Source organism: Callithrix jacchus, chromosome 5 (genome assembly GCF_049354715.1).
Source record: "Callithrix jacchus isolate 240 chromosome 5, calJac240_pri, whole genome shotgun sequence".
Lineage (NCBI taxonomy): Eukaryota > Metazoa > Chordata > Mammalia > Primates > Cebidae > Callithrix > Callithrix jacchus.
The window spans coordinates 99,493,394-99,636,997 of record NC_133506.1 but is presented as its reverse complement, the minus strand read 5'-3'; the positions used below and the strand labels follow the sequence as shown (position 1 = coordinate 99,636,997).

Genomic DNA, 143,604 nt, shown 5'->3' with positions numbered 1-143,604 from the left:
GGATAAAAATCACACACCTACCCTTGTCTCGGGGCTGTGTCCAACACACTGACCTCATATCACAGCACTGCCCCTCACTTGTGCCACTCCAGAGACAAGTTCTTCAAACACGCCAAGAACAGACCCACTGCAAGTCCTGTGCACAAGCCATACCCTCTGCCTGGAATGTTCCTCCCCAAATACCTATGTGATTGCTCCTTCACTTCATTCAAGCCTGCACAAGTGTCCCCTCCTCAGAGAGGCTTCCCTGATCACCCTTGCTAAAAAAACTACCCCAATCTCATTCCACCCTCCAACCTTATATATTCCTTCAAAGCACTTACTATGATCTTTCTTTTAGATTATTTAGATTCAATTATATTTTTTATTTGTTTACTATCTGTTTCTCCCAATGCAATATGAGCTGCATGAGGTTAGAGCTTTGATTTCATTAACTGCTCCCCCTCAGTGACTGCAACAGAGGTCAATAAAGATTGATTGAATGATTGATTGATTGATTGATTGATTGGATTAGTGAATGACTGAGTCAATACCTGTGGCCTTTGTGCCATGAGGGAAGCACTGGCTGCTTCTCCCTGGCTCCAAAATGCACTTTTCAAAAACACTTGCTCATTTCTGAGATGTAGGTACATACATTTAGAGCAGGGTTTCTTTTCCCCAAAAAAGCTATTATTAAATCGATGGTGCATCTCACAATCAATGGTATCTCACAATTGAGGGAATGCACAAGAACCCAGAGGGGGCAGGGAGGCCTCCTCCCCAAGGAGACTTGGTGGAAACTTCTCCAGACCGATAATATTTCACGGAGCTTTAAGGAATGAGTGAGCATTTTCTGCAATGAGGTGGTAGAAAAACATTCCAGGCAGAGGAAACAGCACATATAAAGGCACAGAGGTCTATAACAGCAGCTGTTGGTTGCAAGAAGAGACCCCTGGTCCGGAGCAGCTGGAGTGGAAGATGTTGGGGGTAGTGACTAGAGATCAGATGACAGGCCATTTAGAAAGGGCCTTGACTGCCCCTCCAAGGGACATGAGCTTTGTTCTGGTGGCAGATGGTAGCCATGGAGGGGTATGAGTTCTTCATTCTCCTCTCTCACATTGACCCCATATCAGGCCACACAGAGAAAGTGCCTTTCTGGCTTTAGCAGGAGAGGTTAAGTCCTATATCCAAACATCAAGACCCAAAATGGACTTTTTTTCTCCTTTCTCTCCATTATGCAGGTGATTTGCTACTAGACCCTGTTTCCATTTGGCCTTCAAAATCTGAGCCTTTGGGACATGGCACCCCTTTGGCACCCCCTAGGAGGCCTGAGGAAGGGCAGTAGTCTGGTCCTCTTCCTGCCCAGGACGACCTTCCTCACTCAGGGAGATTGATTTCCCTCCTGCTCTGGAAAGGACAGAAAGGAGAAAGCAGAGGCCCAAGCTCCCTCCTGATACTAACAGGTACCAGGCACTGTGCTGAGCACAACATGTCTTCTCTCCTTGGGAGGTGGGTAACATTATCATTACCATTTCACAGATGAGGAAACTGAGGCTGCCCTTCCAGCACCTGGCATTGCCTGCCCCATGGTGGATACTTTATAAACATTTCATTTTCCCATAACATTAATTGGGCATCCACTCTACGCAAGGCTTTCCACCAGGACCTATTCCTAAATGGTCATGCTGGTCTTTCTGCATGGAGTCCCCTGTGCCCCTTCACCACCTGGAAAACTCCATGGATGCTTCAAGTTGCTGCTCAGATGCCACCTCTTCTGTAAGGCTTTGCCTGACCTTTCCCAGCAGGACCCAGCACACTGTTCTCTGCTTCCGTCTCACAGCACAGCTGAGACTCCCCTTCTTCTAGGGCAGAGACTGAGCCTAGCACACAATCTGGCACACCGTGAGTCTTCAAAACATACACATTAAATGTGTGAGTGAATGAATGAATGAACGAACAACTAAGCAATCCACAAAAAGATGTTCCCCTAGTGGAGAGCAGAGTCAAAAGGGGGGATATATACCAAGCTGAAGTAGGAGTCAGGGAAGGCCGGCTTCCCTTCAACCAAGCTTAGGATGTCAGAGCCAGGAGGAAGGTGTTCTGGGATTCCTCCAACCAGAGGTGAAGGAAGGATGAGCGACGTTTTCACAGAGGAGGCAGCTTTGAATAGACCTTTGAAAGGGGGCACAACGGACTTCCATGGGAAGAGAAAGAGGAATAGGAAAACCTGGGCCAGCTTGTTCTGGCAGCAGCCATGCCTGGGGAAGCAAAGGGTGGGGGGTGGGGACCCATTTAGCAAATGGAGCTCAGCATTCAACAGCCCTTCACCAAGCCCAGTAGAACAGAAGTAATCCTTGGGTTTGCAGTTAATTTGTTCTTTTAATGGACCTGTATTGTTGTCAGCGATTAAAATGGGCTTCCCCCATTAGCTGCTGGAGTCCAGGGAGGCAGCTGGTTTCCCAGCCCCTCCGCCTTATTAAGAAGTGAATGGGCGGTTACATATGTGTTCAGGACTGTGGGGAGCCGGGCAAACACACCAGCTCAGGGGAGGGGCATGTGTACCTCGGTGGATGTGCACAGTGAAACTTAAACACAGGATATTTTGAACATGAAGACTCAAGCCCAGTACATTTAAATGTGAATCATACCAAGGTCTGCACATGTAGATGGAAAAGATTCAGTGGTTCCTGCATTCATGAAAAGGCTGAGCTGAAAGAAAGCCTTAGAGAACATTGAATCCAAGTTTTGTTTTGTTTTTTTTTAACAAATAAAAGGGAAATCCCAGAAAAGATAATTAACTTTCCTGAGGCTACACAGCACCTCGACGCCAGAGGCAGGTTTGGAATCTAAGCCTCCTCCCCTGGTCCATCTCAGGGACCTCCTAAAATATGAGCATCAACAGCAAGGCCAGACACCGCAGAGCCTGAGTTTCCAACTGTCCCCCAGGGTCTGCCTTCTTATTCATTTTCTGTTCCACCAACCTGTCTCCTGAACATAAACCCAGTTATGGCATCACAGTTCAGCTCGCAATAGTTCTTCCCAACATGTGTGCAGCGCTTCACAGTTTACAAACTGCTGTATCTCATTAACTCTCAGTCCCAAAGGTAGGCAGAGATGGTATTATTTTAATCCCCATTTTTCAGATAAGGAAGCCAGGTTTCAGAGACAATAAGGGATTTGCCCAAGCTCACAGCTTGAAAAGATAAGGCCAAAATTCAAAGCCAGGCCTCCAAAATCCAAATCCCAGTTCCCCCCAAAAGCTGCTCTGTAGTTGCTAGGTGCAGAGAGCAAGGTTTGTTCTTCTAAAATTGCATTCAGAAACACAACCATCCAGAAGCACACACACACACACACACGCATCACCCTAACACACATGCCCAAACAAATGAACGAGGCTGGGATTTATCCATCAGCCTCCCTCTGTTCATGCACTCCCTCCCCAACCTAGCCAAGGCTGGTCCAAATCTGCCGACACTCCGGGCACTTGATAAACAAAAACATCAAGTCACTCAATCAATAAGCTCAGCTGTCAACAACAAGCGACGGCTGAGCACTCCTAAGAGCTAATAATGCTTTGAGCTATAAACATGGCCATTAGCTGGGCTCCCGCCCTGCCAGGCAGGCTCTGCCAACTGTGGGCAGGGGCACCTGCAGCCAGAGGCCACAGAATTTCATGGTTGGTTGAATCCACCAGCTTGCCCGGGCTAGGCTCTTGTTGCCACCTCCCTCCCCTGACATCCTTGGGTACCCCTGTCCGGGACATAAGGAGGGGCTGCCAGGCTAACAAGGCCCCAAGTGGATCCTCCCAGAAAATGTGGAAACCCCAAGGGCCACCACCACCAGGGATTCTGACTTTGAAGCCTGTGCTGCCTCCACAACCACACAGTGCCACCCTTGAAAGCTGCCAGTAGCTGATGCTCCACACCCAGCCCTGGAGGAGTCACATTCAGAGAGAATGCCAGGGTATCTGCATTTGAATCTGGCTCGGCAACTTAGTAGCTGTGGGACCCTGGGCAAGTTACTTAACTTCTTTGTTCCTCAGCTGCCTTATCTGTAAAGTGTAAATAACAACCATTTCCCAAGGTGACTGTGAAGCTCATGAGGTAGCTGTTGTGATTTCTGTGCCTAGAAGAATGCCCAGCAGATACATGATGCCTGAGAAATGACACAAGAGGAAAGGAATCCACGGAGCTACCTCTGTGGATGGGAGAAGCCAGCAGGGCTGAAAGGGGGAAGAAACCTGAGCTAAGAGGACAATGTCCCCACCCTCCTGTCTCCCATACCTTAATGTCATGCATGGTCAAGCAGCAGGCAGAGTCTGTCTTTTCCAGCTGTTAGTCCGGAGGATCTCTGACCTTAAAAATTTTGTTCAGCCTGGGCAGGTGGGAGGTGAGAGATTAGCAGCCCTGGATAGTACGGGAAGACAAAAGGCAGTGGTCTGCCAGGATGCCAGCCCTGGATTAGGGTGGGCACTGGGGCCCCATCCTGGATCCTAAATCCAGGCACAGGATTACACTACTAGACTCTTCTTTTAGGTGAGTCTCAACCCTGGCAGGGAGTTCCACCAACTGAGTTGTTGTTCCAGCATATAGAATCAGGGGTCTTACACTCCTCCAACTTCCTACAGGAAAATAAGATGCCTTCTTTGTGGTAGGATTATTTGAAAATGGTGTCAAAATGACCGTAGTTTTTTTCTCTCTGAAGTCTCTCAGCACTTCTGACGTTCAGTGGCTCCTCCTATCTGCCTCCCTGCCTGCCCGTCACTGTCTCTGTCTCTCTCTCTTTACAGCTCTGTCATACTGTCTCTCTCTGTTCCTTTTTGTCTCTATTGTTTTGCCTCTCTTTTATCTCTCAGAGACAGTCTGAGCACATGCACACATGCACGTGATCTTATTTCACCTACAACTGACTCTTCACCCTGTTCAGAATTCCTGGAAACTTTTGGATAAGAGTTACCTCCAAAGTCCCGAGGTTAAGGGGGAAAGTGTCTGTCTGCCAGGTATGACGGTTCAGAACCATGGACAGAATTACATGGCTGGGACCTCCTGGCCCTTAAGGAAGCATCCTGGATTGGGTGGAGGTGTAGGCGAACAAGCTTTTGGAACTGGCAAGGGAAGAAGAGGAGGAGCCTGGAGAGGTGTGAAGGGCTGGACCTGTGAAAGGAGGTGGGAGTGAGTGTCAAGTGGTGAGGCTGAGCTCGGGTGTACCTGCATGTAAAAGGGAAGTAAGTGAAACGTAAATGCCGTGACTGTGTAAGGGAGTTGAGTGGGTGTGAAGGCAGGCATGAAGGCCATGCTAAGGAATGCAACCCAGGGTTAGAGCTGTGTTGGCTTTAGCCTTCCTAGGGTTTCCCTTCTCACTGACTCCTGGGAGACCAGAATGAGTCCCAGGGGCAGCGGACGCCTGCCAAGCTAAACCCCAGGGAGCAGCAAGAGAGCTGAGTTGTAGAGGGAGGGCAGGGAAGAGAAGCAGGCCATTCCAGCAGGCTGACGGGTAAATATTTAAAGGGCTGTTTCCACGTGTATAAAAACTCAGTGCATCTGCTAGGCAGTGTTTGCAGAGGCTGGGAGGGGAGAGCTGGACCCAGGCCAGCCAAGAAGCCTGTTTAAACCCTTTGACTCACAGCTCCCTCAGCCCACTCTGTACCGGCCTTCTGGCTCTCAGAGACACAGGGCACTCTGCCTACTGACACACATGCTTGCATACAACAATACCCTGTGTACAGGGACATAACTAGACATACATACATACACACATGCACACACACATGCACAGCTCACTGGTTCCTACGGAGATGGACAAGTGAACACATACTCGCAGCACCCAGATACACACCACGCACAGATTCACAGCCAGACTTGCATGCCAGCTCTCTCTCTCTTTCTCTCTCTCTCACACACGCACACACACACAAACACACACCAGCCACACTGTATCACATACCCAACCAGACCACATAGCTCACGTATCATTACAAATACATCCACAGTGGCCCATACATTTCACATGGTAACTCACACACTTGGTTCACATTATATCACACCCACAAATGTGCATGTGACTTATGCTGAAACACACAGAGACCAGTAATCACAGATTAAACAATATTACAGGTGAGCCAGTACATACATCGAAAGCCTGCCAAATCTCAAACAGGAATCAAATACAGTAATCCTCTGTGTAGTGATGTTTCAATCAACCACAGCCTGTATATTTGAGGGTGACCCCATAAGATTATAGTGGAGCTGAAAAATTCCTGTCGCCTAGAGATGTAATGTTGTAGCACAGCGCATTACTCACATGTTTGTAGTGATGCTTGTGTAAACAAACCTACTGCACTGCCAATTGTATAAAAGTCTAGCACACACGATTATGTAGAGCACATAATATTTGATAATGATGATAAAGGACTATGTTGATGGCCTACCTATTTACTATACTACACTTCTTATCGTTGGAGTCTATTCCTTCTACTTACTAAAAAAAGGTTTCCTGTAAAACAGTATGCTGAATCACTCCAGCAGCTGCCTCATATATCTCGTGCTTACTGCACTTCTTGATTACATTGTTTTCTCTTGTGCTTGATTTAAACTCACAATGTTTTGTTTATCATAGCCCCAAAGTGAACAAAATCCACTGCTAATGTCGCCAGTAAGAGGCCACATAAAGTGATTGTTCCAGAAAACAAAATTAAAAGTGATTAAGGACTGTGAAGGTGGAAAATCAGTGATGGTTATTGCTCGCCAGTCAGGCATGTCCCATTCCACCATAGCTATGATCTTGAAGAACAAGAGCAAAGTGACCGAAGCTGTTAGAGGATCTGCTTCACTGAAGGCAATGAGACTGACAAAAGTTCTAAAAGGGCCCATATCAGATAGGCAGAAATTTCTAATGACTGGGTTTGAGGATTAGACACAGAAGCCTATCCCACCCAGCACCATGGTGATCATGGCCAAAGCAAAAATTTTGTGATATTGAAGGAAAATGCTGGACCTAACTATGATGTTGAATTTACTGCTAGCCCTGGGTGGATTAAATGATTCAAGAATCATTATTTAGTGCGTTCTGTGAAAGTGAGTGATGAGTTTGCAAGTGTTGATGTGATGGCAGCTGAAGAATTTTTGAAAACTCTAGCAAGCTGATAGTGGAGGAAAATTACTTGCCAGAGCAAATCTTCAATATGAATGAAAGCTCCCTATTCTGGAAATGGATGCCTGAAAGGACTTTCATCCATAAGAAGGTCAAGTCAATGCCAGATTTCAAGACTTTTAAGGACAGGATGACAGTCTTGCTTGGAGGCAATGTTGCAGGCCACAAACGGAAACCCTTAGTGATCTGGGACAAGTGGGGAACCCAGGGCCTCAAGCATATCAACAAGCACACACGGCCAGTGTACTGCAGGAACAAGAATAAGTCATGGATGACCCAGCGCCCCTTCCAAGATGCCCCCTTGAGTTGCTATGCCAGCAAAATGGAGAAGTGCTGTTTGGAGAATAACATACCTTTCAAGATTTTGCTTATTGTTGATAATGCTCCCACACAGCCCTCCTTTGTTGGTGACCTTCATTTCAATATCAATGTGGTCTTCCTGTCTCCAAACACCACCTCTTAGATCCAACCAATGGAGAAAGAAGTTACAGCAGCTCGTAAGACCTACTGCTCAGGGAAGATCTTTTGTAGCTGTGGCTATTGCTACAGCTAGGGAAGGCATCGAGAAGACACCCATGCAATTCTGAAAAAATTACAACTCTGACTGCACCATGAACCTTGCTTGTACTTAAGTGATGTCATTAATGAGTGTATGAATGGTATCTGGAAGAAAACACTTAAGAGGTTTATCCAGGCTTCAGCGGTTTTTCCAACGATGAGGAGATTGAAAAAATCAACAAGGCTGTAGTTGAGATGGCAGATAATTTCAACCTGGGTGTGGATGAAGATGACACTGAGGAGCCCTTGGAGGTGGTTCATAAGAAATTCACTAAGGAGGAGCTGTTGGAACTGGAACATAGCTGAAGAAGAGGCAAATAAAGGGAACTGCAGGAGAAGAAAAAGAAGAACCCTGAAGAAAATTCACAGTGAGTTTAGCAGAAGCTTTTGAACACCGCAACAAACTCTGTGAAATGTTTGAAAATGTAGACCCCAACAGCAAAAGGTTCGCACTAATACAGAGGAATACTCATGGTGCATTATCTGCTTACAATCAAATCTATGATGAAAAAGGAAAACAACCAAGCAAACCACCATGGACATGTTTCTGAAAAGAGTGGCACTACCTCAGGAAGAGCCTCAGGCAGGTCCTTCAGGAGGAATTCCAGAAGAAAGCGTCGTTATCACAGGAGATGACAGCTCTATGCATGTTCTTTCCTCTGAAGACCTTCCAGCGCAACAAGCTGTGGAGGTGGAAGACAGTGATATTGATGATCCTGACCCTGTGTAGGCCCAGGGTAATGTGTGTGTTTGTGTCTTCATTTTTAACAAAAAAACTTTACAAAGTAAAAAAGAAATAAAAATTTAAAATAGAAAAACTCTTATAGGATGGCAATATAAAGAAAGAAGATATTTTGTACAGCTGTACAACGTTTGTGTTTTAAGCTGTTATCACAAGAGTCTGAAAGATAAAAAAACTAAAAAGTGTTCACAAATTAAATAAGGTACCATAAGCTGAGGTTAGTTTATTGTTGAAGGAAGAAAAATACTTTAAAGAATTTAATGTAGCCTAAATGTCCAGTGTTGATAAAGCCTGCAGCAGTGTGCAATGCCATCCTAGGTCTTCCCTCCATCCACCACTCACTTATTGACTTGCCCAGATCAGCCTCCAGTCCTCCAGACGCCATTCATGGTAAGCGTTCCATACAGGTGTGCCATTCTCAATCTTCTATACTGTATGCTTGCTGTACCTTTTTTCTATGTTTGACTATGTTTAGATACACAAGTACCATTATGTTAAAAATCCCTACGGTATGCAGCACAGTAATACGCTGTGAAGATTTGTAGCCTAAGAATAAGAGGTCATTCCATATAGTAGCCCATATCATCTGGGTTTCTGTAAGCACACTCCATGATGTGTGCACAACAATAAAATCACCTAACGATGCATGTTTCAGAATGTATCTTCGTCACTAAGCAACACATGACTGCATATACTTTAAATAGTATATCACATTCACACCTAAGTGTGCACACACAGACATTTAACATTCATGAACTCACATAGCTCACACATTAGTTCACTTTTCAGAGGTCCCAGAAACATCTTGCAGTATCACACGCTACCTTGCAGATACTACTTATCAGCACCTAGGAGGCTTGACACTACTATAAGTATAAAGTTTATATGGCAGTAGTTAAGAGATTTACTCTGGAGTCAGATGGCCTGGGTTAGGATCCCAGTTCTGCTATTTATTATCTGATTTTGAAGGCACTCATGAGAATTAAATGAGATAATGAATAATGAACTTAAAATGGTATCAAGCATGTGATATGCACTCAATAAACTCGATAATTACCACACAGCTTACAAATATTTACTGTTCCCACTTCACGGGCGAGGAAATTGAGGCCCAGAGATTGCAAGCGATATGTCCAGAATCATAATAATAATAATAATAATAAAGATGGTGGTGGTGGGGATAATGGTGGTGATGATGGTGATGATAATGATGGTGGTGATGGTGATTATGTTGATGATGATGGTGGTGGTGATAGCCATGGTGATGACGACGACGATGATGGTGATATTGATAGTGATGATGGCGGTGATTATGTTGATGATGATGGTGGTGGTGATAGCCATGGTGATGACGACGATGATGATGGTGATATTGATAGTGATGATGGCGGTGATTATGTTGATGATGACGATGGTGATGGCAATGATATATAACAGCAGATACTTATTTAGCACTTACAAGAGTCTAGCATTGTTTTCAATGCTTTCATGTATACTATCACATTTAATATATATAACATTCATATGAGATAGGCATTACAATTATCTCCACTTTACAGCTGAGAAAAGTGAGGAACATAAATGCTAAGTCACTTGCCCCAAGCTGCATAGGGAGTGATCCAAAGAACCACATAGCTCTAGCCAAGGAGCCTTAACTCCTCTGACTTCCCTTCTGCTCGTCTGTGAAATGGGAACAACTGTGTCTCCCTCAGAGGGGTTGTTTCTAGAACAGAAGCATCTGGATCTCTGTCTGGTTTTCTTGGGAACATTCACAAATGCCAGAGTTCTTTGAAGAAAGTGCTCAGAGAGAGACGGCCCTGGGGCCAGCAAGGGTAGAGCCTAGGGACCAAACTGACCTACGTGACTTTTTCTAGCAGTGAGAAAAGTGGCATCTCAGTTCAGGATAGGCTATGTTACACTGCAGTAACAACCCCCAAATCATCCTGTTGTCATTAAATCTCCATCACCATTTAGCAGGAGGCTTTTCTCAGGGTCATCACTGGGCCCCAGACTGATGGAGTGGCTAACAGCTTGCATGTTGCCAGTCACTCTACCAGGAGGAGAAGTTTGCTCTGGAGGGTCTCACTTTGACAATTAAGTGCTTGGCCTGGAAGTGACACATGCCAATTTTGCTCACAAAGTGAGGAGTCAGAACTAACACAGAACCCTGCTCAAGGGGGCCAGTCAGAGCAATCCTACCATGTAGATGGGGACAGGTGGTGACAGCTGAAAATAGCCGTATAGCAGCACTAATGATGGCCACAAGGAGGAAAAAAGCAGCAGCTATGGCCCAACACAAGGCGAGCACTGTGCTCTGCAGCCAGAACTGCTGGGGTGGATCTGCCTGCTGTGGCAGGCACACCTGGTCCCGTGAAAACTTCCCTCCCAGGGTGATGTTCCAGGGAAGACATGGACTATGGAATCCTAAAGATCTGGATTTGGAAGTTGGTTTTGCAACAATTGTGTATAACTGTGGATGGTTATATCCTCTTTGAGCCTCAATTTGCTCATGTGCAAAACAGGGTAAGATCTCTACCAAAAAATAAGATGCCAAGGAGATAGCACCTATATTGTGCTAGTCACCATGCCTGGCACATATCAGGTGCTTTAGAAATGGGGGCTATTACTCTCCAAGGATTAAGGCATTGAAGACACCTATCCTCCACCCTGGCCCCAGCCTCTGAGCCTGGCCTTGCCCACCTCTCAGTCTATCCCACCCTGTCAGCCTCCTGCTGTCATCAGGTGTCTGCAGTCCCGTCATGCCTTGCAGTGATGCTGGCACATCTCTTACCCATGGAAGGAGAGAGGTGAATCCTGGCTACCCAGCAAAGGAGCAAGCCAAGGAAAACTTCAGTGGTTTATATGCATGCTCATTAATGAGGAAAACAATTAATCCCCGAAACCTAGGGACTTGAAGACGAAGAAAAGATGTTCCAAGGTAGTACAGTTACCCTCACCCTGAGAATCTCCCTTTCCCCAAAACTATGGCTGCCTCTGGTGGGCATGATGGTAGGCATCCCCCAGCTCAGGTGGATGGAGAAGACGGGGTGGGGGTCGGCTTTCTTCAAGCCCATACTTCCTCAGCCTTCTTGTCTTCTCTCTTTATTCTTTCTCCCAAGCGCATGTTTACACCCTCATATTTACAACTGCTGCCCATAAGTGTGCAGCTCCCAAATTGCTCTCTGGCCCAAACTCCTCTCTCAAGCTCCAGGATCATATTCTCCTTGCCTCTTGGGTATTTCCATGTCCAGGTCGACAGACACACCAAGTTCAGCCTGCCCAAACCTAAATTGTCTTCTCTCCCAGCCTACCCTGACCTGGTCTTCCCTCTACATCCCCCATGTCATTGCATGAACACTTGAAGACATCCATTTGTTCAACACAACTTTAATATCCTCTCTCTAGCAGACCCTGTGCCAGGAGCTGGGGATACGGAAATGAAGGACATGGTCTCAGTCCTTGGCAAGTTCTCAGTCTAAAGGGAAAGACAGACAAGGACCCAGCATGGTGAGGCAATTGCAGGGACATGTGAAGGCAGAAACCTCGACTTTGCAGGTGAGGCTGGAAGTGGTTAGAAAAACCTCCCAGAAAAGGCAACTTGAAAGGTGAACATCCTGGGAACAGGTGGGAGGTGCATTCCAGGTGAAGGGAACAGCAAGTGCAGAGCAGCTAAACAGCACAGCACGTTAAGAGAGCACAGTCATCTGTGGCTAAAGCACAAGGTGCAGAACTGGAGGAAAGGAATGAGTAGGGGTAACTAAGTGCAAAAATCAGCAGGAGACAAGTATTTTGGTGTCACTTCACTATGTCCTGAGAATAGATAATAGAGTCCCTCTACTAATGGTGGGGTGTACTCACAGGACAAGTGTGTGTCTCACCAGGGTGTAAGGGATCTCTAGGATCACTGGGGACTCCCTTAGCAGACTCCAGGTTCAACAAAACCTGCCAAAAATGGGAGGTCCTTTCCTTTAGCCTTGTAGCTTCTGCTTCCTCTTGGCTTATACCTCCTCTTAGCTTGTGCTGGCCATGGCCTCTTAAGGCCCTGACTCTTCTTTATTTTCCTGGACCCTTCCATGAACTCTAGTAATTTTGGACCTTTGGGCTACCTGCTCTTAATTTAAGCCAGATGAAGCCCAGGGAGGCCCGTGGCTACCCTTTCACTAGGGAATTTGCACAGATGAGATTGATAGGGGAAAGGGAGGAGTTTGAGTAGCTCAGCCATCTCCAGGTCTAGCACTGCCGCAGGTCCACGGGGCCTTAGAGGAAGCACTTGGACTTTATTCTGAGGGCTGTAGGAATCCATAGATGGGTTGCAAAGAGGAAAGTGATAAAGCTAGGTTTGTGAATTGAACAGATGATGGGAAGATGCTCTAAGTGCTTGGCAGTGTGGGCCAGAACATTCACGGGGGAGGTAACCCTGGCCCTTCTGCCCGTAAATCAGAGGCTCTGGAGTACAAAGTGCACTAAAGGGAGCTAGTCACTAAAGAAAGTTTATTTCCCAGACTCATGGAAGGCAGAGCTCACCCATTCTCACTTCTTCATGTAGATGAGGAGCAAGAGTCTTGCTCAAGGTCATTGTATGAGTGTCCAAGCTGAGCTTGAGCCCAATCTCTAATCCAGTGTTGCACAGCTTCTGTGCCCGAGAACCTCCTCACCTTACAGAAGAGAAGAAGCCATTTCTAACTCCCTGCAAACAATTGGGAGCCCCCACTGCAGCTCTTTTATGAATGCAGCCCAAACCTGTCTCCCCACTTCCTCCACATCCTATTTTTCTGGACTAACGTGTCAAGGCCACAGGCAGCCAAATCAGCAAGCCTGCTGCTGTGAGAGCCGGGTGGTATGGAGGTGGAAATACATGATAGGAAGCCCCAACATCATTTCTGGTACCTGAAAAAAAAAAAAAAAAAAGCATTCTGAAGTCCACAATTCAAACACGCAGACAAGCACACACATACAATACACACACAGAAGTTGCCAATTCAGCCAGAACTTTTCATATGTACCTCCAGGCTGCACTGGAGGTATATCTGAAAGGTTTTAGCCAGTTCTCCCTCAAAAACTCTGGGTGGGGATCCTGAGCAGAGACCACCACACCAATCAGTTGTCCCTTGGTCCTACTCAAAGACTTATGTTTCTTCACTGGGCTTTTTGCCTCTTAAATCTCCTCTCCGACCTGCACTCTGTCTCTTGGCTGCTTTTTGTCTCTATTGTTCTCTGGATCTTCCTGGATCTTAATGAGTCTTCTGTCTAGGTCTTCCTCGGTTTCTCTGGGTCTCTGCTTTGGTCTGTGTGCATCCGTGTCTCTGTCGCACTGTCTTTTTCTATTTTTTTCTGTTTTTATGACTCATTTTCTGTTGGACCATTACAGACTAGCAGAGTAGAGACACCTTTGGACATCATCAGGCCCAAGCCTGTACTTGTGTCAATGAGGAAATTGGAGCCCAACATGAGGAAGGGACTTACCATGAGCACACATCCAGTTTTTTACTATTATGACTAAAGCCTCCTTGTTTTATCAAAACTAGAGTTTTTCATGCCAGTTTGTACTAGTGTCAAGTACAAAGAGGAGAAACAGGATTAGGAAGGCAATGAAAATTCTACAGCAGCTATGTGCAATAGGAAGAGCCTTGAACCAGGAGATAAGAACACAGATCTAATAAGAGTAAGTGAAACTGCTGCTTAAATGCAGGCATGTCACTTGCCATCCCTGAGCCTCAGTTTCCTCTTCTATGAAATGGCGATAACTAGAGCAATCCTGCCTGTTTCAAAGGTCTCCAATTAATTTCTTATTAGAGAAAGGGCAGTTTGGAATACATTGTACAGCATCAAGCAGGAATGGAGGGCGGGACAAGGACAATGACTGATGACTGATAATGATGGCAGTGATGGCAATGATAGTGGTGATGATGATGATGGTAGTAATGAGAATGATGATACTGGCGATGAGATTTGTGATGATGGTGGTGATGGTTATGATGATGATAAGGTTGATGATGGTGGTGATAGAGGTGATGATGGTGATGTTAGTGACAAGTGTTGTGATGATGGTAGTGATGTTGGTGATGACAGTAACAAGGATGATGAGAGGTATTATGAGAGGATAATGATAATATTATTGATGATGGTAGTTATAATGGTGATGCTGGTAATAAGAGTTACAGTGATGGTGACAGTGATGATTCTCATGATGATGGTGGTGAGAGCTGTAATGATGGGGGTGATGATGGTAATAAGAGATATGATGATGTTAATTTTGGTGATGACAGCAGTGATCACAGTGATGTTTGTGATGATGGTGGAGATGATGGTAATCAGAGTTATGATGATGGTAATGTTGGTGATGACGGTGGTGATCATGGTGATGTTTGTGATGGTGATGATGATGGTAATGAGAGTTATGATGATGGTAATGTTGGTGATGATCATGGTGATGTTTGTGATGGTGGTGGTGATGGTAATGAGAGTTATGATGGTAATGTTGGTGATGATCATGGTGATGTTTGTGATGGTGGTGGTGATGGTAATGAGAGTTATGATGATGGTAATGTTGGTGATGATCATGGTGATGTTTGTGATGGTGGAGATGATGGTAATGAGAGTTATGATGATGGTAATGTTGGTGATGATGATCATGGTGATGTTTGTGATGGTGGAGATGATGGTAATGAGAGTTATGATGATGGTAATGTTGGTGATGATCATGGTGATGTTTGTGATGGTGGAGATGATGGTAATGAGAGTTATGATGATGGTAATGTTAGTGATGATGATCATGGTGATGTTTGTGATGGTGGAGATGATGGTAATGAGAGTTATGATGATGGTAATGTTGGTGATGATCATGGTGATGTTTGTGATGGTGATGATGATGGTAATGAGAGTTATGATGATGGTGGTGGTGATGATGATGATGATGCTGGTAATAATGGTTACAATGGTGATGGAGGTGATGAGAGTTGAGATGAGGAAGACAATAGTGATGATGGTGATCATATTCACAATAACAAAATGTAATGCCCTGGATCCAGCCTTCTGAGACCGACATATAAAACAGTTAGCATGCTTTGGAGACATCAGTACTCCTTCCACCTCATACGCAAGAAGTTCTCCCCACCCCATACCAACCCAGGCCTCCAATCACACCTTCTCCTCCACATCACACCAAACCCCTGATCCAGGCTCCAGACCCCTCAGCCTTCCCATCTTCTCCAGCCCCTTCCCTACAGGCGCCACTCTATGCTGAGCCCATGTGTGTTACCTCTGTCTCTGCAGCCTCAGCTGCTTTTCCCTGGACTCACTCCTACACCCAGAAAAGGAGAGCACACACAGTCCCCATAGCTATTTATACCTGGAACACTTCATGTGTGCCTGCCTCGGCCTCCTTCCATTCAGCACCACCCTGCAGCCAACTTTCTAATACAGGACAGCCAGAGCTCTTCCTGCTGCCCACACTCAGCTCTTCCTTGACTTCTTCAGCAAGACCACTGTGGGATATATGAGGGTTGCTCACAAGGTGGCACTAAACTCAATCCTCAGTCTCAGTTTCCCCAACATGGGAGTGACCCCTTATTCTCTGGAGACTATGAGAAGAATTTCCTGCCATGCATAGATGGGGGGTAAGTGGCTTTCAACCTCTGATGTCACCGTTCCAGTCCACAGAAGGATGGAGCTAAAGAAGTGCAGCTGTAGGATGGGCAGTGTTCTCTGTGTCATGGAGCAACCACTGCTTCTTCCCGTAGCCCTCTCTTTAGCACAGAGAAAGGATCAGGACCAGTCAGGGGATTCAAAGGGATTAAGAGCAGGAGGGAAACAGCTGTCAGACAGAACTGAAGGCTGCAGTTCAGAGCTCCTGTGTCCTCATCCTTGTAATGCCTCCCATCTGTTGTGCCTCGGTCTCCCTTTTATAGAAGGCATAGCCTCTGACAGATGCAGAAGCCTACTGGGTAACCTCTATGCCGAGGGAGACAAGGGCTGGCAGCCTCCTACTGCCTTGATCTCCCCTGCACCGCCTCCCCACACCATGGCTGCATCTTTGACAAGCACCGCTTGGGAATCAATCACTCTCAGCAGAGCCAGGCCCCAGCCCCTGACATTCCAATTAAACGCTTCACTCTGACCTTGGTTGCATCATCTCAGCTTGGAATAACGTCATCTATCTTCCCTAGATGGACAGAGTCTATAGGCCAGGCAGGGGAAACTAGCAGCCACCAGTCCCCAGAGCTGCCTCATCACCACAGGGACACAGTTCAATCAAAAGGAACTGCAGCAGCAGCACTCTCAGGTAGAAAAGCCATCAGCCTTTCCAGGGACAAGCATTCATCTCTGCTGGAGGAAAGCAGCAGCCTTGGTCCCCACTAAGGGGAGCCCCATGTTTATCCTGCTGCCCTTCCCATTAGTCGGCTGTCAGCATCCAGCCAGGAACTCTGGAGTCCCAGGTGGTGATCCGTGGGAAAAGGGTGACCAAGGACAGGGCTGGTGGAACCTGGTTAGAGCTGGGGGACAGCCCCCCACAGAGAGTGCCCTTGTCTCGAGGGGGACATCCAGCCCTTCCTTGAGGCAGAGGGGAGATAAGGCCTCCACCAGACTAATGGGAAGCTTCTTCCAGACTGATGGGAAGAGGTCCCAGGCTGAGCAGGGAGTCCTGCCCTTGGGACCCTCCTTTCTGATGAGGAGACACAGCCCTTCCTGGGGAGAGCCCAGTCTGAGAGACACAAGAAGACATGGGCCCTCCCTGGCTGCAGAGACACAGCACTTGCCTTGTGATACTCCATCTGAAGGGGAAACATGGCCTGTGACACATCATGGGTATCCCCCCTGTACTCCTCCATGGAGGGCCTGGGGAAGCCAAGACCCTCAGTGAAGGGCTTCCTAGAGGAATGTTGGTAATCTTTGACATCAGACAGGCCTGACTTGGGTTCCAATTCTAACTGTATGCTTACCTCCCTGTGTGTCCTTGAACCAGTGACTCAACCTCTCTGAGCCTTCCCTCTTTACCAGGAAAATGGGAACCACCTTGAGAAGGAAGTGAGCTCATGTATATGAAACAGAACGACTGACACACTGACACCCTCAGTGGAAGACAGTGGACTCTGAGTGAGTCTAACTCACAGGACAGGAAAAGGGAGCAACCCAGGTCTCACATGGTAAGAACCGAGTCAGCATCAGGGACCAGGAGTGGGGCCCCAACTGCCACACTCCTTTTGGACCACCAGAAGGTGGCACAGAGGCCAGATGCCCAGGAAGCATACTGAAGACAACCTGAAGACCCAAATTGTAGGGGCAGGAGCCAGGACTCATCCCCAAGGCAACTCCAGATTTAAAAATTAGAATCTATTATCCCAGAAGCAACAGAAGAGTTTCCTCGAACGCCCCCACCTCCAAAGAACTGCTTCAGAGCTGGCACTGTTTCCTATGGGGTTATTTTTAGTTTGTTTTCCCAGTAATGATTCTTTTGGGTGGATTTCAGGGTTGTAGCTGGGTGCTCTCTAAGAGACGGGAGCGGTATCCATACAAAAAAAAAAAGAGAGTTGTTATTCATAGTAATTCAACTGGATTTGTAAAGTTATTATTAAGCATTCGTCACCACAAAAGTCACTTTGATTTGGCTTTCCTTGGTGCTGTTCTCTCTGCCCAATTTTGCTTCCTTGTCTTACAAGGGAGGCCTAGAGTATTTAAGAGGCCTACCCAGAACACATAGAAAGAAACAGAAATGACTCTTCGCAGGAAGAGAAAACAAACCCTTTGAGGCTTACATCTCAGAGGAAGGACATGATGTGGATAAAATGATGGCAAACACGCACAGAGCACTTACCATGAGGCTGTCACTGCTCCAAAGTGCTGTGCAACATCACAAGGTGAGTGCTATTAATATCTCAATTTTACAGATGAGGAATAGGCACAGAGAGGTTAAGTAAGTTGTCCAAGGTCACATAGTAGATAGCCAAGCTAAGATTTGAACTCAGGCAGCCTGGCTCTAGGACTCGGGTTCAGAACCATCCAATGACAGCCCCCAGTGACCACCTGAGAGTATCTGAGAGACAGATGGTGAGATGGAAAGGAAGACAGGGCCCCTGTGAGACCAGGGTTAATTTTTGTCTTCTGTTCTGCAAGCCTAGAACATTACTTCACTTGGCCTGGGGGAGGGAAGGGGGATTTCCAAGTGAGGAAAACACTCTGCAGGTACCCCCAGAATCTCCTTGAGGATCCCCTGCTGATGGATGTTGATGTGGACATGAGAAGTCCCAGGAAGATCAGCCTCAGAAGGCATCTATAATCAGATGTGCCCTGAGCCAGTGAATTGAACACAGGCTTTAAAAATAAACAGACTTGTGATCAAATCCCAACTCTGCCAGTTTCTAGCTACATAACCTTGAACAAGTGACTTTCCCTGTCAGAGCCTCAGCTTCCTCCTCTCTAAATGTAGATAATATTTACATACCACTCAAGATGATGGTGAAGCTTCAAAGAGGTGTTGGATAGAAAGTACCTGAGACAGTGCAGGACCGTGGTGTCTGAACTACTGCCTCTTTTGCCATACATTCATTTGTTCAGTAAATGTCTAGGAACATTTATTACATGTGTACAACTGTGTTTGTGTTCCATGTTATGGAAGATTTAAAGATAACAAAATGTAATCTGTGTCCCCACGTTAATCCATTGTTGCCTTGCTACAAAGAAGTACCTGAGGCTGGGTAATTAATATAGAAAAGAGGTTTAATTGGCTTCCGGTTCTGCAGGCTACACAGGCAGCATGGCATTGGCATCTGCTTCTGGTGAGGGCCTCAGAAAGCTCCTAATCATGGAGGAAGGCAAAATGGGGGACAGGCATGGTGAAAGCAGGAATGAGAGAGAAAAGCAGGAGGTACCACACTGTTTTACACAATCAGACCACGTGTAACTCAGATCTCACAAGAACTCACTCATGATCTCAAAGACAGCAGCAAGCTATTCATGAAGGATGCACCCCTGTGACCTCCCCGCCAACCAGGCCCCACCTCCAACACTGGGGATTACATTTCAACATGAGATTTGAAGGGACAAACATCCAAACCACATTAGTCTCTAAAGATTTTATAAGTGAATGAGAGGAGGGCTAAACGAAGATCAGGTGGATTCAAACTACGAGGCAGACAGTGATTGATTCCACCTGGCGTGGATGAAAAAGACTCTACAGAAGGGCCCCAGGAAGAGATGCTGAAGGGGGAACAGGCATTCCAGCAGAGCAAAGGGCACCACAGTAGAGAAAGGCACAGCTTATTGGGGAAGAAGGGCTAAAAGTGGGAAGGGTAGGCTGGAAGATATGTGTCAAATCCTAAATGCAAATCTGGAGAATTTGGATTAATCCTGTGGACAGTGTGGAGCAGTATATGGGTTTTTAGCAAGAGGAAGCGGTAAGGGAGCTGAGAATCAGATTTGCGGGGTGGGGTGGAACTTGAAGCAGGATTCTCATCTTAAAGGATCTGGAAAGAGAACCTGGATTTTGATCCCAACTCTGAAATCAGGCAAGATACCCACTGCTCTTGGCCTCACATTTCTCCTGTAATGCTCACGGGTTACCAGGACAGCCTCTGATGGCCCATCTGGCCATACGAGTCTATGATGTGAAGGTTTCCCCTCTTCAGATCAGACCCGGATTCCTCTGCAGTCTTCAGCTTGCCTGGCTGCTTCTCTCACCCTCCCAGCAGGCCCAATTGGCCCTCCTGCCCAGTTCAGGAATCTTGGGCACTGCTAACCCTAAGAGCCAGGCAGAGCTGGCTCAACAACTCTGTGAGGTTATGGGCAGCTGATCAGGAGGTCATGGGGAAAGGCTGGGCCCCTGATTCTTCCTCTCCCACTTGCACCTGGCAGCCAAGTTGGCCAACAAACAAGCAGCTGAGGAGTTTGTAGCCACATCAGAGTTTGCTGCCATTCAGCTGCTGGGCTGTGGGAAAAAAAAAAAAAAAAAAAAGTGTGCTTGCTCTCTTCGTCTCTGTATTTCTGTCCCTGGTTCTTGCTCTCTTTCTCTGGCTCACACTGAGGCCAGTGCTTTGCCCTGGAATTAAATAAAGCTGTATGGGGGTGGGGAGGAAAAGAGGGGGAAGGGACAGCAGAGCCAGCCTGCATGGCTCAAGTCCAAATCTTCCCTTGGCTGGGTGCCCAGGGTGGTCCTAGCTTACTGTCCACGTGAGCCGGAGGGAGGAAGGGAAAGGGCACAGCTAGAGTCAGGGCTGGCCATGGAGTGGGGGTTGGAGGAAGTATGCTGCCTGAAGAGGAACTAAAGGGGGGATTCTAGGGAAATGGGAGTAAAAAGATCTGTAAGCAGACAGTACAGAGGGAAATCCATTTTGCAGAGAGTTAAGTTGCCCACCTAATGTTGGGTATTAGTGTGGGGTTGGGGTTAGGGACTGTGTACAAACACACCAACAAAATGCTTTATAAGCCTCCCAGTTTCTTTGGCCCCATACATGTGCATCAGATTTGGGAGCTGTATATACAAATATATACATATATATTTGTATGACTAAATATAGTAACCATGTGCTTGCACATCACCACAGGCAGGTATCTTTGGGCACAAGGGAAATGGGCCTGCTTGCCTCTCCAGCCCCTTTCCTAGCTTCACCACAGCTCTCAAATGCCCCAGCGGTGCAGAAACAGTCTCCTGATCACACCATGTCCTCCCTGGATCTAGGCTCTAAAATGTTTTCTGTTCTTGCAGCGGCCTCCTCTCCTCCCTTTTCTTCTCCCCACTTCCCCAAACCAGTTTGTCCTTCCCTCAGTGCAGCTCAAAAGTTGCCTTCTTCAAGAAGTTCTCCCATATCCTGCAGCACCCATGTCCCAGGCCGAACTAGATGCCCCTTGTTCCAGCCCCAGGGCTCCTGTGCTTCCCTCCAGGGAAGCACCCACTGCCACTGTGCATCATAATCCTGTGTGTCTACCCACTTACCTCTCCCACACAATGGCAAGCTCCTTGAGGGCAGAGGCCATCTCATTCATCTAGCATAGCTCCAGACACACAGTAGGTGGTTAATAATTTCACTTAGTCAATAATCATTAACTGAGTACTCAACAGACATCAGGAAAGGGGCACACGAGAGTCAACGCAGATAGTGCCTGCCTTCCTGGGTCTCCCATTTATGAGAGGAGACAGGCAAATCAATACAATCTGAAAGCTACTTAGATGTGGGAGACGCAGGGCCTTACAGGTGCACTGAAGAGGGATGGGTGTGGGCAGTGTCACAGAAGGTGTCAGAGAGAAAGCAATGTCCAAGGTGAGGCTGAATGACTGGACGAGAACATAAATGCAACGACAAGCACTGGAGTCCAAGGTCTAGTTCAGTCCAGCATCCATACTGCATCAGGGATAAACCCCTAAAATAATTACCTAGGGAGCCTCATTCTCTTCGTGAAAGAAAAGCTGGGTTTCCAAGTCCAAGGCAGGGCTGAGCCAAGTGGTGAAAGTTTGAGGATGGGCACACCATGGGGCAGGGAGCAAGGCACATCTTTACATGTGGTTATATTCCAGTTTGTACCAATAACTGGTTGTGTGGACTTGGGCCCGTCACTAGCTCTCTCTGGGTTTGGGTTTCTTATCTGTAAAAATTAGAAGCGGGTGGATTCTGAGCAAAGATCTTAATGAGAACGTGACCCCATTGCAGGGGCAATTTACTGCGTAGTGATGATTAGATGCTCAGAGCACAGAGAGAAACTTAGCAGAAGAAAATGTGGTCAGGACTTGAACCCTGCTTGATTCCAAAATCTGTTCCTTTTTTCCATAAGGCCATGTAACTGTTTCACAATGTGTCTGGGAACTTCATAAAGAAGACTCCTGAGCTGCAATGTGAAGATGGGCACGATTTTAGTTGGTGGAGAAGAGCACAAAGGAAGCTGGGTACAGCAGAAACATAGGTGGGGAGGGAAGAGTGAGCCTGTCATGAAGAGGAGCCTCCCTCATGGTGGTGGTGGCCCGGAAGGTCGGCTTGGCCTGGCTGGGGCAGAGGAGTCACATTGGGGAATGGCTGGAGATTCAGATGCTTCTGTCCTCCAGGACGTGGTGGTGGGAAGCAGAGGGAGGAATCAGGGCTCTGGGGTCCCAGCCCAAGCCTTACCAGTCAAGGTGAGGCTGGCATGGCAGGTGGAGGAACTCCACTCTCAGCAAGGAAAAGGGCATAGTAAGAGTTGGGACAGCCAAGAGAAGCACTGGGAGCATGGACTGTGGTCTGGCAGGCTCTGGAAGATCACGGAAGTGAGGTGCCAGGCAGGGCCCTTATGGGAACACAGATCCAAGATCCAAATCAAAGGCCCAGTTACTGAAATAAGTGAATATGGATCAATAATTCTGTCATATCTATTTTGTTGAGCACATATACCAGCCACCATTCTGGGCACTGGGGATACATCACCCCAAATGGTTGGTAAATGGTTCATGTAGAATCTTGTATTCATTAGTGAATGGTTCATGTAGAATCTTGTATTCATTGGTGAATGGTTCGTGTAGAATCTTGTATTCATTGGTGAATGGTTCGTGTAGAATCTTGTATTCATTGGTGAATGGTTCGTGTAGAATCTTGTATTCATTGGTGAATGGTTCGTGTAGAATCTTGTATTCATTGGTGAATGGTTCATGTAGAATCTTGGCCTTTGGGGAGCTTACATTCTATCAGAAGAGATAATAAGGCAAATTATAAAATAAAATACCAACTGCTATGAATCCAACTAAAGTAGCATACAAGAATAAAGCAATGGAGGTAGAATAATAGTTACATTATTTTATATCAGCTCACCAGGGAAGGTACCTCCAAGGAAGTGGCAGGTGGGCAATAACCTGAATGAAGTGAAGGAGCAAGGGGTTAGCATTCCAGGTGGAGGGAACAACAGGTACAAAGGCCCTGAGGTAGGGATGTGCTTGATATATGGCTGCAGGGAGGCCTTTGTGGTGCCAGTGTAATAAAATAGAAGGGGAAGGGGGAAGAAATGAATTTGGAAAAGCAGCTAGGGGTCAAATCACATAGGCCTGTAGACTTCAGTGAGCAGTTTGGTTTCAATAATAGCAACGGTTAACCTTTACAGAGCATGGTGCACCGTCAGGTAATAGGTATACATTTACTAGTATTTTAAAAGTCTGCCTGGGGAAGTTGGTATGATTAACTCCATTCAACAGATGAAGAAACTGAGACTCACAGAGGTGCGATGGTTTAAGAGAAGGTTGTAGAACGAGTGATGGGGCCAGAATGTTAGGGTGTCCATATGTTCCAGTTTGCCCTAAATGGTCCACTTAAGACTGCTACTCCAAAGTAATTATTAGCCCATTTAGGCCTAGTGTTCCATCATTGAAATGCTAAGCAGGTGGGAATTATTTATATCCTACCGCTCAAGGTCATTGCCAAGATCTGATGGAAAAACTTCAAAAAATTGCGATCTCAGGCATAAATGGGTTAACAGCACCCCTTCTTACTCTCAAATATATCCTCTACCTCCAAAATTAATACATCGGCATTCCAATCCCAGTAACTCAGAATGCAGCCATCTTTGGAGCGAACGTCTTTAAAGAGGTGATTGAGTTAAAATGAAACTGTTTTTGTAGGGCCCCAAACCAATACGACAAGTGGCCTTTTAAAAAGGGAGAGAAACCATGATTCATGAACACAGAGAAATGACCATGTGAAAACACAGCAAGAAGGTGTCCATCTTCCAGCCAAGGAAAGAGACCTAAGGAGAAACCACTCCTGCCAGCACCCTGATCGTGGACTCCAGCCTCCAGAACTGTGAGAAAAAAAAATTTCGGTTGCTTAAGCCACTCAGTCTGTGGTATTTTGTTACAACAACTTGAGCAAACTAATACAATTGCCTTGCCTTCTTGAACTGGAACGCTGACATTCTCCTGCCCCACAAATCGCTATTGGTCCTGGAATCTGAGCTGGGAGCTCAACCTGCAGGGAAAGGCAAAGCAGCAAGCTGCAGGGTGAAGACTGGACAATTGCTACAATAGCCATGTGTATGCATAACTGTGTACTAAATGGGGTGAATGTCTAACAGCATGTAGGTGTGAATCTGAGTGCTGGGAAAGGGGAGCCAGAGGCTGAGTTGCTCAGAACAGTGCTGCAGAAAGAGCACCACCTTCTCATCAGAGATGCCTGTGTTCCCAGAGCCCCTGTGCTGGCCTCCTTCACACACTGCCCTCCCCATGTTGAATGGCCTGTTTATGCCTGGTACCCCACTGCCTATAAACATGTCCACCAGAAATGATAGCTTTGCCACATATGAAATCCTGGGCCCCTTGCATATCACAGTGAAAGTGGCTAAATGGGTTACATACCTGAGCTTTGGAATCACATAAATGGGGTTTTGAGTTGTGACTCTTCTACTTTCTAGCTGTATAACCCTAGGCAAGAAACTTACCTTCACTGAGCCTCAGTTTTCTCATCTGGAAAATGGTAATAACAGTATCTACTTAACAGGGTTGTAGTGAGGACTCAGATAATGCATGCAAAATGCCCAGCACAGTGACTGGCACATAGAAAGCATGTATTCATTAACATTAGCCATTAGTATTACTAGGTTCTCTGTATGGGTTTGCAGAAGCTCTTGAACTCCTGGATCTGGGCCTTATCTGTCTTGTTCAACCTATGCATTCCAGTACATAGCATAATGCTTCACACATTATTAGAGCTTAATAAAAATTTCAAAGGATTTCATAAAATGACTGAATTAACAGGCCGCCATTTTTGCAGCTATGAAATGAGAGGGCTAGCTTAGGATATCTCTGAACCCCCTTGAGCTGAGACAGAGTAGGATTCCAGGATGATCCCAGGAACGTATCTTTGTGATGCTCCACATTAGCCAGTCTTATTGTTTGCTATGGTAGGCATTCTGAAAAACAGGGGCATGCTGAAGGACAGCTGTCACTTGGCCCACCATGAGGGCAGGTCAGGCAAGGGAGGAAGTGGGTGCCAGTTTATATATGGGTCCTTGATAAGCATCCATGCAAGGCACTAGGGCTTGGGACAGAACTCCACTTGCTGCCTGGCTCCTTGGCAGGACAGGGCTGTTCCAGGCATCACCTGGGAACTGGTGACTGAGATAGCCTCCAACCATTGCCAATCCTCTGTCCAGAAAGACACAAACAGAAGGAAACAGCAGAGATACTACCACCTTAAGTTGATCAGGTTCTCATCTGGGACAGAAACGTACACACATGCCAGGTCCTCTCTCCAGCCTGGGATCCACTTGGGGTCGTTTCTCTGACTTTCCCTTATCTAGGCTTTGGCGGCAGTGCTGGTTGGGAATCCATAACTAGGACTCACAGGTGAGGCCGAGGGCAGTCTGCTGGGGTGGCAGGAAAGGCAGAGAGAATGTATGAACCCCTTTCCAGGTAAATGATATGCAGGGTTGGAATAGCTGAAGCAACTGACTGTCTACCTTGTGCCAACTGCTTTCTCTCTGAGCTGTAGGATTTACACTGCTGAGAATGACAGGTCCATGGAGCACCAGAGGTTGGAGTCATATTTTGTTCCCCAGATGGGCTATAGGCTGCCCTTCACTTTCCTGAGGCAAGGAGGAGGAAAATCTGGCATATGGAGAGTCAGAGGGTGATTAGGCATGTGGACTTGCCAGGAGGCTCCAGTCCATGAAGGGTAGATCCATATCAGAGGTACAGGAAGAACCTGGGGCTGAAATTGTATTCTCTAAAGATAGCAGGATGCGCCCTCTCCCTTTTCAACCACAGGCCTCAGTCTTCTCCATAAGATGAGCAAAGTTCATGATGCCAAATCATACCACAACTGCAAGCAATTAGAAGCTTAGTGTCTGCCTTCCCTTCTAGAAAGTAAGTTCCATGAGGACAAGGGCTAGTTTTTTCTTGCTCTCCATTGTACCTACAATGCCTGTGATGCTGGAGATAGATATTTACTGTACTGTTGCGAAAGGGAGGAACAGAGACAGGGAGGAAGGGAGGAAGGAAGGAAGACAGGGAGGAAGGGAGGAAGAAAGAAACTGAATTGGCAAAGGGAGGTCTATTTTCCCATCACATAAGAGCTATAAGTTGGGTGAGATGGGGGTGCAGAGAAAAGAACCCGGTATCTGAGTGTGCTCACCCTCACCAGAACACTGCTAATTCCACAGACAGCTGGGAGAGGGATGATATTGCTGCCCCTCCAACCCCAGCGTCAAGTGGGAACACATGTGGAGTAAGGAAACTTGATCCACATCATAGGAGAAGGTGGGCTCAGAAAAGCACCTCATCTCTTCCCTCTGGCCATGTTCAGGGTCCATGTCCCTTCCGATGGGGTGCTGGGCAGGGATGGAGGACCCTTCCTGCTTCCTTCCTCCTCTTCCTGAAGCCCTCACCTGCCTCAGGTGGTGGTCCTTTCCCCCTTCCCCCCTCCCCCCACGGAGCCTGATTGCTAGCTTGCTTCTCAGTGGGTTGGTGAATAAGCCCTTGGGTGACATTAATTGCCATCAGGCATTAGGGGCCTAATGAGAATCATTTTCTTTGACGACTCCAGCACCTTCTATCCCCAGGGCCTCCAAGAGCTGGCCAGCTCTTCCCTGGCTGCACCTCCCAGCTCCAGACAGATGTGGGAGTGGGGGAAGGCCCAGAGCAACCCTCTGCAGGCACCAGTACCAAGCGAGGCAGCAAGAGCCAGCAGCCAGGGAGGAGGAAGGCTTATAGGAAAAACGCAAGCACATTTTCCAAAAGCAAAATGTCACTGTCCTGGATGAAAGGAAACTCTCAGGGTCAAGAGGGCTAGAATGGAGTCAGGCAGATAAAGGGCAGGGTTTGAGTACCCTAGCTGGCCTTGCTCTGACCTGGCCCCACACTCTCACTCTAGTTGAGTGCACAGGTATGGAGGGGTGACCCTCAAGATTCATATCCCCCCCAGTAGGGACATGTCCATGGGGTTGAAGGCCCTGTCCCTCCAGAATAGTGTGGAATTAAAATTCACCCTCTGGGGATTGGAGCTGATACTCAATGAAGCTACAAAATCATTGCTCTGGGGCCAATGCCTGGGTGACAGATGAGGGGTGAAGGTCTGATCCAGGCTGCACTCTAATGGAAAGGGCCTGATTGTGGGAACGAATATCACTCCAGCCACCCCTCCCCCTAGTCAGCAGGTGCCTGGGTGAGTGTGGAAGAGGGGCAGTTTCCCACCCCCATCTCATGCCTCTTTAGAGGCTTGCTAAACAACTTGTAGGAAAGCAGGTTCCCTCCTCTTCTCCGTCTTCCTTCCCTAGCAGCGGAATAAATAGATCTCCCACAGCTGCGCCCAGACCCATCCCGCACTAAGCTGAGCCCCAGAGCCGCCGCGGCCGGAGAAGAACAGGGCCCGACAGCGAGGCTGATTCCCAGCCAGTGCCCAGCGGAATCTGGGGATGGGGGTAGGCTGCCCCCTACCCGCGCCTCTGGCAGAGCGGCTGCAAAACACCTCCCGCACCCAGCGGGGAGCGTGCATCCTTTGAAAGGGGACATCAGTGACTGCGGTGGCGTCTACCCGGGAGAAACGCAGCCGCTGCAGCTGGCCGGCCCCACTCGGGCCCCAGCGCCAGCCGGCGATAGGAAAAAAAACCTAAAACAGGGGCAAGAGGAGTCGCGAGGTAGGCCCTTGCCCGTATCTCATTAAGGAGCCGCGCGCGCCCCCAGGCTGGTAATGCGGAATGGACACGTGGACAGAGGAGGGGGAGCTAGGAGTGGGGGGGAGTCTCCGTGGCGCGCGAGCTGTTGGCCGCGCGCTCCGGGGCCACGTGACCACGGGGAATCTGGGAGGGGAGGGGAGCGAGCGCGCCAAGCTCCGCGCCCGCTTCTGTCCGGGTGGGCGCTGAATCCCGGACGGAGGAGGAGGGCGAGCGAGCGCGAGTGTGTGTGTCTCTCTCGAGTCATTTACGGCGGAGCAGCCGGCGCGAGCGCCGAGGAGGCGGCGACAGCGGCGGCGGCTGCTTCGTGCAACTGTGGCTCCCCCCACCTCCTCTTCCTTTTTGCTCCTCGATTCTTCTCCCCCGACATACGTCGATGGGGAGCCGGCTCCCCTGCCGGCACCTCCTCTCCTGTTGGCCCCGTAGGCACCAGCTGCAGCTTTTCTGGCCTCAGGCTGCGCGGGTGCCGGCTCCCCTGGCCCCTGGCGCCGTGCCGGCGTCTCACCTCCCGCAGCCCGGACTGGCGCGGTGATTCGCTTGCCCAAACTGACTCGGAGAGAGCGGGAGCCGATGCCCGGCCGCACCGAGACAGCGGGCGAGCGGGCGTCCGGGGGCAGGGCGGGGGCGGTGGGGAGGAGGCGTCAGAGACTCTGAACCCCAGAAAAGTTCAAGGTTTGTGCAGGTCCCCCCAGGGAAGACGAGGAGCGAGGTGGGGTGGCGCGCCCCTCTGCTGAGACAGCGAGACCGGAGCTGAGAGAGGGGTGGCCCGGAGCTGCAGCGAGCTGGCAGAGCCCCTCTGCATCCTACAGCGTTTGTGGTCATCCAGCTGGAGTCGACGCCCTGGGTAGGAAGGGCTTGGGTCGGGGCGCATTAGCCAGCTTTCTCTCTCCCTCGACTCTCCAAGCCCCATCGTCATGGGGCAGCCCGTTCCGGCCGCGCCACCCTTGCCCCAGCCGCCGAGCTGCTGCCCCGGCAGGCAGCGCTGAGCCGGCCTGTGTGGAGCCCGGGCTCTGACTGGAGAAAGCGCGCTGGAGTCGAGGAGCGAGCCCTGCGAGGGGACAAATATCTGGCCGGTCTCGGGCATCCGGTCTAGGCGTCGCCTAGGGTGGTGGCGACCTGCGTCGCCGGTCTCAGCACCGCACGGAAACTTTTCCTTCTCCAGATGGATTAAAGTTGCCTGGATTTTCTCTTTCTTTGAGAAAGACAGCATTCATTTGCACCTGACCTGGGATTTTTATGCTGGGCTGCTGCAGGGGCTTAGAGGAAGAAAGCGGCGCTATCCCTGTGGGGTTACTACCGGAGCCGGGGAAACTGGGGCTTGCTTTGGAAGTCTGCACCCTCGAGCGAGTTCGGACTCGAGCTGGGCCGTGGGGCCCGGGGATTCAGCACTGGGCTCTAGGCAGCCCCCGGGACGCCTGCAGCCACCGGGCTCGGGACCGCACGTGCGGCTCCCCCCGCGCCTCGCAGATCCTGCAGGGGGCACCAGCCGGGGGAGGTGGAGGCTCCTCCCGCCCGGAGCTGCGCCCCCACCGGCTCCAAGGGTGTAGCCGCCAGCGTCTGGGACGCCCCCTCCCCGCAAAGTGTCCCCGAATTGCACTCTCTGGCCCCGGAGCTGCATCTGAGACAGCCGGGCACCACGGCCGCCCCGAGTTGGATGTAACCAAGCCCAGCCTGGGGCCAAGTCGTCGTCGACTGTTGCCCTCTCGGACTTCTCCCGCCCCCGCCTCAGCCATGGCCCCGGGGATGTCGGGCCGCGGCGGCGCCGCCCTGCTCTGCCTCTCTGCGCTGCTGGCCCACGGTAAGTGTCGGGGCGCTGACTCGGGGTGAGGATGCGGCAGGCGCCGCTGGAGGGGCACCCACACCCCCTGGACTCGCGGCCGCCACTCTGGGCTTGGCGTCTCGGGCTGCAGCTCGAGTTACCGCCAGCCTCCGAGCCCTCCGGCGAGCCCCGCTGAGGGGACCGAGCCCGGCGCCAGAAAAGGGTGGGGGGAGGGCGTCGCTCCAGTCCTCTCCGGCTTATAAAGAAAGGTTCCAACCCGAGGGTCTGGGGGCGTGTCCGCCCACGGAAATCTAGAGGGATCAGAGATCCTCAGGATCGCGTCCCGGCAGCCTCCCGGCCCCGTCTCTCCCTGCGGCCGGCCGGGCTGGGGGCTGTTGGGATTCGCCGGGATCTCGTCTTTCCCCGCCCGGGGCGCGCAGGCCGGTGCGGGGCCGCGCCGCCCGCCGCCTTGCTTCCTGCGGCGGTCCTCCGGAAAGGAAGTGGAGTGACTCGGGGCCCGCGAGCCGCCGCGGCTCGCCCGCCGGTGGTCCTGTGAGCTGCATCTAAATGGCCGGCTTAGGCGAGCCCAGAGGGCGGGGGTCTGGGCACCGGCACAGGCCGGGGCCGCTGGCGGCGCGCGGAGGGAGCGGGCTCCGCGCTCTCGCGTTCTGCAATCTGTTGCGTCTGCTCCTCAGGCTCGCCCCGGGCTACGCGGTAAAGGGGGTGGGAGAGGGAGGGACGGGTTGGCGCGCTTTAGCGGTGGGACAGCGGGCATACCGGTGGGCGGCAGCGGGTCTTTGAACAGTCCCCCAAAGCGGGAACTCAGACCAGACAGAAAGAGGCTGCAGCGGGCCTTCCGCAAGCTGGAGACGCTCCAGGAGGCGAGGGGCACAGATCGAGGTTGGAGGGAGAGCGCTTCGAGAGGAGGATAGAGAAGCGGGGCCCTCTGCCCGCTCCCAATGTGGAACCAACAGACCTGGGATACATTTCCCTAACCAGCAAGGCGTGGCGGGGTTGAGGGGCGAGGGTGGTGTTTCGATGCCCCGTGTTGAGGGATGAGTCTCAGGCAGGATGGAGGGTGCTTAGATGGAGAGGGCAGTGGGCTCCCCGCATTGGTGGAGCGCCCTCGATGTGCCAGGCTCAGCTCTTGCTCAGATCTCCCCAGTTCCTAAGAACCTGCCGGAGCTCGCCAGGAGTGTGCTCAGGGTCTCTAACCAAGCGGCCTCTCTCACCCTGACCAAAGCGCATTCTCAAGCTTAAAAGAATAAGAAAAGGAATGGGCTCTCGGAATCGTAGGGTCTTGGGGCTAGGAGGGGGCAGGGGAGCAGGCCGACCTCCGTCTACGGGTGGATTGGTTATTCCCGGCTGCGGGTGACTACCGGTGGATTGGTTATTCCCGGCTGCGGGTGACTACCGGTGGATTGGTTATTCCCGGCTGCGGGTGACTACCGGTGGATTGGTTATTCCCGGCTGCGGGTGACTTCAGCGGTGTTGTTTTGCGTTCAGTTCGCCAGACAGCTAACCTCAGTTCTTTATGGGAGGAATGGGCAGACCAGCGTGTCAGCAGCGGGGCGAGGGTGAGGTGGGAGAATGTGGAAGTGCAGCGGGGGAACCAGAAATCTCTAGGGTCTGTGTGCCACCTTGAGAATGGGGGTGGGGGAGAGGGAGGTGGGCTGCCTGTCTGCACACTGGAGCTACATGGGCTTCCCTTGTGACCTAGCACTGGCCGGCGGGGGCTTTTCCTGCCCAGTAAGAGAAATCCCAGAAACCGAGGCCTGGGTCTAGGTGGGTTCTTCCCCTCTACTTACATCTTGCTCTCAGAATTCCCTTCCCAAAACCCAGCCATGGCCTCACCTCAAACGCTAGTGATAGGCAGCTTAAACTCTGTCAGTAGGGCCCCTCTGCCCACCTTCCTGATCCTGAGCCTGGAATTAAGGATCCCTTTCCCTTCCCCACCTGCCAGAATCCTGCCTGTTCCTAAGATGCACTTCAGCTGGGCCTTTGCGTCCTGGTTGCCTTCCCCTGGTCTTGGTCTTGGCCTGCTTTTTTCCCTTAGGCACCAGTGCACTCTCTGTGCCCCATTAGTCCTGGATTGGTGGAAGCAGAGCCAAGGGCTCCCTGTCTCCCCACACAGCCAGCACCTAACACAGTGACAGCACAAATAAGGGCAGAGGGCTTGGCTGCCTGAGCAGAAAGAAGACATTTGAGGACCCTGTGGTCCCCCCCACTGAGAAGACATTTCCCCTCCTGACTCTCTGGCTCCCTTTCCAAGCTCCTTCCCTGAGTCCTGAACTCCCTTTGCCATCCCGTGTCTCAGGCTCCCCTACTTTAGAGATGGGCGCCAGCACATACTTAAAGGATCCCCCAGATAAGTAAGGCCAGCATGATAGAAATCCCCCACAATAAAACCCCATCTGCCCTGGGCCTCCCTCCTCCAGGGGCTGCCTGATGCCCACCTAGCCACCCCTTCCCTCTGTTAAGAACAGGGTACAGGGACTTCATCTCCCTTCAAGCTCACTCTTGATTGGGGTTTCTGGGCTTTTCTAAAATGCTGGGGGGGTAGATGGACAGTTGCAGTTTTCTGTGCCTGGCAGGCAACTGAGGCCACAGGGTTGACCACACAGCCAGACTGGGAGCCAAGTAGCTTGGGTTTGTTTCTGTCTGACTCTGGCGCCACCGGGCAGGGTGACCTTGGACTGCCTCCCTCACATTCCCTGTCTTCCACAGCCAATGTGGTCTCTGGCCTGTCTCTCTCCTTCCCAGTTTGTGCCAGGATTCCTGGACAGAGGCCATGTGTGAATGAAGCCCCACCACCTTTACAGGGCCCAGTTCAGCCCATGAGGTAGGCAGAGTGGTGTGTCTGGGCACTTCCGTGCTGTTCCCAGTCTCCACCTGTCTTTCGGGGAATATCTGTGAAGGCCACTTACTTGTATGTCATCTTTGGGGAGACTTCTGGCACCATTGTTAGTTCGAATACGAGTTTGGGGGGCAGGGTGGTGGATAAATCTGTTAAGAGAGTTGATTATGTCAGCTCCCTACTCAGGAACCCTTACTGGCTCCCCACCACCTATAGGATCAAGGGTATGATCATTGCCCTGGCATGCAAAGCCCTTTATGATCTTGTCCCAGTCCACATCTTCACTTCCATGATACTATGCCCCATGAGGTATTGCTTTTCTCATCTTCCTGCTGTTCTGCTTTTGCATCCACCAGCCCCTCCATCTAGAATACTCTACCTCCAGAAATCCTTACTTAACTTTCAAAGCTGAGTTCAAATGTCACCTCCTCCAGGAAGCCTCCCTAGTTTGCCCCCTAGCTTCTCACTGGCAGCCCCCAAACCCCAGTAGAAATAAATGAACTTTTTCCAGGACTTCTTTGGCACTTCATGCTACTTTTCTAGCACTCCTTCCTCATAGGCTGCTGTGTGAAGCCTATACATGAGCATGCTTACCTGTGTAATCCTCCTGATCCCCATGTTCTTGCATTTAGGACAGGAGCCATGTCTTCTCTGTGTTTGCATGACTCGCCAGTGTTTGGCATATAGCAGGTGCTCAGAAGAAATGGATGGAGTGGGAGGACAGCTCTGTATCAAGGGACCCTCTCAACATTAGTTGAAAAGGGAGCTCTGGGGTAGAGGGCAGAAGAGGCGCAGGGGAGGAGACAGGCAGAGATACCACGTAAGTGAGCAAGAGAGTGGAGCAGGCCCATGCCATGTCCCATACAAGATCCATATGTCTCAGATGACATGTTACGACATGGTCTCACAGGATACAAATGTTGCATCTAGGGTCATTCTGAATACATGATTTCAAAACATGTGTCCTCACCTCTGTGATCCCCAGCCCAGCAACCTCGAGTTTCTTCTATGGGTTGTATACACACACCCCACCCCCAGCCCCCCATCACCCAAGCCCTGAGCCCTTTTGGAGATGCAGGAGGAACACAGCAGGACAGGGTAAGCACCAGCCTTTGGGAGGCCCCCTTACTGCTAGGCATGAGGGATGATGCTTGCCTCTCCTCTCCCACACCCATCTTCCTTCTGGCCACACGCAGCCGTATTCCACAACACAGCCTTGTTAATGTTTAAGACCAGTAGGTGGGGATGTGTTATAAACTTGGTGGCAGAAAATGAGCTTTATTGGAATCCATTCTGAGGACGGCTGGTGCTTCGCTGTGGGAGATAAGGCCACTGTGGAATACCAGTGCTGGACTTGGGTGTCTCTTAGGCCCTTGCCGGGGGCCTGTCTGGAGCTGATAGACCCTGGACCTCAGATTAGTAGTGGGTGCCGGCGATGCTGCAGAAACTGAAACCCTGAGAGGCACCAGCTCCCACCACTGGGGTGTGGCCCACCTACCTGGGGCAGGGGAGTGTGCACTGGGGGCAGGGTCTCATCCTGTTGCCCTGCACATAGTGATGTCCACAACACTGAAAGAGGAACCACCAAATCCAACCTTATGTGGATGAGGAAATGGACACACAGGGAAGGGACTGACCAAGGTCACTCTATTCTGCAAGTTTGTTCTGGAATCAAAACAAGCACCAGAGCCCAAATGGGGCTCCTGGCTTGGCTGTCTATACCCCAGACTCCTCAACAGATTCCACCACCTCTACTGTCCCTCGTCTCTGCAGCTTCTTCCAATGATGGGCTTCTAGCTCAAGCCAGCCTCTGGTGTAAGCAGTCATGATCATCAATCACCAGTAGCATTCCTTAATAAACCTTACCAAGAGCTATGAAAGAAATGTGAGGGGTTCCAGACCTGATCCCCAGCTCTCTTTCAATAGCTCAAAGTCCGATTGCTGGGGATGAGACAAAGGTCCAAAGTCTTGAAATTCAAAGCAGTTTGAAATCACACAGTCCTCAGGATACAGGATATCTTGGTTCAAACCCTCATTTTGTTATCCGTTTGCTCTGTGGCCACAGGAATTTCACCTATTTCTCTGAGTCTTGTTTTCCTGCTCTCCCAAATGAGAGGGGGTGGTGCTCTCCAAGCCCCCTTTCCACTCTTTTGTTCTGTGATGAAGAAGCCCTTTCCTACCTCCCTCATCTTCCTCTGCCCAAGCCCAGGCCTCCCTCCCCTGATGCCTGCAGCAGATGCTAACAAGTGGATTCGATTCTTCCTCCCCATTTCCTCCCCAGGGTCTTCCTTGCCCGTGCTTAACACAGAATTTTAATAAGAGATTAATGAACCAGTTGTGTGTGTTTGTGTGTGTGTTTAGGAACATAAATTTCTTTAAAAATGTTCCTTCTCTGTCTTTTTAGATGAAAAGTAGGCCTTCCTATCACCAATTCAGCTGGCTCTGCCATTCTCCAGCAGGACACATGTCCCAAGGATGAGACAGTGTATCACAGTGCTCCAGCACTCAGCTAGCTACTGCACAGGTCTCTGGGGAACAAATGGACTGCCCAGAGAAAGGGCAGACCTAGACAAGTGAGGTCAGTGTTGTGACGATTGGGGACAAGCAAGCCATTAGAGTGGTCACAGGACCCACGATCCGAGTCCAGGCATCAGTATCTCCCTTCCACACTTCCACCCCAGACCCTGCTGGCTAGCAGATAACCCAGCAAGATGAAGTGGAAATGGAAGCAGTTACCTAGATAATGCTTGTTGCATGAATGAATGAGTGCAAGGATGAATAATTCAATGCCAAAAATAAAAGGAAGTAGAAAAGATAATTGAAGAAAATCTCTTTTTGCCTAAATTATCTAGGTTATTGCCTGCTCTTGAAAAGTTCTGCTTTTTTATCAAACTTTAATCCTTCCTGCTGCATTCTCACCCACATCTTTTTGGCCTGTGAGAATGAGCAAATGGTTATTCTCTTCTCTTACATGACTTTTTCTGTTCAGTTCAAACTGATGGCAGTGGGCAGGATATGTGCTTGCTGGCAGAATTTCTCAGATTTTCTTTTTCCCTGGCTTTCATGACCACTGGAGCTGGGAGAATGATGTACCCAGTGTTACCAGAATGAAGAGCATGATTCTTAAAATGGTCCAGGTTCTCAGCAGTATCTCCATCCAAGAATCCCAGAACTGAACTTCAGACCCCACAGGGCCCTGTCCCTAAGAGAACAGGCAGCTAGGATACCCCACCCTTACCCCCAAACTGCCCCCACATACACAGGCACACAGACCTGGAGCTGGCCAACCCTTAAACAGAATCAGTGACAGTCACACTGAGTGGCAACCTCTCTCCTTTTCTGAAGAAGAAAAGAGGAGGTGGGAAATGGTTCTTGGACTTGGGGAGGACCCAGTATAACAAGGGAGGCACAGTCCCATCTCCAGAGAGGCCCCAATATGATGAGGGAGGCACAGCTCTAGACCTCAGGGGTAGCCTTTCTTCTTGCATGATGAGGGTCTGATAGTGAGTGATGACCACTTTGCCCAGAGATTGTGGGACCCCACAGCCTTCTCAGCCCCTCATGGTCTCCCCTTCCCCCACTTCAGTCCCCAGGGTTCTGGGGGAGCCTGGCTCTGGTCCAGAAACCAGTGTATTTTTTTTCTTTTTTTTTAATTGCATTTTAGGTTTTGGAGTACATGTGAAGAACATGCAAGATAGTTGCATAGGTACACACGTAACAGTGATTTGCTGTCTTCCTCCCCTTCACCTATATCTGGCATTTCTCCCCGTGCTATCTCTCCCCAACTTCCCACCCCCACCTGTCCCTCCCCTAATCCCCCCAACCGACCCCAGTGTGTAGTGCTCCCCTCCCTGTGTCTCAATGTGTTCTCATTGTTCAACACCCACCTATGAGTGAGAATATGCGGTATTTCATTTTCTGTTCTTGTGTCAGTTTGCTGAGAATTATGGTCTCCAGATTCAACCATGTCCCTACAAAGGACATGAACTCATCATTTTTGGTGGCTGCATAGTATTCCATGGTGTATATGTGCCACATTTTCCCTGTCCAGTCTATCATCGATGGGCATTTGGGTTGGTTCCAGGTCTTTGCTATTGTAAACAGTGCTGCAATGAACATTCGTGTGCATGTGTCCTTATAGTAGAACGATTTATAATCCTCTGGATATATACCCAGTAATGGGATTGCTGGGTCAAATGGAATTTCTATTTCTAGGTCCTTGAGGAATTGCCACACTGTCTTCCACAGTGATTGAACTAATTTACACTCCCACCAGCAGCGTAAAAGTGTTCCTATTTCTCCATATCCTCTCCAGCATCTGTTGTCTCCAGATTTTTTAATGATCGCCATTCTAACTGGCGTGAGATGGTATCTCAATGTGGTTTTGATTTGCATCTCTCTAATGACCAGTGATGATGAGCATTTTTTATATGTTTATTGGCCTCATGTATGTCTTCTTTTGTAAAGTGTCTGTTCATATCCTTTACCCACTTTTGAATGGGCTTGTTTTGTTTCTTGTAAATCCGTTTGAGTTCTTTGTAAATTCTGGATATCAGCCCTTTGTCAGATGGGTAAACTGCAAAAATTTTTCCCATTCTGTTGGTTGCCGATTCACTCTAGTGACTGTTTCTTTTGCCGTGCAGAAGCTGTGGAGTTTGATTAGGTCCCATTTGTCTATTTTGGCTTTTGTTGTCAATGCTTTTGGTGTTTTGGTCATGAAGTCCTTGCCTACTCCTATGTCTTGAATGGTTTTGCCTAGATTTTCTTCTAGGGTTTTTATGGGAAACCAATGTATTTTTAGCAGCTTGGTACAGGGGACGCAGTGGCCTTGTCATGGTGAAAGGAGGGTGTCAGTGGGAGGTAGAAGCGCAGGTGCGCACTCGTGCACACCCACTCATAGTCACAAACTGCTATGCTTGAGCATTCTAACACCAGTTCAGATCCATGATGGCATCTGATTGTCACAGTGGCTGCTATCTGAAGGCAGCACTGTGATTCCATTTTTATGAAGGGCAAAGCTGAGGCTCAACAGAGTCCTGGTCACGCTGGCTCTTGAAGTCAGGTATTCTGACCCTGCCTTCGGAGGTCTTCTTGTCATATCTCTCTGTCTCCTGCAAACAGAATCAGCACAGATGCAGGTGGGCAGCCATGTGGTTCTATATACCTGAGTGAGTCCTATCCCGTGCTGTCAGGGCCCACTGACCCCTCCAGTTTCCTCCTGAGACTTTCTCTCCCCTTGCCTGCCATGCTTCTTTCAGTCCCTTGAATAAATCATGCTCTTTTTCATGTCAGTCTTTGTACATGCTGTTCCCTCTGATCAGAACACTCTTCCTCTCCATTGCCTACTCAGCCTTCAGGCCAGAGCATATCCACCACTTCTTCCTGGAAGCCCATCCCTATTCTAAGAAGAACAAGGACCCACTACTCACTGCAACTCATTGCAGATTTGCCATAGTTTTCATTCCTCATTGCCTGGCTTCCTGCTGCCCCAAAGCTCAGATGGACCTGGACCATGTGTGGTCTCTTCCCTGTCTCTGCATTCCCAGTCTGCCTGGGAGGGGATGTCTGGAATAAACTAGGCAGTCAATGACTTATCAAATGAATCAATGAATGAACCATTGTACACATACATGTACATAGAGACGTTGTCACTCAACAAGTATTCAGTTAGTGCTTACTACGGGCCAGGCACCGTTCTAGGCACTTGGTTGTAGTCAGTGCACACAACAAAAATCCCTGTACAACAAAAAAACCCCACAACAAAAATCCAGTGGTGGGTGTGTGTCAGGGGAGGGATGTGCAATATACATTCTTAAATATGCTGGAGGTGGGGAAGGCAGACAGTAAATAATAAATGCATTGAATAAGTGAATTATATATGTTGAAAGGCAACAAGTGATTTTTGTTGTTGTTTTTCTGAGACGGAGTCTTGTTCTGTCCCCCATGTTGGAGTTCAGTGGTGCCATCTCGGCTCACTGCACCACTGCCTCCTGGGTTCAAGTGATTCTCCTGCCTCAGCCTCCTGAGTAGCTGAGATTGCAGGTGCACACCATCATGCCTGGTTAATTTTTGTATTTTTAGTAGAGACAAGGTTTCACCATGTTAGCCAGGCTGGTCTTGAACTCCTGACCTGAGGTGATTTGCTCATCTTGGCCTCCCAAAGTTCTGTGATTGAAGGCAAGTGCTACACACACACACACACACACACACACACACACACACACACACACACATATCTAAAGGCAGGGAAGCAGAGTAAGGGAAATTGGGAATTCTGAGGTGGGGGTGTGAGTAGGGAAGGGATGCACAGCATTAATACCAATGACCATTTGATAGAATGTCCTTCAGCAACGATGTTAAGGAGGTAAATACCCGAGAGCCTTCATGGCAGAAGGACCAGCCAGGATAAGAGCCCTAGGGGGAGTGTGCTTGACCATTCAAAGAACAGTAAGGAGGCCAGTGGGGCAGAGCACCTCAATGGACTGGGAAGGAGGAGGAGATGGGGCTGGGGGCACCCTGGTAGGACAGTGACTGGCAGGCTGAGGGAAATAGGGAGCTGTCATGATGGAGGCCACAGGCCAGCTGCTCTAGTCTCCCAGGACATTCAGGATGCTAAGCAACCTTCAATTTCTTTCACAGATTTGGATTTTCTTTACTAATTACCTGCCATTACAAAAAAAACCAGTTCAGGGGCAATGATTACATGAACTTGTTTGGCCTGTCTGATCTTACACCACCCTGATTTGGAAAGTGTGACAGTGGCAGGTCTGGGGACCCTTGTGTTCAGGGACTGCAAAGTCAACTTCTGAGTCCTTGAGCAGCCCGCAATGGCCCTGGATTACGTGTTGCTCTGACCTCACTGCCTGTCATTGTTCTATGTCTGCCAGTGCCTTAGTTGGTGGTCCCTCCACCCACCACCGGAGCCCTGCCACCTCACGACTGCTGCAGCCCACTCCTCCTCGCCAAGGAGGTGACCCGCCCCAGGATGACCCACATTGTCCCCTGCTCTGTCCCTCCTGGGGAGAGTCTGGCTTATGGGTCTTTGTCCAAAAAGAAGGAACTGTTGGATTGGAAATAAGAAAAATGGCCATTTTCTCAGCTGCCAACACAGCAGAGAAATGATCTCAATTTTCTATGACTGTACTCGGCAGGAGAAAAGCTGCCATCAGCCAGCCCCGTGCAGGAGAGGTCTGAAATGCTGTGGGAGGTGATGGGGTGAGAGACAAGGGGACTGGCATAGTGCAGAGGGCTGGACTCCCTTTCGGGGGCATAGCCAGCCCTCCTACCTAGGAAGTTCACCCCACCTCCAGCCACCAATGACCACACACTGTGTCTGAGCAGTACTGAACTAGGTAGTTATCTCAATAGTCACTTATAAACTGAGCACCTGCTATGAGCCACACCCTGTGCTGGACACCAGGAATCATCCCCCCAGGGCTGGCTGCGGACTCTGTTCTGGCGGCTTGGTCCTGACACTCAGAGCTTTCCTCCTCTACTCTCACCCTTTCCCTACACTCAACTCTAAAACAAAACTCTCTGCCTTCCTCACTTCACATCTGCACAGATTGTAATAAAATGCAGAGTCATAGACACGTTGCAAAGGATACCGAGCATTGTGGAGGAAGAGGGAGAAATCTCATTACTCTTAGAGGGATCCAGGAAAGCTTCATGGAAGAAGTGCCACTTTAGGAGCCCTTGACTAAGTTCAAGAATTCTGCTTCTGAAGACTAATCAGTCAGCATCTACTGTTTGTCTGATACCCTGGGTAAGATAAAAACACAGAAAAAAAAAGTCACTGGCCAACTAACACTCAGAGTCTTGGTGGGAGAAAGCCAGGCTGCCTGTGACGAAATAGCAAGATACGATACTAAATTCAGGGTATGTAATTGGTAACTCTTTACCTGGGTGATCTTTAAAGACCCCTCAGAACTATGGCCCAATGTTCCATGGAATGCTAGGGAGCTGTAGAGAGGTATGGAATAAGGGAGTGACATGATCAAAGCAGGGTTCTCAACAGTAACTTGGTCAGGGAACAGTTGGCATATGGGAGCAATGCTGAAGGAAGTGTTGCAGCATCTGATCTGGAAGTGGGGGTCTTGGGATGGGAAATGAGCACTAGAATTCATCCAAGGCACCACCACATGGCAAAGAGCTCACCTTTAGAACCAGAGTGATGCATCTGAGTGTCAGTGCTGGTTCTGCTGCTTACCAGGAGCCTGACTTAGGTTTCCAGCTCTGTAAGACTGGATGGCAAATAGAAGCTACAGAGCCCACAGCAGGAAGGCTCAGTACTTGGAAGTGTCTTTATTTTAGCAGCCAAGGCCCAGAGAGCAGAAGGGACATGCCTGTGACTTCATGGCCAGTTCTGACCCCTTGGGGTACAGGAGCATCTTTATGGTCCAATCAGGAGTTCTGAAGAACATGGCCAAGTAAGGGAACCTAGAGAGAGATGGGACCTCTCTTGCTATTTTTTTTTTTTTTTTTTTTTTTTTTTTTTTGAGAGACAAAGTCCTGCTCTGTCACCCAGGCTGGAGTATAGTAGTGTGATCATGGCTGGCTGCAGACTCAACTTCCGGGGTTCAAGCAATCCTCCCACCTCCATATTCCCAAGGAGCTGGGACTACAGGCATATGCCATCACACCTGGTTAATTTTTAATTTTTTTCTCTCCCCGAGGTCTTGCCCTGGTTGCCCAGTCTGGCCTTGAACTCCTAGCCTCAAGTGATACTCCAGCCTTGGCTTCACAGAGTGTTGGGATTATAGGCATGAGCCACTACATCCGGCCTCCCTTACTATTGTTAATGGAGAGCCAGCCTCCCTCCTCATTCCTCACCCAACAGCCAGCCAGCCAGCGGCTGAAGGAGCAGATCCACACAGGTGTCACTGCCAGCATTTGAGCCCCAGGAAGGCCTTATGAACCAGTCATGCCAGAGAATGGTGGTGAGTCTTCAAGTCACACAGATGTAGGTTCAATTGGTGTGGGTTGCCTGCCCTGCTGCAGTATAGTTGGGTGACCCAGGAGCACTTGCCTGGCATCTCCCTGAACCTCCCCTTCCCCATCTGCAAAATGGGAGTAACATCTTCTTTCAGGCTGGGCTGTCGCATAAATGAGATCCCACGGTGTGTTTGGAAGTATCCAGAATGAATGCTACGTGTTTGCTGCAGGGGCTTGGTAAGCTGGGATCTTTCCATCCCTCCTTGCTTAGAGCCAGGCCTTACTGCTGGGAAGCATGATTAAGACAGTGCTGAAGACTTCCCGGAGAGCTGTTTTTTGGTGGTTGCATTTTTTTGTTTCGTTTTGCTTGGGGTCTTTTTTTTTTTTTTTTTTCCTTTTACCCTTGATGCTTCCTAGCAACGTGCTGCTTGTTTTAAAAACAGCAGTGGCCAGCTGCTGGCTCCCTCCCTCCCCACTTTCCTTCCCAGGAAAGCAGTCACAGGCATTGCCCCGTGTTCCCAGTGCCTCTGCAGCCCACCTGGGGTGGAGGAGGCATTCCTCAGTCCGACAGCTGGCCCTCTCCACAATGCCAAAGTTGTACCCAGCTTGCAAGGCCACTGCTTCCTGAAACTTGCAGCCTCCCAGTGGTGGCCCCTAAGGTGGATATAATGTCTGTCTACACACTACCAGGTCAGTGTTGCCATGCCAGATAGCAGGTCTAGGGTTACAGAGTTTCTGACAAGGAATACAGGCGTCCCTAATCTGCAGCCTAAAGGTATATGGGGACAGATACAGGCTCAAACCCTGAAGATCCTGGAGCAGGAGCCTCTTCGTCCACTCCTAGCAGGATGGCTGGATGACCATAGGCATATTACTCTTCAGTTTCAGTTTCTTTATGTGCAAACAATAAGAAAAACCTACCCATCTTGCAGGGCTGTTGAGGATGGAGCCACTGCAGTTATGCACTCCGCCTGACATTGTCAGTGCTGGCTCAGTAAATGGTTGCCATAATCATTATTTCATAAGGGTATCATTGGCATCAAGGAACCGTTAGGAGTCACCTCAGACAAGCCTGATCCACCCAGAGGGCCCACCATTCCCCCCCCCAACACATTCCCACCTCTGGTGTTGCTCTTTCCACTGCTGTGCTCTCAGCCAACTGCATGCCCTGTGACAAACCTTCCTCCCAGTGGAATTTTGTTTTCTTGTCTTTGAAATAGAGGGGGCTGAGCAGCATCGGCACTGTCCAATAGAAATACAACACGAGCCACATGTTTCACTTAATCATGTCTAGTTATCACATAAAACACGAAAAGAAACAGGTGGAATTAATTTTAATAGTATGTTTTAACCAATATGCCCAAACATTTGTCATTCCAACATGTAATCAGGGCCAGGCGTGCTGGCTCATGTCTAATTTTAGCACTTTGGGAAGCTGAGGCCAGAGGATCCCTTGAGGCCAGGAGTTCGAGACCACCCAGAGCAACAAAATAAAATCCTATCTCTACATTAAAATATATATATATAAAACAATAAAAAGTTAAAACACGTAATCAGTATAAAAGATTATGAATGAGATGTTTTGTTCTTTTGTATTAAATCTTTTAAATCCCTTGTGCATTCTGCCCTTATTAGCAGGACATCTTCAGGCCAGCTAGCCACATTTCAGTTGTTCCACAGCCACATGTGGTGAGCGGCCACCCAACAGGACAGTATAAGGCTGGACGCTGCCTATGGGCTTATCTATACCCAGTTCTGCCATTGGAGGCATTTTTAGGGACCCAGAGTCAGTGCTCTGGTGCTGATGAGCTGAGCCCACTCTCCCTCCTGCTGTCTGTCTCGGAAATCCCCTGCCCAGCTGAGTGCCGGCTCAGCTCCAGCATGATTTGTGCTGTCGATGATGACTCCCATCCATTCAGAGGCAGCAGCTCCCAGGGCAGGGGTAGGTGGCTCCCAGCTGCCTCCCAAGGCCACTTTCCCTTCCCTTCTGCCAGTAGATCCTGTGAACCACAAGTCAAATTGTCACCCTTCTGCTCAGAACCACCTCGCTGACAGTGAAGCCAAAGTCCTCACAGCAGCTCACACCACCGGCATGATCTGTCCCTTTTCCCGACACTACCTCTCTGATCTAATCTTCCCCTTCACCTGCTTGGCTCCAGTCACACTGGCTTCTTTTCTGTCCCCAGCTTGCCAGGCACAGAGCCTAAGGGACTCTGCTGGCCCTTGCTGCCCCTCAAATAAGCATGACTCCCTGCCTCTTACCTCCTATTTCTTTCAAGTCTCTCCCTGGTCACCCTCTATCTAAAGCAGCCCTGCCCACCCTCACTCTGTCCCCTCATCCTGCTCTGTTTCCCTTCACCTGACATGTGACATGGTTATGTGTCCCATTGGTATGAAAGCCCCTGAGAGCACAGGCTATCTGTTTTGTCCACTGCTGTATCCCCAACTCCTGGGGCCTGGCGCAGAGGAGATGCTCAGTGATTATCTGTGGGATGGATGAATGAATCGGGAGCCTGCTGCTTCCCATTTGCTCACCCTTTCCACCCAAGGAGGCACTGTGAAGACAGATTGGGTGGCATGATTGGCAGTAACCAGAGAGAGAAAATGTATTCTTTCATTCACTCATTAACACATTCATCTGCCACATCCCAGCTGTGTGGTCTTGGAAAAATTGCTTGAATTCTCTGTGGCTCCGTTTCCACATTTATAAAATGGGATGGTAAGAGTGCCTTTCTCATGGAGTTGTTATAATGAATAAATGAGTTAATGCATGTAAAGTGCTTGGAGCAGCGCCTGGCTTGTAGGAGGTGCTCAAATAGACACTCCCTATTGTTTCATTCAGCACAGGTTTGTTTGTTTTTTATTTTAGAGACAGGGTCTTACTCTGGCATGATCATAGCTCACTGCAGCCTCCAACTCTTGGGCTCAAACAATCCTCCTGTTCAGCCTACCAAGGAGAAGCTGGGACTACAGGTGCATGCCACCATGCCCAGCTAATTGGCTTTTTGGGGTTTTATTTTTGGAGACGGAATTCTAGCGATGTTATCCAGGCTGGTCTCGAGCTTCTGGCTTGAACTGGTCTGCTCACGTCAGTTTCCCAAAGTGCTGGGGTTACAGGTGTGAGCATGTTTTTGAACAACTACCACATACCAAGCACTGTGGCAATCTCAGGAATGCAGAGGTGAAGACACAGTTGCTGGCTGACATGAGACAAGGATGCAAATAATTTCAGCACAGTGTGATTGATGCCAGGGTGCTGGAAGAGCAGTGACTGGCCTCCCTGAACTTTGGAGAGGGCCAGGTGTGGCTTCCTGTCATTCTGTAGCAACCACTGCAAGATCTATGTGAACTGGTGAGTTGAGGTCCAGCAGCACCATGGAGTAACATTTTGTCCAGAGATTTGCCCACTCAGCCACTGCAGTGTGCTGAACAGAGCACAGCCCAGGAGTTAGGGCACCTCAGCTCTGACAGCAACTTGATGGGAGTCACTTTTGTTCCCACTTTTGTTCAGTCTTCTTACTTGTAAGGTGGGCTATACCAAACAGTGCCCACCTCTTAGATCATGAGAATTCAATGAGCTGTCAGATGTAAAGTACCAGCATGTGCCTGCATGCTCAATAAACCAGATACTCCAATTATCCTCATTATTGATGCCAGCCAATAGGAAGACCTCCTTACAGGGTGCCTTGCATACAGCTGGCGCTAGATCAGTGTGTGGGGGCCTGCACTGAGAGCCTGTTTGTACTCTGAACTCTCTGGACTGTGGGACAGGGGGCTGCCCAATAAGGTGTGATTTTTTTCTGAGATGGAGTTTTGCTGCTGTTACCCAGACTGGAGTGCAATGGCACGATCTCGGCTCACCGCAACCTCCGCCTCCTGGGTTTAAGTAATTCTCCTGCCTCAGCCTCCCTAGTAGCTGGGACTACAGGCAGGCACCACCATGCCCAGCTAATTTTTGTATTTTTAGTAGAGACAGGGTTTCACCATGTTGACCAGGATTGTCTCGATCTCTTGACCTCATGATCCACTCGCCTCAGCCTCCCAAAGTGCTGGGATTATAGGCGTGAGCCACCACGCCTGGCCAGGTGCGATCTTTAAAGTCAAAGAAACATGAGCCGGGACCTAGCAGGGAGCTTCAGGCCCTCTCACCTGGAACCATCTCTGTTTTAAAGATGGGAAGACCAAAGTCCAGAGAGGGGAGAAGTTACAAAGCCAGGGTTAAGACCCATGTTCCTGACTCCCAGGCCAGTGGGTTCCTCCTTGTGTCTTTAGTTTCACATGAGCACATTGATGGGGGCAGCAAGGCCAATAACTGCTGAAGGAAGCTGGTTGGTTGCAGCTGTGGGTACCCTCACCAGTGGCTTCCCCAGGGGCTGTATGTGGGAGGCGCCTCAGCAGGCCTGATGTTTACATCAAGTAACCAGATTCTGTCTCCAATAATCACAGCGCAAACAGCATGAAATGTGAACAATGGGGAAGGCTTTGCTAAATATGTGACGAGTTTTCTTATTTTTCCCTCCATTCCCCTCCCTAGGACCCCAACCCCTCTCCCTCTCCCATCTCTCTGTCTCTGACACACACAAACACACATGCATGCACACACTCACGACCTGTATTCCCCAGCAACCAGTGCAGGCCTCTGATCCCAGCACAGTGAAGGCCATCCTTAGAGATTTCCCCAGTCTGGAGTGTTGGTAAGAGGAGTGGGTATTCGAAGATCAGGTTCTAGCCCCTTGAAGTTCACCACTGTGCCCCACCATGACCAAGGAGTCTGGAGCCCTTGGCAGTTTAAAAATAGTTAAACATCATATGCCATATTAGCCTCATCCATGAAATTGGCAATCGTGATTCCCATTATATGGATGAGGAAACTGAGACTTAGACAGGAAGGGACTGCTAGGTCACAGAGACAGAATTAGCAGAGCAGGACTCTAGCTCAGAAGATAGTGTCCTCTACTCCTCCTGTGCCCTAACACCCTGACTCCGGGGTTCTAGGTCTCAAGGCCACTCCTTCAGCCCCTAGTGACATAGAGGATGTGTCACACCCATTCAGCTTGGTCCCAGTGGCATCAAATTCACCCATGCAGGTGCCCCAGTCACAAAAAAGGAAACTGAGGCATGGGATGGCTGACTCATTCCTGGCAGTTGCTTTTCTCCTCACATGTCTCAGCCCTTGGTCCAACATTCACTTCCTTTTCCTTGGTCCCTGGCTATTCCCAAGGGGTCTCCCAGCCCTGGTGTGGGGGACAGAGCCCTGCAGCTGCTTCTCAGAATCCAGATTCTCCTCCACATCCCTGCAAAGCTGATCTGCATAAAACCGTCCCTGGGCTTTGCCTTTAAAAGTCTTCATCTTTTCTCTTCTCCCTAAACGGCCCCTAAATGATTTCTGTAAATTGCTCTAAGTAGCTCAAAAAAAAAAAAAAGAAGAAGAAAGAAATAATAATAACTCAGCGACTGCCTGCCTGACCGGAATGTCGATGGCTCTCCTCCTTCCTGGCTGCGCCTCCTGGCTCTTTCCCACAGAGCATCCAGACGTGCTACCCCTCTTCTCCAAAGCTAGGAAGGGGGAGCTATGCCTCAGCCTGAGCCCTGCCTCCTCCCTCAGGCAGGAGGCTGCCCAAGTCAGGGCTGCAGTCATCATATCAGACAGGGAGCTCCCCAGGGCAGCACTATCCTCCCCTTCCCTTCCCCTACCACCACCAGACTGGGGACTCTCCCCAGGGAGACCTGCACCTCCCACATCAGTCTGGGAACTCCTCCAGAGAAGACTGCCTCCTTCTCAGATGAGGGGCTTCTCCAGGAGAGGCTGGCCTGCCCCATCAGACAGCAAATTCCCTCTGGCAGGGCTCCAAGGGCACTCAGAAGTCCCCCTGAGTCTAACTTGCCTTGTTCCACATCCAGTTCCTTTATAGAGCCTTATTTCTTTTACCCCAGATTAGAAATCTAGGTCCTGATTCCTAGGAAGAAGATCCTAGGATCTTTTCCGTTGATTCAGTCAACTATTCATTCATTCATTGCATTCTACAAAGGTTTCCTGAATACCTACTGTGTGCCAGATACTGACTGGATATGTGTCCTTCTGCAGCTGTGGTCCCTTTGAGGAGATCCTTTGGCCAGAAACTCCAGCTATGATTTTTCTTGGGGCAGGGCATACAGCCAGAGGGCTGGCACTGTGGCAGCATCCCCCATGGAGGTGAACCTAGCTTCAGCTCCTGGCCACCATCATGACCTTCATGACTGCAGCTTTTTTTCCAGTGTGGGCCAGGGAGCAGAGTCCAGAGGTAGGAGGGCCCCACCAGCTCTAGGGAGGTGGCTTTCATGAGCCTCTGGCCTGGCTGAACTTTCCATCCATAATCTCCACTCATACTCTCCTCCCCACTTCCTGCCCACGGAGCTCTGCCATGTCCTGGCCACTGGGGACTGAGATCCTGCCCAGAGACCTCAGTCCTAGCAGCTCAGCCCCTAAAGTGGTGGTGTGGCCTTGAGCAAGTCCCTTCCCTCCCTGTGGGCCTCTGTTTCCCTGTCTGAGATGCAACAGAATTGGACTAAATCAGCAATTTTCTAAAACGTTTTTAGCCAGTAAAGTACATATGTAATAGCTAATGCATTACAATATATAGCGTACATTCCATGTAATACATGTATTATATATAATGCACATAATAGAGGATACTAGTAAAAGCAGAACTACTGGTTGAAGGGAGATTGTAGGTACCTCCCTAATGTCTCATCTGTCCCAACTTCTCCTGTCACCCCATGGAAGACCTTGAGACACCCCCAGAAAGCCCAGCTGGCAAGTTGTTGGTGTGCTTGATCCCTTCTTAAGACCACTTCCACTGTGTCATGGGGATAGGGGTCTGGGTGGTGCTGTTGAGCCCATCAGATGATGGGGCAGTTAGGGAGACATGGCACGGTGGCGGGGACAGTCCCATCAGACAGTCTCATCACCTGTCTGGCCCCTGATTCCCTGGGCTCCCCTCTGCTTTCTAGCTGGGGTGAAGCCCAGGAGAAGGATTGGCTGTTGCTGGGTACCCAGCACCCTCTAGTACTGGAATGAGTCCAGCCCCTGATTAGAAATGCAGGCCCTGGTGGAGGGGGGGACGGGGAAGCTCAGTCAGTGGAGGCGGGGCCTACCCAGGAAGGCCCTGCCCGCCCCTGAAAGAAGGCAGAATTGTTCCAGATGAGATAAAGCCCCTTTGTCATCTTCCCTGCACTCCCTTAGATGTGCAGAAGGTGGAAGGAGGAGAACAAACACAGACACAGCCCTCTGCTTCCTCTCTGATGTAATTGGAACCCAATTAAGTGAATAATTGTTACAAATGTTGAAATTACCTTCCACCAATTTGGGGATGTGAGCCTACTCAGCAGGAGCCTTTGAGACCCAGGATGGGACTTGGCCCTGGCCTAGAAGTTTTGGGTTTCCCTGGGGTGGGGAGGTGTTGACGGACAGAACTATTGATTGTCCCACCAGAAGAGATGCTGGGCGATCCAGTCCAGCCCCTGGCTGCTGCAGACCCTGGCCCCCAGCCTCAGATATTCACATTCGGCTACCCTTTACTGACACTTCCAGAACTCACAGACACTTGCTCATAGGAGTGGACCTGAGTCCAGGCAGATGAAAATAAGTAGCTCAGTCAAGGTAAAGACAGGCGTCCCAAGGAGAAACAGAGGGGGAGGGCCCCAATTGGAGCATTGCGAGCCTCAGGCAAAACCTTGCAAGATGGATGGGAGTTAGGTTCCTGGTTCTGTCCAGAGTAGGTCTCTTCAGAAGAACCTGAGGTGAGGGTATATGGAGAATCAGAGCATAGAAGATGAATGACTTACACTAGGGCACGTTCTAGAAACCTGCATGAGGAACACCCCACCACGGGGCGCCCACTAATGCTGCTCAGCCCTACTGTCTAGCTGTCAGCGCAGTTGCACCATCATGGGGTGCATCCAGTCCTCACCTTCAGAGCTCCTTTTTCTGATGGTGGCCTTTACATTGGGGCTTTCAGAGTATACCAACCTCATTGATGACATGTGCAAAATAAATGGCTGATGCCACTGCTTCTCCAAGCAGTGGGTAGAGGGGAGAGTAGGGGGACAGGGCAGGTATGAATTTGGTAATCTGTGGATTTGGTTGCAGGGAAAGGAAACACTTTTGTGAAAACTAGAACTCAGACAGTGCTTCTCAATCTTGGCTACTGCACGTTCAAGAGTTTGTTGTTCCTTTTTTATTGCATTTTAGGTTTTGGGGTACATGTGAAGAACATGCAAGATTGTTGCATAGGTACACACAGGGCAGTGTGATTTCCTGCCTTCCTCCCCATCACCTACATCTGGCATTTCTCCCCATGCTATCTCTCCCCAAATCCCCAAACCTGCTGTCCCTTCCCTATTTCCCCCCGAAAGACCCCAGTGTGTGATGCTCCCCTCCCTGTGTCCATGTGTTCTCATTGTTCAACACCCACCTATGAGTAAGGACATGCAGTGTTTGATTTTCTGTTCTTGTGTCAGTTTGCTGAGAATGATGGTTTCCAGGTTCATCCATGTACCTACAAAGGACATGAACTCATTTTTATGGCTGCATAGTATTCCATGGTGTATATGTGCCACATTTTCCCTGTCCAGTCTATCATCGATGGGCATTTGGGTTGGTTCCAAGTCTTTGCTATTGTAGACAGTGCAGCAATGAGCATTAGTGTGCATGTGTCCTTATAGTAGAACAATTTATAATACTTTGGATATATACCCAGTAATGGGATTGCTGGGTCAAATGGAATTTCTATTTCTAGGTCCTTGAGGAATTACCACACTGTCTTCCACAATGGTTGAGCTAATTTACACTCCCACCAACAGTGTAAAAGTGTTTCTATTTCTCCACATCCTCTCCAGCATCTGTCTCCAGATTTTTTAATGATCACCATTCTAATTGGTGTGAGATGGTATCTCAATGTAGTTTTGATTTGTATTTCTCTAATGATCAGTGATGATGAGCACTTTTTCATGTGTTTGTTGGCCTCATGTATGTCTTCTTTTGTAAAGTGTCTGTTCATATCCTTCGCCCACTTTTGAATGGGCTTGTTTGTTTTTTTCTAGTAAATCTGTTTTAGTTCTTTGTAGATTCTGGGTATTAGCCCTTTGTCAGATTAGTAGGCTGCAAAAATTTTTCCCATTCTGTTGGTTGCCAATTCACTCTAATGACTGTTTCTTTTGCCATGCAGAAGCTGTGGAGTTTCATTAGGTCCCATTTGTCTATTTTGGCTTTTGTTGCCAATACTTTTGGTGTTTTGATCATGAAGTCCTTGCCTATGCCTATGTCCTGGATGGTTTTGCCTAGATTTTCTTCTAGGGTTTTTATGGTGTTAGGTCTTATGTTTAAGTCTTTAATCCATCTGGAGTTAATTTTAGTGTAAGGTGTCAGGAAGGGGTCCAGTTTCTGCTTTCTGCACATGGCTAGCCAGTTTTCCCAACACCATTTATTAAACAGGGAATCTTTCCCCATTGCTTGTTTTTGTCAGGTTTGTCAAAGATCAGATGGTTTTAGATGTGTGGTGTTGCCTCCAAGGCCTCTGTTCTGTTTCATTGGTCTATATCTCTGTTTTGGTACCAGTACCATGCTGTTTTGATTACTGTAGCCTTGTAGTGTAGTTTGAAGTTCGGTAGTGTGATGCCTCCAGCTTTGTTCTTTTTGCTTATAATTGATTTGGCTATGCCAGCTTGCTTTTGGTTCCATATGAAGTTTAAAGTGGTTTTATCCAGTTCTGTGAAGAAGGTCATTGGTAGTTTGATGGGGATAACATTGAATCTGGAAATTACTTTGGGCAGTATGGACATTTTCGCAATATTGATTCTTCCTAACCATGAGCATGGAATGTTTTGCCATCTGTTTGTGTCCTCTCTTATTTTGTTGAGCAGTGGTTTGTAGTTCTCTTTGAAGAGGTCTTTTACATCCTTTGTTAGTTGTATTCCTAGGTATTTTATTCTCTTTGTAGCAATTGTGAATGGCAGTTTGTTCTTGATTTGGCTCTCTTTAAGTCTGTTATTGGTGTATAGGAATGCTTGTGATTTTTGCACATTGATTTTGTATCCTGAGACTGCTGAAGTTGCTTATCAGTTTCAGGAGATTTGGGGCTGAGATGATGGGGTCTTCTAGATATACAATCATGTCATCTGCAAATAGAGACAATTTGACTTCCTCCTTTCCTAACTGAATGCCCTTTATTTCTTTTTCTTGCCTGATTGCTCTGGCTAGAACTTCCAATAGTATATTGAATAGGTGTGGGGAGAGAGGGCATCCTTGTCTAGTGCCAGATTTCAAAGGGAAAGCTTCCAGTTTTTGCCCATTCAGTATGATATTGACTGTTGGTTTTTTGTAAATAGCTTTTATTATTTTGAGATATGTTCCAGCAATACCAAGCTTATTGAGGGTTTTTAGGATAAAGGGCTGCTGAATTTTGTCAAAAGTCTTCCCTGCATCTATTGGGATAATCATGTGGTTTTTGTCTTTGGTTCTGTTTATGTGGTGAATTACGTTTATAGACTTGCGTATGTTGAACCAGCCTTGCATCCCCGAGATGAAGCCTACTTGATAATGGTGGATAAGCTTTTTGATGTGCTGTTGCAATTGGCTTGCCAGTATTTTATTGAAGATTTTTGCATCCAAGTTCCTCATGGATATTGGCCTGAAGTTTTCTTTCCTTGTTGAGTCTCTGCCAAGTTTTGGTATCAGGATGATGTTGGTCTCATAAAAATGATGTGGGAAGGATTCCCTCTTTTCGGATTGTTTGGAATACTTTCAGAAGGAATGGTGGTACCAGCTGCTCTTTGTATGTCTGGTAGAATTTGGCTGTGAATCCGTCTGGACCTGGGCTTTTTTTGGATGGTAGGCTATTAATTGCTGCCTTAACGTCTGCCTTTGTTATTGGTCTATTCAGGGTTTCGACTTCTTCCTGGTTTAGGCTCCAGAGGATGAAACTGTCCAGGAATTTATCAATTTCTTCCAGGTTTACTAGTTTATGTGCATAGAATTGTTTGTAATAATCTCTGATGATGGTTCATATTTCTGTGGAATCTGTGGTGATATCCCCTTTATCGTTTTTTTATTTCATCTATTTGATTATTCTCTCTTTTCTTTTTTATTAATCTGGCCAGTGATCTATTTTGTTGATCTTTTTGAAAAACCAGCTGCTGGATTTACTGATTTTTTGAAGGGTTTTTTGTGTCTCTATCTCCTTCAGTTCTGCTCTGATCTTAGTTATTTCTTCTCTTCTGTTAGGTTTTGAGTTTTTTTTTATCTTGCTCCTGTAGGTCTTTCAATTTTGACAATAGGGTGTCGATTTTAGATCTTTCCTTGCTTCTCATGTGGGCATTTATTGATATATATCTTCCTCTAGACACTGCTTTAAATGTGTCCCTGAGATTCTGGTATGTTGTGTCTTTGTTCTCATTGATTTCAAAGAATAACTTTATTTCTGTCTTCATTTCATTGTTTATCCAGTCAACATTCAAGAGCCAGTTGTTCAGTTTCCATGAAGCTGTGCGGTTCTGAGTTAGTTTCTGAATTCTGAGTTCTAACTTGATTACACTGTGGTCTGAGACTGTTATGATTTCTGTTCTTTTGCCTTTGCTGAGGAGTGATTTACTTCCAATTATGTAGTCAATTTTAGAGTAGGTGTGATGTGGTGCTGAGAAGAAGTATATTCTGTGGATTTGGGGTGGAGAGTTCTGTAAATGTCTATTAGGTTTGCTTGGTCCAGGTCTGAGTTCAAGTCCTGGATATCCTTGTTAATTTTCTGTCTCGTTGATCTAATATTGACAGTGGGGTGTTAAAGTCTCCCACTATTATTGTGTGGAAGTCTGAGTCTCCTTGTAAGTCATTAAGAACTTGATTTATGTATCTGGGTGCTCCTGTATTGGGTGCGTATATATTTAGGATTGTTAGCTCTTCTTGTTGCATTGATCCTTTTACCATTACATAATGTCCTCCTTTGTCTCTTTTGATCTTTGTTGGTTTAAAGTCTATTTTATCAGAGACTAGAATTGCAACTCCTGCTTTTTTTTTTTTTTTTTTTTTTTTTTGCTCTCCATTTGCTTGGTAAATCTTCCTCTATCCCTTCATTTTGAGCCTTTGTATATCCTTGCATGTGAGATGGGTTTCCTGGATATAGCACACCGATGGGTTTTGGTTTTTTATCCAATTTGCCAGTCTGTGTCTTTTGATTGTGGTGTTTAGCCCATTTACATTTAGGGTTAATATTGTTATGTGTGAATTTGTTCCTGCCATTTTGATGCTAGCTGGCTGTTTGGCCAACTAGTTAGTTGGCAGGTTCTTAGTTGATGCCATTTCTTCATTGTGTCAATGCTGTTTACCATTTGATATGTTTTTGCAGTGGCTGGTACTGGTTGTTCTTTTCTATGTTTAGTGCTTCTTTCAGGAGCCCTTGTAAAGCAGGCCGGTGGTGATGAAATCTCTGAGTAATTGCTTGTTTGTAAAGAATTTTATTTTTCCTTCACTTATGAAACTTAGTTTGGCTGTATATGAAATTCCAGGCTGAAAGTTCTTTTCTTTAAGGATGTTGAATATTGGCCCCCACTCTCTTCTGCCTTGTATGGTTTCTGCTGAGAGATCCACTGTGAGTCTGATGGGCTTCCCTTTGTGGGTAACTCAACCTTTCTCTCTGGCTGCCCTTAGCATTTTCTACTTCATTTCAACCCTGGTGAATCTGATGATTATGTGCCTTGAGGTTGTTGTTCTTGAGGAATATCTTTGTGGTGTTCTCTGTATTTCCTGGACTTGAATATTGTCCTGCCTTGCTAGGTTGGGGAAGTTTTCCTGAATAATATCCTGAAGAGTATTTTCTAGCTTGCATTCATTCTCTCCGTCACATTCAGGTACACCTATCAAATGGAGATTAGGTCTTTTCACATACTCCCATATTTCTTGGAGACTTTGTTCATTTCTTTTTACGCTTTTCTCTCTAATCTTGCCTTCTCATTTTATTTCATTGAGTTGATCTTTGACCTCTGATATACTTTCTTCTGCTTGGTCAGTTCAGCTGTTGAAACTTGTGTATTGTTCACAAAGTTCTCGTGTTGTGTTTTTCAGCTCCGTCAATTCACTTATATTCCTTGCTAAGCTGTTTTTTCTCATTAGCATTTTGTCAAAACTTTTTTCAAGGTTCTTAGTTTCTCTGCATTGGGTTAGAACATGTTCTTTTAGCTCAGAGAAGTTTCTTATTACCCACCTTCTGAAGCCTGTTTCTGTCAATTCATTACACTAATTCTCCATCCAGCCTCATTCCCTTGCTGGTGAGGAGTTGTGATCCTTTGGAGGAGGAGAAGTGTTCTGGTTTGGGGTGTTTTTATCCTTTTTGCACTCTTTTTTTCCCATCTTTGTGGATTTATCTACTTGTTGTCTTTGTAGTTGTTGACTTTCAGATTGGGTCTCTGAGTGGACATTCAGTTTGTTGTTGATGAAGTTATTTCTTTCTGTTTCTTAGTTTTCCTTCTAACAGTCAGGCCTCTCTGCTGTAGGACTGCTGAGGTCCACTCCAGGCCCTGCTTGCCTGGGGATCACATGCAGCAGCTGCAGAACAGTAAGGGTTGCTGCCAGTTTCTTCTTCTGCTGTCTTTGTCCCAGAAGGATACCCGTCCAATGTCTCCTTTTTGAGGTGACTCTTTGGATATATGGGGTCAGGGAGATGCTTGAGGAGACAGTCTGTCCTTTATAGGAACTCGAGTGCTGAGCTATGAACTCTGTTGTTCATTCAGAGCTGCTGGGCAGGTACGTTTAAGTCTGCTGCAGCAGAACTTATAAATGCCTTTTTTTCTCCCCAGGTGCTCTATCCTGGGGAGTTAGGGCTTTATTTATTAGTTTCTGTTGTGCTGCTGCCTTTTTTCAGGGCTGCCCTGCCCAGTGAGGAGACAGCCTAGTTACTGTCTGCCTACAGAGGCTTTGCTGAGCTGCTGTGGGCTCTGTCCAGCTGCCATGTGAACTTCCCTGCAGTCCTGTTCATAGGGGTATAGTTAGAACTGCCTCAGCAATGGTGGCCCACCTCTGTAATGGCAGACTCTCTAATGGTGGGGTGCCTTGGCAATGGTGGGCTGCCTCAGCAATGGCGGACAATGGCAGACTACCTCGGTAGTGGTGGACTGCCTCTGTAATGGCAGACGCCCCTCTCACACAGAGCTGGACCGTCCTGGGTTCAGCTGTGCTTGCTGTGAAACTCTCAATTCAGAGCATTTCAGATTGCTGTTTTTTGTGGGGGTGAGACTGGCCGAGCCTGATCACCTGGTTCCCTGCCTCCGACCCCTTTTATTTTTCAGTTGAATGGGCAACTCTGTCTCCCAGGCATTCTAGTCGCCTGTTGAAAATGTGCCAGGATATGTGTGATTTCCTGTGCAGTGACCCACTGCGCCAGCAGAAACAGCCTCAAGGAGATTCGTGACACTTTTTTGCCCAGGAATCTCGGCCTGGCTCCCTGTTTCAGTCCCCTTTTTATCAGTTGAATGGGCAACTCTGTCTCCCAGGAGCTCCAATCTCCAGCTAAAACGGTGCCCGGACCCATGTACTTTGTGCAAAGACCCGCCATGCCAGCCAAAACAGCTGTGCTGGTGACCCATGGGGCTCCTCTGCCTGAGAATCTCCTGGTCTGTGGGCAATAAAAATCCATCTGGAAATGTGGCGTCCACTCGCCCTCTGTGCTTTTGCTGCGAGCTGCAATCCTGAGCTGCTCCTAATTGGCCATCTTGGATCCTGAAACCTTCTTTTTATTTTTTTTAATGGCAGTGCCTGGATCCTAGCCCTAGAGATTTCTGAAATCGCTAATCTGGGCCTAGCCAGGGGTCCCAGGTGCTTCTAATGGGAAATCAAGACTGAGACTCAGCGTCCCAAGTGTGGTGGGGAGTGGAGAAGGGGGCCAAAATCACCTTCTCAGCACCCACACCAGACCCTCTGAATTAGGATGGCTGGGAGGGGCCTGGGCACCTGCATTTTTATGCCATTCCCCCGCCCCCCCAGCATTGGGACAGGCCTAGACTGGATGCCCTGATGCTGGGGGCCCTGGTGGGAAGGCCCTGGGACCAGAGGACAGGGCCCCAGGAAGGAAGAAGAATGTAGAAAAGGTGTGGAAGATGGGCATGTCCTATGTTTAAATAATTTGAAAGAGAACGTTTATTCATTTCCTATCTTGTTTTCTTCCTCCCACTCACTTAGTTTCCTGTTCCGGACCCAGAATCCAAGATAATGCTCTTAGAACCACTCTTTAGTCTCATTAGACATGTAGTAGATGCTCAATAAATATTGACTGAAGGAATTACAGGTAAACTCTGGTGGGCTATCCTGGAAACATAACTACTGATAACTGCTACTACTACTGAACTATGTGGGGGAGTGAGGAAATGTGATTCCAAGCTCTAATAGCTAATTTCCATTGAACCTTTGATAAGCAGTCCATTTGTTAAGTATGAGTGTGTGTGTGTGTGTGTGTGTGTGTGTGTGTGTGTGTGTGTGAAAGAGGGAGAGGGCAGGGTGGCAGGAGAGAGAATTATGCTCTGGATGAACCCAGCAGATCCCTTGGGGATCTGCCCTGAGATTTGCCATGGGGCACCCGGGTCTATATTCCCAGTGGGGCATTTATGGAGATGGCAAAGCAGAACAAGGTCGGGATAGGAGGGCCTGAGTGGCTGCTAATGAAAGAAGCAGCTGGGAGAAGCCAAAGAAGGCTAATGGGTCTAGGGCAACAGGGCCAGGAGTTGGAGTGTAACTCTAGGGGAGCTGGGGGTCCAGGATGGAGCCGTGAAGTACCCAGAGCATCAGGGCGCCTTGCACATGACCTTGCCGAGGTGTGCAAGGGCTGCCCCAGCAGGTCAAAAGTTCTAAGCAGGAAAGCGATGGATGTAGCTGGAGGGGCGGAGCTGTGGGACAGAGGCCATGAGGTCATGGGGACCAGGAGGTCACTGGCAGCCTGGACCCCCTAGGCCCCAGCCAGCTCATGGCAGACACTCTCTCCATGTTTGCTGTGGGAGAGAAGAAGGGCTGGTCTCCACTGGGAGCAGGCAGAATCCAGGAGGGCATTGGGCTGGACAGATGGCCTTCCTGCCTTCTCACAGTGTGAAATTTGGGCAGCAACAGCCAACAGGAATACCAGAGGGTGCAGTTTTCAGGAGGATTTCAGGAGATCTCAATTTGATTCTTGCCACAACCCTAACACCACACCCCACCAGTCCCACCCCACCGCCGCCCCCATGCCAGCATTAGTGAGGAAACAGGTAAAAAGCTGAAAGAGAGAGAAGCAGGGTGGGTCTGGAAACCTGGGCAGAGCCTTCCCTTCTGTGAGCCTCTGGAAAGCCCAAGAGGCAGACAGCATCTCATGGGGGTATTACAGTCAACCTTCTCCAGTGAGTCCCTCCCTCTCCCTAGGGAAGCCACTGAACTCAGTGTGAGGGGCTTGGAGGAGACCCCCCAGTCCCTGACTGCCCTGTCTCAGGCTGGGCTGTCTGTACTGAAGCCAGGCTGTCAGCTCTGCAGGGAACTCTGGCCTCTGGCTGGAGGCTGTCTTTGTCCCCAAAGTCTCAGCCCTACTTCTTACTGATGGAGTTCTCCGGAGAGGGGGCCATTCACAAGGGAGATGACACTGATGGCCTTGGGGGAGGGGGCTGTCCCTGACCACACAGGGTGACAGTGATTAAATGCACCAGCAGCTGGGCCATCAGGGTCCTCCCTGCTGCTAATTTGGGTCAATTAAGCCAATTTGTCTTTGTTGACTTGAAGTCTCTTCTCTGTAATGGCTCGGGCCCCTCTGGGGCTTCAGAGGGAAGAGAAGAGGGAGGAAGCAGTCCTCTGACTACATGGCTACCTCTCCCTTCCCTACCCCAAAGCCCCAGGCTCAGGGACCTTCCTCAACCTTGTGACCCTCTCATTGTCCTGCTGGAGGGCCTCCACAGCTGTCATCCCTGCAGATGCTTCAGGGTTAATCTCACACCACTGTGAGCAATTAGGGCTCCTCCAGAGAAGGTGCTACTCCAAGTTAGTGGGAGAGGGGGGATCCAAACCCATCATTTGGAATCACAGTCTGGTGTTCCTCTCCCTGTACCATTTGACCTCTCCAGTCTCCACAAGGCACTGGGTCTATGGTCTGGCCCGTTGGGAGTCCTGCTGCAGACCCCAGGGGATCTGCAGGGTTCCAGGGAATACCATTTAAAAACCAATTCCTCAGCCTATTAGGCTCCATCTGGCACCCAAAAAAGAGGGGAGGCAGGGACCAAAAAAATGGTATCTCCAGAGAGAGACAGCTGCCTCTGTGTGGCCTCCCAGTCTAGGAGAGGACAGAGTCTGAAACGAACAGTTGTGCTGCCTCTAAGCTGGCTCTCGTATTCCACTGCCCCCAGACCTGGCCCAGCCTGCAAAGGAGATTGAGACAGCAGTCTATTGGGCACAGGTCAGAGACAAGGCTGACACAAGGCTCTGTCCATTCTGAGGCCCCTTCACTTCTCTGGGCCTTAGTTTACCCATTTCTGGCATCACAGGGGCTGAAGAGGAAGGTTGCACTAGGCCTCTGTACTGTTACATCTGGAGACTTGGCCTGAAGAGGACCAGGGTGGAGAAGGAGGCTTTTGTCCCTTCTAACCTTGGAGATGTGCTCCCTCTCTGTCTCCATTCTTGACAGGTGAGAGCAGGTGGGACATGTTGTCACATTGGAAACTGGCAGGGACAGGAAGACCCAGAGCTTCAGCATCCTCTGCAGGAGGATGCAGCTCAGATTTCATCCCCACAGAGCCAATCTGGCAGAGGAAGGGCTTTGCCCAGGGCAGTGGGGTCAAAAGAAAGGAGCTGTGGTTTCTGGGGAAGAGAACCTAGGAACTCACAGAAGGATTAGTGTCCACCAAGGACAGAATTAGCTGAGCTTCCCTTTCAAACTCCATGAGATGAATTCCTTAACCCATCTGTGACTTGGATCATTGTTGCCAAGGACAGACGTTGGAAAAGCAGGTCCAAGCGGGATGGAAATAAGTGGACTGTCACTGCAAAGAGAGATGCTGCTCGCCTCTTCGAGATCTTCCTGGAGGTGCTGGTGTCAAACACCAGAGCCAGCTGCGTGGGGCTGGGAGGTGGCATTGCCTCCCAGGGCAGAAGCTGTGTCCTCCCAGCCTAGGTCTGTCTTACACAGGAAGGGGGTCATCTCCTGGTGTTAAGTCACTTGCAGTAAGTCATCTTCGTGGCTGTATCTTCTCTGACAGAAAGTGGGATGGGCAGTGTCAGGCTGCAAGATAGTGATGCCTGGAGGAGACCCTGACCTCCTAGCCATCCTCCTGGGGCATAAGCCAGTGTCTGTATCAGATGCGTGTCACCTCAGATTCCTCCACTGCAATGTCAGGGTCTCTAGGGCAGGAGCCTGGAGGATAACAGACTCACAGACCACTTGGACCCCTAGAAGGAACCTGAAGGAGAGGCTGGCCCAACCCCCCTTTATTATTACTGGTGGGGAAACTGAGGCCAGATGGCTCCCCCCATCCCCAGTTAGCACACTGTGCAGATGTGCTCCACAAAGGCTAGAGTATGACTCCCAGGCTCAACTGAGCACTGCTTTCCTCATCATACTTCAGAACCTCCATGCCCTGCCAGCAACTGCAGGAAGAGGGGCTCTGTGCCATAGCTGCTCCTGCATGGGGGTCCAGCAGACAGAGGACATAGTGGTATCAGGCAGCAACGCTGTGTGGACTTGGGTCTGGACCCTAGAGGGCACCTTCAGAGGTCATTCCTTCCCTGTGTGGGCAGTGGCAGGGTCCTTCTCTGGCCAGCTCTTTCCCCTGAGTGTTCCTGTACTCCCCTCCCTGAGCCCTGCCTTCTCAGCCTTATGGTAGCTCCTCTGCAGTGCCCGCCACCCTCAGTGATGTGCCTCTGTGGGCCTCCACCCCTGGCCATCTCAGCCACACTGTCTGAGCTGTAACTGGCCACTCGTCCACCGTCTCCTGTGGGCATCAGCCCCTCCCCCTCCAGGCCTGCTCTCTTCTTTCATCCCCCTCCCTCCCTCAGTGGAGCCAACCTCCCTCCACCCAGAGGCCAAAGCAGGTCAACTGCACCCCGCTCTTCTCCCTCCTGCCCTGGAGGCCCCTTGGACTGCGCTGCTTTAGAGTAACAGCAACAGTAAGCCTCTTCCTGAGTGCGGGCATTGTTCTAAGGGCTTTGTTTAATCCTCACAACAGTCCTTATACTGTCTTCACTTCACAAGCTCAGGGAAGGCCGTAACATCACACAGCACTGATAACAGTTGGGCTGGCGCCAAGTGAAGACAGGGTCTGAACTCTTCAGAATGGCTTCTAAGGAAGGGTTCCCTCCTCCTTTGCTGCTCCTGCCTGCTCGGGCCTCCGCATCTCTCTCCTGGACCACAACAGCTGCGTCCTGAGTGCACCCCCTAGTCTTAGTCCTTCCCCTGCACACCATCCACCAAGACAGCCCATTCCAAAATGAAAATCAGACCATGTCACCAGCATCCATCCACCTTTGATAGCTTCCATCTCCCATTGCCTGTGTGGAGGATGAGATCCTCCCAGCTCCTCGTGGCAGCATCCAAGGCCCCTGCAATCTGACCTTGCCTGTTCTCCTGTGTCACCACCTTCATCTCATCCTCTCCCTTCAAACATCTGCACACCCTCTGACCTCCCGCGCTCAGATGACCAGCAGCACCTGAGCTCATAGAGCCCCTCATCCCTGCTGGCCTTGTTCTGCCTGGCTGACTCCTGCCACTCTTCCAGCTGAGGACCTGCAGGCTTCCTGCTCTGTGCCTGGAGCATCTCCACTAGCGGCCTGTGGGTCTGTCCCACTCAGAGACCAACTTTGACCTCTCTGTACCCCTCCCCCACACAGTAAGCCCTTGAGGGACTGAAGAAAAGGAAAGAATGCATTTTGAGGAAGATGAAGTCCACAGTCTAACGAGAATGATTTATTATTAATAGCAACAGCTAACGTTTATTGCTGAGCCCTTCTGTGCCAGGCGCCTGCACTTCCTCCTCACAGCAGCCCCATGAGCTGGATGTTAGTGTTGTCAGCACTTTAAAGGACAGGTGGCTGAGGCTCAGTAATGTTAAGCAACTTCCTTAAGGTCACACAGCTGGAAAGAAGCAGGACTGGGATTCAAAGCCTCAAAGCCAGGTTTATCTGAGTCCAAAACTTCAGCTGGAGACCTCTTTCTGTAACCCACCTGCCAAAGCTGTCCAGAATAACAGGGTGATTCTGGATGGGGCCTGTGGATGTGTAGCCTGCACTGAAAGGGAGATGTCTTTCCTCCACTTCCTGAAGAGCTGCTTGTATTTTCTTATGTAATCGGCCATGAAGTCCTAAGTGAGTGGATTCAGGTCCCTTGTCACCAACTGTCACACGGGCTGTTGGGGCCCTCAGAGCATGAACTGTGTAATGAGTGAGGCTCAGCCCAGCTCCAGAACCATGTGGTGCTTCAAAGCTGGGCCCAGGAAAGGCATTATCTTATGTAATAAGAGGGTCAGTTGTGCTCAGCACCCGCCTCAGGGTGGAGTCAGCCTGGAGGGGTGGCCCCTTCTAAGCTAGCTCCTATGGAAGGCCTTCCCTCCCCGTGCAGAACAGGCCCCACTGAGCCAGCCTCCCCCAAGTACGCCCAGCATCACAGCATCCTGACCCCACCCTGCTGTCCTGCTTGGGCTGAAGACAGACAGAACTGTCCTGTGGCTCTCCTAAGTCATAGCCTTGCCTACAGGCAGAGGAAGGGCTGAGTATCCTTCAAAGCCCCCCACCACCATCAGCACCAGGATTATGAGCATCTAGGAAAAAGGATTTATTGGCTATTGCCATAATAATACCACAAAACAAACCAGCCCCAAATCCCATGGCCTGAAACACTGAGCATTTATTTCTCGTGAGTCGACAAGATGTCTGGGTTTGGCTGATGTAGGCTGGGTTCAGCCGGCTGGACTCCCAGCTGCTGATTTGGTCTTGGTCTATTCATGCTTCTTTCCTCTTCTTTAGAGCCAATGCTACTTGAGATGTATTCTTTTTGCGGCGAAAAGTCTCAACTGTGCGAGCACATTTCCAACCTCTTCATTCATCCCATTCACTAAAATCTCATCACCTAAAGCAAGTCCCATGACTGAGCCTCAAATCAGGAGTTGGAGAAGTAGATTCCACCCAACATAGGGCCATGGCAGGAGCGTGGCTATGTCATACTATTCCAGAACAGTGGGAAGAATTAAGACCAGGTCAGGTGCAGTGGCTCACGCCTGTAATTCTAACACTTTGGGAGGCTGACGCAGGTGGATCACGAGGTCAGGAGTTCGAGACCAGCCTGGCCAACATGGCGAAACCCTGTCTCTACTAAAATACAAAAAATTAGCTGGGCATGATGGCGGGCACCTGTAATCCCGGCTACTTGGGAGGCTGAGGAAAGAGAATCACTTGAACATGGGAGGCAGAGGTGGCAGTGAGCTGTGATCATGCCACTGCACTCCAGCCTGGGCAAGAAGAGCAAAACTCCATCTCAAAAAATAAATAAATAAAATAAAAAAGAATTGAGATGGATAGTTCCGTCTACCACACATGAAGAGAGTAGTCCAGAAATCAGAACTGGAAAGGGGCTGAGAGGTCACAAGCATAGAAACTGAGGCCCAGGGAGGAGGAGAGACTTGTCCAGTCACACAGCAAGAGCTGGGCAGAACTAGGAGAACCACACATGCTCAGAGTTCTAGATTCATTCTGCCCCACAGGTCTACCTCTCCTTCACCCTCAGGGACTTCTGGAAGGCCCAGTCCCTGGACAAGGGGTGCTTGGCAAGGCATAAGCCCAGTCTCATACTCAGACCAGGTTCTTACGTAGGTCCCCTGGCAAGTTGGAGGAGCTGGGCCACCCAGGGTTGGCATGGTGGTGTGCCATTCCTGAACCCAGAACCTCCACAAATGAGCAAGAGACATGGCTGCTTTAGTTTTCCCAGCTCCAACCCTGTGTGCCATGCCTGACTGCACTTCCTCTGCCCATAACATAGTACAGGGGCCCTCCTCTCCCCATGCACCCGCACCCTCTCTCCTCCTTTCCTGGCCTCCTTTTTTCCTCCTCCGCCTTCCACACAGCAGGCAGCAGCTCCAAAGAATGGCAGCCTCCCAGAATCTCACAGCTGAAAAATCATCCAGGCCAACCAGCCGCCAGTGCTGAAGGCCCTGCACAGCATCCCTGATGGGAACCAGTCAGCTTCAGGTGTCAGGATCCTTCCTGGGACAGGGAGCTCAGTATGCTACAAGGCAGCTCCTTCCATTATTAGGCAGCACTGACCCTGAGAATTATCCACTTTTAGTTCCAAGACAGCCTTCCCTAAATTTCCATTCACTGATCCTAGCTCCACCAATATTTAGGGAAAACTTACCGTGTAAAAGCTGTGGACCAAGATTACAGAGTCAGGGTCACTGTGCACCTCCTCGAGTGCCCACAGACCACAGGAGGAGACAGACACAGCAACATGGTGCAGGGTGACATGGGCTTGGGCAGAGAAGGACAGGGAACCAGGGTTGTCTTGGGGAGGACCGCTATTCTTCCTGCAGCAACAAACAAGTCTCTTCCCAAAGGAAAACCCTGCTCTTTTCACAACATTTCAGACACCAATGTGCAGTGTTTTATTCTTCACACCAAGCAATTCTCCAGTTCTCTATGGCCACGAAATGGGTGTCCACAATTCAGTTTAATTCAGATATTAACTGCCTGGAGTTAGTACAGACTCCACAGGTTGAAGGCTCAGTCCCACAAGACTCGCTGCCCATTTCAGATGCCAATTGCAAGGATTGAGGTACCAGTCCAGGTACCACACTTCTGTCTGACTCAGCTACAATGGGCATTCCCAGGACCCTTTCTCAAGTTCAATAACTTACTGCTATGGCTCAAAGAACTCAGGGAAACCCTTTTTGTTCTGTTTTTTAACTATTACAGTTTACTACAAAGGATATTATAAAGGATACAAATGAATAGCCAGATGAAGCGGTACACAGGGTGAGGTCTGAAAGGGCCCCGAGTGCAGGAGCTTCTGCCCCCCTGAAGTTGGGGTGTGCCACCTTCCCAGCACACGGATGTGCTGTTCACCAACCTGGGAGCTCTCCAAACCCTGTAGTTTAGGTAGGATTTTAATAGTTAGGTAGGTTCCGTTATATAGGCTTGATTGATTCAATCATTGGCCATTGTGGATTGGCTCAGTCTCCAGCCCTTGTCCCCTCCTTGGAGGTCAGGGAGTGGGGCTGAAGGTTTCAACCTTCTAATCACAAGCTGGTTCCCCTGGCAACCAGCTACAACCTCCTGGAGTCACACCATTAGCATAAACTCAGGTTTGGTTGAAAGGGGCTTATCATGAATAACAAAAGATGCTCTCACCCCTGTCACTCAGAAATTCCAAGGGTTTTAGGAGCTCTATGTCAGGAACAAGGATGAAAACCAAATATATATTTCTTATTATGTCACAATATCACATTTGCTCGGGACGCTCTACAGAGGCCTTGGTGCTACTCAGACTTGGGTTTGAGTTCCAGATCTGTCATCTGCTATCAATGATCTTGGACATGGCTAGGCTGCAGTGTCCTTCTGTATGCAGTTGGGATGATAGACGCATATTCTCATGGGGGAATGGAAGGTAGAATACATACAGCACTCAGCACGTGCGGGAACTCAGTGATGGTGCTGTGGCCATTATTATTGCTCATTATGCAACCCAGGAGGGAATCAGTGCTTAGCACATCTGTACTCGTGAAGTTAAAACCTTGCTTTTCAAGTGGGACTGTCCACTTACCCCACATTGGAGTCTGCAAAGAACTGTTGGGAACATCACACTGTTATCAGCCTTCTTGTCTTTTCCTCTCAGAAATGAGGATGGCGGCACTTGGCATAAGACATGTTTTTAGCAGAGACAGGGGAGCAGGTGGCCTTTAGCATTGAAGAAGATATCATCTGCTCTTGTGCAACCTCACAGGGAACCTCAAAAATGTCCGGTCAACTACCCCATCTGATGATTGTCATCAGACGGGTAAGGAGAGTAAAGCTATGACATGGAGGCCCCTGTTTCCCAGCTGGCACTCATAGCAGGCAGCCTTAATCAGTTACGGCTCTCTTCATCCTCTGAGTTTGGACTCAGATCCCAAATCATTCTCATCTTAGACTCCTTGGCAAGAGAGAGAGACCATTTAGCCATCCTGGTTGTACAGCAGTCAGGACAGTCTTCCTGGAGGAGGCGGGATTTCAGAGTCTTGTAAAATGGGGGTGAATCATATTAAGCAGATGTGAGGGAAGCATGTCTTGAGTATGAAGTTTCGGGGGGGGGGGTCTCTGAAGACAGTCCTGTGCTCAGTTCTGCCTCCAGTGCCCAGCTTTTCCTGAACCTTCATCACAGAGCTTGGGTAAGGCCCCAGGAAGGGCGAGGAATGTGAGAAAGAGGATGAGATGGCTGGACATGAAGCGAGCAAGATGGGGAGGGGTAGGAAGGAAGGGGAACACAACTTTGAGCAGATGAGGCCATCAGGTGAGGGGAGTGGGGCCTGACCCTTTACCTGGGGATGCCTGAGCAGAGCCGGGACAGGGAGCTCCTCCCTCCCCTTAAGCTGAGAGAACTTAATTATAGCACTTGCCTCTCGCCCTATGCACCAGCCCCACGGAACGGCAGCTCTGTCTGCCTCCCTTGTCTTGGCCCTGCCGTCCAAGTGTGTGTGGTGTGTGTGGATGTGGAGGAGGCAAAAGATAGGCATCACCTCGTGGTCTCATTCCCCTACTCAAGAACCCTAAAGGCTCCCCATTGCCCATGGCATGATGCGCAAACTTTTAAAGGTGTAGGATCTACTATTTTTGCAACAGGCTATGTGAAAAATCATGACGACAAAAGCTGACCCTGGGAACTGGGACTCCTCTGCAGGGACCCCAGGGTCTAAGGAGTACAGTTGCAAAACCCCTGAGATAAAACCCACAGACTCCTGATCCTAGTATTCAAAACCCTTTGTTCTCTTGGTGCCAACCTGCTGGTCCAGTCCTATCCCTCTGCTTTCCCTCTTCCATTCAGTCCAAACCTGCCTTTCATCCCTGGCCCCCACTTGCCACTCTGTTCTCTCCATCCCTGACCCAACCCAGGTCTCACCACGCCCAATCGGTCCTCGAATTTCTATCCATACTTCAAGATCTCATGATTCAAATGACTCCTCTTCCTAAAAGCATTTCTTGGTAGGCATCTGGCTCTTAGAATGCTCAGGGAGCTCTGCAATTCTCCGAGGCCTAGCCGCACTTCCTACTTTTTAGCTTGGTTATTTATATACTTGTCTGGTCTCCCCATTAGCCAGCAAATTCCTTAAGGGCAGAAACTATCTTCTTTGTCTCTGTCTCCCTGGCAGTTCCCAGCAGGGTCTGGTGCAGAGAAGGGGCTGAATAAATATTTATTGGTTGAATATCTTTACTAAGTGTCAGTTACCAACCCTGGTATTGTAGTAGGCAGTTAGGCTGCCTGGTGAAAGGCCTGGTCTCTGCCCACAGCAGGGCCTCCATCTAAGAGAAAGTAAAACGTGCAAACTGACAGAGTACAAAGAAAAAAATGCAGGATGATGGATGTGAGCAGCTCAGAAGCCAGCCTTGCAGAGTGGTCAAGGAAGGTTCAAAGAGGAGGTGATGCTGGGAGAAGTTAAAGGACACGTGGCACGGATACCAGTGGACTGAGGGAGGTCCCCAAATACCGGTGGAAACCAGCTGGTGTCCAGGCTCTTGACACTGTTGCAAGAATGAATTCAAGGATGAGTCAAATAATAGTGAAATCACAGATTTATTGCAAAGGGAAAAGTACACAAGAAAAGGGAGTGGGGGCATACTCAGAGTCATGCAAGGGGGTGGGGGCTGATACCCTTATGAGTTTCTTTAAAGGGTGGAAAATTCATGCAAACCCCTGAAAAAGTGGAGATTTCTTGAAACTGTGGTGCTACTCATTTTTACGCTAAACATGGATGTTCTCGGAACTGTCATGGCACTGGTGGGTGTGTGCTTCAGTGTGTTAAGTGGATAGTGGGGTCCTAGGTGAAACCTACATCAAATCCAGTGCCATATCGGGTCTAGTTGGTCCCAGTATGGCACTGGATTTGATGTAGGTTTCACCTAGGACCCCACTTGATCCACACCCTGTTTTTCAGGGTCTTATCAGCCCATAGCCTCTAGTCATGTGAAATTGCTACCTGGAATTTTTTATTCTTATCTAAACACCCAGGTGGAATGTAGGAGGAAAACACAGCAGACAGAGGGAACAGCATGTGCAAAGGCACAGAGGCAGAAAGAATATGGCTGGAGAAGTGTGGGTTGGGGAGTGGGAGAAGAGAACTCAAGAACAGGCAGGGGCAGATGATGCCGAGCTCTGTGGGACAAAAGAAATGCTTGTGGGAAAGTTGGTTGGGAAATAGGAAGGTAAGCATCTCTCAGAGATGAGAAATGGGCTACCATGAGACAGAGTGGTAGACAGGAGAGGAGAAGCTGTGAGACCTTGGGCAGGGTTTTTCTCCTCTCCGGACCTGAGTCTTTTCCAGAAAATGAGTGGTTTGAACCAGAGTCTTGAAGGCCCCTTTCCAGCACTGAGTTAGAAGTGCTGATGACGCAGCAGCCAGACAACTGTCAGTCAATCTATATGGTGCCGAGAGAAGCCAAGTATAATAAGGCGTAGGCTTGGAGGGTGGTTAGTACAGGGAAGAGTCCGCCAAGGGGAGCTCTGTGGGGGAGACTAGGCAGCAGAGAATGGGGATGTAACATGTGAGCCAGAGTCCAGGAGAAGCAACTCTGCCTGGATATCCATATTCACTCTTCACAACAATTGTGTATAGGTAGATTTCGTTACCCCCATTTTGTAGACGGGGAAGCTGAGGTTCAAAGACTAAGTGTCTTGAATTCAAGGTGATGATTCCCACCCTCTGATTCTCTCCCCACTCTGAAGAGAGGGCTCAGCCTCCCGGGGTTTTATACTCCACCCCCAACATAGGAAACTGGCCCAGTCCCAGTCACCCCTGCATACTTTGCAGGTCTCTTTTCTGGGCCTTGTCACCACCTTATGCGGCAGAGAAGGGAGGTTAACCTTGGTCTGAGGGTGACTAACTGTCCCCGTTGGCCTGGGACTGAGGGTCTATTATTAAACTTGTAATAGTTTCAGGCAAACCAGGACAGTTTGTCAGCCTACCCATTCTGCAGGTGGTGAACTGAGGCCCAAGTCACCCCTGGCAGGTGGCAGTGCCCTAGGCCCTGAAAGTGTGCCCACTCTCAATACACACACACACCTGCAGCCTGGGGACCAGCTCAGGAAAGGGGCTCTCCTTCCCAGCCTCCGAATTCTCAAGGCTTCATGTGACCTGGCCCTGCATTGGAGGCCACTGAAGACATAGGAAAGTAGAGGGCATGTAACTGAGCCAGGGAAACTAAGCTAAGACTCTAAGTGCAGAAAGGAAGGGGTCAATTCACAACTCAGGGAAGCAGGCTCCTCCTCCAGGGGCAGGTGCCCAGAGGGGCTTGGAATGTGCTCTGCTGTTGCTTCACTCTCCTCCCTGTCTGGAAATGCCCTGGCTTTTCCAGGAGGGGTCTTGGCTTATGTGACCCAGCTGTGGAGCCCTGGCATGGCCCACCCAAGGGGTGTGAGTTCCAGAGCCCACTGTCTGCCACTAAACCTCTGGGATCTTGAACAAATATCTTCCTTTTTCTAGGCCTCAGTTAAAACAGGGATCAGAAGATAGTCCAAGTCTCAGGAATGTTGTCAAAACCTAAGAGATCTTTCACACACAAGCACATGGCAGAGCAGTGAGAAAGTCCCACCTTCGTGACCAAGCCCATCTCCAGCTCAGGTCTGGGAACGTAGCTCAGGGAATCTCCACACCTGGTCCCTGACTTCCCCGGCTCTCTGCTCCCATGAAATGAGCCCAGGGCCAGGGAAATCAGGAGGGCCAGTGGGGCCTAACCCCAGCAGTATGTTTTGGGCAAGCCTCTTAGCCTCTCTCAGCTTTGGCTCCATTACTGGAAAGAAAAAAAAGAAAAAAAAAAGGATGCTGTTTCCCCGGGGTTATTTATTGTGAGGTTAGGGTGACACTCAGCCAGTACTTGGCACTCCAGAGGCAGCCTCTAAATGTTAGAGGGACCCCACATCCCTCACCCTGTGCCTCTAAGGCTGCCTTTGTTGCAGCTCTTACATTGCCCAGGAATGGAGGGGTGATGCGGTTCCCCAGCTCCCCCCAGAGCCCCCTCCCAAGGCCCAGCTGCAAACCCTCCTCCACCCACTGCAGGCCTGTGGTGGCGCTCACACACTCTCACTCTGTCTCTCTCTCTCCACACACACACACAGACACACACACACACACACACACGTTCTTAGATTCTTTTTTCGTTGTTTGCGGCTAATTGTTTATTAGGAGATGCAGGCGGCTGCGCCAGTGGGAAGGCTCAGCTTGCTCCGCTATAATTAGGATAATGCACATTAGTCATTTAGTGTAACTCCGAGAGCAACCCCCTCCCCCGCACTCCCCTCCCCCGCCGCTCCTGCTCAGCTGGCTGGGCTCCCAGGCCAGGGCTCTGCAGGTTTGCTCAGATTCCTCCTGGGTCTCCTCGGTTGGCCCTGGCTCTCCTTCAGCTGCCCCCAAAGCCCCCCACCGCCTCCCCCCACACCAGGATAGGGTTTTCTCTATTTTCTGTCTCCAGCTTTACCTCCTATTTTCTTTCTCTCTGTCCCCTCTTTCTCTGCCTCCCTCTATCTCTTTTCTTTGAACCCTAGCTTTCTCTCCCCCACCCCTGTTCTCAGCCCTTCCCTCCAGCTTCTGCACCCTTACCTTATTTCAGGGGTCTCTCTCAATCTCCCAGCCCTCCATGGGTAGGTAGCCCAGCAGAGCAGGTCAAGCGTGCGCTCCAGGCCCTGGGCGGAGTTGGTAGCAGTTCTTGTTTCTGGCTTGACTATGGGGGGTGGTCTGGACCCCCTCCAGGGCCTCCTGCCCTGGAGGTGTCCTCCTTGCTGCTGCCTTCCCTGACACCCCCCCACCCCCAACCACAACCCACTTGGCTGAGGACTAGGCTGGCAAAGGCAGGCCACTGTCTCCAAAAGGCCCTTCCCACCAGGACGCGTGTGGCCTCCTTGCCTTCTTCCCTCACTACTCCGCGGTCATCCTGAGATCCAAGAAATCGGGCCCCACAGGAGGCTGGGGTGCTTGGGGGTGAAGGTGAGGGCTTGCATCATGCTGCCTGGAGCATGTAACCCTCTGTTTCGTGTGGCCTGGATTGGGTATGGGGCAGCAGGGTGGTGGGAGTATCTTTTCCACTAGAAACAAGAGGCTCTTCAACAGTTCCTTTTATATCTAGCTACACAGCCACTGGCCGACTCCAGACCTGATGACAAATAAACCTCCTGACCTCTATTCCTCCATCCCTGAGACCCCCACTCAGCCCTTTCCATCACAAAAGGGACCTCACATCAGAGCCCATTACAGCTGGGCAGACTGTGGCCTAGGGCCAAGGGTTTGCCCTGCAGGTCGCTGCTGGGTTAAGGGTGAGGATGGGGTCCCTCCAGTGTTTCAGAAATAAAGGAGCTGTTCCTAGGGGTAAGCAATGCTTGACTGGAAGTACAAAGCCTTTCTTGTCTTCATAAGCCTCTTGATTTCTCTGGTCCCAATCCTGAAATCACAGCTGCAGACAGACTAACAGACACAGGCTCACACCTTGCAAGGCAGGCCCACAGAGCAGGTACCGCAGAGGGCCCAGAGCTTCTGTCCCTACATCAGATACCTCTCTCTCCTCTGCCTGAACCCTCTGTGCAACAACTGGGCCTCCAAACTCCAAGCCCCTCCTGCCTTGGGACCCCTCCAGCCCAGGGACACCAGCCTGAATTGTACATATTATAGTCCCTGCTCCAGAGGCCCACGTCATCCTATCCTGTGCTAGTCCCTCTCACCCTCCTTCTCTATCATGTGCCCCAAGGCCCTGTACCTCAGTGCCATGTGCAGCTTACAGGATCCCATGGGAGCAGAGGCAGGAGGGGAAGGGAGATTCTGGTCCAGCTGAGCTCCCAGGACCCAGGAACCTTTCCTGGGCCTCCTCTTGGGATTGCTTCCCCATAGGTGGCAAGGCTCCAGGGCCCAGAGGAAGGTAACACCTGAGACAAGCAGGGAACTGGGAAACGAGCCCTAGTTTTCAGTAAGTCTTTCTTACTACCTTGCCATAGGCTTGGAGCAAGTCTTCCCTCCTGGTGCCTTGGTTTCCCCAGGAGCAGGACTAGGAGGCCAGTTCAAGGGCTCTCTTAGTGGCAACTTCTTGGGGTCTCAGGGCCACCTCTCCTTCCGGTACCCTGGTCCTCCTCCAGGCTCTCGGGAAGCAGACCTAGCCCCCAGGTTAGCTGAGGTTGCTTTATTCTTTCATTCACCAGTCTGTAGTTTAGTACCCTCTCCCCCATTCCTCTGCTGAGGTCTCTGATTTCCTTCCTTCCTTCCCCTCAAAGAGGAGGAAGCCACACTGAACAGCAGCCTTGGTCCAGTTTTAGACTTAGGGAGCAAAAGAAGTGGCCAGTTTAGGATAAATGTCCAGGATGGGGTACAGCAGGGGTGCCTGCAAGGGGAAGACTGACACAGACGTGTGCTCGCACGTGTGTGTGAGAGCGAGCGAGAGCAGGCACAACCACAGCCACCTCCCAGAACCATCCCAGTCATTCTTTCACTCACTCATTCACTCGACAGTCCTCTGTTCAGCACAGACCATGTGCAAGGCTCTGCACTAGGTGCTGGGGATTAAAAAACAAAAGAAAGATAAACAGCAGGGTCTCCACCCTTAGTGGCAAGCAAGTCGAGCCCCCATCAGAGCACAAGAGGATTTGCATCAGGTTCACACATAGGAGAGGGGAGTTGATCACTGGGTCTTGGAGGATCTCTTCGTCCTGACTCAGGAGGCCCCATGTGGAGATCCATTTAAAGATGATAATAATAACACTCAGAGAACAGCTAACACTTAAAGAGGGCTGCCTGTGTGCCAGGCACCACTGAAACATTTAGCAGGTTGTCTTATAACATAGGCATTTTGTTAGCAAAGCAAGTCAGTGAAAAAGGTGCTATTCTCACTCCATTGTACAGTTTAGGAGACCGAGGAGGTAGGGGGATGTGAAGCCACTTGCCCATGATCACACAGCTAATAAATGACAGAGCCAGCCTCACCCAAACCTTTCTGACCCTTTTTTCCCATCTGTAAAGGCATAGGGGAGGGACCCTGACATCCCTTCAGCTAAGAGATGGGGAGTTCCCAGGCAGATGGCAGGAAACCAGAGCTGCTGGGAGTCAGCAGGCAGGAGGTCTTCTGGGAGGAGATTTAGGGCAAAGTGGAGGAGGGGCACCCCTCCTGCTGGCCCCTCCCCACAGCTGACTTCTATTCCAACATTGGGTTCCAGCCAGGCATGGGGATGGGGTGGATGACAGTACTGGGAAGCTGCTCCAGGATTTACAGCCTGCCAGAGAGTGGGCAAGAGCCATCTGGGGGCTGCTGGCTGCTAGTGGCTTCAGTGGCTCTTCCTCCCACCCACCCACTGGGGGAGCAACCACAGCATGGAGTCAGTGATTACGTATTCCAGGGCTGCATGTCCTTGCTCTGGGGTTCCAGCTGCTCCCAGCCCAGTCCAGGCTTCAGTCACCCAGAGGCAAGTGGAGCCTCAAGGTTGATGAAGGAGCCAATAGCCTGTGTCAGAGGAGCAGCCAGGCTGGTCCTAGAGATGGGGTCTGCAGCTTCGTGGTGGGGATGGGGTTTGAGCTGCTTTGGAGGAGGGAGGTGCTGCGGGGCTGGGGATGGGCATCTCCCTCAGACCCCAGATCTCAGGGAGGCACCCATTCCTCTGTCTCTGGGCTGGGCTTCTCTTCTCCCCTCTGGCCCAGTGTGGTTTACTGCAGCTTCAGCCTGGGGTAGGGGAATACCTGTGTGAACCAGCTTAGATGGTATCTTTGTGCAACTTAGAAAGATACAGAAGCAGCCCCTCACTAGGGACCAGGCTTGGTGAGCAGAGCCGGGTTTGGGTTTTAACCTCTGCTTGCTTCTTGAGCTGGGCATCTTTGTCCTTTTTTCTCATCTGTAAGGTGTAGGGGAGGCATCAACTCTCCTTTATCCAGCTGACTGCCACCTAGTCCAGGACTCCCTGCACACACAGCCCCTCCCCACTTCTAGGTCACCCATGTGGCAGGCAGAGCAGGGACTATCCTTTTCTCCCAAAGAAAGAAGCTGAGGCTCAGAGAGAGGAAAGGAACTGCCCAAAGTTACACAGCAGATCAGTGACAGAGCTTTGTGGGCCAAATTCTAGGGCCCCTCAACAGCTGGCACTCCTTCCAGCCCTGGTGCCTTTTGGAAGCTCTTCGGACACTGCTCCATGTGCCTGTCATCTCTGTACTTGTCTTTCTTAACTGACCTTGACAGAGGACTGGCCAGACAATGTACCAAGTGCTGGAGAAAAACAGGTCAGCATTTCCCTCCTCTCAGAACTAAATAACAAATGAATGACTGAATGAATGAATGCGTGCATGAACAAATGAACATTGAGCACCAACTCTGTACCAGAAACTACGCCAAGCAATTTGCTTATTTAATCACAACTCTATGAAATAGGTTCTAAGATCTTCATTTCATAGGTATGGAAATTGAGGCTCTGAGAGGTTAAGTAACTCATCCAAGGACAAACAGCAATGTCAGAGCTGGGATTTGAGTGAGAATTTATGTGTCTTCAAAGCCAAACAGGTTCTTTCTTCCTTTTTTTTTTTTTGGTTGTGTTATAGAATTTCCTCTTTTAAAAAAAATTCTTGGAACAACTTCAAACACTTTCGTTTATTTGTAATGGAATTTATTGTTTTCTTTCTTATTTTATAAGCAATGTGTGTTCATTGCAGACAACTGGAAAATACATGAAAACATAAAGTAAAAAATAACAGTCATCCATAATCCCCACCCCCTAGCGATAACCACCATTAGCATTCTGATGCATTTCTTTGCAGTATTTACATATTTTTATATAAAATTGGTGTTACACCATATAGCCAGTTTGATACCCGGCTTTGTTAATTTGCACTATTTCGTGAATATTTTCTTATTCAAGTAAATATTTTTTGAAAACTTGATCTACAACGACTGCATATATCCATTCTTATACATTTGCATTTATTTAATCTAACTCTGCTTTTGACATTCAGGTCGTTTCTAATTTTTTGCTAGTAAACATAGCATTCAGTGAACATCTATGTAATTTTGTTGTTTAGAGGCAGGGTCTCACTCTGTTGCCCAGGCTGGAATGCAGTGATGTGATCATAGCTCCCTGCAGCCTCCAACTTCTAGGCCCAAATGGTTCTCCTGCCTCAGCCTCCCAAATAGTTGGGACCACAGGAGTACACCATGCCTGGTGATTTTTTTTTTTTTTGGAGAGACAGGATCTTGCTTTGTTGTCCAAGCTGGTCTCAAATTACTAGTCTTAAGCAATCCTCCCTCCTGAGCCTCCCAAAGTGCTGGAATTACAGGCCTGAACCACCATCCCCACCAACATTTGTAAATCTTTGGACACATTTCTGTTTATTAGATTCCAAAAGGGGGATTTCTTGGGTTAAAGAGCATGAACAGTTTTATCTTTAGAACATATTTTATAATTGCTTTCCAGAAAGCTTGTGTACTTTACCTTCCACCAGAAGGGCAAAGGGATGCATGAGTTCTTTAGCCCCGTGGTAACACTGGGTATCACTGATTTTTTAAAAAATAAAACATCTTTCTCAAGACCTATTTTTCCCACTGCAACTCCGCTCCACAGGAACTGTCTGGTATCATGGGTTAATAATTCCCCCATTTGGCTATGGGGAAATACGGCCCTGGAGAGCAGAAATGACCCGGTAGGTCAGACTTGCCAATCAGCCAAGGAAGAGCAGGCCTGGAACACCGGCATCCTTCCTCCCAGTTCAGAGCCCTCTTCTTTGTACCCTTGGCCTCAGCTTCCTCCACAGCAGCTCTCCTGGATTGGGAGTTTTTCCCAGGACCAGTTCCCCCCACCCCCTCAGCTCATACCACCTCCTGGTCCTCCAGGTCTGGATTGGGGTGGGGTCACTGGGCGGAGCCCATTTCTGGCCTCTTCATCATGGATCACATGGTGCCTGGGATTCTCACCACTGGCACTAATCGTGGCTTATGCCCCCTCTCATTCATTCACTCATTCATAGGTTAGATTAAAAAAAAAAAAAAAGATGTTTGGCATCCATATGGGCCAGGCACTGTTCTAGGCTCTGAGTACTTGTATCATTAACTATCAGCAATGCCAACGTTATGCTCTGCAGGTCACAGCCTCTTCATCTTCTTCACCACCCATTCCTACTTAGTGCTTTGTGCCAAACATCTGCCATGATAACACCTGGGATGCTTTATAAACATACATATCCAGGCCTCTCCCCTGGAAATTCTGACTGTATAAGTCTGGCCCCTTCCTTGGGCATTGTTTGCTCTGGTTCCTATATTGAGGCAAATCCAGGAGCAACTGCTAAAGGATCCCTAAACACTAGCATCTGGCGTGGATGTATGCATGCGTGTGCACACACACAGATGAGCAGGCCAAGCCCCTTCCCAGCACCCCCAAACCCTGCTGGCCCACCTGCTATGCCCCGAAACACAAAGTCACCAAAGCTAATAATGGTGCTTTTTCTGATTTGCAAGAGATTAGTTTTAATTTGGAGACAATTAGAAGTAGAAGCAGGAGGCATCTGATCTTGATTAGAAGCAGGGAGATGGCCAGGGGAGCCCACACCCTCAATCTGCCTGGCCCTAGCCTCCACAGAGATTCATTTACACACCCAATAAGGTGGGGTCTTGCCTCTGCACTTGGGGAGAAGTTTGTCTGGAAAAGGCAGAGGGCCCCTGCTGTGCTCTCAGACACCTAGGGCAAGCCTGAGCGGGTAACCCCAACCTCAGAGAGGTATGGAATTGACATTTGTTAAGCACTCACTATGTACCACACCTCATCCTATGCAAAGCTGGGCCAGCCCCAACGTCTACCAATACCCCAGTCCAGCTGGATAGGCAGAGGTATGAAGAAACAACTATGTGCCTTCTAGTGGTGGGGATGGCTTGAGAGACCTCTGTGCAGGCACAGGGACACGGAGCCAGTGTCTCATGGCCCCAGGGGAACAATACAGAAGTGAGTAATGAGAGAGTTCCCAGATCACATGCGTTTCCCTCACACCCAGACTCGGCTCCTCCTGATCTGTTGGAGCCAGAGCCAGCCAGCACAGAGGAGGAGGGGCTGTCTGCCTAGGATGGTGGCCTTGAAAGGTATCAAAGAAGGCTTCAAGGAGGAGGTGATGCCTGAGCTGGGCAATGAAAGGATCCTCCCATGTGCAAGTCTTCTCTTGGGTCCTGTTGGGTTGGATACCCTCCTGCAGGACTGATCAAGCCTCTATTCATGTATTTGTGTCTTTGGGTTGTGAGAAGAACAGAGGTGGTCCAGCTTATATGGAAAAGATCTTTTGCTAGGCACAGTCTGGCAGGGGCTGGGGATGCTAGGGAGAGCTGGGAACACTTCAGTCATCATCCTTATCCCCATGTGCAAAAGCTGCAGTCATGCAGATACCCCCCTGTATGGTATCTCTATATTCTACTGGGGAAACTGAGGCCAGGTGGGGCAGAAATAGCCAATCCCCATGTATCACTTTGCTAGGGCTCCCATGAAAAAGTTCTACAGGCTGGGTGGCTTAACAGAAATGTATTTGCTCACAGTTCTGGAGGCTGGAAGCCTGAGGTCAAAGCGTCGGCAGGAGTGGTTTCCGGTGAGGGCTGTCTTCCTGGTTCACAGACGGCTGCCTTCTGCCTGCGTCTTCACGACATCTCTCTGTGTACGTCGGCATCCTGATCTCTTCTTATAAGGACACCGCTCATACTGGATTAGGGCCCACCCTCACAGCTTCATTTTAACTTAGCATCCTCTTTAAGGACCCTATCTCCAAATACAGTCATACTCTGAGATGCTGAGGGTTAGGATTTCAAGGGCAGGGCACCGTTCAGCCCATAACATCCCATCATAAGTCAGAGAAGACATGGAGAAGCCCCTTCCCTCAGGAGACGGCAGCAAGGGAGAGGGTCTCAGGGCCAGGCACAAATGCCTGAGGCTCAAATCAGAGCCCAGGCTGTCAACAGGAATGGTCTGCAGGGCAAACTGGGGTCAAAACAGGGTTGCAGCCTGGGGGCACAGTGGAGCCAGGGTTCAGAATCGGGCCCACAGAACTGTTGTGAGCAGCCTGCTCTGGAGGTGAGGGGCAGGCAGGTGCCAGCCTGTGTGTGTTGGGGGGGGGGTATGTGTGCCTATGGTATGTGTGCCTGTGTGTGTGTGCGCGCGCGTATGTATGCATATATGTCCTCCCAGGTCAGTCTGGAGGGCGTGGGCACCCCTTAGTGTTGTGCATCCAAGGTGGGTCCAAGCAGTGCGTTCCACCCCAGTCTCTCTTCTCTTCCACCTCCGGTCCTGGCCTGACCTGTCTCTGTATTGATCAGCCTTCCTTCTCCCTATCCCGCATCTATCTCCCTTCAAGGAAACTTCCAGTAGCTTTTCCTCCCATGCCATGCTCCATAATGTCTGGTGGTCAGAGCTCTGTGCCGAGATGCGGCCCAGCATCCATGTTAGCACACACGCGTGTGTACGCTCAAGCACACAGTGTCTCTGAAAACTTGACAGATCAGGTGATCTGCTCATTCCATCAGTCTTACCTCCTCCCTCTCCAGCCACGCTGGAAGGCTTCCAGGGCCATCTCCACCTCCCAGGGGAAACTGAGATCCAGAGAGATCAAGCAGGTTCCTTTAAGCTCCAGAATAAGTGAGTGGGAGAACAGAGGTTAGTGCTAGGGTCTCAGGGATCCTCCCTGCTCCACTGCTGAGAAGATTGCAGGGCCCCAGCAGGATGGAGTGATTCATGGTGGTGATGGGAGAGGCTGCTATTTGCCACAGTGACAAAAATACAAAAATTGCAATGCCCTAATGTCAGCTTTCTGCCTCCCTCTTCTGAATGCCAGCTATTTTCTTGATATAAGTTACTTCTTCTTCCAGAAACTCAGCTTTCTTATCTGCAGCATTGCTGACAGGGTCCAGAGCCCCTAGGCCTGGTGCCAGGAGCCCTCCCGTCAGTGGCCACCCAGTCTCCTCCTGGATGCCCCAAGGCGGGGGACAAGGAACTCATTACCCCCACAGCATACCAGTCAGTATTGGGCTACTCATTCCGAGAATTTCATTCTTTCAGCAAAAATGTATTGAGGGCCTGCTATGTGCCAGGCCGTGTTGTAAGCACTAAAATAGAGCAGGGAGCAAAGCCATGTCTGTGCCTCTGTGGAACTTAATTTCTAGTTGGCAGAAACAGACACATGCATATAATCTAGAGTTAGGTGGTGGTAAGCGGTATGAAGAAAATGAAACAGGAAAAGAGAGAGAGAGATTAGTGGCAGAATGGGGGAGAGGCAGTGCTACTTTAGATAAATGATCAGACAGATGTCCCTAAACAAAGCTTGATGAGAGAGAGAAGAGAGGGGGGGAGAGAAACATGTGACTATCAAGGGGAGAAAATTCCAGGCAGAAGGAATGGCAGTGCAAAGGCCCTGGGGTAGAAACATTTTCTCAGTATATTCCAAAAACAGCAGATGGTTTGGATGATCCAGGATCTTGGTTTTGCCAGACCAGCTCCTCCCTCGGGGCATGGGAGGATTCAGGTGGGGCATGCAGTCACACTTCCCCAGTCCCTTCCTTCATGCCCCTCTGAGTCCGGTGCCCATCTGGTGGTCTCTGCCCCTGCTGTGCTTCCAAGGAATCCAGATGGTCAGCTGCGAAGTTGGAACAGTGAGAGAGGGCAAAGGGGACTAAGTGCCACTTAGAGAAGCTCTGGGGTCTCCATCGCCCCTCCCACCCTGTCCCTCTCCCGCCTAGATGGTGAGTACTGACAGCTCACTGACCACAGCTGCTCTTCTCCCAGCTCAGAGGGATGAGCATGGGGCCCCACCTTGGCCCCAGCACTCAAAGGCCCTGGACATCCTCATACATGCAGCAGCGCCCCTGCCCTGGGCTGCTCTGCAGGTCCCAGAGGATGTCCTGTCCTTAGCCTTTCAGCTACTCTCAACATCTCTGTGAGGGGGAGGGGCTGATGTCACCACCGCAGTTTTAGAGGTGGAAACTGAGGCTCAAAATGGGAAGCAACTTGCACAGTGAGCCTGTGGCAGGGAGAGGCCTTGCACTTGAGTCCCAAAGCCTGTTCTCTTGCTGGCTGCTGCTTCCAAAGCAGAGTTCAAATGTGGACCCTGCATTTCCACATGTTGGCCTCAGGACCAGCATTCCCCAGGCTGCAGGGACACATTCTGAGACCTCAGGCACCAGCCAGAAAGGCTCTCCCCATCTCTGCAAACAATTTCCTGTCCTCATTTGGACTCTGCTGCACACTGCCAACCCACTATCAGCTCCCAGCATTTCTTGTCAATTATTTCCCGGGTTGGTCCTAAGGGCTGCTCGGGTCCTCCCGAGTGGAGCGTGCCACAGGAGTGGTGGCGAGAGCACATGCCATGCCTCTTAAAACAACTGACCCCAAGGGCCTTTGTCATGTCTCAAGCCCGTTGCCTTATTTTTTGAACGAGGAAGATTAAACTGCAGTTTTTTTTTTTTTTTTTTTTTAAGGATATTGAGACCAGAGCCTCAAGAGCAGGGAATTTTTAGTTCACTGCTTTTGCGAGGAACTAGATGTGAATGTTTGTGAAACTGCCAAAGTTTAATTGACAGTGGTAAAATGATAAATATGCATTAACTGCAATTAATGTCTAGAACTGACTAGGAGTCTTCTCTTTGGGACGTAGGTCTCTGCAGATAACTCAGTGTAGATCAGCCATGATTTGTTGAAGGCTTTCTTGGTGCAAGGGCTGGTAACTAACTCCCACAGAAGGCAGGAATGGGAGGTCCCCTCAGAGAAGGACAATGCTTTGAGGAAACTCCCAGGAGTTGAGGGCACATCTTGGAGGGCTTCACGGAGGAGGTAGCATTGGAGCGGAACCCTGGAGGAAGATTCAGATTTGGATGTGCACAAATAGGAGAGAACCTAATGCAGAGGGTGCAGCATGAGCAAAGGAGGAGAGATAAGGCAGCATCCATGAGTGTGAAGGACAGTGAGTTGTCCAGTTAAGCCATCAGCAGGGGATTGGGAGGAGGAGTCCTAGGAGAAAAAGGATTCTGACACCATATGTAGGGGGCCCTGAATGTCACACTCAGGTACAAAGTGAGTTTGGATTTTATTTTGCAAGCAGATGGGAGAGCTTCTTTGATAATACACACATTGGTGTTGTGTTGTACAATTTATAGAGTGCTTTCTTATTTGATTCCCAAAAACACAGCAGCCTGCGAGACCAGCATTATTATTACCATTGTCCTGATTTTAGAGTTGAGGAATGTGACTCGGGGTTCTTGGGGAGATCCAAAATAAGATCTTGAACCTCAAACCTCCATTTGGGTCCTTCCTGTTCCTTGGCAGTGTCCAGCAAGTTTTGAGCTTGGAATGAGGTAGGCAACAAGGTCTGATTTGTGTCTAGGAGGAAACCCACTCTGGCTGCTGTGTGAAGGAGGAGAATGCGAGAGGAGGGGAGACCCTGTTGGCCAGTGGTATGTCACCATAGTGACAGGAGTAAGGCCGGAGCGGGGGCAGGAATGGAGGAGAAGGGGGCAGCCTGAGGCGGAACTGCCAGAACTTGGCAGCTTCCTTGGTGGGTGGGGAGAGGAAGTTAAGAGGAGGGAGGAGGCTCATGTTTAGGTGTTGGAGACTGAGGATAAAATTCCCTGTTTATGTCTTGTGTGGCCAATAGGAGAAGGGAGACCTGGATCCCTGGAGACCCTACACCAGCTGAGACAGCAGGTGCAATACTAAGGAGCTTGGGTTTGAGAGTGAGGGGACCCCAGGTTCGAGACCCATTGCTGGCCCCTTTGCCCATGTGACTTGGTCAAGTTGCTTACATGTCCTGCACCTTAGTTCATTTATCTGTAAGATGTTAGGATTGTCACTCAAAAAGGAAGTTACTGATAGAAAACTGGTTGCGTGGATGGAGATCATAATAATGCCTACTTCATCGGGAGTTTGAGACCAGCCTGACCAACATGGAGAAACCCTGTCTCTGTTAAAAATACAAAATTAGCAGGTCATGGTGGCACATGCCTGTAGTCCCAGCTACTTGGGAGGCTGAGGCAACAGAATCGCTTCAACCCGGGAGGCAGAGGTTGTGGTGAGCCAAGATCACACCACTGCACTCCAGCCTGGGCAGCAAGAGCGAAACTCTGTCTCAAAAACTAAATAAAATAAAATAAAAAGTAATACCTACCATAAAGCATTGATCTGAGGATGGAATACACTAAAGCCTGTCCTGCACAGAGCACAGTAAAGCATAAACAGGGATCACAGGGACTCTTCAGCAGAGTCCACTCAACCCCTTATGCGCGTGACTTTGAAAGTCCTCAAAATGGCACTTTGAGGCAGAAACAATTTGTATACTTGTTTTACAAGTTCAGATGCTGGGGATAGAATCTCGTGAAGGTTCACAACCTCATGAAGGCGATAGTATTAGCTTTACCCCTTTGTCGCAGGTAAATAAATGAAGCCGTGGTGGGAGGGTAATTCACATCACTAAAGGGAGTGCCAGGCTTGGAGCTCGGGAAGCCTGGCCTGAGCCAGGGTCAGGGCCCACTGCAGGATGGACAGCCAGTCTGAATCTGCCCAGCTGGGAGAGTGGGCAGCCCTCTGTGGGGTGGGAGGGAGGAGGCTGCGGCGCTCTGGCGTCGCAGTGTGGCCTCTCCTGACCACCCTGGGCCTCTTTTCTCTGTCTGTCCCCAGCATCTGGCCGCTCCCACCCGGCCAGCCCCAGCCCGCCGGGACCACAAGCCAGCCCGGTGCTGCCAGTCAGCTACCGCCTGTCGCACACGCGGCTGGCCTTCTTCCTGCGGGAGGCGCAGCCCCCGTCACCCGCAGTCGCCAATGGCTCCCTGCAGCGCTCCGAGCCCTTCGTGGTGTTCCAGACCAAGGAGCTGCCGGTCCTCAACGTCTCGCTGGGGCCCTTCAGCACCAGCCAGGTGGTGGCGCGGGAGCTCCTGCAGCCGTCCAGCACCCTGGACATCCCCGAGCGCCTGACGGTCAACTGGAAGGTACGGGCCTTCATCGTCCGCGCGCGCGTGCCCGCCTCGCAGCCTGTGGCCCAAGTGCTGTTCTACGTGGCCGGCCGGGACTGGGACGACTTCGGTGTCACTGAGCGGCTGCCCTGTGTCCGGCTGCACGCCTTCAGGGATGCCCGGGAAGTCAAGAGCTCCTGCCGCCTCAGCGGGGGCCTGGCCACTTGCCTCGTGCGGGCAGAACTGCCCCTGGCCTGGTTTGGGCCCCCTGCCCCGGCTGCGCCGCCCACGGCCCGCCGCAAGTCCCCGGACGGGCTGGAGCCCGAGGCGGCTGGGGAGAGCCAGCAGGCCGAGCTCTACTACACGCTCCACGCTCCCGATGCGTCGGGGGGCTGCGGGGGCTCCCGCCGGGGTGCCGGGCCCGGAGTGGGGGCCCGGGCGGAGAGCCCTACCCAGCACCCCCTGCTGCGCATCGGGAGCATCAGCCTGTTCCGCCCGCCCCCCAGGAGGACCCTGCAGGAGCACAGGCTGGACAGCAACCTGATGATCCGCCTGCCAGACCGGCCCCTCAAGCCCGGGGAAGTGCTCAGCATCCTCCTCTATCTGGCCCCCAACTCCTCCTCACCCTCCAGCCCCAGCGTTGAGCACTTCACACTCAGGTAGTAGGGGAGATAGGTGGGGGTCTGGCTTCCCTTCCTAGATCAAATGCATCCCTGACTCCCTGTGGTTGGGGGTGGGGGGAACCTCCCAGCTGGATCCCTGTCCAGCATCCTAATCCTAGGTCTGTCACTCAGCACTTGAGCAACCTCAGGAAGATACCTCACTGATTGGAGCCTCCATGCTCTTATCTAATGGCAACAAACATTCCGGCCCCTGTTTCTAGATCTCATAGAAATGGCATAATGGTAAAGAAGAAATATCAGTTTCACAAGCATAGATATCCAGAATAATAGAACTGGAGAACTGGGATTAGAAGGGACCTTAGACATTTTACAGACAAGGAGACTGAGGCCAAGGAAGAGAAATGGAGACCACGAGGAGCCTTTTGTGTGTGAGCCAACAGGAGCGTGCACGCGTGTGTGTGTGTGTTGGGACATTTACCCCAGTCTTAGAGTTGGGAGAAAAATTTTCAGAATCCCCAGCTCTTTCTGTCCTACACCACGAAAAAGACACAGTTTGCAAATTCAAATATGCCTTAAATTATATCACATCCTCCCAAAACATAATATTTCACAGTAGGAATCTATGGTTTGAGTTATGTGGGTGACTCTGAGGACACCCACAAAATGCTCCCCTACCCCCAGGCTCTCTGCGGGACCTGAAACATCACCATTAGCCTGCAACTTGTTTAAATATTTCCATCTCTCCTCAGCGTCCTACCTTCAAGTTTAAATACTCTTGGAGAGGGTCATGCCTAATTCAGTGATACCAGAATGCGAACATAAGTGAAATCAGTCATCAGAGATATTGGGTTGCATTAACAGGAGTAGAGCATGCAGAATGAGAGAAGTGCCAATCACCTTCAGCCAACGTTCGTTAGAGTACTGCTGAAGTGCTGTATTTAGTATGGGACACTTTATGTCCAGTGTCCAGAGGAGAGTGACTGGCTGTGAGGTGATTGAGAACTATGGCAAAACCAGCTGGAGGAACTGAAGGAAAGAGGATTCAGAGAACACCCACTCACCTCGCCAGCTTTTTGAAGAACTACTACAGTTAAGATGGAGGGGAATTGTTCTCTGTTGCCCAGAACCTGTGGCTATTTTAGTTCAACCATATCCAGGGAAGATCTTTCTAGTTTTCACTGGCTTCCTGAAAAAGGAATGGGATGTGTGCAGCAGTAGTGAGTCTCCTGTCACCGAGATATGCCAGTAGAGGTTAGGCAAAGACTTGGCAGGGATATGGTAGAAGAGATTGCAGCTTTCAGCAAGGGTCAGAGTTTTCAGCTATGTGATACCAGATTCCCCAAATTCATCGGAAGCATTCTTCTGAAACATCCAGGACTCAGGGTAACTTAGCTCATCTGTTCTCCTTCCCCCCAGTGCAGCCTAGAGGTGGTGGCCAGCTGGGCCACTTTGTATCATAGCCTGACCCTCTCCCTCTTCTTCTTCCCACTTTGTCCCAGGGTGAAGGCCAAGAAGGGTGTGACCCTTCTAGGTACCAAGTCACGGAGTGGCCAGTGGCATGTGACCTCGGAGCTGCTGACTGGGGCAAAGCACTCAACAGCCACTGTGGATGTGGCCTGGGCTCAGGGCACACCCCTTACCCCCTGGTGAGCCCGAGGTGGCACATCTACCCACCTCTTTACAGAGCAGCCATCTGAGAGGAGTGGGGAAGCTTTGAAGGAGGCAGCTGGGCTTGTGGGGGTGGAAGGGCTGGGGCTTGGTCAATGGGGTTGCTGAGGTCTGGGGCTGGAGCACCTCAGATGGGCTGGAGAAGGCTCAGAGGGTCCCATCCGGCAGCTGCCAGGGAGGGTTGGGGTCCACACTAAGGGTTTGTGAGCTCCTGGGCTGTACCCAGCCCTTCATCTTCTGCTCTTCTTCCCTCCCCTACCCTGGCAGGGAGGGCCAGGGCCCCTTGGAGATCCTGCAGCTAGACTTTGAAATGGAGAACTTCACCAGCCAGTCGGTCAAGCGGAGGATCATGTGGCATATCGACTACCGTGGCCACGGCGCCCTGCCTGAGCTGGAGCGGGCAGTCACCGAGCTGACGGTCATTCAACGGGATGTGCAAGCCATCCTGCCCCTGGCCATGGTGAGCAGACAGGTGACTGGCCCGGCAGATGCCTGGGTTATGCATGTGTGCGCATTTGTGTGACAAGAACGTGAACCACTGAGTATATGTACAAACCGACGTTGTGTATGTGTGACACTTCCTGCCACGCTTAGGTATTCCTGCAAGAGAAGGTGTATGCATCTGTGCTATATTTGTGGAGCCATGAGAACAGCAGATAATCAGGGGGACAGAGGTGGGAGATGTCACCATGGAGGGACCACTCATGGGAAGTTTGCAGGAGGAGGCAGCAATGCTACTGCCTCAGGTGTGAGTCCAGGAGGTCAGCTGGGAGGAAGGGCTCTCAGAGATGCAGGGCGTGTCCTCAGCAGCACACTACTTGGGCAAAGGTACAATCTGAATTGTACCATTTTGAGCAGTTTGTTCAAAAGAACAGTAAATTTTCAAAGAGTGTCCTGGAGTGGTAGGGCTGGAGTGATTGTCTGGGGCCAGCCCAGGGCAGCTTGAATGGCCAGGCAAGTGTGTTAGACATTACTGTGTGAGTCCTGAGAAGCCTGGAAGCTGTTTAAGAGGAGATGGCACAGGCCTGGGGGAGGGTTGTTTCCTGGTTGCACAGTGAGGTGGACCCTGAGGTCCCTGCAGAAGCCCGAGTGAGCAGACCATCTGAGAAGGAGTGCAAGGCAGGGTGGAGGCCTGTCCCTGCACACATGTGCAAGTGTCCCCCTGGAAGGTTGTGCAGCTGAGGAGTGGGGGGTCCAGGAGCCGGGGCCATGGCTGATGTGTCCTGGGACAGAAGGGGACCAGAAGCACAGCCCCCTCCCCTTCTCCTCCCTGCAGGACACAGAGATCATCAACACAGCCATTCTGACGGGCCGGACAGTCGCCATCCCTGTCAAGGTCATTGCCATCGAGGTGACTGGCCTCGTCCTAGATGTCTCTGCCCTGGTGGAATGCGAGTCTGACAATGAAGACATCATCAAGGTGGGCATTCTGGAAGGTGGGGACCCTGGGGAAGAAGCCCTAGGCCTTCAGGAGAGTGGAACCTCAAACCAGAGTCCAGGTGGCTGAGTCTTATTCATCCTCTGAGACTGAACTCATGTCTCCCTGTGCTGACTCCTTCTGTTGCAGCAGCTGCTCCATCCTTTTCCTCCCACAGCACTGGCCTTACTGCGTCCCAAGCTTCACCACGCCTCTATGAAAAGGTTCATTCCCAAGTCTGTGGACTCCCATGGTACACCCTCTTCCTGCCCCTGGATATTGCTTTGGCCATTCTGGGAGGGCTTTTTGTAGGAATATGAAACAGGCCAGAGAGGAGAAGGCAGTGTCAACAACTTGAACTCAATCTAGCAAGACATTATTGAACCCTAGTGTGTGGCAGACACTTGGCAAGGTAACGGGAGGCAGGTGAGGGAGAGGATCCCTCAAAGACCTGCCCTGAACCCAGAGTGTGAGTGATCAGATGAAGACAATGGAGCTCAGGGAGAAGACTCAAGACACACGTGAGTTAGGCCAGGCAGGAAGGTTGTGTACTGAAGGCCCCACACCTAGCTCCTCCAACTCCTAAAGCCTCCTCTCAGCCGTGAGCTCCCCCAGCCCCCCTTTGCCCCCGAGTTCCTCCCCAGGGGCCTACTCGGGCCCCGGGTCCTCCACAGCCCAGCCCACATGACAACCATCTAACTCAATGACCTAGCTAGGCCACCTCCCCAAGAGGGCTCCAGATTCATTCCTTGAACAGAGATGAGGAGTTGGGAAAAGGAGGCAGTAGAGTGGGCAGTGGTGTGAGCGGATGTCCAGCCCTGGTACCTGTGGGATGGGCCAGATGTTCACGGTGCCACCCGTTCACTGTGCCACCCTCCAGCAGGCACCAAAATCAGATGATTAGACAACTGAATCTGTTCTTGTTCCTGTAAACAATTCAGCTTGAAGGAGAGCAGGAGTTGGGATGCAGGTGTCCTCTTCCTGCTCTGTCTATGCTTTGCCTCTGGGTCCCTCTGAATCTGGGGAGCATGGGGCTCACCTCATCTCTCTATGATCCAGGAAGGATGCCTTCCAAGGGAGCCAGTGCAGGTGGTCTGGTACCCACCCCCTTCCACTGTATCACCCTCTTCAGAGAAGCCTCAGTGGAACTGTGGGGCTGTCCACTGCTGGCAGACTGGGATGGGAAGAAACAGGCCTGCTCCCAGGGGCCCTCACCCAGCACCTTCTCTGCTACTCAGACTCCCCCACCCCAGCCCCAGAGCAGACCAGAACCAAGTTATGCTTGCTTTGATACCAAAGGGAATTGGAGAAGATTCTAAATGAAATTGGTTACAAATCTCAATGAAATATACTCAGGTCCGTATGGAGTTTGCCACATTCTAATTGGAATTTGCAGGTCCGCAGATGGAATTGTTTGCCTTCTGAAGTGGGAAATGAGCATTTCTGGCAGGGCTGCTCTCCCATCCCTCCACCCACCCCTCTGGGACGATGATGGGAGCTGGCAGGGTTTGGGATGCCTCGGGGGCTCATCTCCATGGATGAGCCATAGTCCCAGTGCCCCTGGGTCCTTCCAGGGTCTTCAGGGCACCTCAGCCCACCAGCTGAATGATAGACCTCCCACCAAACTCAAGGCTGTGCACCCATGGATGCACACCAGCATGAGCACCTAGGTGCATGTACACACAGGATCCAGGGTGCCAGGTGTGTGCGTGGGCATATTTAAAACACAGAGCCATCTGCATTTGCCCTAAAGTACTGGCAGTGACACCTCTGTGAGTAGGCACAGGTATCCACCAAGATGTACTCGGCAGGCATGTGGTTTCCCTCCAGGGAACCTCTAGGAATGCAAGTCGGTATCCAGGTGGGCAGGCAATTAAAACAGCCACATCCGTTGGTGACAGCCATCCACCCATCTGTGCTTGGGGTTCTCTGGTCCCGAGTTTTCCTCTCCTGTTCCCTCACCTCCACACCTGGTCTAGCAGCCCCCCGGCCAGAAATTAACTACCTACCCATTCTCCTGGGGCAGCCATGCCAGAGAGGCCATGGAAGACATGGGCCTGCCCCTCATCCCCACCCACTCCACCTCAACTTCCACCCTGCCCAGTCAAGTGCCCATGTCCTTTTCTGCATCGTAGAGGACTCTACCTGCCAGACCCCTGGCTCCAGAGCCCTGTCAGTCCTGCTGGGGGAGGGGAGCCAGCCCTGAGAGGCCCCTCACCCAGGAGCCTCCTCCAAAGTGTGGCTCTGGCAGGTCAGGAATAGCCCCTCTAAAAGCATTTGCATGTTGGCTCCTCATTAACGAACAAAAGCCTCCCACAGAGGGCACCAAGGGGTAATCTGGAGAAAAAGCAGAGGCAGAGATGGAAGCCAGGACACCCCGAGGAATCAGTGCCTCCTTCCCTTCACCCTCCTGGGACTTTCCCTCTCCTGAGACTTTCCCTCCTTTTGTCAGACTGAAGTCCCCTGCACTGCCTCACAGGAGGGCAAGATGTGCCAACTGTTCCTCCCTTCCCCCAGGTATCCAGCAGCTGCGACTATGTGTTTGTGAGCGGAAAAGAGTCTCGAGGGTCCATGAACGCCAGGGTCACCTTCCGCTACGACGTCCTCAATGCCCCCTTGGAAATGACAGTCTGGGTCCCCAAGCTGCCCTTGCACATTGAGCTCTCAGATGCCCGCCTCAGCCAAGTGAAGGGCTGGAGGGTACCTATCCTCCCCGACCGGAGGTAAAGCTCCCCTCTTATGGCAGATACTTGGGATGCTCATGGGTGAATACAGCCTCAGCCCATAGTCTGATCTGCATATGGGCATAAGGCCCTTGGTATACACAGTCTGTAGGTTGGGTGTGCAGTCAACAAACTTTCATTGAGCAGCTACTGTGTGCTAGGCAATGGCAAGTGTTTGAGAGATGGGGTGAGTGTGGCCGGTGCCTAACCCTGCCAGTCTCAGTCCAGCAGGGGAGAAAGGCATACGAATGCCACAGAGCATGGTGGTCGGTGGGAAGCCCTGTGTGCAGGGAATCAAGTGGCACAAGGAGAGAACCCCCTCTTCCAGGGTAAGTTAAGGCAGGCTTCCTGGAAGAGGCAACTCTTGAGCTTAGTCTTAAAGGATGAACTGAAAGGAGTTGGCTGGGGAGACAGGGTAAGAGAGCAGTCGGGCAGACACAATGGAGCAGACACACCTGTACACATGTGCCCCAGCCTGGGCACACGCCAAGGCCACAGTAGCAAGTGCGTGAGTGCAAGCACACTCTGACTCATACGCAGGCTCCCTTTTGGGCTTGGGTGCCCATATGTGGGGCATATACGAGTATACTCACCACATTCCAATCACCCCCTCAGAGCTGCTGGAGAGACAAGCCCAGCAGGGAAGAGAAGACAGGAAAGTAACAGGCAGCTAAGAGCAGGAGGCGGGTGGGGCTGGAGAGAGAAGCAGCGGGTGAGAGAAACAGGCAGCCAAGAGAGAACTGGGCTGAGTTCAACTCAGATTTGAAAGAGCAAAGTGGTGTAGACCAGTACCTGTCAAACTTTAAAGTGTACACGAATTACCTGGGGATCTGAGTAAAATGCAGATTCTGACTGGGCAGGTCTGGGATAAAGCCTGAGAGTCTGCATTTATGACCAGCTCCTGGGTGATGGCGATACTGCTTTGAGTAGCAAGGATGTGATGGACTCTGAAGCCAGACAGCCTGGTTTAAATTCTGCCTCTGCTCTTTGCTAGCTGCGTACATTTGGACTACTTATATAATCTCTCTGTGCCTCCGTCTCTATCTGTAAAATGGACACAAGAACAGCTGCCGCATAGGATTTTTGGGAGGATTAAATTAACCCAGGTAAAGGAACCCTCTGAATGAATATTCTGGTCACTTGATCCTCCAGTACACCAACAGAGCACTAGCTACAGAGAAAAAACTTGGCTTTCTTGCCAGAGCGCACCTTCCTGGTAGTAAACCTCTCAATTTGGCATCTTATGCAATGTGCATAGACTGAGAATTTCCTACATCATCAAGTCCAGGTTCTGTTTACTTCACAGTTTATCAATGTGTGTCTCTCATCTCACATTTGACTAAAACCAGCAAGAGGAAACCAGGTTGCAATTTCCATACCTTGCTTGGAAATCTCCTCAGTTAATTGTCTAAGTTCATCACCTACAGGTTCTGCTTTCCACACAACTGCAGGACACAATTCAGCTAAGATTTCTGGCATCTTATAAGAAGGATCACTTTTGCTCCAGGTTAGAGCTTAGAACAGTGCCAGGCACAAGTTTAGTGCTGAAGAAAAGGCCAAGGCAGCAGTTGCTGTTAGGATTTGACAGCAGCTATTCCCAGGCATGGGTTAAACCAAGAAGAGGCAGAGAGGGACACGAGGTAGGGTGAAGAAGGTGCCTTTCTAGGAGAGAGAAGGCTGGGACTCCTGGCTCCAAACTTAGAAGGCATGAGCCACAGAGGAGGTTTGCTTTTGCAGAGCTTCCCACCACAGGGAGCTGGGAGGACCCAACAGGGCAAGGGTGAGGGATGTGAACTGTGCAGGTCAGAGTCAAGGTGAGAAGCCTTCAGCATGGCACGTCCCCACCCCAGGTCAGTCCGGGAAAGCGAGGATGAGGACGAGGAGGAGGAGGAGCGGCGGCAGAGTGCGAGCCGTGGTTGCACCCTGCAGTACCAGCATGCCACCCTGCAGGTCTTCACCCAGTTCCACACTACATCGTCTGAGGGCACCGACCAGGTGGTCACCATGCTAGGCCCGGACTGGCTGGTGGAGGTCACCGACCTAGTCAGTGACTTCATGCGGGTGGGCGACCCCCGAGTGGCACACATGGTGGACAGCAGCACGCTGGCAGGGCTGGAGCCAGGCACCACCCCCTTTAAGGTAGGTATGGTTTCTGTCCCAGCACAAAGGGGCAGGGCCAGGATCCTTATTTACCTGTGGGTACAGAACTCAGGTGTTCCCAACCCCAATTGGCCCCCGGAACACACTCCCCTGCCTGCCTCTTGTCTGAAATTCCACATCAAAGGTCAAGCTCTGTTTGCTTCCTCTGGTAAAAGGTCTTACTCCAAGCTGTATCAACCTTTATCAGTCCTCAGCATGGTGACTCAAGCAGACCCCTCCTTGAGAGCAGAGGAGGAGCAGGTACGAGTCAGCCAGTCTAGAGTACAGGAAGGTGCATTTGGTGATCTAGGAACTCAACTTGGACCTCTCCTGACTTGTTTCTACCCTGACAATGGGGTGGGTAGAAATCATCTACCTAAAAAATTGTTATGATCCATGGGCTAGAATCTGCCTGTAGACATATTTTCTTTGTTCAATTGATCCAATCTGTTTTAAATTGGGAGATTTCTCATTTAAAAAATACATATAGATTTCTGGTTTCACAAAAAATGAACCTGGCAACAATCAGCTGAAGCCAGTATTGGTACCTCCTTTATAAGAGAATGAGTTCCCTCCTTTTCCACAGTGCTCACCACTCCCTTTTGTCTCCCTGACATTGAGGTTGCACATGGGTGCAGGAGTTGTTGTTTTCCTTTGAATTGGCCCACCTCTCTCATTGGTGTTCCTGCCTGGCTCCTGTGAGCCTCTGACCCTCTCATGACCTCTGGACACTGGTTCCTGGTTGCAGACCTAAGGCAGAGCTGAGGAGTCCTGCCTCCCAGCCTGCCTCACCTTTTGGGCCCCACTTCCAGCAGTGCTGGGATTTCTCCCTAGTTGGGGATCTTGGATAACTAGGGTGGGGTGCTGTTTTCCTGGCTCCCTCCCACCCAGTCCCACTCTGTCTCAGGTGGTGTCTCCACTGACGGAGGCTGTGCTCGGGGAGACGCTGCTGACAGTGACGGAGGAGAAGGTCAGCATCACACAGCTTCAGGCCCAGGTGGTAGCCAGCCTGGCCCTCTCCCTGCGGCCCAGCCCTGGGAGCAGCCACACCATCCTGGCCACCACAGCCGCGCAGCAGACCCTGAGCTTCCTCAAGCAGGTGGGCCAAGCAGCCGGTTTCCAGCCAGGAGTTGGTGGTATGGAGGGAAGACTGGGAGGCTCTGCTTTGCCCTAGCACCAAGAGTCCCCAAATTAGGGCTTTAGGAAATGGAAGATCTCTGCCCTTCATGTCCTGTGCACCTGCCAACCCCACGGCTGCATCTACACGGGAGGTCTGAGCAAGGTCTTGCTTGCTGCTCTTGCCACCCGAGCATGTTCCCTCTGAGGGTCTCCCTCCTGGATTCACAGATGGCTGTCACCTCCAGGAAGTACCCTCACCCATCTCTGGAGCCCCAAGTACACACCGTAGGCATAGCCACAGGACGAAAGTAGAAAAGTGATAGGTGTGAGTCCTGGGGAGTGATGAGTGAGCATCAAATACTGAGCTGGGAGTCAGGACATAGGGGTCCTCTGTCCCTAACTTGCTCCATCACACCAAGACAATCACTTCTCTCTGAGCCCTGCTTCCTCATCTGGAGGGGTGGTAATTCTCAGAAGGTTTTAGCCAACAGGCAGAAGTGGGGAGTGGGTGTGTATTCTCAATGGCCAGTTGTCTGATGGGGGTAAGCCCAAGGTCAGGCATGGAGACACCAGCTCTTCCAGCAGCAGAAGGGACTTGAGGTAGACCTAAGGCAAAACTTCCCTTTTGCACCTTAAGGGGAGAGGGGTGAAGTGGACAAGAGCATCCTCAGAGCAGTATGAGGCCTGGATGCCATGGCCTGGGGTTTACCCTCCCCACAACCTGTGAGGAGGACTCTCGCTTGAACAATAGTTCCTGTCACAAGCCAGACAGTTCCAGAACTGAGAATACAGCAGGAGCCAGAGGTCCTTGGTCCCTGAGCCCATAGAGCCCAGAATCTAGCAGGAAGCCCCCTGAACAAGCTCTTTGACTCTCCCCTCCTTCTCTTCCTCCTCCAGGAAGCCCTCCTGAGCCTCTGGCTCTCCTACAGTGATGGCACCACAGCTCCACTCTCCCTCTACAGCCCCCGAGACTACGGACTGCTGGTGAGCAGCCTGGATGAGCGTGTGGCCACTGTGACCCAGGACCGGGCCTTCCCTCTGGTGGTGGCTGAGGCCGAGGGGGCAGGGGAGCTGCTCCGCGCAGAGCTAACCATCTCCGAGAGCTGCCAGAAAACCAAACGCAAAAGCGTGCTGGCCACGACCCCTGTGGGCCTGCGGGTGCACTTTGGAAGGGATGAGGAGGACCCCACTTACGACTACCCAGGCCCCAGCCAGCCAGGGCCTGGCGGAGGCGAGGACGAGGCCCGGGGAGCTGGCCCGCCAGGCTCTGCGTTACCCGCACCAGAGGCCCCCGGCCCAGGTACCGCCAGCCCCATGGTGCCACCCACAGAAGACTTCCTGCCACTGCCCACAGGCTTCCTGCAGATGCCACGGGGTCTGACTGACCTGGAGATCGGCATGTACGCACTTCTGGGCGTCTTCTGCCTCGCCATCCTTGTCTTCCTCATCAACTGCATCGTTTTCGTGCTGCGCTACCGGCACAAGCGCATCCCGCCCGAGGGCCAGACCAGCATGGACCATTCTCACCACTGGGTGTTCCTGGGCAACGGGCAGCCGCTGCGGGTGCAAGGGGAGCTCTCGCCGCCGGCAGGCAACCAGCTAGAAACCGTGCCCGCCTGCTGCCACGGTGACCACCACAGCAGTGGCAGCTCGCAGACCAGCGTCCAGAGCCAGGTGCACGGCCGGGGCGATGGCTCCTCGGGAGGCTCGGCCCGGGACCAAGCAGAGGACCCCGCCAGCTCGCCCACCTCAAAGCGAAAGCGGGTCAAGTTCACCACCTTCACCACGCTGCCATCAGAGGAGCTGGCCTATGACTCGGTTCCCGCTGGAGAGGAGGACGAGGAGGAGGAGGAAGAGGACCTTGGTTGGGGCTGCCCCGATGTGGCGGGCACCACGCGGCCCACTGCACCCCCGGACCTGCACAATTACATGCGCAGAATCAAAGAGATTGCATAGAGGTGCCAGCTGGAGTAGCAGGGACTCCCCCCACAGGGTCTACGTGGAGCAGGACACAGCCAGGACTCCCAGTTCACATTGACTCTGGGCGGCTGAATTGATTTTGTAGCTTGGCTCTGTGCGGGGCAGGCCCTGACTCCTGTGACTGGGCCTGCCCTCGCCTCACACCGATACCCTCGTCTAGCCCCCTGCAGGTGGAGCACTCTTCCTCCAGTGGTTCTCAAGGAGGAAAGCAACCCCAGCCTCTGTTCTACCCTTTCCAAAGCTCCTCCCATCTTAAGCAACCCCCTGCCGCAAGAGTGAGGCAAGGAGGTCCAGCTTGGGGCCAGGTGGGCGCACGCTGTGCCTCGGCCCCGCCTCCCATCCCCCCTGTTGTACCCCTGTGCAGGGGGCCCTGTGGGGGTCTTGTGTCACAGGCTGCACAAAGACTCCTCAAACCAATATTCAGGGATTTCTGTCCTGCAGGGTGGGGAGGTGGTGGCTGCCTGCCCTGCCAAGGATCTTGCTGTGGATGAAATATATGGGGGTTGGGGGACAGTTGTAGCATCTGCCGGCATTCGGGTGCCTCCCAGGACAGGGAAGCTGACTCTACAGAGAGGTCTGGTGCCAAGCCAGGCACCTTCCTGAGTACTCAGGCCTCTCACCCCTGCCCCAGGGGCTTTGGGCAGGGACCCAAAGGGGGAGGAGTCCTGGATCCATCTCTAGCCAAATCACACCCCAGAGCCAGAGGCCTGGGGACCTCCTTGCCTCCCCTTCCCCCACAGCAAGGTCAACACTACTACGCCTTAGCCACCCCTCACCCTGCTGACCGCGCCTTCCCGCCACAGCACAGGGCAGGCAGTCACTTATTCCCCACAAGATGGAACCTGGGAGGGCAGTAGAGGGCACCAGGGAATGCTGTGAGGGACTTCAGGGTGGGCAAACGCAGAAGGGAGCCAGTGTCGCCCCTACCCCATCCCACAGCCATTTTTCTCTCGGGTTCTTCCCACCACTGTGTCAGATTTTTCTTAAATAAATGGAAGCAGTCAGACCGGAGGTGGGGGCAGCAGCTCCCGTGAACAGACAGTACATGGTGGCTGGCTTTGTCTCTTCCTTGTGTGCATGGGTAACCACACTCTCACAAAACGAGTACACACATGCAGTGGGCACACTACGTGATATGAGACCAAAACTCGGCTAGACTAGGCTGTGGTCCTGCTCTTCCTCCCCCAGCATGCAGGTCCCTTCAGACCCTCTGGTGCTTTGGGATGCCTAGGTCAAGGGATGAAGAATCCGCTGACCCACAAATGTGTCCTTACAAAGAGATGCCTCCTCTAAGGCTCTGTCCTGATTGGCTCAGGGGAGGAAAGGACCTGCCTCAGGATCTGCAGATAAAGGTCTTCTGGGGGGCACAGAAAAATGAGAGGGGTGAGAGGGTTGGTGTGCCCACCTGAGTTATTCCAGCTTCCTTCGTGCCTTCAGCCCACCTCTCGGAATCGTCTCTCCCACTTGGGGTTGATGGAGAAAGCCTGGGGATCTACATGCTAGAAGCCAGACAGGAGAGAGCACAGGCGTGTTGGGGTGCCCCTCCCCATCAGTGGGCTGTGGGCTAGCTGCACCTCATGCCACACTTGAACTATGAGTGTGCACACAGCCTCTCATGAGGCCCTGGGAGCCCACACCCCAGCCCAGGCAGCAACCTAGGGGGCACAGGAGCTCAGCCAAGGCTACCTGGCTAGCCTCCAGTGCCCATAGACAGGTGGCTCTGGCAGCATTGGGAAAGGAAAGGGACAGTAACCAGCATGTGTCCCAGGAGCATCCAGCAGCAGAACTGGGGCTACTCTGGCACCTGCCCAGACTTGCTGTTGCCCACTGTGGAAGGAAGCCTGGCCTCCCACCGTCATCTGCTCAGCGGATGGTGCAGCCCAGGCTGGTTGTGAGGATTAAATAGGTTCATGTGTGGAAGGCACTCTGCACAGTTCCCGACAGCAGACAGATTCCTAGTACAGATAGCTGCGCATTGAGGGTATCGATGAATGGACTTTGCCACAACCAGGTCTTAATTTTCAGGCAAGGCATAGATCTGAAAGGAAGACTAGAGACTGAGCAGCTGTGCCCAAGGTATGTTTAGCAACAAAGAATGGATGCTGCTCAGCAACAAGTCAGGAGCTACCAGAAAGCTGAGCCCAAAGCAGAACCACAGGGGGGGCTCTCCTTGAGTTCCCAGAACAGCAGACATCTGCCATTCAAACACTGCCCTGACCACATGCTCCTGGAGGGGTATGGTGGTCTCAGTCATTTTTTTAATCCCCTTGTGCTTAACGTGGTCCCTGGAATTAGCAAATGCTCAACAAATGATTGCCTCCCAAATTAAGTCCAAATACAAACTATAAATGGCTTTCTCATTATCCCTGTTGGGGGATAGTGCACATTCTACCACCTTACTTGAGGTTTATCACTTCATCACCTTCGGGTTCTCATAAGAGAGCTGAGGAGAGCATAGACGTAAATCCAGGAAGAATACCCCAGGTTGGGGGCATGTGCTGGGTGGGGTGGGTTGCTTGGAACATGAAGCCATTTGTTTCTTCAATGTATTAAACTCCTGTTATGCCCTGGACCCTGAAGGGGAGCCTAGGAAGCAAAACTGTGGCTCTGTCCTCAAGGAACCCCCAACCCCATAGGGAAGATGGATAAGTCAGCTACCCACTGTCATTTGTGATAATGACCAACCTTTACCCTGGGTTGAGAGGGCACAAAGGAGGAGAGGAGGAGACAACTGAAGCTGAGTTTGCTGAGGACAAGGCCAGGGACAGTCCAGCAAGGACAGAGGCTACAGGCTCCACACCCTGTGTTTTGCTGCCTGACTTTGCACTCGCTTTCCCTGTGCCTGGAACATGGGTCCCTGGCGAGAGGGGAAGCACAGAACACACATGCAGGGGTCTGGAGGCCAGAGAGGGTGACGGGTCCAGCAAGGATGGGAATCAGGCTCACACTTGAAGTTCGGCGCTTGTAAAGGAAGGGAGGATGGAGGGGAAAGGGGACCAGTTAAGATGATGCTGTAGCAGAAAGCATGAGGCCCTGAGCCAGGGCAGTAGGAACAGAGAGCTGGGATTCAGCTACAGAATCCACCCACTCCTCACCCCACAGGAGGACGATGAGGAGGAGACGTGAACTGCTTGGCTGCAGAGATCTCTTTCCCAGATGAACTTCAGAGACCAGGCTGCCCCAGGCAGGAAAGTGGAATGTTGTTTGCAGGCACCCAGGGTTTCACAAACAGGGAAACGAGGACCTAGAGAGGAGGAACAGTTGGCCTAAGGCACATAACAAACTCGGAACAGAGCCAGAGCCATGCCTGCTGCCCTGTTCTGTAATTTGTGTCTCTCTCTCCTCATCCCTCACCCCGTGTCCAAATGTGAGAACTCGAAGCAATTGCAAGAAACGTCAACTCCTGACCCTCATGGAGTTTGAACGGGAGCTGGCTTGGTTCGAACGCAGCAGGACATTAAGTTAACAGCCCCTCTGGAATGGCCCCGGTCCTGCACTCCTCTTTAAAAATTTGTCTTCAACCCCCAAAACGAATCAAGGGACCTTGTAAAGAATAGTTATTGACAGAGAGCTGCTCAGGGAGCCCCAGGGAGCCAGGCCCATGAATCAGCTTGCTAGCAAAGTGAGATTTCTCAGACAGCCAGGGCCAGAGAAGGCAGACCAGGAGATTCAGAGTAACTGCCCAGAGCTCACCCTACCCGCCCCCACCACAGCCCTACACTGCCTGCTATCCCCTCCACACCAGCCCTGGATGCTCCTCCATGCTTGTCTTTGACAAACACTGACCTCGGCACAGTGTACTACTCCACTCAAGAGAAGGCTTCAGGCCGGGCGCGGTGGCTCAAGCCTGTAATCCCAGCACTTTGGGAGGCCAAGGCGGGTGGATCACGAGGTCAGGAAATCGAGACCATCCTGGTCAACATGGTGAAACCCCGTCTCTACTAAAAAATATACAAAAAGTTAGCTGGGCATGGTGGCACGTGCCTGTAATCCCAGCTACTCAGGAGGCTGAGGCAGGAGAATTGCCTGAACCCAGGAGGCAGAGGTTGCCATGAGCCGAGATCGCACCATTGCACTCCAGCCTGGGTAACAAGAGTGAAACTCCGTCTCAAAAAAAAAAAGAAGGCTTCAGTGAGTGGGGGATGGGGAGTGAGGTTGGAACGCAGTTGAGAAAATGGAAAAACACAGTAAGTGGGCCAGGGAAGGAAACTCTCATTTGAAGGGACAAAACGTTCTAAGATAGGTAGGCAGGGACTCCTGGGGTCTGACAGTGCATTTGCCATGTGACCTTCAGCCGATACGTCACTATTTCTGAGTCCTGGTTTCCCCATATGTAAAAACATGGGAATCACCACTTCTAGGCAGTGTCCTCGTCCTCCCTGAAGAGGCCCTGCTAGTTAGACACTTGTATTTCTTTTTTTTTTTTTTTTTTTTTTTGAGACAGAGTCTCACTCTGTCACCCAGGTTGGAATATAGTGGCACAATCAGCTTGCTGCACCCTGGACTTCCTGGGCTCAGGCAATCCTCTTGCCTTAGCCTCTTGAGTCGCAGAGACTACAGATATGTGCTGCCACACCCAGCTACATTTTTATTTATTTTTTTTTTTTGTAGAGATGGGGTCTCATTGTGTTAACCATGCTGGTCTTGAGCTCCTATCCTCAAGCAATCCCCCTGCCTCAGCCTCGCAAAGTACTAGGATTATAGGCGTGAGCCACTGTGCCTGACAACACTTGTATTTCTAACAAGAGTCGTGGAAGATAGGAATTATGGCTGTTTTACAGATGAGGAGGCAAGCACACAGACAGGGCAAGTAACTGGTTTCCAGCTTAGAAGTGACCTGGCAGCAGCTCCAAACCTCCGTGCTTTCCGCTACATCCTGAGGCCTCCTGATGATGTTGGAAAGTGAAGGGAATGAGGTCGGAAAGATTTGCAAGTGGGAGAAGAAGAGGGAAGGGACTCTAAGGATTTGATGTGCTCAGTAGCGGAGGTAAGGCTGTGGGACCCCCATTTAAGTCACGGAGCGTGGGTAGTTTTGGGGCAGAGGGAAGACTACGAATAATACACCATAGATGCTTGGCCTTTCTGCCATTGCTGGAGGGACCACACTCCCTCCCCCACTGGGAACTCCATCCCTAGCCGACTGTCACAGCAGACAACCATCAACTCCTGAAAGCAGAGAACCAGAAGATCTTCCTGAGCAAGGTGCCGAGCTCAGCTTGTTTGGAGAACTGGTGGCACAAGCCAAGATGTCTCACATAGGGAGATGGGAATAAGCCAACACCTGCCCTTTCCCTTGGGATATCGACTGTTCCTTCGACCTCTGGCTCTAAGTGAGAGAAACCGGGAAGTGAAGGCCATCCCCTATGGCCCTTACCCTTGCCGCATTGGCTCAGTGAATGTTTATTACACCCTTGCCATAGATCTGACAGAATCCCAAGCACAGAGGAAGTAAGAGTGTTAACCACTAGCATTCACTGAGAGCTCATTACATACTAACCATGGGACAGGCATCGTATTATTGACTCTTCACAATAACAAAGTAAGGTAGGTACTATTATACCCATTTTACAGATGACAAAATTGAGACTCAGAGAAGTTACATGCCTTGTCTCATGCCACCCAGCAAATACATAGTAGAAGCAGGATTCAAACTCAGGTTATATTAGCTCCAAATCCCACGGTCTCCCTGCTGCTCCACACTGCTCTCCTCAGTGGAGCCTGGCAGTCAGATAATCACTCTGATGAAGTGGCAAGAGTGCTAGGCTGGATTACAGGGGCTTGGTGGGTGTTCTCACTCTGCCATTGACTGGTTATGTGGCCATGAGCCTGGCACTGCCCACATCTGGAGCAAGCCGAGACCCTCAACAAGAGGCCGGGAGCCAGATGGCCTGTCCAGTGCCATTCCTTCAGTCTTGAGGTTCCTGGGCCTCATGGTATGAAGTCTGGGCACACCCAGACCTGCCAGTTCACACCCTCCCTTCATCCACCCTCTTGGACAGTTGCCGTGTGGTGGGAGGTGGCAAACGTGGGCAGTAACAGGCATCAGGGGTCCTCAGCTGTCTTCCAAGCTTTGCCAGCTCCACCCTCCTCTATTTGATGCTGCCATTGGCAGGTGCTCCTGTGGGTTTGGGATTTGCTGTGTCAGAGGGGGCTGGGCATTGTGAAGGAGAAAGGAAGGATGGGAATGGTAACTACCCCTCTGCTATGTGTGCCAGAGAGGCAGTGAGTCTCAGGATTAAGACATAGCTGGAAAGTTCAAGTCATCTATCCTCTGCCCACAGGGAGTGCCTAATCGAAAGAAGAGAAAAAGGATCTATCCTACAGCAGCTCCCAGGCTGAGTGGGGAAACAAGACACTGGCCCATGGGGAATACCCAGTCTGTTGGGGGAGACTAACCATACCCTGAAGAAATGATGTCATGCAGAGAAATATACAAATGAGTGCATAGTAACCTATGCATGTACTTTGAGCAGAGGAAATGGAGCAAATGCAGAAGCCAGGCAGTTCCTCAGAGAGGTAGCACAGAGAAGGGTGGAAATGGTGTGAGGAGAGGTACTAGAATAGGCCCACCAGATAGCTGGGATGTCACAAACAAGCTGAGGGTTAGGAAAGGGGTGGATCTAACCTTGCTGGAGGGATGGAGCCTGAGGAATCTGGCTGAGAGGAGGGGTGGGTGTGGGGAGGCCAGGGAGGTAACCCTCCCTCATATCTCAGAGCCTAGAACAGCCCTGGGCACCTCCAGTCACAGTGTGACCTTCCCCAGGTCTCTGCCCTTCTGTGAGATAAGTCTGGACTAAATGTTCTCTGAGCGTCCTCCCCATTCAGGGCCCAACCATGACTTGTCTGCAAAGCAGGTTCAAGCATCCCCATCACGGGTGTCTAACAGCCCTCCCTGGTCACTGAGCAGGGCTAGAGCACAGAGTGGACCTCAGCCCCTCCCATGTGAATCCCAGCTCTTGAGCATAAGGCAAGTAGCTGCAAAGTCCCCTGAGGATGAGGCCAGCAGAATTTGAGCCACAGCTCTGCCACTGCCTTCTTGTGTGACCTCAGATATCCCTCCTCCCCTTTTTGGGCCCCACTGTGGGACTGGAAGGGCCCTTTGCCTCTTGACCTTCTGCAATTCTACAATGGCTTTCTTTCTCCTTCATTGCAAACATTCCCAAAAGCCCTCCTGTGGTTCTCGTGGGACAGGGGCACTGGGGCTGTTTCTGTAGCTTCTCCTGCAAGGTGTGGGGTGAGGGAGGGTGCCAGTGAGGAGCGTTGACAGGGAGCAAAGATAAAGTGAGCCTGTCCTGGGAGCCAACCTCCATGCCCTTATCTGTAGCAGAGCTGTGTGACCCAATCCCTGCCCTGAGGGTTGATCCCACCTGACAGACCCTTCCACCTCCAGAGAAGAGAAAGACAGAAGTGGGGAAGGGGAAAGAGGACAGAAGAAAGCTTAGAAGGCTGAAGATGGTGGAAGGTGGAAAGGGAAGGGCCCCTCTTTCCTGCCTCTGCCCTCCTTACTACCCACAACCTCCATCTCGATGTACTCTGCCACTCCAAGAGACAGAGAGCCCAGCCCACCCCTCCCCTGGTGGGATGCAATTCATCAACATTGACGGGAGCCTGGAAGATGTCGGGAGTGGGCCCGCCTGTGCCCACCCCTGCTACACATAGACACACTTGCCTACCAAGTCCTCCTTCCAAAGTCCCTCCCTTTCTAGGCTCAGTTCCAAAACCATCCCTTGTGGGATGGCATTCTGCCAAGGAAGGGGCAGGCCCCGTGGGGGTGGAAGAGCTAGAATCTTGTTACTCCATTAGGCAGGGACCACATTCCCCAAGGATTGGAAAGGAAGGGGAGGAAAAACCCCTCCAGCAACTGCAGCTCCTCAAGGAGATCTTTAGTGATGCCAGCAAGGGCCACAGGGTGACCCTCCGCCCCAGAAAACCCCACTCATAGCAAAGCACCAGTCATACTTGGTGACAGAAGTGCAGCCATTGTCAGAAGACAGGAAATGGGCTCTGTGGGCACTGGGCACGCAGGGCACATGCATGCACACACACTCCCTGCGTGCTCGCAGGGCACACATTGTAAAGGCACACTCTGAGCACTCTGCTCACACACCTGCCACACTCACAGGGCGCAAACACGCAAGCACACATGTGCACTTGAACATATGCACATGCACACTGGCTACTGGAGCCATACAGCTCTAGTGCAGTGGTAACGGGAGGCAGCTAATGGGAAGCCAGAGGTCACAGGGGTGGTGGCCAAACCCTGACGTGGGCCCAGCAGAGAAGAGCTGGAGTAAAGACAGCAGCCCTCTAGACTCTAGTGTACCCATGGGGTCTCTACAGAGGGGAACTGCTGCCCATCTGTGTAAATGGCCTTCAGAGGTCCTTATTGGTATAAGAGCTTCTCAGAGGGAGGGGTAAACGGGAGCATATCTACCCCATACTTAAAACAATAAATAAACAGTCTCATGGCACTCAGAAGAATAGCCATTTGCATGCAAGCCAACACTGAGTTAATGACAAAGATTCTTATCTTTTCATTAAAGCAGACTAGCAGGTCCTCTATGTGAAAACATTTTGCAGTTAAAGGGACTGTGTTATTAACTCTCATGAAATTATTTATTTGGGGCTGGTGCCAGGCGAGGTGCAACCTGGGAACAGAGGCCCCCCTCAGAGGGTGACCCTGGACTTCCAGGAGGAAAGGGGCAGAGATCCTGGGGAGATGATTAAGACCCCTCCTGTGGATGGAGAGAGGCCGGTCTGAGGCTGGTCGGGGCGAAAGGCCACCTCAGGTGACTCAGGTTCTATCTGGCCTGGCCGTGGAAGGCAGCAGAATTGATTTCTCCCTGAGCTTCAGTTCCCTGTGTATGAAATGGGGATAAAATAGCACCTACCTCATAGGGTTCTTGTGAGGAATAAATGAGTTATTGCCTGTGAATAACAGAAAATGTCTGGCCCACAGCTCACCTCGGTAAATGCAAGTATTATTTTATCATTTTCCAAAGGAAGATGAATTTTCTAAAGGGATGTGACAGGTAGATCTGATCTGATCCACCATCTGATACTCTAATTTTTAAAAAATTTTTCATTTTTTGGTTTGGTGCTCAGAGGCAGGACTTCCTTTTTGAAATAAGTCATCTCTCATGGGTAGTTTTGAGGAGATGTTAGAAGTACCCCAAAGAAATATACTGATGTTTTGCTAATTTGGGGCAGGAGGAGTTCAAGCCATCAGTCTGACAATTCAAAAGACAGCTTACTCTAAAGTGGTGTCAAGGGTAGCTACATTTAAAGCATCCTTTGAGATGGGTTCTTTCCTGAAATTATTCTGAAATAAAGGGGTCTGAACTGAATCTTTGTGTAAAGGGGAAGGGGCACAATAAATGGGTCTTCTTGGTCCAGGCAACACTAACTGGGGATAGGAGTGCTTAGATGGGGCAGGCCCTGGACACTCAGCTATAGAACCAGGCCCTTGGCTAAGGCAGGCCAGGGAGCTTACAGGCCCTGCACCGCCCCACTCCCACTCCTCAATCAGACACAGAGCTCCGAGGACCATGGTGGGCCTCAGCTTCCAGCCCAGCAGAGATACCTATCTGCAGGGTGGAGATAAGGCCTGGGCCCTGCAGCAGGGAGCTTATTGCAGCTAGCCTTTCTCTGGGCTGTGTTCACAGGCTGGCTGGCTGCCACCTCTCCCCACTCCAACCTTCCATTCCTCTCCTCTTCCAAGACCTGCATCTTAATCCCTCTGAAGGGGCTGTGCCCTGGGACAGGAACTACCAGACACACCAGCCTGAGTCCCTTCCAGAGGGGAGAGCTGCTGCCATTGGGGCAGCCAGAGCAAGAGAAGAGAAAGAAGCCCCTTCTCAGAACTGGGTATCACTGGAAATTGCCACTCTCTCTGATGGCAGAGACTCTCTTTCCATGGCAAGACACCACCTGGGAGCAGCATGCCTCATTCATGTGCCTCATCCACAAATGCTCACTCCTTGGGATTGATGCAGGGCAGTCGGGCCCAAAATTGGGGCTTAGCCCTCGAGGGTTCTTGGCTTTTCCCAGGAAAGAATTCAAGGGTGAACCTGTAGTGTTAGATGGTGACTTTTATTGAAGCGACAGAGGTACTGCTCCTTGCCAAGCAGAGCGACCTCACAGGCAGTGGGCCCAGAGTAGCAGTTCTGAGGCAGAGCTGCAGTCATATTTATCCCCACTCTTAATTATATGCATATTAAGGGCAGGATAATGCAGATATTTCTAGAATAAGAATGGTAACTTCCAGGATATTGGGTCATTGCCACGAAAAGGGGCAGTAACTTCTGGGTGTTGCCATGGCAATGGTAAACTGGCAAGGCACACTGGTGGGCATGTCTTATGCCTCCCTTTCCACCATGCCAGTTTACCACCTCCTCCCCTCCCCATTCCTGTTTTAGCTAGGCCTCAATTTGTTCCAGTGTCCAAGCCCTACCTCCAGAGTCAAGTCCCACCTTCTACTTCAGGATGATGAGCCTCCTGGGTGGGCTGCAGCCCCTGGTCTTAGAGGTGTTCACCGTACGTTAAAGGAGACACACAGATTTTGGCTGAGGACACCAGATCCCAGGGCAGGACCCCAAAGCTGTCCTCTGTTTGTCTCATCCCAGACCCATTGGCCCCTGAAGTCAGTTTTGTGGAAACTCACAGCCTGAAGATTTGATCCAGGACCAGAGGACCAGTGGGAAAAGCCAGTGATCCAATTTCTGCTTGACCATCCCCTCCTCAGAGGGGCCTTCTCTGACCCTTCTACACAAAATAGTGGCCCTGGGTCACTCTCCATACCTCCAGCTTGTGCCCATGTCCTGTCTGGGCCCACCCCCGCCCCCGACATCCAATTTTGCTAATGTTCTGTGCCTCTCCCGCTAGGATGAAGGGCTCCCTGACGATGGAAACGTTGTTTTAGTCAACACTATATCCCTGCTTCTGGCTCGGGGTATGGCACACAGGAGGGACTTCATACATGTGTTTGATTCCGAGTTGGTGGGGTTGTGAGCAGGGGCAGAGGCTCCACTCACAGGGAGCTGGATGCCCCACAGAGCATCACAGTCTGGTGTGCACCATCAGGGAGCTTCTCCCTCTCAGGTGGAAAGGGATCCCAACGTAGCAAGCTCCTGGGGCCCAAGGCCTCCAGCGCAGCATGCCAGCCTCATCCTGGGTTCCCCTGGGCCTATGAGGTAGCTAAGGGCACTCCCAGGCTGAGGGGGTCTACCACCACATCGCCAATGATCCAATGACAGTCAGCCATTAGCTGGGGGTAGGGTGAGAACAGTGGGGTGGGGGACCAACAGGCAGAGACTCTGCACTGGTCAGAAGCACTGGGAAGGGAGGGCATGGCCAAGGAGAGGGTATTGGGTATGGTGTCTGAATTCAAGCCCAGGGGCAGGGCTCTAATGGGAGGTTTACAAAGGACATCAGGGAGTCCACAGCCTCCTGAAATGATTCACAAAGAGAATGTGGGTGTGCATACTTGCATGCCGGCTTTTCTGAATTTGATTCATTCCTCAAAGTGGACTTCACACCAAACATATTGAGAACTTGAGGTAAGGTATAGAACAGTGCTCAAGTCACAGTCCAGGCGCTCCCCACCACCCCTCCCCTCTCCAGGGTCCCAGCTGGAATCATGCCCTAGGTCACACCTGAAGGGGGCTTTTTTTAACAGTAAACAAGGCCACTCACTTGCCTCAGCAGGCAGTGGAATTACCACCAAAATAAAATGAAATAAAACCTCTAACCGCAGCTAGTCCATGATGTATTCCCACACACTGTGGATATGAATTGGAGCATGATTATTCTGTTTGGGATACTCTGTACTCCCTGTCCTTCTGCTGGAGGGGAATGAATGTGCAACACTTTATTTATCCTTTGCTGGGAACCCACAGAGGCTGGGAGGTAGCTCCTGCAAGGTCCAACCTACCCAGTAAAGGACTCCTCCATATCCTAACCTGCCCACAACCCACACTCTCCAGGCAGGCGTGGCAGGAGCTGAGCTCAACACCCAGATTGGGAGAACCCCTGCCTTCGATTGCTCAGGCTCAGGCTCCTACAAAAAGAGGCTCAACTTTCTCACCTGGACAGCTTTCCAGGGGTTGGGGGTGGGGCAGGGAAGGAATGAAGTCTAATGGGCACACAGATGGGAAAGGAATTACTAAGTGTTCAAAACTTTCTTCTGAACAACATAAGGAGAACTCATGCTGGCAAGGGGAGACATCTAGACCCCAGAAAAGAGCCAGAAACAAGAGGGAGCCTGGGAAATTTTGGAAAATCATAAGGATTCTCCCACTGAGCTTAGTGAGCAAGCCTGGAGCAGCAGGAGAGGAGAGACAGGGCAGGAGGCAAGGCGGTCCTAAGTGCCTGCAGTTTATCCTGACCCAGTGTGTACCAGGAGAGACTTTTCCAAAGAGAGTGGTTCAAGATTAGACCAACAGGTCTTAGAATAACAGCTATGATGCAGGAGAAAGGAGGAAAGACAGAGACTAAATGAGATGAAGCTATGCTAGGTGTTAACTGAGGCCAGAAATGGAAACACTTTCCCAAACAGCTTTCTCAGGGTTCCCAAATCCCTCATTTCAATTCTTTGACAAGACTTCCTAACATGCAGGCCTCCAAGAGTCTCTGTGCCCTGGGACAGACATGTCATCTAGCAAGAAGAAAGGACTTTGAAGTTCAACATGACAGGGCTGGATTTGAATCTTGCTTCTGCACCTTATTTCTTGCATGTGACTTTGAGTCAGTTTCTGTTACCTAATCTGTAAAATAGGACCAAAGTTGGCTTTTTCTCAAGATGGTTGTGAAGATCAATGATCTTTTCCATACAGTCTAAGGCACATAATAAGTGCTCAATAAGTAGTGAACATGAGTACCATGTCTTTAAATTCCCAGCATGTGCTCGTTAGTCAGGAATCCATTCCAATATTGGAAGAACAAGACCCAGAGTAGTAGAGTGACTTTTCCAAAGCCCTAGAGTTTTGTTCATAAAGGGGCTGGGATTCAAATCCACCTCTCCTAACCACTGTTCTATCTTCCATCTTCCCAGTGACCTCACTCCCAGGCAGACTTGGTGCTTCAGTGAAATGACCACCCTTCATCATGCTTTCAGACTGTGAGGACGTCAGGTCTGTATCCAATACCTTCTCTTCACCTCTCCCCAGATCACAGCCTCATCTTCTCTTTGCCTGGGAGCATCTGTTTCCAAGTGCCCTCAATGCCCGCACGCCTGGAGAAGCAGCATGGGGCTGGGGCTGTGCAGTGGAGTGGGCAGATCTTTATGGAGGGAAAGGGCTTCACAGAGGAAGGGAGAGATGCTAAATGTTCACCCTGTCACCACTCTCTCCCCTGGGCCCCAGCTCAGGGCTGAGGAATGGGCCTGTGCTCTGTCAGCAGCCCCGGTCCACGATGGATGTGGAACCTGGGAGGATGGTGTCGGCAGCACTTGGTGAGATTCATTTTCCCAATGCTATGGGAGAAAAATGTGGCCTTCGTGTCATCCATCTGCTCCGCAGCGAAGTGGTAAACAGGCAAGGCTTGCAAAGAGCAGCCTGGAGCCCAGCCCAGCTCGCAGTCTTCCTACAGGGCTGGGGGGCTGGGACAAAGCACTTGATCCAGGTCCCTCAGCCCATGATGGCAGGGCTCCTGGGGGAGGACCCACTGGCTGGGAGCCTTCAGTGCTGCCACATGCACCTCCCAGAACCAAAAGTTAGAAAGTCAGGTGGGCCATGATTCCATATCCAATTCAATCTTGCCTCTCAGATGGATTCCAGAGAAAAATGGCTGGGATCCTCTGAGGTTCCTGAAGCCCACCCCTCTGCTCAGGCTGTTCCTCCCTCCACATCAGTCTTTGAATCCTTCTCATGGCCAGCCCACAAGTCACTTCCTCCAGGAGCCTTCCCAGATCCTCCCAGTCAGACCTCAGTGTTGTTCCTGGTGGTTCTTATACCTTTGGATTGGGCTAAAAGTTGAATAGCTTTTAATCCACCTCCGCCTCCTACAGCCATTTCTGAACCTCCTCCCTGTCAGCTTCACGGATAGTGAGTTATCTGCATTCCAGCTCAATCAAGGACTGGGCTGGAACACAAAGAAAGCCAAAGCTCACCCTTCCCCTCCCAAGTCAGAGGCTGCCTCCTAGAAGACTTGTGTCAAATGCTCTTGTCAAATAAATGCATTGTGCTTCCAGGAAAGCAACTAGGACGTCTCCAGGGGAGTTGGCTTGCTCATCTCTTGACAGTACCCCTCACCCCCTCCCTTCCCCACCATCACGGCTTCCTCGTCCTTGCCAACAGTCCTTCCATCTATTCTCTGCAATGTCAACACACGTTCATGCCTGCTCAGGCCTCATGGGCTAAGAAGGATTGGTTGCTGCTATGATGATTTCCCATCTTATAGATGGGGAAACTGAGGCCAGTGCAGAGATGAGTCTTTCCCTCAGTGACAGGATTAGGACTAGATGGATTCAATTCAGAACTTCAGAAGCAGTCCCGTTCCACATTTTTAATGTTCCCAGCACCAGTGTAAGGCCCCTGCTGGCTCTTTTACTCTGTTTCCCCACACTTTGTTCTCCCCAGGACAACAAGGTCACCCTCCTACCCAGCCTCCCTGCCCGGCTCTCCCCACTCACAGCCTTTAGCTGCAAGAGCCATCCTTCTGATTTGTCTCTGATCTTGTCACCCCTCAAGGAGGCTGCCGTCCTCCCTTTCCCCTGCCTCCTATAGGTGTCCTTTAGGAAAGTGCAGAGATGACATTAATGCCACCCCAGATGGGTGGCCCTTGCAGGTGCTTTCAGTCTGCCCCATGGAAGACCAGAGCCCTCCCACTTCCAGGACTCTCTGAGGAAGTGGGAAGGACAACTCATCCATCCAGTGACATACATACACTTCCGACAGACTCTGTTGGAAGCCCTGGTCTTGTCTCCACCTCTTATCCCTCAGCCTTCCTGCCCCACAGTCCACAGGGATAAAGGGCATGTAGAGGACAATCAAAAGGCCTGGATCAATCTTTCTCCTTCAGTGCCCCTCCTTAGCCAACGGTTGCAGAGACCATGAGGAGAATAAGATGAAAATGATCCCAACCCAGCCCAGCCCCCAGGGCTTACTCCCAAACCCATGTGACACTGGACAAGCCCCTTTCCCCGCGTCTGTTAAGCAAGAGAGAAGCATCCAGATCTTAACTTGGGGAGGGGTCTCATGGACCCCTTACACACCATGCAGTGGTGGGGGTTGACACACGGACCACTTCCTGACCATGGACTCCCCTTAAAGCTCCAGGTAGGCCACTTTTAGATGCCCTTTCCAGTTTCTGCATCCCCCAAACAGGCCAAGAAAGAGCAGTCCCTCCCTGCCCCCTGGCAGCCAGCCCCAGAACAGGCTAGGGGAGGGGTGTTTCTCCTCTCATCCCTCACGTGGGGTGTTAGTGAAGCCGGCAGGGCCATTACTCACTGAGCCAATCTCTTGCTCCAGCGCCGACCCAACCCCATCCCCTCCTCCGGAGAACAAAATTAAAAGAGATTTGTCCTCCAGCGAGGACAGCTCATCTCTCTCGGCCCCAGCTCTCAGCAGGCATGCCTGGCAAGAGCCTGGGAAGGACCCTGGAGACCGCCCTCCAACTTGGCAGTCTGCCTGGGTCCTCCTGCTCTCAGCATCTCCTTGCTACTCAGCCCCTCCCTCCAGCCCTTGCCTCCCATCCCACTTTCAGCCCAGGAACATTTTACATGAACTCAATTTAAAACTTCAGAAGCAATCCCTTCCCACATCTTTAAAGTTCAAGGCCCCAGCATCAGACTCATTTGTTCGAGCTTTCATTCAACGAGGAGCTCAGTTTGTCATCTCTTCGCTGAAGCATCCAAGCTGAATGGTGGCACCCTGCTTGAAAGTTCTAAAATGAACAATTCCCTGAGGTTTCCGACCTCAGAGTGAGGGCCTAAGCTTTGGCATCTCTCTCTCCTTCCGGGCTGGGAGCAACTTGAGGGCACACACCTGCTGGATTCATTTTTATAATTCTCTACCTGCGCCTGGCACACAGCATGTACTGCGGCTGGCTGACTGCCTCTGCTATGTGCCCAGCACTGTGGAGGCCCAAAGGGCTAAGAACAATACATCTAGTGGAGATGACAGAGGCAGAAATCCACAAAATGCCACTGTGACCATCAGCACAAGTTGAGCAGCCCTGTGCTGTGCTCTTTATTTATTTACCCACAACTCCAGCTACATTGGCCATACCCTCTAGAGCTGAATCAGCACCCCGCCCCCACCCACCCAGGCAGATGAGGGGTCCAGCTCTCCTAGATTCCACCACTATCATCACCACCACTCTCCAGAACATTGGGGCCAGAAGAGAGAGCTTAGTGCAAGCTCTGCTCCTTGAGAGGAGACTGGCTGTTCTTATAAAGGATGGGAGGGGCCTGGCAAAAAGTGGGAAGCAAAGAGAACCATTCTCTTGCTCTGCGCCTGACCATTGGCTTACTTTAGTTAGAGAATATTAACCTAAATGCCATGGGGACAGCAAACTCACTAGAGAAAACAACTGAAGCCATCAGAATGCATTTGGAGGAGCTGCTTTGGGAGAACTTCCCAGCTCTCTGGGTCTCCTCCTTTAGGGAGCTTGCAACTACAGCAGAAGTCTAGACAGACTGGACTCCCCATTGTAAACAGGTCTCAGTTCAAGGGGCTTCAAGGAGGAGAGCTACTCAGATCTAGGCAAAAGGGGCCGCTGCTCAGGGTTAACAAACTTTCTCAAAGGACCAAAAATAAATATTTCAGGCTTGCAGACCATCCAGTCTCTGTTAAAACTACTCTGCCCTCATACCTCAAAAGCAGCCATAGACAATGCCTGGACAAATGGGTGTGGCTGTGCTCCAATACAGCTTTCTAAAACCAGGCCGCTGTCTGCTGGAGCTCACACACTGCACACACACACACGCACACACACGCACACATCCTTAAAGAACATGGGGTGCCTCCTGTCACTCAGAATTATTATGCTTAGCACTGTCATGATGCAGCCCCCAATCCTAAACATCTGCTTTCATGATTAACACTGCTCAAGCCCTGAGGAAATGCTTTTCCACATCTTTTGCTCTAGGTTCTCAACAGACAAGACAACAGAGTCAGAATGCTGTGGAGGTTCCTGGGATCTACTTCAGAGTGCAGAGAAGGGTATGCACAGCAAAAGCTCTGAGATAAGAAAGGAGATAATTAATTCGCTTTTCAGATCCTTGCTCTTTGACAGCATGAATGCAATAGATTCCTGAAAAGGTTTCATTTCCAAGTAATACCAAGTGTCCATTCTCTAGCCGTCTTCCTGTTCCAATAAATGGTTCTGGACGCACTCACAGGTTGTCAAATGATTATTTGTAGCATTTACTATGGTTGGCATGGCAGCTGAGAAACATTTTCTACATTAGCAATTCGTATTAATCATATGGTACTATATGTAGGTCTACATGTAAAAAGTGTGGTGCTGATTGATCACATTAACAAAAACTGGCACATTTCGTGTTACAGTTGTGAACAGTTTTATCTTTAGGACATATTTAATAATAGTTGAGTATCTTTTCCAAAAAAATAAAATTTTAGCTATACTCAAATGTTTGTTTAAATTTTTGATGTTCGGTCATCATAATGTGAATTATACCTTTTAATTTTTATACGTGATTTTGAATACTTTCTTGAAAGCATATATAAGTCTGATGTTTCAATTTCATACTATAGTTGAACTTAAACGTTTAAGAAAATCACCTTCAAATTTTGGACACTGAATAAGATTGCATTTTATTCTCTAATCCTTTACCTGAGTTGTTCGATCCAATATTCACTGTTTGCGTATGGCTATTCAGACTGGACATGAGGTGAGGCATACTGAGATGAGCTGTAAGAGTAAAATATATGCAAATTCCAGAGACCTAGTATCAAAAAAGGAACATAAACTATCTCATTAATAGTTTTTTTTTGAATATTGATTCCTTGTTGAAATAATAACATTTGGGGCATCTTGGATTGAATACAATGTTATTAAAATTAATTTCACCTGTTCCTTTTTACTTTCTAAGTGAGTCACAGCTAGCCACACTTGTGACTCATGTAATCATATTGGATAGGGCTGCTTCAGAGCACTACTGTCAATACAACACAAATGACATGGGGATCCTCATTTTAACAAAATTGGTGATTTTGCTAACATCATGGCAAGGAAAATAAATTTGTGGAGTAATAATTTAAGCATTAAGTACATCTGTTTTTGTGTAGTGTTTTTTTTGTTTGTTTTTGAGACAGGGTCTCACTCTGTCACCCAGGCTGGAGTGCAGTATCTGAACACAGCTCACTGCAGCCTTGACCTCCCAGGCTCAAGCAATCCTTCCACCTCAGCCTCCCCAGCAGCTGGGCCTACCAGCACATACCACCATGCTCAGATAATTTTTGTTTTTGTTTTTGTTTTTTTTTTGTAGAGACAGGTTTTTGCCATGTTGTCCAGGCTGGCCTCAAACTCCTGGGCTCAAATGATCCACCCGCCTTGGCCTCCCACAGTCCTGAGATTACTGGCATGAGCTACTGCACCTAGCCAATTTTTCTGTAATTTTTAACACTGATTTATTTTAAATTTCTCATGATTCTGATGCCATTAAGGCTTTTGTTGTACTTGAGGTACAATTTAGTACAGGGAAATGCCCTCATTTTAAGTACACAGTTGGATGAGTTTGGCTCAGTGTATACACCATGCCGGCACCCCAGTCTAGATAAAGGACAACTGCATCACCCCAGGAAGCGGAAGCGCCTTCATACTCCTTGTCAGGCAAGCCAGCCTCCCAGAGCAACTACTTTGCTGATCTCCATCCCCCTAGATTCATTTTGCCTGTTCTTGAACTTCATATAAACAGGATCAAGCATTATCTACTCTCTCGGGTCTGGCTTCTTTTATGTGCCTTTCTATTATCACTCATCTAAACGTAGCAGCTCAGCAACAGGACACCAGGACATGTGCAGGAAAAATAAATTCGGTTGTCTCCAATATTTGCCACCAAAGCCTTACACATATTTTTCGATTTTGTCATTATGAAGGTATACTTGCCAAGGGAGATGGATAAAACATATTTTGTTTACCCATCTGCTCGCTGAATTGATGACTTGTAGGTATTTAGATGTGTGGTATGTGAGCCTTCCTTTTGCACTTCACCCTGGGCCCCACAGATGGTAGGTAGGCATGGCTGGCCAAGGAGAGAGAGCGAACAGAGGCCGGAGCTGCAGAGTAGCCTCCACTTTGCAGCCCAGGAAACTGGCCTGGGAGAGCAGGTCAGAGGAAGGGGCCCTGGGGTGCCAAGCTGAGCTGGCACTTCCATTCAATTCACAAATCTCTATTAAGCATCTAGTATCTGCCCACAGTGTGCTAAGTTTTAGGATTACAATGAGAAACAAAGTAAAGTAAAAGACATCCCCTCTGGCCTCATGGAGCTTACAAATTAGTAGAAGAGACAGATATTAATCATAGTCACACCCACAAGGGAGAAAACTTACAGAATTTCCATGACTGATATTCAAGGCTTTATTCTTTCTGTCCTCGGTGCTAGAGATGCCCTTCTCACTCTTTCTTGCACCTACAGAAGTCCATATTCATTCAGCAAGGCCTGGCTGCAAATGTGTCACCTTGAGAAGCCTGTCATTTGCCTCCCCGTCCCCTGAGTTCCGCTAGCACTATCCTCTCACCCCTGTTATCCTGTGTATCATGTTAGGTGGGCACCTTTGCCTCTGCCTCTGCCCCTCCCACTGAGAGGTCGCTGGTATGCTGGTTTGGAGATGACAAAGGTGAAGTGCTTTAAGGCTGCGTTTTTTTTCAAAACAGTTTCTCACTCTGTTGCCCAGGCTAAAGTGCAGTGGCGCAACCACAGCTCGCTGCCGCCCTGGTCTCCCAGGCTCATGTGATTCTCCCATCTCAGCCTCCTAAGTAACTGGCACCGTAGGCACATGCCACCACACCCAGCTAACTTTTTATGCTTTAATTTTTTTTGTAGAGATGGTGCCTCACTATATTGCCCTGGCTGGTCTCGAACTCCCAGGCTCAAGAGATCCTCCAACCTTGGCCTCCTGAAGTGCTGGGATTACAGGCATGAGCCACCATGCCTGGAAAGGCCTGCATTTGAGGCCTAGCTCTACTGCCTCAAAGCTCTCTGAGGTTTGGCCAGGTGAATTCTCATCCCTGAGTCTGTTTCCTACTCTGATTGATGGGAACAATGCTAGTTACTTCATACCATTTTTGTGAAGATTAGCTACGTCCACAAGCACACACAAACACTGAATGGGTTAGTCTTCACACACACACACACATTCCTCCCCTATTTGTCTGCAAGGCCCAGGACCTGCTGAAAAAAGGGTTGTCCACCCTCACCTGGCTCTGCAGCCTCTGCATCCAGGGCTCAGGGTGCCTCAAAGCAGATAGACAGCTAGAACAGGGAGGCAGAGGGACAGAGACAAGCTGAAGGCTCAGGGCCCTGGGCTCCCTGGCTGGCAGAACAACTGGGTGAATTGGTCCCCACCTGTAACGTGCCTGAGGGTAGGAAGAGGTGTCCGCTCTAAGCAGCATCCTGGCTCAGAGCCAGCTGCTGGGGCAGACCCTGTGTGATGGCAGAATAGGCGCAGAGTAGCTGGGATCCAGGTGGGGACTGCCAGGAACAGGTCCAGGATGCTGGACCAGGGCCCAGAGCCACTTTCCAAGACCCATCTTTTCCTCTTTCCCAGAGTGTGGCCACCACGCTGCCAAGAGTCCTGGCAGCCCCCAGCCCCTCTGTTTCCAGAGCAGCCTGGGATGTTGCCAAGCCAGCCACAGGTGGGCAGAGGTGCCCCTGCCTGAGCCCTGAGAGTAAATCACTTCATCCATTTCATTACCAAGCTCCAGGCTCTCAAATACCATCCCAAGTGGCTCTGGAACACAGCCCCCACCCCTAGACAGAGAAGGCAGGGCAGAGTCTTCACCCTAAATTCACTTCTCCCTCAGACCTGGATCGTGCTTCCCCTCTTCTCATCTGTAAAAAGGAAAGAGTAAGCTCCATCCTATCTCCCACAACTCCGCAACTGTAAAATAAGACCACTCAAGATGATACGTTTTACACATGAGCCAACTTACTGTGTGACCTTAGCCAACATGTTGCCCTTCTCTGTGCCTCTGTTTATATGAGGCAGTGCTAGGTCAGAGCTAATATAATGCTCCCTGACCCCATCTCAGAGAAAAAGGAGAGCACCTCTTAGCAAACATCGTTTTCTTTTTTCACCTTAGAGAAATCAAGGTGGCTGGATTTCCACCTCCCATCCCCATCCATCCAGGGAGGGTTCCCGAGTTCTGAAAGAAGTCCAGAGGGCTCCTGTATGAAAAGATAAGTCCCCAGCCAGAGGCCAGCTCCCCTACCAGCAGCCAGGCTCAGCTGGGCTCCTCCCACACCCCTACCCGTGCCAATTATCACTGGCCCTGGCAGCTCATCCTGGCAGCTCAAGCCTCCATACCTTGCCCAGCTGAGTCTCTCCTCCTCTTTTCTTCCCTCCTCCTCCACACCTGTCATCATGTTTCCAAAATCATGTCATCTAATAGGGATCCATCAACAGCCTGCTAAGGCCCAGGCACTGGACAAGGCACAGGGATACCACATAAATGAAACACAGCCCAGCTCCATGGGGCATATGGTCAGAATTTACCCCCAGCAAGCCCAGAAAGATGTGCTTTCTTACAGGTGTATACAAATAGCCAACATGTATTGAGTGCTTACGAGGTTCCAGGGACAGAGCTGAGGGATTTACAAGCATCATTCACTTGAACCATCTCAGCACATCCGTGCACTACAGATACGCAGTGCCCTGCATGGTGGGGCTGTGTTCTAACACTGAGGGTGGGCAAGTCAAGCCTGGGCAGAGGCTGTCAGTGCAAAAACAAAAACACTGGGGTCCCTCTGATACCCCTCCCCATTCCCTGGATCCTTGCCCTGCTGTCATTCACATCCCAACTTTATAATAAAGCAAATAAGTCTGGCCCATGAGACATGGACGCTGAGGTTCAAAGAGGCTATTTCTTGCTCAAGGTGGCAATGTCTGGTGGGGGCAGAGCCAGAGTTCAGACTCTGTCTGTTGGGTATGAAGCCCCTTATTCTTCACTACCACCTTATACCATGACCATAGCTGAGCGATGGGGAGCCATCAAGTACGACTGGGAAGACCTGAGAATGCTGAGGTGACTTTCAGACAGGGATGGACCTTGCTAGGTGAATAAGGCTTTTCCAGGCAGACAAGGTAGAAAAGGCACTCCGAGCAAGGGGAATGTTCACAGCCTTATGAGGTAGGGGTTATTGTATCGTGGTCCCCACCCTCCACATGGGAAATTGGAGTGGTCACACGGTGAGTGATTTGTGGAAGAGCCAGGATTCCAACTTTGCTCCCGCCCAGTCCTCTTTTCACTGAATTATTGTGGGAGACTCTAAAGACCTAGGAGCTTTGCGGGAAGAAGGTGATGATTTACTCCCTGGAGAAATAGGCCCCAAGCCTGGAGCTTGGTGATTAAATGGATGAAGGGTATTACTGTCAGGGCTCAGGCAGGGGCAAAGGCAGAGGCGTGGGAGTGTCTGGTGGGTCTGGGGAACACCAGGCTCTTACATATGGGCAGACCCACGGAGAAGCCAGAATTAATGGGGAATGTGCACATTTTCTCATCTCACCTTTTCTTTACAAGTAAGAGGCTGAGGCCCAGGAGGGCTCCACCCACCAAGGCCAGGCTGCCGGGTTGGGACTTCCGCTCTCAGATCAAGCTGCCTTTCTGTTTTTCCCCTCTTTCCTCCCTTCTTTGCCTCTTCTCCCTGTTCTCCTTCACTCTCTGCAAACCTTTCCTCTCTCCCCTCTCCCCTGCCTGCTACTAGAACTACCCGTAGGAGATTCCCACCCTTTTGCTACCACCAGGGCTCCTCCCCCTTCTCCATCCCCAGCCTCCTAGACCTGGCCTTCCATTTGCTTCCCCACTACCTCTGATGAGCTTTTTATTTTTCAGCAAAGCTCCTGGGTCTTTATAGTCTCCCATAATAATTCAGTAACTGGGTGGGAGCAAAATTGGAATCCTGGCTCTTCCACCAATTACTTGCTGTGTGACCACTCCAATTTCCCATATGGAGAATCGGGACCACGATACGATAGCCCCTACCTCACAAGGCTGTGAACATTCAGTGGGACCACGTGAAATATCTGAGCATGGGCCCAGCACACAGTAAACTCTGAATAAACGCTAGCTGCTATTATAGAGATTATTAATTAGTAATCCACCCGCCCAGCAGATTGGCTGAGGTCAGGGCTGTTAAATGAGGTCTCATGAACTAGTAAATTGAGGTCAAGATGACAAGGAGATTCCAAAATGTCTCTAATATAAGGTCAAGTACAAAGTCAGAAAGTAAGAACCTGGGGACACACCACCTCTACCCCCACCACTACCACCAATTTGAATTCCCCTCACCAATTCCTGGGGAAGATAAAAGGATAGGACCACTGAATGGACAGATGGGGCAGGAGGATGAGGCTGGCCACAAAGGCCTGGGCACCGCAAATCCCAGGAGTCCTATGCCCAGTTTGCTGTATCCCTCTTGGAATAGTTGAGGGGTCACATAGGCAGCACAGTCCTCCTGGGACTGCAGCTTGGAGCTCCGGGCACTCCCACCAGGGGATATGATGGGTAAGAGGTCTCTCCATGTGGAGCTCCCCATCCCTGTCCCTATCCCATACTCTCTGGGCTTCACCAACCAACAGGGAGCAGCAAGCAGGTGTCCTGGGAGGCAGGTAATGTGAAAGACTTCATGGAAGCTCATTAAAGAGCTATGAGAGGCTCCACTGCAGCCCTGCAGATGGACGAATGGATGAACAAGAGAGTGGAGAGAGATCTTCCCAGGAGACCACAGCCCCACCTCCCCCTGCTGTGACCCAGGCTACACCCTCACTTTTCTTCATGTAGTTTTGGAAGAGAGAAGGAACAGGAAGGCATTTCTGATGATAACCAAGACACTCTCTTCTTTCAGGCCTGGTGGACCTGGCAGGGATCAGAGTGAAGGGATCCGAAGGAGGAGAAGGTCAGAGTCCGAGGGGGTGGGGCTTAGGTAGATCACATCCTATTCTCAACCAGGCACTGTGCCAATGACAAAAGGTGACCTTCATGTTATGCTTCCTCTGTACCAGGCTCTGGTCCAAATGCTTTACTGTGCTATTATTTCCTTGAGTCCTCATAACCATTAGAAGGGAGCACTCTTATTATCCTCATTTTACTGATTAGGAAACTGAAGCACAGATAGATTACATAACTTGTTGAAGCCAAGCACTGTGTGTACAGAACCTCACTGAATTATTCTCACAACTCTGTGTGGTATAAGGGACTATCTCTATCATTATTTTACAGAGAAAGAAACTGTGGCTCAGAGGGGTTAAGTAACTTGTACAAGGCCACACAGCTAGAAAGTAAGACAGTATGGGCTGGGTGCAGTGGCTCACACCTGTAATCCCAGCACTTTGGGAGGCCAAGATGGGCAAATTACAAGGTCAGGAGATCGAGACCATCCTGGCTAACACTGTGAAACCCTGTCTCTACGAAAAATACCAAAAAAATTTTTTTAATTAGCTGGGTATGGTGGCAGGCGCCTATAAGCCAAACTACTTGGGAGGCTGAGGCAGGAGAATCGCTTAAACCCAGGAGGCAGAAGTTGCAGTAAGCTGACATCACACTATTGCACTTCAGCCTGGGCAACAGAGTAAGACTCCATCAAAAAAAAAAAAAAAGAGAGAGAGAGAAAAGAAAGGAAAAGAAAAGAAAAAGTAGAACAGTATGAATTAGAACACAGGGGCTCTTTAGTCACCCTCCCCGCAAGTTTGGGTGCATGATCACCATGTCACATTGCCATCAACCCTGAAATGAAGGTACATGATCACCAATCCCATTTTCCAGAGGAAGAAGCCAAGGGGTGAAGTGACTTGCCCAGGGCACACGGCTACGTTCATTAGGACTGGAGCACAGCCTTCTGTCTCCACACTCCAGGACACCACACACTCCTTCCACATGTGGAGGCTACATCTTCTACATCAGGCCAGGCACCTCCAGAATAAGGAACTCTATTTCCAGAATTTCTACACCGTCTCCAGCTAGGTGTCTGCTCACTGTAAGAAGATGCCTCCTCGAGGCTGTGCTTAGCACAGCTGTCTAAAAGCAGACTCAGCACTTCACAGGTAGAAAATTCCTCCCTGGAAGGCCTGCATCAGAGACCGGAGGGCCCAGGGGCACTTGATGGGCTTGCTGGTGGGTGGGAACCTGTTTTGAGAGGGCCTTGGTGGACTTGATATCAGAGAAACTTCAAATTCCATCCAGTTCCCAAGAGCTTTCCAAGGAATCCTTGACTCTTGGGAGCCCTGCTTGTTCCCTTGGGACCTACCCCCTGTCCTGGGGGCCTCAGCTTGAGGAGGACAAGAGACCTGAGTGGCACACTTGTTCCCAATCTCGACTCCCCTGTTCCCCTTCTCCAGCACTGGGTGGCCCTGGATGGAGGACCCTTCCACCCTGGGCCTTGTGTGTCCTTGTGTATTCATCCATCTTGTACTGCTATTGAGGAGCAGCTGGGGCTGGGTGATTTATAAACAAAAGAGGTTTCTTTGGCTCATGGCTCTGCCTGGTATTCAAGCATGGTGGCTGCATCTTCTTCTGGCCAGAATCTCAGGAAGCTTCCACCATGGCAGAAGGTGAAGGGGGATCGGGATTGTCACATGGTGAAAGAGGAAGCAAGAGACAGAGGAGGAGGTGCCATGCTCCTTTAAACAACCAGCTCTCATGTGAACTAACAGAGAGAAAACTCCCTCAGTACCCTTGGGGAGGCCACCAAGCCATTCAGGAGGGATTCACCCCATGATGCAACACCTCCCCCAGGCCCCACCTCCAACACTGGGGACCAATTTCAACCTGAGGTCTGGAGGGGGCAATTCTGTAAACCCAATCACCTTGTATCTGTGAGGGGAGCAGAGGGTCCCACCTCAAGTCTCCACACACATGGAGCCAGGAGAATCCCCACCAGATGGAGGTAGCCAGGCCCAGGACACTCAGAAACCCACCCTCATGCACGTGGCCCTGCACTGGCTTAGGATGAAAGTGTGGAAGGCTCATGAGGAAGGCCGCCCACTGCTGCCCGAAGCCATTGTCTGGAGGAAGATCACAGGACACATGGGAGAGAGATGGGGATCGAGAAATGGGAGAGAGAGATAAATGACAGAGAGATGTAGGGGGTGTTACCAAGATGGAACGAGAGGAAAAGATAGAGAGCCAGAGGATGTCCCAAAGGCCAATAACCATGCAGAGAAACAAATCCACAAATCCAAATATCGACCTTGAGGAAGACAGGCAGTGAGAAAACAGGGAAATGAACAGATAAAGAAAAAGGGAAGAAGACAGGAAGGAGTGTGGTGGGGAGTCTGAGAGAAGCGAAATTCCAAACTAAACCTAGAGACCAGGTGCAGGGGAGAAGGGACAGAGCCAGGGGGTGGTGAGGAAGAAAGGAGAGAGGAAGCTGAGGGGGGACCGCAGGAGGTGGGGCCTGGAGGGAGCCAAGCAGAGGGGCCCAGCACCCCCACCCGCATGCAGCCCCATCACACGCTGCGGCATATGGCTCCTGATTCCTAGAGGCACGAGAGTGATAACCATTAATCTCTATAAATAATTTTACCAACCTAGGCTCCTAAATGGGTTCTCTGTGTCTGTGAAAGCTTTTAAAAACCATTTGCTTGGTAAATATGCAGGCAGCAAACAAGGCCTCTCCCTACCAGCAAGAGAGGAGGCTGGAAGACCAATTAGGCTGGGGGGATAATTAAAATGGAGAATATGTGCACGGGCTAGCCCTGCTGCCTCCTTCCCACCTGGGGCCACAGACCCTGCTGATGAGGTTGCTGGGACCCCTTCACCCCACTCCCCCCAATATTCCTCTCTTCCCTGCTCAGTGGAGCTGGGAGGGACACCCTGGGGCATCTCAGCCATTTTCCCCTGCTCTGATCCCACAGTGAGTGAGGGTCTTTTTCTTAAGAGAAACCTGAGAGAGGGTGAAATTTTAGCTGATATTCCTAAGCGTTTAGGAAGTTCTTATTCCTCTCTAGCAAGAATTTTTCATGCTTCTATGTCCTTCAGCCTTTAGACCTGACATTTCAACAGTCACAGCTGTGTGAAAACAGACTAGGCCTGGGCAGGGTGGCTCACCCTGTCACCCCAGTACTTTGGGAAGCTGAAGTGGAGGATTGCTTGAGCCCAGGCATTCGAGACCAGCCTGGGAAACATGACAAAACCCCATCTCTACAAAAAATACAAAAATTAGGTTGGCCACAGTGGCTCACACTTGTAATTCCAGCACTTTGGGAGGCTGAGGCAACTGGATCGCCTGAGGTCAGTAGTTCAAGACCAGGCTATCCAACATGATGAAACCCTGTCTCTACTAAAAATACAAAAATTAGCTGGACATGGTGGCACACATCTGTAATCCCAGCTACTCAGGAGGCTGAGGCAGGAGAATCACTTGAACCCGGGAGGTGGAGGAGGTTGCAGTAAGCTGAGATTGCACCACTGTACTCCACCTTGGGTGACAGAGGGAGACTCCATCTCAAAAAAAACAAACAAACAAACAAACAAAAAAACTATAACAATTAGCCAGGTGTGGTGGTGTGTGCCTGAAGTCCCAGCTACTCAGGAGGCTTAGGTGGGAGGATCACTTGAGCCCAGGAGGTGGAGGTTGCAGTGAGCCTTGATCGTGCCACTACACTCCAGTCTGGGAGACAGATTGAGACCCTGTCTCAAAAATTTTTAAAATAAGCAATTAAAATAGACTGGGCAGCCTCCCAAATAAGGAGTTTTAAATCATTGACTCTAAACCCAACTTTCAGAGCTGGCCTCAGGCCCTTATTCCAAATGTGATAGTTTCAGGGCCCCTCCTGGCCATCCCCTTGACACATTCCATTTTGTCAATGTCCTTCCCAATGCTGTTACTACAGCAGCAAGAAAAGATTGTTCTTTTCTTGCCTTTTATTTTGGCTGCTGTATTAACAGAGCCCAGGAAAGTATCAGTTATTTGGTTATCTCTACCTACCCCTCCAAAAAGTAACTGCTGCCTGATGTCAGCTGTGGTTTGCTGAGGCCCCCAGGCCTGTGTCACTCCTGCTGACCCAGCCTTGACTCTTGAGACCCCCAAAGCAGGACTTGCCTTTCGTTCCTGTTAAGCTTCATCTTAGATGCTGGACTTTGCTCCAGTCACCAAGATGCTCTTGGATCCTGATTCTATCATCGAGCTTATTCACCAGCCCTCTGGTTCCTAAGCAGCCTTTGGTGGCTGGGCTCCAGAGCATTGCTGGGGACACTAGTGTTGTTGGGGACAGGGGACTCTTGTCTGCCCTGACTCTTCAGGGCTGATCCCTTTGTGGGCTGCCACCAAGCCCTCTATTCATGCTGCACACAATCGCCCAGCTGCACAGAGAGCCCCACTGGGCTCCCCGGCTTCATGGGCCATGTTCCCATACCAAAGTGGTCCAGTGGTGCTGGGGGTCTCCCAGCCAGCATTCCTTGAACCCCACCCCCCACCCAAGTCCCACAGCTTCTTGACCTAAGGGCTTAGGTTAAACCCACCCATGAAGGCTGCACATAGCAAAGAGGGGGCCTGAATGCCTGCCAGCTCCAGGTGCAATTGAGCAAGATCCTGCCCCTCCAATGCCCAGAGGCCTTGGTGGGAATGGCCCAGGGGAGGAGGGAAGGATAATGGCTGGACAGATCTATTTCCCAGTGCTGACATATAACAGCTCTCTAAGCCAGGCACAGTGGCTCACACCTGTAGTCCCAGGTACTCAGGAGGCTGAGGCGAGAGGATAATTTGAGCTCAGGAGGCTGAGTCTGCAGTGGGCTATTGTCACAACACTGGGTGACAAAGCGAGATCCCTTCTCTAAAAATGAAACAAAACAAAACCCAGTGCTCTGTGCAAGGCCAAAGATCACCCAGAGATGTGGTAGTTGTGGTTCTCCAAACTCCACCTGCATTAAATCGAGAGAGGAAGAGCCCAGGACGACCCTGCCAGCCTTTCCTGGAGTCCTGTGTCCAGCAGAGGCCAGGGCCAAGATGGAGGCAGGAGGGGAACAAGTCATGAATAGAATTCATCCTGGATTGACTGGGAAAACAAAGCACCTGACAATGGATATCTTTATTTAGTGACCCATATAGTGACTAAGACTGCGAATTGTATGTTTGGATGCAGTTCTGCCACTTGCCTCCTGGGTGATCCTGAGAAAGCTACCTCACCTGTCTGAGCCTTTATTTTCTGATGTGTAAAATGGGAACACTACTGCCTCCTTACAGGCACATCTGACCATCTGGCACTGTGTCTAGGGAGTCGTAGGAGGACTGCTTCATTTCAGCCCCATAGAGCAGGTGCTATAGGTCCACATTCATCTTCAGAAGCTCTTGCAACCAGATTTTTGAAAGGTAATTCAGTGCATATTCTGTTTATTTCATAATGTCTCCATGGGTGCGCCCCGTAATCAAAGGCATGAATGTATCTGCAGTGAAATACGTGGCGGCACAAAACAAAACGAATAAACCCTGTATGTTTACAGCCTCGTGTTCATTCAAGTCAAGTTTTGCCACCAAATGAGTTCTGAAAAGAGTTTGGTTTTGGGGGATTGTTGTTTTCTGAATTGCAAGTAAGAGACGTGGACCTTGAGTTATTGTCTCCATTTTATGGATGAGGTAATGGAAGCCAAGAGGGCTTAGGCAATGTGCCCAAGAACCCCCAGCGAGTTTGAACAGGGCAGAGTTGGAGCTGAAGTCTGTCTGCCTGCCTGCCTGCCTGCCTGCATCCAAGACCTGAGCCTTTACCTGGCCACTCAGTATAAGATTTGCCTCTTGCCTGCTACCCAGTGCTTTCATGTTCAGTTCAGTCTCTACTTTGATCCTTGTAATCCCTGAGGGGCAAACAGGGAAGGTTTGATTTCTATGAATGAGGCATTAAGCTCTAGATTGGAGAGTGACTTTCTCAGGAACACAGGATTTGTCCTTGTAGCTCCTCCCTCCCTTTTTAGCTGGCTTCTCTTTCCAACCTAGACCCTTTCCCTGGACAGCCCCTCGTCTTCCAGACCTCACTAAGGGATCAAAATCAAAGATCCACTGCAGCTTGAGCCAAGAGGCTGAACCTTGGTACTTGTGGGGGTATATGCATGCTTATTGTGAGCCAAAAGGAGGCATGGAAGGAGCAGAATTGCAGGGCACTGGCGCAGGGACTGTGGGTCAGGGGTGTGACTTTATGGTACTCTGGCAAAAGCTCTCCACCCCAGCACCCCACCACTAGCCCCAGACCTTGCTCTGACCTTAGCAGGGGAAAACTTGCCCATTGCCAAGGGCACAGACCTGAGACTTCCTCCCCTTCCATCTTTCCCCTTGACCATGTCCTCCCTGCTGAGCCCAGTCCGCAGGTCATCCACCCCCTCTAGACCCAGAGTGTCGAGTCCAGGATACTGAGAGCCTGTGCATTTTACTCTCCCCAAGTCCAGCCACCCCTCTATCCTGAAGATGTCCTGCGCCAGGGCTTCCACTCAGAGATCAAGCAGCTTCCAAACATCATGGGTATCAGTCTTCCATCACTGCTATAACAAATTCACAAACATAGTGGCTTAAATGATAGACATTTATCATTTTATAGCTCTGGGGACCAGAGTCCAAAATGGGTATTGCTGGGCTAAAATCAGCAGGGCTGTGTTCTCTCTGGAGGCTGCAGGGGAGAATCTGTCCTTGCCTTTTCCAGCTTCTAGAGGTCCCTTCCTCTACCTTCAAAGCCAGCAGAGGCAGCTGAATCCTCACATTGCATCATTCCCACCTTGCTTCTGCTATCGCATGCTCTCTGCCTTCCATGCCTTCCTCTTCCATGTCTAAGGACGCTTCTGATTACTTTGGGCCCACCTGGACCATATAGGATACTCTCCCTAGCTTAAGGTTAGCTGATGAACAAACGTAATTCCATCTGCGACCTTCATTCTGCTTTGCATGCAACCCAACAGAGTCACAGCTTCTGGGACTTAGGACATGGGCATCTTTGGGAGGCTATTGTTCTGCCTAGCACATTATGCCAGGGAAGCCAGGGGCATAATGAGTGTGAAAGGACATGAGTTGGGGGAAAGAAGGCCTGAGCTCATCTCTTTTCCTGTCACTAAAGGCTGGGGTGACCTTAGGCAAGTGACTTAACCTCTCTATGCTGAGTTGTTTTAGTCATTCGACAACTATGCCTAGAAACTGACAAAGCAGACATGAGAAGGATAATGTCTCTCATGGACATTACATCCTAGCAAGAGAAAGACAGGGGGGAAAACCCAAATCAACATATAAAATGTCCAATGTGGGGGATAACTGTCATGGAGAAGAACAATCAGGGAAAGAATATGAGGCCCAAAGGACAGGGCAGCTTGAAGAGGTAACATTCCAGAAAAAGGAAGGGAGTCAATCAAGGCCTGTGAATTTCTTTTTTTTTTTTTTTTGAGACGGAGTTTCGCTCTTGTTACCCAGGCTGGAGTGCAATGGCGTGATCTCGGCTCACCGCAACCTCCGCCTCCTGGGTTCAGGCCATTCTCCTGCCTTAGCCTCCTGAGTAGCTGGGATTACAGGCACGCGCCACGGTGCCCAGCTAATTTTTTGTATTTTTAGTAGAGACAGGGTTTCACCATGTTGACCAGGATGGTCTCGATCTCTTGCCCTCGTGATCCACCTTCCTCGGCCTCCCAAAGTGCTGGGATTACAGGCGTGAGCCACCGCGCCCAGCCCTAAGGCCTGTGAATTTCTAAGGGAGGAACGTTCCAGGCAGGCCTGCCATCAGAGCAAAGGCCTTGAGGCAGCAGTGTGCCTGCAGTGTTTGAGAAGCAGAAGGGTGATCAGAATTGCGGGAGGAAGCAGGTTATAGATGAACACTTCGAAGGTGACAGGAACTGTATTAAGTCCTTATGCACCATAGGAAGGGAAGACTTTGGGTTTGGTGCTGGATGGGATAGTCAAGTTGAAAATAGTAACTTCTTGGGAACTGATGTTGTGTGAAGACACCTGGTATAAGGCCTGACATGAAACAGTGGTTTAAAACACTTCTATCCCGAATCTCCAGGGTAGGAGCTTTGCACCCTCAGTCTGTCTGGGAGTCCCTCATGCTAAGCTGTGTCTCCCCCATCAGACTAGCAAATGCCCCTTTCCAACTTCTCCCAGGCTGCAGGGGCCTCTTCCTTGCACTCAGAAGCTCAGCCCAGAGCACTCTCCCAATGGCCTCCCACCGCTGCCCCTGTTTGTGTTTGCTTAGCATTTCCTAGGAGCCCCCGCAGTTCTGTTAGTTTTCATTGCTCCTTTATTAATTGCCTTTTCTGTCCTTGGGATTATTTGATTTCCACTTAATTGCTTGATGACAGTGAAGTTTATTTTTGCCCTCTTCCTTCCCAGAAAAAGGGTGGGCACTGCAGAGTGGACCAGGGTGGCAGCTCAGGACTGTCTAATCTCCCATCTGGGCCCTTGGATCCCCTTCCCACCTGTCACCGTACAGGAGATAGAAGCTGGGGTCCAGAGGCTGCCACGGCTCGAAGTCCCAGGTCAGGTCTGTAGGGTCCAAGGAGAGGAACACCCATAGTGCTCACAGCCACGATCTGGCTGCTAAAGACCCAGTTAAACTTCCCGTCTGCGGCACTGGTGCCTGGAGCTGACTGGGCAGAGGCTTGAATACACACCATCACTCATTCCCAGCAGCCTCTAAGTGGGAGCCATTAATATCCCAGCTGGGGCAACAGGAACTGCAGGGAACTTGCCTGCAGCCTCAGAGCCAGCATGGGGCAGGACAGGAAGTCAGATCTGTCAGACACAAAGGACAGACCATTCCCTTTTCTGTGCAAGAGCCCTGCCCTCTGGGAACTCTCAGAGCATGGCAGTGAAGGACAAGTAAGCCGACAGTGATCAGTAAACAATGGAAGGTAGGAAATGACCCTGCCACACGACCATGGAAAAAAGCCACAAAACCCTACAGTGCAACCCGTTTTCCAGTAAATCAACACCATCTATTCACTTCTATGGAAAGATTCATTCTTTCAATAAATATTTACTGAGAGCTTTGTGTGCCTGTTTCTCATCTAGTTATAGGGATGATGCGGTGGTGGAAAAGAGACAGTCCTGTCCTCATGGGCCTTGCATTCCAGAGGGAGAGATGATCACATGTGAGAAAATCAGCAAGTGGCAATTTTAAATAATACTACGTGCTGTGAAAAATGTAAGGCATAACATTCAATGGTGTGGCCAGGTAAGACCTCTCCAAGAAGGCGGCATTTTGTTGAAACCTGAGTGATGAGGAGCTAGTCAGAATCAGGGCAAGACTGTGTCAAGCAAACAGAATGACCTGTGCAAAGGCACTGAGCTTGCAGTGTTTGAAGACCAGACAGAAGCCTGGGGTGTGTGTGGGAAGGAAGAGGTCAGAGAGGAAAGCAGGGCCAGATCACAGAACGTTTTGTCAACTACAGAATGGAGTTTGGGTTTTATGTTACGTATAAGGGATGCTATGGGAGGATTTTAAGCTTTGTGTAGAAAAAGGTCTGAAAGGATACCTGCTATACTCTAATTGGTGGCTATCCCTAACAGAGAGTGCTGCAGGATGAAAGAAGAAAGGATGAGGGATTGGACACAGCAACGCAGACATCACGGTACAAGAGTGGGAGGCAGACCTGGGGCTACTCACAGGCTCAGAGGGGCCCAGCACCTGGAAGGCAGAAGGCTTCAACCAGATGTCTGGGATGGGGCCAGGGGAAGGGATATTTAGATGCCAATGGAAGAGGCCACTGGGCAGGAAGATGAGTTGCTGGAAGCCTTTGTCTGGTCCCAGGGGACCCTAAGAAGACTAGGTCAGTCTGCCAGGTCAGGAAAGGCCCTGAAAGCCTTGACAAGGTACTGGGATCCCAGGACATGTGTGGAGGGACCAGCTCTACAAATTGGATGTTCATGGTGGGGGAAGGGAAAGTTAGGTAAGAAGCTTTAGCCTCGGGAGTCCAGGACCTGGGCCACTCGGAGTCACTTACCTATTCATTCATTTATTCAGTGAGCATGCATTAAACACCACTAAACACCCACAAGCTACCAGGCATACCATCATCACTGGAAATAGAAAAGTGGCCACGACACACTTGAATCCTACCCTCTTGGACGTGAGAGGAGGGTAGACTTGACCAGACCCACCTTGTTGTGGGAGACTCCCTGAGTCTGCACGATGTGCCAGGCATGCAATAGGTCTCTCGTATTCATCACGCTGGCTAATCCTCACAACAAACCAAGGAGGAAACCATTATGCATGGTTTAGAGATGAGGACCCTAGGCCTTGGAGAGGTTGAGAGATTTCCTCAAAGTCATGCAGCTATAAATGTGAGTCAGAATTTGAACCCGGATCTATCAGAATTCAAATCTTGGGCTCTTTTGATGCCACCATGCTGGGAGCTTGAGAAGAATCTTGTTTTTATGAGCTGGGTTGGGATGAACTTGTGGATGGCTGGTGATATTGGGTGTGTGGTGAGGGAATGGGGTGGTGGGAGGTTACTCAAGACTGACAATCCTGGAGGAGGGGGTGTCATAGGGACTCTGGCAGAAGGTGCCTCCTTCATCTAGGGAGCCCCAGGTCCACACCTTGCATGGAGCACTGAGAAGACCAAACTGTCACCCACCCCTGGGCTATCTGGCTGGGGATACTTGAAGCCTAAACTTCAGGGTTAGACCCCTTTCTTTCTACATTTGGGCTTCCAGATCTTCTCAAAAACTTCAGTGACTCACTCCTCCACACCCGTCACTACCTACAAATGTACATGTGATCTCAAAGCCTGGCCCAATCTGGCTGTAAACTCCTCAGGTTTATTTCTAAAGACCTGACACCACCCCAACACACATGCTCCCTCCTGTAGCAAGCCAGGGGTCTTAGCCCAGGGATTTTGGGTGGCCAGGAATAGAAACCCACTTGTGCTAACATAAGGACCCAACAGGACAACTTATACCATGTCCCGAGGGCTTTCCCCAGCCCCACTTCCTTCTCCTGTTCCTTGCTGCACAGCAGCTTTCCCTGCTCACAGCCCCATCACCGAGGTGGCAGGTGGCTCTGCCTTGTCTAGCACCAATTCCCACTCTCACGCTGTCTCCTGTCACCTCACCTGCTCACTGTCATCCATCTGACTAGTACTCAGGATTCAAATTCGCAATTATGAGAAGCAGGGCTGTGATTGGCTCAGCATAGGTTAGAGGTTCATCCTGGTCCAATCAGCTGTGCCTTCAAGGAATGGAGTTCCTTGCACATAGGACTGCCTTTTCTGAGTGCCCTGGGTCTCTAAGAATGAACAGTGGGCCTAGAAGCCATGGTTGCCATTGCACCTCTTGTCCTGCTAGCCAATACCTACTTGCCAGCCTCTGAGATGCTGCCCCTCTACCTGGAACACTCTGCCCACATTTGATTTCTCCAGGCCTCCAACTGGGTAACAATTCCCACCCTCCAAATGACTTTAGATGGCCCCTTTCTCACCTCTTGCCCCATCCAATGATGCTCTTCTGGCCTGCTCAGGCCCTTCCCCTGGTACACCTTGATTTGGTCCTGCCCAGCCCAATTTTCACTGGCACAACATACTTCCCTCACCCCCACCCCAGTATCCAGCAGTGATGCTCAAACACATTGACAAGGAAAAAGCAAGTGCAAATTCTGAAGACCCCATGGGCCTGGTGATGCCAAGCTTTCCAAAGCAAAGGTCTCTAGATTTGAAAAATTTCTCTTCCCTCTTCTAACTACTCCCCAACTCAGTGTCTAGGACAGCCCCCACCCTCAAATCAGGCTTTTTGGCCAGATATCCCCAGCTGCCCCACCATCCTCCCCAGAGTCTCACTCTGGAACCCATCTCCTTCCCCTCCCCTTCCTGACACCTACTCTGAATCTTCAGATTGAGGAGGGGGAGTTATTCCTCTACCCCGCCACACACACCTGCAAAACCTTTTAAATCAGAGATTACATCAAAATGCTCCAAGGCTGAAGATAATAATCATGCCCTCCCTCGCTTCAATTGCTGGAAGAGCAGGGTCTCATTTGGACTTTCCATTCTAAGCTCCATTAATATTTTCCCTCTCTCCTTCTGTTTAAACACAGGGTAATTTAAACCCTCTTTTCACAGATGAGAAGCTTTTGACTTTGGCACCAGAATCTGGGTTTGATTTAGGGTTTTTTTTTTGATCTTCAGAATAGATTTTTTTTCCCAGCCAGCGGGACCCCTTGATCCTCTGGCCAAACTGGAGCTTTTACAGAAATGATTGCTCAGACCTAGGGAGGAGAAGTGGCCTGCCCCAGGTCCCCAGCTCAAGCAGGGTGAGATCCCATATTTCCTGAATCCCTTGTTTGCACTCTCCTCACTCTACTGCACATGGTCATATTTTAACACTTGCAGAAACTATGCACTCAAAGAGAAAAACAGGAAAGGATTGGACCAGCAAATGTCACCTTAGAGAGGACCGAAGCCAAACTGATTCCAACACAGACTGGCAAAATTATGAGGACAGTCCCTATGTGACTGCAAAGCTAGGGGCTGGGCCCAGAGTGCAGGGGCAGAGTCACAGCTGCCTCCAGAGATCCCTGGGCCCTGAGCCGGGCCTTGGACATGACAAATAGAGGCTCTGGGGCCTCTGGCCCCCTGACACCCAGGGAGGCAGGGATCCCAGGATCTACCCAGTGTTGTGGCTGCTCCCATAATAGAAGCCCAGGTTCACTGAGGGCTGGTGACGCGTGACATACCAGGACCTTTGCATACATCATCACATCCAGTCTTGCCAACAACCCCATGAGGTAGGCAGTAGTGCCACTAGGCCCACTCTATGGGTGAGGAAACTGAGGCTCATAAGTCAGCAACTTGGTAAAGATCACACAGCACATCTAGGATCAGAAGCCATCTAGCCCAAAAGCCCAAGCTCTTCCCAATACTGCCCTAGATGAGATTTTTTTAAAAATTCTGCAGGTTGGAAAGGAGCCTGATAGGGAGACATGAGAAGGTCTGAGGGAATGTTATATACATGGCTGGGAGCTGGAGGATGCTGTCAGGAACGCCAGAGGCCAGCAAGTCAGCAGATGGCTGATTTCATTGCCAGCCTCGCTAGGCCCGTTGGTAACACTAGCAGCTTAGATGATCCATGGGAATCAGACCTGTCTTCACTTCCCTCTGAGGTTGGCTCTGCCCAAGAGGACAAACCAGCCATTCCAAGGCCAAGACAGCAGTAAGCTCCCAGGACAAAGGATGTGACCCTGGCCCGTGGGTGGCATCAGAGTGGGGCTGCATGAAAGCTGACTAGGCAGGGCCATGGAGGCCCACCTACACGCATTCCTGACACAGCCAAGAATGAAAAAATGAAGCTGCTCTCTCCTTTAAACTTGGGTCTTCAGAGGATTTCCTTGGGATTGGTGCTCACCCAGAATAAAACCAACATTCTCGCCATGACTGTCAGGGCCCTGTGTGACCCGGGCCCTCTGATCTTGCTGATGTCACCCCCTGCTTCCGTCCTCAGTGCAGACTCCTCTCCAGCCCACATCAGCAGATTTGCTGTTCCTCAAAGGCCACAGGCACCATCCTACCTCCCAGCCTTTGCAATTGCATCTCCCTCCGCCTTCGCATTGCCCCCAACCCCCCACCGATATCTCATGCTTGGCTTACTTTCTTTGGATCTTTACTCAGATATCACCTTCTCAGAGAGACCGAAGAGACTGCCCCAGCAACACTAGAATTGCACATCAGCCCTACCATTGCCTAAGTCCCATGGTCTCCCATTTCCTCCTTCATACCTCTGGCCATCTAATCTATTTTGTATGTATCTGTTTGATTCTCCACATAAGCTCCATGAGGGTAAGGATTTTGTCTGTTTTGTTCAATGCTCGATCCTCAGTTTCCAGCAGTGCCTAGTTCAGAAGTGCATCATCGAATGAGGTAGGTCTTCAGTTTAGCTAGCACCACCTTGGCCATAGACAAGTAGGTGTTTGAAAATGGCAAGAATACACCCAGGTATCTGTAAACCACCCAGCTGTGATCGAGTGTGTAGAGGGCAGTGGAAACCAGGATGCAAAGCCAGGCCAAGGAGGACATTTCCAATGAGTAGTTCCAACTGTTATGGCAATTACAGCCGCACATTTCTCTCCATTGCAGCATCTGCTTCTATTCATTCAATCAGGAGGATCTATGCTAATGCTGAGGGGTGTGTGTGAGTGTGCGTGTTTGTGTGTGTGTGTGTGTTGAAAGAAAAAAATTAGAAAAAGATACTTAGAGCCAACAGATAGCCACAGACAGAAAACGAGATGAGCGTGGTGAGAGGGAGAGCTAGAGCTCTCTAGAATATCTTGCAGGGTGGCTTGAGCACGGTACCCCATGCTGTTGGATGCTTCTTGTGCCATCACGTTGTATGTAGTTATGGGTGTGCTTGTCTCTTTTTCTCACCTGCTACAGCTCTTTGAGGGTGGAGACACTGTGGCATTCTATGCATAACTGTGCCTCACCCTCCTGTGCCTAACTGGGTGTCTGGTGTGTATACAATAGATGCTCGCTACAGTTTTGAGAAATTGACTTGGTTTTCATTGCATTTAATTGGCTGGGCCAGGGGAAGGGGTGTGTTTGAGAGCTCCCTCAGGGACCAATGGTGGGCTTGTCCAGGCTAGCCTCTTTACCAGACCTGTGTCAATGAAAACACCCCTTGCCTTCTTTAGACCTCATTTTTGTCATCCATGAAATAAATGCTTATACTATATCATCTCTCAGAGGGTATCCAAGTTTAATATTCTGTGGATTTATGAGAATTTTATTCCAAATTGCATGAGCCCCTTCCTGAATGGAGGTAGCTACTCCTTTTACCTAGAGGGAAACTGAGGTACTACCAGAATAGATATGGTATATCCAGCCACATCGCCTTGCCCCAGGGATCAGCCCCTTCTTTTTACTGGTGGTGTGTCCCACTCTACCCTTTACTTTTTGTGGGGTCGTTGTCCATTCTGTACAGCTTCACTCAGACTCAGGAGTGGCCTCGCCTTCTCCATCTGTCTTGCCCCTCTTCAATACCATCATTGCGTCACTGCCAGAGAGACCACATAGACCTCAGCTCTGATTATGTTACCCCTCCTGCAAGTCCCTCCATGGCTCCCTATTGCCTAGAGAATTAGGCTCAGTCTCTCCTACAGCATTTGAGACCCTCCACGATGTGACATCATCCTTTCCTCCTTTCCCAGCCTCAGCTCCCTTTCTCATCCCCCGTTCTCCAGACCAGGTTCTTTCCCATCTCCATATCTTTGCTCATGCTAATGCCTCTCTTAGAACACCCTCCCAGCCCCAGTATTTACTCTATTCATCCTCCAATGACCCAGTCAAAGACCATCTCCCTCTCTCTCCAGTAAACTTCCCATAACTCTCCAACAACTGGAACATTTGACCCAGCCCAGCCCCAATGCCCTTTGTCTGTGTTTGTGGTGGACATCAGGGAGGGGTATGTCAGCGGTTATCTCTGACTGATCTTTGTACCCTCCACACACCAGCAAGTGACCTATAAAACACAGTAGGTACTTTATCTCCCTGGTAGAATGAAGCCAGGCATGATGGTTCACACCTATAACACCAGCACTTTTGGAGGCTGAGGCAGGAGGATCGCTTGAGGTCAGGAGTTTGCGACCAGCCTCAGTAACATAGCGAGACCCCATCTCTACAAATAAAATTAAAAATTAAAAAATAAAAATATATCCTCAGTAGAACAGATGTCAAGGACTCCAGCCCAGGGTAGAAATAATCATCAACACTAGAGAACATACACTGTGTGGGCACTGTCACAGCTTTGCAGTATAATGAAAAGTACAGTACAGATGACCCTCGACTTACGATGGGCTTGTTGAACACAACTCCATGGTAAGGCAAGGAGTGTACTGAATGAGTATTGCTTTTGCACTATCATAAAGTCAAAAATTGTGAAGTCAAACCCCATCAGTATATTTGGTCTTTGTCCCTGGTGCCTGGCGCAGAGCTCCTAATGGCCTTGGAATTTCCTGAGTAATAAGAGCATCTTTGGTTATTCATAAAGAGCCCCTTTCAACCATACCTGAGTTCATACTAATGAGGTAATATTTGGGCCCCCAAATAGCTTCAGGATAGGAGCTGGTAGCCAGAGGAACCAGCCATGTGACCAGAGGGATCTGGAACTTTCAACACCTTTCCCAACCTCCTGGGAGGGGAGAGGAGCTGATAATTGAGTTAATCACCAAAGGTCACAAGCATGCCTATGTAATGAAACCTCCATAGAAATTTCTAAATGATGCAGTTCAAATAGCTTCCAAATTGGCACACATGTCTGCATGGCAGGAAGATGGTGCATCCCAACTCTATGGGGCCAGAGTCTCCTGTGCTCAGGACCCTTCAGGACCTCACCTTATGAACCTCTTCATCTGGCTGTTCATTTGTATCCTTTGTAATATACTGTAATAGCAAGTATGGCATTTTTTTGAGTTCTATGAATTATTGTGGCAAATCATTGAAATTTTGGTAGAGGGATTGTGGGAACCCCTGAAATTTGCCCTTTGCAAAATTTTGCCATTGTACAAATTATGACAGTGAGAAAATTATGACAGTGAAACAGATCTGATCTAACCAATGCCCATCTTGCCTTTGACCTCCAAACTACCCTTAGTCATTCCTGGGCTTGGGCCAAGCCATCTTTGGGAGAAATTTAGTTTATAGTTTAAATGATGATAGCTCTTCCCCAAAACCAAACCACCTTTGTAAAATGATGAAAGACTCCCATGTTAGAAGGATGAGAGGAGCCAGAATTCTGCTAAGATGTAGACATAAACAACTACCAGCCATTATTACAGAGGCCACATGATTTGCAACTTCTCCAGCTACTCCTGCAGGTAACATTACTACTGTAGAACCTAAAATTGGTCTTTCGAGAAATCTTTTCAGGCTTCTGCATTTCTGATGTTTGATAGCTTCACCTGGACCCACAATTCAACTGGTCCTCTAGCCCTTACCCCAGAAGCTGACTCAGTGTACAAGGACCATTTTCCACATTCTGATGATTGTATCCACAACCAGTCAGCAGCACCCATTCCCTTGCCCATCAAACTATCCTTGAAAAACTCTAGCCTCTGAATTTTCAGGGATGCTGACTTGAGTCATAGTAAGGCTTTGGTCTCTCGTTCTGCCAGCTTTAGGTGCATTACACTCTCTCTATTGCAATTCCCCTATCTTAATAAATCAGCTCTATCTGGCCAGTGGGCAAAATGAACCCATTGGGTGACTCATCTTGCAGCCAAGTTGAACAGAAGTGAGGATAACCTGAGAACCTGATACTTGTGACTGGCAGGAGAAGTGCAGGCAGTCTTATGAGACTGAGTTCTTAACCTGTGGAGTCTGACACTAACTCCAGATAGTTAGCATCAGATTTGAACTGAATTCCAAGACATCCAGTCAATGTTAGAGAATCAGAGAATCAGTAGGATGAAGGGGGAAACATCCCCACAAACTCTCATATGTATTAACTTATTTTATCCTACAGCAATCCTGTGAGGCAGAAACTATTACTACTGGTACCCGTATTGTACTGGCAAAGATACAGTGGGACCTGCTGAAGGCCACAGAGCTGATAGGAAAGCTGGATATTAGAGCCCATGTCCTCAGCAGCTGGATCTACTTCAGGCCCTCCCCAAGCCTCCAGACTGGCCACACTCAGCTCCTGTGCCTCTCAGTTAAGTGGCATGAGGAACTCCACCCCTGCCAAGGTTTCTTGGAGTCACTGCTACAGAAGGGAGCAGTTTGGATTGTTGATCCTGAGCCCTGGGATCAGGAAGACATCAATTAATTCTGTACTGGGCCGGCTGTTTCTCAGTGGCCTCCCAAATAGCTGGGACTCCCATCTCAGCTTCCCAAATAGCTAGGACTACAGGTGCACCCCACCACACTCAGCATATTTTTGTAGAGATGGGGTCTTGCTGGTCTTGAACTCCTGGCCTCAAGCAATCCTCCCACCTCAGCCCCCCAAAGCACTGGGATTTTAAGTGTTAGCTGCTGTGCTGGCCTTCAGCAAGTATTTGTTAGGAAAATGAAAGGATGACTGAGAGAATGAATGAGTGAGAGAGAAGGTGAGCAGGGAAATGAGTATGAGGGCCAGAGGGATTGAGGAGAAGAAATGAGGTAGAGTGAGGGACAGCTCCCTTCTCTCTCCTGCCTTAAACAAAACCCTATTATTCTAGCCACAGAGCTGGCCATAGTATAAGGAGAAACCTCCCCAGGCATCCAAGGGGAATGTGACAGCAAGAATTTCTGCCTTCCCTCACTAGGGGCTTGTGGGTTCTAGGAAAGAGTAATTAAGGACCCCTAAGACTGTATTTACCTGATGTTCACTATGTGGATAAACTATGGAAGCTCATCATTGTCAGGATGGTTTCCTTTTTTCCTCTGTACAAAGCTCTAGGTATTTAGAAACATCTGGATGAGGGACTGGCTGATTCTGCTTTTCATCCAGATGTTCAACATAATCTACTTGTAGCCTGAGTGTGAGGGTCGAAGTGAAGGAGACCAGGGGCTGATGAGGGGAAAAGGACAGCAACCTGCCCCGTGGAACCTTCTGTCCCTTGGATCATCCTAGTCTTCACCATCGTTCAGAACCTTGCCCCCTCGGCTGGGAAGATTTGTTCTCCCCGACCCCATCATGCAGCCCCCAAGTTGCAGGGAGCTAAGAGATATCGACATTTATACATCTTCCACTGAGAAACAGCCAGCCCAGTACAGAATTAACTGGCGTCTTCCTGCTCTCAGATTACGCAGGCAGCGACTTTGATAGAATCTGGCAACCAGATTTATGAATCAGTCGATATTTATTGCAGGGAACAATCCATCTTCATGACTGGTCTGTGCACACAGAACCCTGCTCTGGGCACACCCAGGGGCCTTGATGCTAAATGTTGGAGAGGTCCAGTGAACACGTCTCAGGGAGGGGGCAACAGAGAGGGCTCTGACACCAATCTAAAAGAAGACAAGGTATGATGTGGAGAAGTGTCTGTTGTTGGGGATAGCTGCCACATCCATCCATGTTTGTCCTGATCTGCCCTTCTCACACGCTTTCCCACTCCCCACACCATCTGACTCAGCAGAAGTCAACTAACTGTTAAAGTATTTGAAGTCAAACATAATGCAAAACTGATATAACACATTCCCAAGTGAATGAAAACTATGTTGTTTTCATCTAACATCCACTCTTTTGTTCCCTCCCCTGCCCACTGGTCCATTAAAAAAGATAATTGAGCCTGAACTCCCAAGCTGTCTTCTGAAAGACCAATCAGAGAGCCGAGGTTAAAAGTTTGCTGATGAGTGGCCAGGGAAAAGGCTACTCAGGATTTTCTTATTTGCATGCCTGCACTGATTGGTTAAACTGCTTCAGCCTGCACTAGAGAACTAGTTCCCAGTTAAGCCAGAGGGCACCAGTGACCATCCACCCAGTGACAGGCAGTCAGCTCATTTGGAGTACTAGGAAGAATGGTGTGTTGAGTGGAGCAAAACTGTCCTGGGTTTCTCAGCCTAACTGGAATAAAGGAGTGAAGGGCAGAGTTTAAGATGGGTAAAGAGGAAGAAAGTAGAATTCTCTCCCTAACACCATCTTTACTCCCTTCTCAGCCCTATCTCTGCTTCCTGCCCTGACAACCCCTCATTCCTCTGGCTCTGTATCTCCAGATGACCACACTTTAGATACCATGCCCATGACCCATCCCCCACAATCCTCCCCCTTCCACTTGGGGATTTTTGTAGAAAGTACAAGACCCGCTAAGGGGCATTGGGGAGGGAAAGCAGAAATGTTCATGGAAAGCTTAGTAGCCTCTCCAAAGCTGAATGGAATTTCTCCCAATGGGGACATCAGAGAGACCCTGCTCTTCCTCATTTCCCCAGCCTGCATACCCCCCAGGCACATGGAGGCTGTTCTAGCAGTGATAAAGGAGATGAGAGGCAAGAGCTGCATTGGGGAGACATGCCCTGGAACCATCTCCACCCACCCGCAAGGCCTGGGCCTCAAGTTGGGCAGAGGATCTGCTTTCTTGCCTTACAGAGACATAGATCCATGGTGAGGGGCTGGGGAGGAGCGGGCAGGTGAAAGGGGCAGCTCAGATGGCAGAGCAAGAAATGGGCCAAGTGAGCCCCTTAGAGCATGTGTATTAGTTTCTTTTCATACTGCTGGTAAAGACACACTTGAGATTGGGTAATTTACAAAGAAAAGAGGTTTAATGGACCCACAGTCCCATGTGGCTGGGGAGGCCCTACAATCATGGCAGAAGGTGAAAGTCATGACTTATACAACAGTAGACAAGAGAGAATGAGAGCCAAGCAAAAGGGTAAACCCCTTATAAAATCACCAGATCTCATGAGAATTACTACCACAAGAAGAGTATCAGAGAAAACTGCCCCCATGATTTAATTATCTACCACTGGGTACCTCCTACAACATGTGAGATAATGGGAACTATAATTCAAGATTTAGGTGGGGACACAGCCAAACCATGTCAGCATGATTGACGGGAAGAGATTGGGAGCACCCAGAAGAGCTAAGACCATATCCCTCCTCCATCGCCACCCCAACTATGGACCAAGACCCCTAGGTACTTCGGCTCTTAACCTAGCTCTGAGCCTTGGTCAATTACTTCATTTCTCTAGACCCCGGTAAGATGCAGAACCATCTCTTCTCAGGCTTTCCCCAGAGTGACATCAACAAGACAATATATGGGAAGGGCTTGAATTTCTGTGGCTCTACAGGGCAGAAGCAGAACTGATGGGTAAAATCACAGGGAGACAAGCTGTGAAAGATGTGTGGTCATGTGCCACAGGCGGCATTTCAATGACATTGCAACATTTCCTGTGGGACTCCTGTGGTGCATGTGATTGGTCAACGACAGATCACATGTACCACAGGGGTCCCATAAAATTATAGCACAGTATTTTTGCTGTACTTTTCTCTGTTTAGATACACAAATATTTACCATCATGCTACAGTTGCCTACAGTGTTCAGTAACATGCTGTACAGGTTTGTAGCCTAAAAGCATAGGTTATACCAGATAGCCTAGATGTGTAGCAGGCTATAACATCTAGGTTTGTGTCAGTACACTCTATGAGGTTCACACAAGGATAAAGTCGCCTAATGATGCATTTCTCAGAACATATCCCTGTCATTAAGTGACTCTTGACTGTAGAAGTATGGAGAAGAGTTTTCTGTACTCAAAGTACCCAACAATAGAAGCAGTTAAAGTAATGATCTCTCTGTCACCAGATGCATCCAAGCATACTTTGGATGATCATGTTTTGTAGAGTATAACTTCTGGATACTTTCCCCACATGAGATGGAAATTTTATCACAATGTATTGGCTGCCTCTAACTCTTTATGATTCTATTATTCGTTCAACAAATGTTTATCAGTTTCCCACTCAACCTTCCTCTGAGGCTAATGTGCTATATGACTACCATTTTTCCTCTTAGAACAGTTTTTTACACATAAAATGAAGGTGTTGGGTCAGCAGACCTCTGAGGGCTGTTCCATTTCTGACCACCCAAAATGACAGTGGGACCAGAAGGAACCATAAAAGCACATCCTCCTCTCTCTTATCCCCCTCCTTCTTGGACTTCTTTCTGCACTGCCTGTTACTTAGAGTTAGGACAGAATGAACTTCCCCTGACCTGGGTTGCCATGTGAAACAGATGTCTTTGTTGCCTCAGAGACCATGGAACTACTTGTCCCGGTGGGCTGGGAATTGGGTAGGGGATGAAGGCAAGCAGGGTGATTTATGCCTGCAATAGCCCAGCCCAGAATCTTCATGAGTGAATGTTCAACAGGGGTGGCTCCAGCCAATCACTCAGATCAGAAACCACTTAAGATGAAAGACCCACAACATTTGTGCATCTCTTCCCAAGAATGCTGCAACCTCCTCAGCTCCCCATTCCACTGCACAACCTTGGGCAGGTCCAGGGGATTTGCCAAGGGAAGCCTTTTCCTCATATGTTTCAGGGAAAGTAATTGTTGAGTGATAGGAAAGATGGATTGGAGTGGGACAAAGGGGAAGGCCAATAGATTGGTTTAGAGACAATGGTTCATGAGCAAGGCAATGCTGCTTCAAGATGTAGTAGAGACAGCAGAGACCAAAACGAGGAAAAAGATAAAGAAGTGCAACCCAAAGGAAGACCTGGCAGAGAAGTTGGTAACTAATGGAAGAGCAAGAAATCAGCAGAGGCTCCACACTTTTAAGGAAGAGAGGGTGAGTGAGAAAACAGAAGTGGGAACTGATAGGGAAAAGCCTGAGTGATTCCACATGGAAACCCTGATCTTCATAAAATGCAAATGCTATACAGCCAATAAACAAACATATCCTGAGCACCAACAGTGCATCAGGTTGCATAAGGTTATAAATATGAACAGACATAGTTCCTGCTCTCAGGGAACTTTGTGGAAGCAAAGACATCAACAAATGCAAGCAACGAAGGATAACAGATGCTTTTATCCTCAGTATCTGTCCAAGTAGACTGCAGAATAAGGAGGTGATTGATTTTACCAGGCTTCATGGAGGAAGTTACTCATGAACTGAGCAGATGTTCTCCAGGGAGATTGTAGGGGGGAAATATCCTCCATATGGAGAGGAAAGCATGAGAAAAATACCAATGAGAGAAAAAGTATGACATGTTGGAAACTTCCAAGTCACACTGATACTCGGGACTGTCAGAGCCAGAGCTGAGGCTGGAGATACATAAAGGAACCATGGCATGAACAGCAGTATGGGCTGTAATGTGAAAGAGTGAAGGATCAAGAGTATTTTGTTGGGGGTGTTAGACCCCTAAAGAGGAAGGAGATGAGAGTTCAGGACATGGGCTTAAAGTCAGATATGTAAGGGAGAGTTCAGTTGGGAAAAATTAAGGACAATGCTTTCTTTAAGGTACAAGGGAAAGAAGAAAAAAGAGACAAAGACAGTTTAAAGTAGGGAGTGGGGAGCTAATAGGCCTGGGTGATCCACCTTTACTTTTGCATAAAAGCCAGAAACAAGGGCATTAGTTAAAATGAAGAAAAAAGGGATGGGAGGGGGCAGGGAGAGCAGGCAAGCTGGGTTGATGAAGGAAAGAAAGAGCACAACTTACTGGTATCAGGAATGAGAGAGAGATTATTACTACCATCCCTAGAGATAGGAGAAAGATAATAAGAGAACAATACTAACAACTTAGACAAACTGGACACATTCTTTGAAAAATGTAAGTAACTAAAACTGACACAAGATAAAATAAAAATTTCAAATAGCCCTGTATCTATTAAATAAATTTTTAATTAAAAAAACTTTCCACAAACAAAATTCCAACAATAGATGGTTTTGCTATGAATTTCATCAAACATTTAAGACAAATAAAGCCCATCCTACACAAACTCAGAAAACAGAAAAGAACATTATGATGCCAGATTAACCCTGATAGTAAAATCTAATGGACACATTACAAAAAAAAAACAAGGGAAAAAAATGCCAGACCAATATCTCTCACTAATGTAAATAAAAAATTATTAACAAATCAAATCTAGCAATATATAAAAAGAATAATACATTATAATCACCTAGCTGTATCCCAGGAATAAAAGATTATTTGAACACCCCAAAACTAATTAATATAATTCATTACATTAATGTAGCAGAAAAATCATGGATTAATTTTATTAAATGTAATACTTGTTCATCATTTTAAAAAACAAACTGAGCAAATTGGGAAGAAAAGCTCAGAAAACTAGGAATTTCTTCAATCTGATAAAAGACATCTATGAAACACCTACCCACAGCTAACATCATATTTAATGATAAACTATCATACACATTCCCCTTGAAATCAGGACTAAAACAATGATGTCCACTTCCACTATGTCCATTTAACTTATTTTAAGTTCTGGGGTACATGTGCAGAACATGCAGGTGTGTTACATAGCTATACATGTGCCATGGTGGTTTGCTGCATCCATCACCCTGTCATCTACATTAGATATTTCTCCTAATGCTATCCCTCCTCTATCCCCCACCCCCTGCTATCCCTCCCCTAGGCCCCCACCTCCTGACAGGCTTCAGTGTGTGATGTTCCTGTCCCTGTGCCCTTGTGTTCTCATTGTTCAACACCCACTTATGAGTGAGAACATGCAGTGTTTGGTTTTCTGTTCTTGTGTCAGTTTGCTGAGAATGATGGTTTCAGCTTTATCCATGTTCCTACAAAGAACATGACTCATTCTTTTTTATGGTTGCATAGTATTCTATGGTGCATATGTGCCACATTTTCTTTATCCAGTCTATCATTGATGGGCATTTGGGTTGGTTCCAAGTCTTTGCTATTGTGAACAGTGCCACAATAAACATACGTGTGCATGTGTCTTTATAATAGAATGATTTCTAATCCTTTGGGTATATACCCAGTAATGGGATATCTAAGGCAAACTTGACAAAAACAAAGTTGGAGGACTTAAGACCACTGAATTTCAAGTCTTGTTGTATGGCTGGTATACTGTCACCAAGACAGGATAGTAGTATAAAGGGAGACGTAATTCCATGGGAGATAATAGGGATCTCACATTTACATCATTGTTAGATTTTCAATAAGAAACCAATGCAATCCTATGGGCAAAACAATCTTTTCTACAAATGTGGCTGGAACAACTGCTTATCCATATGGAAAAATATGAATTTTGACCCTGATCTTAAATAATATATAAAATTTAATTTAAAAATGAATCATATATCTCACCATGAAGCTAAAACTATAAAATTTCTAGAACAAAATATAGGAGAATATCTTTATGACTCATGCAAAGGTTTCTTAGATAGGAGGCAAATAATAATATTTATAAAATAAAAAATGATCATTTAGACTTCATAAAATTAAAAGCTTCTCATCAAAAACAGTTTAGAAAATGAATGGCTAGTCACAAACTAGGAGGGAATATTTGTAAAACATATCTGTTATGTTTACATATGATGGAGGAGGAGTTCCTCCTCTATCTGCGCAGAGGTTCCTCCAGGGCAGAGACTTAGTTCCCCACATCACACTAGGAATTTACTTTAAGCAGGACCTAGGTCTCCCCCATCACACTAGGAGCACCCTTAGGATAGAGGCTATGTCTTTGCCATCAACTTGAGCACTTCCTCAGTACAGGACTAATTCCATCATT

General features: G+C 49.9%; 1 protein-coding gene across 1 annotated transcript; it reads left to right on the top strand.

Annotated features, from left to right (window-relative positions):
- The first annotated feature begins 28,189 nt into the window (after positions 1 to 28,189).
- On the top strand, positions 28,190 to 95,400 carry TMEM132E (transmembrane protein 132E). The gene is made up of 9 exons (XM_035300844.3): positions 28,190 to 29,834; positions 82,416 to 83,346; positions 84,810 to 84,956; positions 85,246 to 85,438; positions 86,255 to 86,398; positions 88,913 to 89,118; positions 90,969 to 91,257; positions 92,165 to 92,356; positions 93,274 to 95,400. Exons 1-9 carry the CDS (start codon positions 29,273 to 29,275, stop codon positions 94,330 to 94,332), a joined length of 3,723 nt encoding a protein of 1,240 aa, XP_035156735.1. The 5' UTR covers positions 28,190 to 29,272; the 3' UTR covers positions 94,333 to 95,400.
- The last annotated feature ends 48,204 nt before the right edge of the window (positions 95,401 to 143,604 follow it).

What these genes read in the sequence shown, in the direction of transcription:
- TMEM132E (XM_035300844.3), top strand. Translation starts at nt 29,273, where the DNA reads ATGCTGGGCTGCTGCAGGGGCTTAGAGGAAGAAAGCGGCGCTATCCCT. An exon ending in ACAATGAAGACATCATCAAG is followed by an intron (nt 86,399 to 88,912) that starts GTGGGCATTCTG and finishes CCCTTCCCCCAG; the next exon opens with GTATCCAGCAGCTGCGACTA. An exon ending in CCTATCCTCCCCGACCGGAG is followed by an intron (nt 89,119 to 90,968) that starts GTAAAGCTCCCC and finishes TCCCCACCCCAG; the next exon opens with GTCAGTCCGGGAAAGCGAGG.